Genomic DNA, 141,592 nt, shown 5'->3' on the forward strand with positions numbered 1-141,592 from the left:
TAAGCTGTACATCAAGCAAGAATGGGAAAGAATTCCACCTGAGAAGCTTCAAAAATGTGTCTCCTCAGTTCCCAAACCTTTACTGAGTGTTGTTAAAAGGAAAGGCCATGTAACACAGTGGTAAAAATGCCCCAGTGACAACTTTTTTGCAATGTGTTGATGCTATTAAATTCTAAGTTAACCATTATTTGGAAGGAAAAAAAATTGTTTCTCAATTCGAATATGAAATATTTAGTCTTTGCAGTCTATTTAATTGAACATACTGTAAGTACTAGAGATGCGCGGATAGGCAATTTATTTCATCCGCAACCGCGTCAGAAAGTCGTCAACCATCCGCCATCCACCCGATGTAACGTTTGATCAGAACTGCAGCCGCCCGCCATCCGCCCGATCTAATATAGATGATGCAAGGCATTAGTGAGCCTGCCAACTACTCTGGTTTTCCCGTAATTCGTACGGTTTTCATCAACCTATTCCGGGTTTTTCATTAATTAAAAAAAAAAAAAAAGGGTGAAAACTACGCGAATTGCACCTTGTGCAGACAAGATTTTTCGATCGGACACGGAGGAATTAGCGATGTAAAAGACCACGTTGGGACAAAAAAACACAAGTCTAATGCCGTTGCTAGCGATACAAGTGGAAAACTTTCAACGTTTTTCGTCGCCCAAACAGATTCTTTGGATGTGATAAATGCCGAAGTTTTATTTACGGAGGCAATAATTGAGCATGGACTTCCAATCGCACTGGCTGATCACATGGGACAGTTAAATGTTTGTCATGCAACCTTTAAAAATCATTACGCGGTGATCGCGGTCCCAAAAATAAACTTTTCTTGCATGATATTGTCCAGAAAAATTCGCTTTATATTACTATAGAGTCCTTTTAACGAATGAGTTTGATGGTTTATCACAAACCTTAAATGAAAGAAGTCCTTTGTTCTCCTGCACCATGGCCTTGCTTCGTGTTTGGTGCGCACACGCTTTATAACCTCACTGAGGTTATAAAGCTTTTGCCTGTTAAAGAAAGGAGACTGATCCAACGCAGCACAGACTTTCGTGTGCCACGCTGTCACGACCCAGACGCACACCAGTGCGCAATCATATGGGAGCCGCGCTAAGCGCACCTCCAAGCGCGTCTCGCTGCCGGCGACGGACGGGTATATGGGCCCGACGCTCCAGCGCCATCCATTTTCAGGGCTAGTTGATTCGGCAGGTGGGTTGTTACACACTCCTTAGCGGGTTCCGACTTCCATGGCCACCGTCCTGCTCTCTATATCAACCAGGGTGAGCCCCACCCCTTTCGTGAGCGCACTGCGCGCGGAGTGACCCCTGTTACGCGCCCCCGGCAACAGGGGTGGCGGGCAGGTAAGCTGCGCGGGCGGAGCGCGCGGCGTGACCCCTGTTACGAGCCCCCGGCCACGGGGGTGGCGGGCAGGTAAGCTGCTTACCTGCTGCGCGTGACGCCGGCCGCGGCGAAGGCGGACGAGGCGGGGTGTCGGTGCGGTGGGCGCGGTAGTGACCCTGGACGTGCGTCGGGCCCTTCTCGCGGATCGCCTCAGCTACGGCTCCCGGTGGGGCCCTCTCGGGGGAAGGGGCCTCGGTCCCGGACCCCGGCGAGGCGTCCCTTCTCCGCTCCGTAAAAGTGTCCATCTCTTTTCTTTTCTTTTTCTTCTGTTGTGGCATATGCAGCAGGTGCCTGCTCGTTTTTCGTATGTGGGTAACAACATTTAACTATGTATATATATTTCCGAATTGGTTTAACTGCCACCCGCAAAAAAAAAAAAAAAAAAAATATATATATATATATATATCTAATTAATCCACCCGACCCGACCCGCGCGCGGATAAAATCTTATTTTTTTTAATTTCATCCGCCCAATCCGCGGATAATCCGCGGACTCCGCGGTTGTGTCCGCAAACCGCGCATCTCTAGTAAGTACTCTAAAAGGCTCCTGTCTGAGCTGCCACCTTATCGTGGAAGAGGAGTTTGCGTGTCCCAATGATCCTAGGAGCTATGTTGTCCGCTGGTAGGGTCTCCCAAGACAAAGTGGTCCTAGGTGAGGGATCAGACAAAGAGCAGCTCCAAGACTTCTATGGAATTACTAAAACCGAGACTCCGATTTCCCTCGCCCAGACGCGGGTCACTGAGGCTCCCCTCTGGAGCCTAGGCCCGGAGGTGGGGCACGATGGCGAGCGCCTGGTGGCCGGGCCTGTCCCCATGGGGCCCGGCCGGGCACTAGCCCAAAGACGCAACGTGGGGCCCCTTTCCAATAGGCTCACCACTCATGGGAGGGGCCATAGAGGTCGGGTGCATTGTGAGCTGCCCCCGCGACCCGACCTCGGGTAAGCGGAAGAAGATGGATGGAAGTTGAAAAGGAATGCAAATCATTGTATTCCGTTTTTATTTACGATTGACACAAGGTGACAACTTCACTGCTTTGGGCTTTTGTACTTTATATTGCATGCGTTCAGTCCACATTCCATGTGCTTCCAGAGTGTTGGCGACGTACTACAGGAGCGCTTTGCTGTTGAGATGAAGTGTAACACTGCACTTCGTCTCGCTGCCCTGCACATGCACGAGAGACTGGACAGCTGCGGACTGACCAGGACTTCCATTAAAGCCATTACGTGAGTCGTGTGTGTGCTCAGTCAAACGAGAGGTAATGTTGTGCACAAACATCTTACGTTTAGTCTTTTCACTTTTAAAACTTACTCAATTCAAACGCCAACGCACATTTCAATGAAATGCAATACAAAGCTACATAGAAAAAAATAGCCGGTCTCAAAGATAATACCAATCAGTTTGTTTGTTATTTGATTGTTAGTTCAAGAATCGTATTTTCTACCTTACTGATATGCATCAGTGTGATGATCAATAATCCCCGTGTGTGCGTGGCGGACACAGGAAAGAGTTTGGCCTCGACAGCTTCATTTCTCCAACGCTGTTGAGCAATATGAGGGAGAAGGACCTGCGGAAAGCCATCAGCTACCACCTCAAAAAGATCCAGTCCCTGCTTGAGCCACGGCAGAAGGTACTAGAAGCTTGGCCCAGGAGGAGTCAGACGGGGAAGCATAAAAACTATGGCTTATAAAAAGAGTGCAGTTGTGGTTGGAGGTTTGCCTAAGAGCTAATCCTCCTGTGGGTTGAATGTGATACATGGAGCAAGAGCAAGAGCTGGTACTTTAACTTTAAAGTGATATATGGAGCAAGAGCAAGAGCTGGTACTTTAACTTTAACGTGATATATGGAGCAAGAGCTGGTACTTTAACTTTAACTTTAAAGGGATATATGGAGCAAGAGCAGGAGGTGGTACTTTAACTTTAAAGGGATATATGGAGCAAGAGCAAGAGCTGGTACTTTAACTTTAAAGGGATATATGGAGCAAGAGCAAGAGCTGGTACTTTAACTTTAACGTGATATATGGAGCAAGAGCAAGAGCTGGTACTTTAACTTTAAAGGGATATATGGAGCAAGAGCAGGAGCTGGTACTTTAACTTTAATGTGATATATGGAGCAAGAGCAAGAGCTGGTACTTTAACTTTAAAGTGATATATGGAGCAAGAGCAGGAGCTGGTACTTTAACTTTAAAGGGATATATGGAGCAAGAGCAAGAGCTGGTACTTTAACTTTAAAGGGATATATGGAGCAAGAGCAAGAGCTGGTACTTTAACTTTAACGTGATATATGGAGCAAGAGCTGGTACTTTAACTTTAACTTTAAAGTGATATATGGAGCAAGAGCTGGTACTTTAACTTTAAAGGGATATATGGAGCAAGAGCTGGTACTTTAACTTTAAAGGGATATATGGAGCAAGAGCTGGTACTTTAACTTTAAAGTGATACATGGAGCAAGAGCAGGAGCTGGTACTTTAACTTTAAAGGGATATATGGAGCAAGAGCAGGAACTGGTACTTTAACTTTAAAGGGATATATGGAGCAAGAGCTGGTACTTTAACTTTAAAGGGATACATGGAGCAAGAGCTGGTACTTTAACTTTAAAGGGATATATGGAGCAAGAGCAAGAGCTGGTACTTTAACTTTAAAGTGATACATGGAGCAAGAGCAGGAGCTGGTACTTTAACTTTAAAGGGATATATGGAGCAAGAGCTGGTACTTTAACTTTAAAGGGATATATGGAGCAAGAGCAGGAGCTGGTACTTTAACTTTGACTTTAAAGGGATATATGTAGCAAGAGCTGGTACTTTAACTTTAAAGGGATATATTGAGCAAGAGCTGGTACTTTAACTTTAAAGGGATATATGGAGCAAGAGCTGGTACTTTAACTTTAAAGGGATATATGCAGCAAGAGCTGGTACTTTAACTTTAAAGGGATATATGTAGCAAGAGCTGGTACTTTAACTTTAAAGGGATATATGGAGCAAGAGCTGGTACTTTAACTTTAAAGGGATATATGGAGCAAGAGCTGGTACTTTAACTTTAAAGGGATATATGGAGCAAGAGCAAGAGCTGGTACTTTAACTTTAAAGGGATACATGGAGCAAGAGCAAGAGCTGGTACTTTAACTTTAAAGGGATATATGTAGCAAGAGCTGGTACTTTAACTTTAAAGGGATATATGTAGCAAGAGCTGGTACTTTAACTTTAAAGGGATATATGGAGCAAGAGCTGGTACTTTAACTTTAAAGGGATATATGGAGCAAGAGCTGGTACTTTAACTTTAAAGGGATATATGGAGCAAGAGCAAGAGCTGGTACTTTAACTTTAAAGGGATACATGGAGCAAGAGCAAGAGCTGGTACTTTAACTTTAAAGGGATATATGGAGCAAGAGCTGGTACTTTAACTTTAAAGGGATATATGGAGCAAAAGCAAGAGCTGGTACTTTAACTCTAAAGGGATATATGTAGCAAGAGCTGGTACTTTAACTTTAAAGGGATATATGGAGCAAGAGCTGGTACTTTAACTTTAAAGGGATATATGTAGCAAGAGCTGGTACTTTAACTTTAAAGGGATACATGGAGCAAGAGCTGGTACTTTAACTTTAAAGGGATATATGGAGCAAGAGCTGGTACTTTAACTTTAAAGGGATATATGGAGCAAGAGCTGGTACTTTAACTTTAAAGGGATATATGGAGCAAGAGCTGGTACTTTAACTTTAAAGGGATATATGGAGCAAGAGCAAGAGCTGGTACTTTAACTTTAAAGGGATACATGGAGCAAGAGCAAGAGCTGGTACTTTAACTTTAAAGGGATATATGTAGCAAGAGCTGGTACTTTAACTTTAAAGGGATATATGGAGCAAGAGCTGGTACTTTAACTTTAAAGGGATACATGGAGCAAGAGCAAGAGCTGGTACTTTAACTTTAAAGGGATACATGGAGCAAGAGCTTGAGTGTAAATGAGAGTTCTGTGGAGCGAGTAAGTGATGGTTTGTTCTCTTCCTTCCTCCCATTCCTTACCTGTGCCTTTTTTATTCAGGTAATATCTGCTTCCCAGGCTCGGCTAGCGTACCTCACTCAGCTGGGAGAGCTCATCTCATATGGGGGGAGATCCTACTCGGCTACGATGATGGTAAGAGTCTGCATGGAGGTTGTACCGAAAGCTTATAGCTCCTTCCGTCAAATTCACTCTTATATCTGTTTTATATGTGTTCACATCATTCAGTAGATTGTTGTTACTACAACTTTACTCTCATTTTAATATTGGGAAAATAGTCAGTAACTCTTTATAACAAAGTCATTTGAGTTTGGAGGAAAATGTGTGCACACAGACTATTAAAATCATGGCATAAAACTAAAAAATAAAGACAACTTCAGATTGTTTTTTTTGTCTTACTTTGGCCAAAAATAGAACAAAGACATTCTGAAAATATTACAATAAAAATATAGACAAAAATAAGTTTAGATCCATGAAGGAAAGAAGAAAGTGAATGAATGTTTATAACTGAATACATTTACACATGCATAAAATGAATGAATGACAACCTTTTTCCAAAACATAGAATGTGAGATGAAACAGGATCATGCATACATTTGTCATTTGTTTTAAAAACGCTTACAAAAAAGGTGGACCCCAAATATTTACTGTGGGACCCCATTTTTATGACTTGATAGGGTCCCTGGGACCCCATTTTGAAAATTCCTAGCGCCAACACTGATGGAGTATTAGTGCGTGCAAAACAGCAGCAGGCGGCTGTGGCCTGCGGGCCGCTTCTAATACTAATCAAATATCATCCTGGGGGCCATAGATCATTCATTCACGGGCCTTGACTTTGACACACCTGCATCATAATATGTACAAACTATTTAGCATTAATAAATTATTAGTAAAAACTGAATACAATTTATAAACAATATTTCCGACATGAATACTCATTAGCATGCAGTTTATAAATGTAACCATTACTACATGTCTGAATACTGTATGTGTAAGTGAATGTAAAGAGATAGTTGTATTTCTTATTTACATACACTTTCTAAATGATCTACCCATTGACAATACCTTAAAGGGGAACTGCACTTTTTGGGGAATTTTGCCCATTGTTCACAATCATTATGAGAAACAAGAAGACGACTTTTTTTTTTTTTCCTTTGCATTCCAACATATACAAATTGTCTCGTTCTAGGTAGCAAGTATGCAGCTAATGGTAGCAATCAATTCTACCTCTAAAATCACTTTAAAATGCATTCACAAACCGTCAACAATACTTCCTGTATACGAACCAAACTATAGCGACATTGTTATTGTAAGAGCGAACAGTGGGGAACTCTTTTTATACTGTAGTAACACATCGGCGTGCTGTAGTATTAGCCGTGGAAACTAACAACGGAAAGAGTTAACTTCATCCTCCGTATATTCAGGTTCAAAAAGATAAGGTTGTGAATCCTCATTTGTCCAAAAATAGTTGTCTCCATTGTCTGTTACCAAGACTGCCATGATTAGAAAACACACTCGCGTTTGATTCCGGGCGTAGGAACATATTTGTTGCGGGAAGTCGGAAGTGTGCTGCTATGGAAACGTAAATAAATGCGCAGAAGAATTAGAAATGACCAAAATACGGTAAATATTGTACATGTTACATATTGTTATGATCGTGTCTGTTACTATGTTTATTTATAGATTTGCAGGGTGTGTATAGAACGTTGATGGGGGGTTTTGACGTTGTTTTAGCGGGCTTTGAAGCCGACAACGGTGACTCATTAGCCGCATCTTGCAAGCGTTTTTAGACATGCGTCATCATAATGATTATGAACCATAGGTCAAATTCCAAAATATTGCAGCTCCCCTTTAATCCATCCATCCATCCATCTTCTTCCGCTTATCCGAGGTCGGGTCGCGGGGGCAGCAGCCTAAGCAGGGAAGCCCAGACTTCCCTCTCCCCAGCCACTTCGTCCAGCTCCTCCCGGGGGATCCCGAGGCGTTCCCAGGCCAGCCGGGAGACATAGTCTTCCCAACGTGTCCTGGGTCTCCTCCTACCGGTCGGACATGCCCTAAACACCTCCTTAGGGAGGCGCTCGGGTGGCATCCTGACCAGATGCCCGAACCACCTCATCTGGCTCCTCTCGATGTGGAGGAGCAGCGGCTTTACTTTGAGCTCCCCCCGGATGACAGAGCTTCTCACCCTATCTCTAAGGGAGAGCCCCGCCACCCGGCGGAGGAAACTCATTTCGGCCGCTTGTACCCGTGATCTTGTCCTTTCGGTCATAACCCAAAGCTCATGACCATAGGTGAGGATGGGAACGTAGATCGACCGGTAAATTGAGAGCTTTGCCTTCCGGCTCAGCTCCTTCTTCACCACAACGGATCGATACAGCGTCCGCATTACTGAAGACGCCGCACCGATCCGCCTGTCGATCTCACGATCCACTCTTCCCTCACTCGTGAACAAGACTCCGAGGTACTTGAGCTCCTCCACTTGGGGCAAGATCTCCTCCCCAACCCGGAGATGGCACTCCACCCTTTTCCGGGCGAGAACCATGGACTCGGACTTGGAGGTGCTGATTCTCATCCCAGTCGCTTCACACTCAGCTGCGAACCGATCCAGTGAGAGCTGAAGATCCTGGCCAGATGAAGCCATCAGGACCAAATCATCTGCAAAAAGCAGAGACCTAATCCTGCAGCCACCAAACCGGATCCCCTCAACGCCTTGACTGCGCCTAGAAATTCTGTCCATAAAAGTTATGAACAGAATGGGTGACAAAGGGCAGCCTTGGCGGAGTCCAACCCTCACCGGAAACGTGTCCGACTTACTGCCGGCAATGCGAACCAAGCTCTGACACTGATCATACAGGGAGCGGACCGCCACAATCAGACAGTCCGAAACCCCATACTCTCTGAGCACTCCCCACAGGACTTCCCGAGGGACACGGTCGAATGCCTTCTCCAAGTCCACAAAGCACATGTAGACTGGTTGGGCAAACTCCCATGCACCCTCAAGGACCCTGCCGAGAGTATAGAGCTGGTCCACAGTTCCACGACCAGGACGAAAACCACACTGTTCCTCCTGAATCCGAGGTTCGACTATCCGGCGTAGCCTCCTCTCCAGTACACCTGAATAGACCTTACCGGGAAGGCTGAGGAGTGTGATCCCACGATAGTTAGAACACACCCTCCGGTTCCCCTTTTTAAAGAGAGGAACCACCACCCCGGTCTGCCAATCCAGAGGTACTGCCCCCGATGTCCACGCGATGCTGCAGAGTCTTGTCAACCAAGACAGCCCTACAGCATCCAGAGCCTTAAGGAACTCCGGGCGGATCTCATCCACCCCCGGGGCCTTGCCACCGAGGAGCTTTTTAACTACCTCAGCAACCTCAGCCCCAGAAATAGAAGAGCCCACCACAGATTCCTCAGGCACTGCTTCCTCATAGGAAGACGTGTTGGTGGGATTGAGGAGGTCTTCGAAGTATTCCCTCCACCGATCCACAACTTCCGCAGTCGAGGTCAGCAGAACACCATCCGCACCATACACGGTGTTGGTAGTGCACTGCTTCCCCTTCCTGAGGCGGTGGATGGTGGTCCAGAATCGCTTCGAAGCCGTCCGGAAGTCGTTTTCCATGGCTTCCCCGAACTCCTCCCATGTCCGAGTTTTTGCCTCCGCGACCGCTGAAGCCGCACACCGCTTGGCCTGTCGGTACCTGTCCGCTGCCTCAGGAGTCCCATGAGCCAAAAGAACCCGATAGGACTCCTTCTTCAGCTTGACGGCATCCCTCACCGCCGGTGTCCACCAACGGGTTCTAGGATTACCGCCACGACAGGCACCAACTACCTTGCGGCCACAGCTCCCCTTTAATATAATATCAAAATACCCAATCAATCGTTTATAAAGTTTAACAATGCAACCGTGAAGCTTTTTATAGATGATTATTAACACAGTAATGAGTAAAACATTTATAACTGTTTATAAACAGCATAACGTATTTTTTGTACTATAAGTGGCAGTTTTTTCCATAGTGCGACTTATACTCAGGAGCGACTTATGTGTGAAATGATGAACACATTATAATATTATTGATGTCATTCACGTAAGAGACTAGACGTATAAGATTTCATGGGATTTAGCGATTAGGAGTGACAGATTGTATAGCATGTTCTATATGTTATAGTTATTTGAATGACTCTTACCATAATATGTTACGTTAACATACCAGTTGGTTATTTATGCCTCATATAACGTACACTTATTCAGCCTGTTGTTCACTATTCTTCATTTATTTTAAATTGCCTTTCAAATGTCTATTCTTGCTGTTGGCTTTTATCGAATACATTTCCCCCAAAAATGCGACTTATACTCCAGTGCGACTTATATATGTTTTTTTTTACTTCTTTATTATGCATTTTCGGCCGGTGCGGCTTATACTCCGGAGCGGCTTATAGTCCGAAAAATACCGTGCCAAACAAAATTGAGCATTTGAATATTTTAAAGCACCAAGTTTTATACTGCTATTGTTTTGTGTTAGGATTTGATCACGGTGATCCCAGGATGCAGAGACGAGAGGCAATGTTGAATAATAAAAGGGGAATATTTAATAAGTCCAACAATTACAACAAAAGGCGATGGGGCAAAAAATGCACACCATGAATAATCAACAAAAACAGGTTCCACAGTGGTCGGCAGGGAGGTAGGCCAGGGCGCACTGAACACAGCAATAAGTCCAACACAAAAATCCTCTTTACCTCAGGGGGGGCTACGGAAGCAAGCACAAAGAGGTGAGGGATTACAGGAATAAGGAGTGGCAACATACCGGGACTGATGAAACGAAGCAGGCACATGCACGTGGGAGGTGCAGGAGACAATAACCGGCGAGGCCAAGCTGACCGTGACGTGCCTATATACCGGAGTGCTAATTGTGAGCAGGTGTGCATCAAGGTCCGCCCCTCGCCGAGGACAAATCACTAGAAGCACAGGTGTAGACAAGAGGAGAAAGCAGGAAAAAACACTAAAAACACAACAGTTTTGTATCTTATGGGATTGTGTGAATGATGTACCGTATTTTCCGCACTATAAGGCGCACCTAAAAACCACAAATTTTCTCAAAAGCTGACAGTGCGCCTTATAACCCGGTGCGCTTTATTACGATTCATTTTCATAAAGTTTCGATCTCGCAACTTCGGTAAACAGCCGCCATCTTTTTTCCCGGTAGAACAGGAAGCGCTTCTTCTTCTACGCAAGCAACCGCCAAGGAAAGCACCCGCCCCCATAGAACAGGAAGCGCTTCTTCTTCTACTGTAAGCAACCACCCGCCCCCGGAAGAAGAAGAAAAAACGCGCGGATATCACCGTACGTTTCATTTCCTGTTTACATCTGTAAAGACCACAAAATGGCTCCTACTAAGCGACAAGGATCCGGTTCATAAAAAGACGCAATCTCTCCATCCGCACACGGATTACTACCGTATTTCACAGCAACTGATATTCCTGTGAACCGCACTGTGGAACGGGAGCACGTACGGTGAATATTCGCACCACAGGGAATGAGAAGTCATCCTTCACTGTGGTTCTAGCTTGCCATGCTAACTTCCACCCATGGTGATATTCAAAAGGAAGACCTTGCCAAAAGAGACCTTTCCAGCCGGCGTCATCATAAAAGCTAACTCGAAGGGATGGATGGATGAAGAAAAGATGAGCGAGTGGTTAAGGGAAGTTTACGCGAAGAGGCCGGGTGGCTTTTTTCACACAGCTCCGAAGGCGAACACACCTTCACTAAGACGGGCAGACAGCGCCGGACGACATACGCCAACATTTGCCAGTGGATCGTAAATGCCTGGGCAGATATTTCGGTCACAACTGTGGTCCGAGCTTTCCGGAAGGCAGGATTCACAGAACAACAGCGACACTGACTCCGATGACTTCGACGAGACGGAACCGGCCATTTTGGATACCACGCTTGCGCAACTTTTCAATTCGGACACCGAAGACGAAGAATTCGAAGGATTTACGAATGAAGAATAACTTCAGAAGGTGAGCGCTATGTTTATTTTGTGTGTTGTGACATTAACGTTCGAGCAACATTATGTTGCTATTGCTCTACACCATTTTGAATTTTACTATGTTTGTGATTGCACATTTGCGTACATTTTGGGACAGAGTTGTTAGAACGCTGGTTTTCAATATATTATTAAAGTTTGACTGAACTATCTGACTGTTTTTTTGACATTCCCTTTAGCGCAGCGTAGGCGCGGCTTATAATCCGGGGCGGCTTATTGGTGGACAAAGTTATGAAATATGTAATTCATTGAAGGTGCGGCTAATAATCCGGTGCGCCTTATAGTGCGGAAAATACGGTAAGCTCTGTTTTGAAGCCTATTGAACACTTGCTAATGGATATTTATCTGTGCATGTTTTCACTCAGCTTCAGGAGAGGGAGGTGTTGGTCAGCCTGTTAGTGGGAGCCAAGTATGGGATGAGTCAGGTCATCAACCACAAGCTCAACGTGATCTCCACACTGGTGGAGTTCAGCAGCATCAGCCGCGTGGAGTTGCTCTCCGAGTCGGACAAAGTCAGTCTACTGCGCATCTCGCTGCACGACATGAAGGTAGGTCGTGCTACCGGACACTGAGATAGCAGGCTCTATTATTCATAAACATGGAGGCACTCATACGCTGACACAGATTTAGAGAATTGATGCTGGAGTAAATATAGGTCAAGCATGGCTCCTGTGACAGCCAAGTAGCCCAAGGGAGTGTGTGTGAGCGGCATAAGACCAATTCACTGGACTCAAATGTGACTCTCTCTCTCCCTCCTTTGTCCCACTCCATTGCCTCTTTCTCCCTTACCCTCTGGCTGAAATCACTTCCGCTTTACAATGCCCTCCATCTCTCAGCCCTTCGCCTTACTGATGGACTCTCTGGCAGCCAAAGACCTAGCATGTCTGCTGGGAGGCTACTGCAAACTCCTGGTGGACCCCTGCCTCAGTGTCTTCCGTATGGGGCGCCCCAAAGTGAGGGTGCACCGTATTCCAGCTGAAGAAGGTGTGTGTGGGAAGTTGGCCGTAGTAGAGGGCGTGTGCTATGAATCCCTATCAAGTGAGCAACAACGCTTTGAATAATCACTTTATGACTGTGCCCATTTAATACATACAGTGGGGCAAAAAAGTATTTAGTCAGCCACCAATTGTGCAAGTTCTCCCACTTAAAATGATGACATTGTAGGGATTTTAAAGAATTTATTTGTAAATTATGGTGGAAAATAAGTATTTGGTCACTTCAAACAAGGAAGATCTCTGGCTCTCACAGACCTGTAACTTCTTCTTTAAGAAGCTCTTCTGTCCTCCACTCGTTACCTGTATTAATGGCACCTGTTTGAACTGGTTATCTGTATAAAAGACACCTGTCCACAGCCTCAAACAGTCAGACTCCAAACTCCACTATGGCCAAGACCAAAGAGCTGTCAAAGGACACCAGGAAAAGAATTGTAGACCTGCACCAGACTGAAGAGTGAATCTACAATAGGCAAGAAGCTTGGTGTGAAAAAATCAACTGTGGGAGCAATTATCAGAAAATGGAAGACATACAAGACCACTGATAATCTCCCTCGATTTGGGGCTCCACGCAAGATCTCATCCCGTGGGGTCAAAATTATCATGAGAACGGTGAGCAAAAATCCCAGAACCACACGGGGGGACCTGGTGAATGACCTGCAGAGAGCTGTGACCAAAGTAACAAAGGTTACCATCAGTAACACACTACGCCAACAGGGAATCAAATCCTGCTTAAGCCAGTGCATGTCCAGGCCCGTCTGAAGTTTGCCAGAGAGCACATGGATGATACAGCAGAGGATTGGGAGAATGTCATGTGGTCAGATGAAACCAAAATAGAACTTTTTCGTATAAACTCAACTCGTCGTGTTTGGAGGAAGAAGAATACTGAGTTGCATCCCAAGAACACCATACCTACTGTGAAGCATGGGGGTGGAAACATCATGCTTTGGGGCTGTTTTTCTGCTAAGGGGACAGGCCGACTGATCCGTGTTAAGGAAAGAATGAACGGGGCCATGTATCGTGAGATTTTGAGTCAAAACCTCCTTCCGTCAGTGAGAGCTTTGAAGATGAAACGTGGCTGGGTCTTCCAGCATGACAATGATCCCAAACACACCGCCCGGGCAACGAAGGAGTGGCTCTGTAAGAAGCATTTGAAAGTCCTGGAGTGGCCTAGCCAGTCTCCAGACCTCAACCCCATAGAAAATCTGTGGAGGGAGTTGAAAGTCTGTGTTGCTCGGCGACAGCCCCAAAACATCACTGCTCTCGAGAAGATCTGCATGGAGGAATGGGCCAAAATACCAGCTACTGTGTGTGCAAACCTGGTAAAGACCTATAGTAATCGTTTGACCTCTGTTATTGCCAACAAAGGTTATATTACAAAGTATTGAGTTGATTTTTTGTTATTGACCAAATACTTATTTTCCACCATAATTTACAATTAAATTCTTTAAAAATCCTACAATGTGAATTCTTGAATTTTTTTTTCACATTCTGTCTCTCACAGTTGAAGTGTACCTATGATGAAAAGACCTCTGTCATCATTTTAAGTGGGAGAACTTGCACAATCGGTGGCTGACTAAATACTTTTTTGCCCCACTGTATCTCACAAGACTGAAGACGCCACTCACCTTTCAGCAACCATTTGATTATATCTGACTATTATATCTAGACCATGACACTATCCATGCTTCATTGTAGACAATCATTGACTCTTTTTCAGTGAGTCTTTATTAACTGTCTACTCTCAATGTACAAACCCCGTTTCCATATGAGTTGGGAAATTGTGTTAGATGTAAATATAAACGGAATGCAATGATTTGCGAATCATTTTCAAGCCATATTCAGTTGAATATGCTACAAAGACAACATATTTGATGTTCAAACTCATAAACATTTTTTTTTTGCAAATAATCATTAACTTTAGAATTTGATGGCAGCAACACGTGACAAAGAAGTTGGGAAAGGTGGCAATAAATACTGATAAAGTTGAGGAATGCTCATCAAACACTTATTTGGAACATCCCGCAGGTGTGCAGGCTAATTGGGAACAGGTGGGTGCCATGATTGGGTATAAAAGTAGATTCCATGAAATGCTCAGTCATTCACAAACAAGGATGGGGCGAGGGTCACCACTTTGTCAACAAATGCCTGAGCAAATTGTTGAACAGTTTAAGAAAAACCTTTCTCAACCAGCTATTGCAAGGAATTTAGGGATTTCACCATCTACGCTCCGTAATATCATCAAAGGGTTCAGAGAATCTGGAGAAATCACTGCACGTAGCACGAAGCTAAGCCTGTGACCTTCGATCCCTCAGGCTGTACTGCATCAACAAGCGACATCAGTGTGTAAAGGATATCACCACATGGGCTCAGGAACACTTCAGAAAACCACTGTCACTAAATACAGTTGGTCGCTACATCTGTAAGTGCAAGTTAAAACTCTCCTATGCAAGGCGAAAACCGTTTATCAACAACACCCAAAAACGCAGTCGGCTTTGCTGGGCCTGAGCTCATCTAAGATGGACTGATGCAAAGTGGAAAAGTGTTCTGTGGTCTGACGAGTCCACATTTCAAATTGTTTTTGGAAACTGTGGACGTCGTGTCCTCCGGACCAAAGAGGAAAAGAACCATCCAGATTGTTATAGGCGCAAAGTGTAAAAGGCAGCATGTGTGGTGGTATGGGGGTGTATTAGTGCCCAAGACATGGGTAACTTACACATCTGTGAAGGCACCATTAATGCTGAAAGGTACATACAGCTTTTGGAGCAACATATGTTGCCATCCAAGCAACGTTACCATGGACGCCCCTGCTTATTTCAGCAAGACAATGCCAAGCCACGTGTTACATCAACGTGGCTTCATAGTAAAAGAGTGCGGGTACTAGACTGGCCTGCCTGTAGTCCAGACCTGTCTCCCATAATGCGCCGAAAATAGCACAATAGAGACCCCCGGACTGTTGAACAACTTAAGCTGTACATCAAGCAAGAATGGGAAAGAATTCCACCTGAGAAGCTTCAAAAATGTGTCTCCTCAGTTCCCAATCGTTTATTGAGTGTTGTTCAAAGGAAAGGCCATGTAACACAGTGGTGAACATGCCCTTTCCCAACTACTTTGGCACGTGTTGCAGCCATGAAATTCTAAGTTAATTATTATTTGCCAAAAAAAAAACACGTTTATGAGTTTGAACATCAAATATGTTGTCTTTGTAGTGCATTCAATTGAATATGGGTTGAAAAGGATTTGCAAATCATTGTATTCCGTTTATATTTACATCTAACACCATTTCCCAACTCATATGGAAACGGGGTTTGTAGTACAGTGGCACCTCTACTAGTTTCAGAGTACCTCAACTTACAAGTAATTCGAGATACAAGCCGTCTCGCCAGGAAAAGGGTGGAGTTCCATCTCCGGGTTGGGGAGGAGATCCCGCCCCAAGTGGAGGAGTTCAAGTACCTCAGAGTCTTGTTCACGAGTGAGGGAAGAGTGGGTCGTGAAATCGACAAGCGGAATCGGTGCGGCGCCTGTGGTGATGCGGACCCTGCATCAGTCCGTCGTGATGAAAAAGGAACTAAGACGGAAGGCAAGGCTTTCAATTTACCGGTCGATCTACGTTCCCATCCTCACCTATGGTCATGAGCTTTGGGTTATGACCGAAAGGACAAGATCACGGGTACAAGCGGCCAAAATGAGTTTCCTCCGTCGGGTGGCGGGTCTCTCCCTTAGACAAAGGGTGAGAAACTCTTTCATTCGAAAGGAGCTCATAGTAAAGCCGCCAGAGAGGAGCCAGATGAGGTGGTTCGGGCATCTGGTCAGAATGCCCCCCGAACGCCTCCCTGGGGAGGGGTTTAGGGCACGTCCGACCGGTAGGAGACTACGGGGAAAACCTAGGACATGGTGGTGAGACTTTGTCTCCCAGCTGGCCTGGTAACACCTTGGGATCCTCCGGGATGCGCTGGATGAAGTTGCTGGGGAGAGGGAAGTCTGGACTTCCCTGCTTAGGCTGCTGCCCTCAAGACCCGATTACGGATAAGCGGAAGAAGATGGACGGTCGGATGGAGCTGTCTCACGGCTTTTTTGAGTTATGAGCATTTCCGTCGCCGGTTGAAGTAATATTTGTAATAGAGTTGTGCCGTTTGAGCATTAAAGAGTTAATATATTGTTACATGTTGCTGTTCCTGCTTTGTTTACACACAAACAAAAAGATAGCTTTTAGTTCGACAGTTTATGTGCTCGTTTGAGCGCCGCTCAGAGATCGACGCAATCCTGTCCTCCAACCACCGGAGCTGAGAAAGTAGGAGGAGAAGTGGACAAACAAATCAGAGAAACAAACAATTAAAAATATGCCAGCGTTCGCGGCATGCAGCAACAAACGAAGAACATTCATCCATAAAAATATTGACAAGCTGCAGATGCTGTGTTCCCTGACTCAACAGTCTTTGGTACACAGACATACAGTACACTTCAGTTTGTGTCAACTCCCACCTATCCGGTCCGTCACTCAATTACGTCCGTGTAAGATATAAACAGGGATTTTCTAGTTCCTATTGTTACACGACTGAGAAGCAGCCCATTAGAAACGCATATAAAAGTCCCCAAGGTAAATGCTGAATAATAATTGTACCTCTTTTCATGAAACTACAGGTAAAAGCCAGTAAATTAGAATATTTTGAAAAACTTGATTTATTTCAGTAATTGCATTCAAAAGGTGTAACTTGTACATTATATTTATTCATTGCACACAGACTGATGCATTCAAATGTTTATTTCATTTAATTTTGATGATTTGAAGTGGCAACAAATGAAAATCCAAAATTCCGTGTGTCACAAAATTAGAATATTACTTAAGGCTAATACAAAAAAGGGATTTTTAGAAATGTTGGCCAACTGAAAAGTATGAAAATGAAAAATATGAGCATGTACAATACTCAATACTTGGTTGGAGCTCCTTTTGCCTCAATTACTGCGTTAATGCGGCGTGGCATGGAGTCGATGAGTTTCTGGCACTGCTCAGGTGTTATGAGAGCCCAGGTTGCTCTGATAGTGGCCTTCAACTCTTCTGCGTTTTTGGGTCTGGCATTCTGCATCTTCCTTTTCACAATACCCCACAGATTTTCTATGGGGCTAAGGTCAGGGGAGTTGGCGGGCCAATTTAGAACAGAAATACCATGGTCCGTAAACCAGGCACGGGTAGATTTTGCGCTGTGTGCAGGCGCCAAGTCCTGTTGGAACTTGAAATCTCCATCTCCATAGAGCAGGTCAGCAGCAGGAAGCATGAAGTGCTCTAAAACTTGCTGGTAGACGGCTGCGTTGACCCTGGATCTCAGGAAACAGAGTGGACCGACACCAGCAGATGACATGGCACCCCAAACCATCACTGATGGTGGAAACTTTACACTAGACTTCAGGCAACGTGGATCCTGTGCCTCTCCTGTCTTCCTCCAGACTCTGGGACCTCGATTTCCAAAGGAAATGCAAAATTTGCATGGTTGGGTGATGGTTTGGGGTGCCATGTCATCTGCTGGTGTCGGTCCACTCTGTTTCCTGAGATCCAGGGTCAACGCAGCCGTCTACCAGCAAGTTTTAGAGCACTTCATGCTTCCTGCTGCTGACCTGCTCTATGGAGATGGAGATTTCAAGTTCCAACAGGACTTGGCGCCTGCACACAGCGCAAAATCTACCCGTGCCTGGTTTACGGACCATGGTATTTCTCTTCTAAATTGGCCCGCCAACTCCCCTGACCTTAGCCCCATAGAAAATCTGTGGGGTATTGTGAAAAGGAAGATGCAGAATGCCAGACCCAAAAACGCAGAAGAGTTGAAGGCCACTATCAGAGCAACCTGGGCTCTCATAACACCTGAGCAGTGCCAGAAACTCATCGACTCCATGCCACGCCGCATTAACGCAGTAATTGAGGCAAAAGGAGCTCCAACCAAGTATTGAGTATTGTACATGCTCATATTTTTCATTTTCATACTTTTCAGTTGGCCAACATTTCTAAAAATCCCTTTTTTGTATTAGCCTTAAGTAATATTCTAATTTTGTGACACACGGAATTTTGGATTTTCATTTGTTGCCACTTCAAATCATCAAAATTAAATGAAATAAACATTTGAATGCATCAGTCTGTGTGCAATGAATAAATATAATGTACAAGTTACACCTTTTGAATGCAATTACTGAAATAAATCAAGTTTTTCAAAATATTCTAATTTACTGGCTTTTACCTGTATTGTAGTTGGTTGTAGTAGATGCTATTGTAAAAAGTAGTTGTTTTTTAAAGGCATGTTTCATGTTCAAATTGTGGTGTTTTGGGAGGGCCAAGCATCATTTTAATTCATTTCAATAAATGGTGCTGATTTTAGTGGTTTGAGTTACAAGGTCGGTGGTGGAATGCAATGTGCTTGAAAGTTGAGGTACCACACTGTATTTTCAAGTTTCACTTGATCAATCAAAATGATTGCTGAAATATTAGGGGTGTACTTTCGTTTGGGAGATTCTGTATTTCCATCACTTGTTTGTTACCAAGGATGGGTATACGGTTAGAAAAGCCACTCATGGTCGTAGTAGATAGTACAAATGAACTGAAATATGTGCTAACATATTGTTTGTGGCGTTAGGATACGTGTCCCGCTGCTGTAGTGACTTGGATGACTCAACCGACGAGGACGACCCGATGGACTCGCAGAATTACAAACACCCTGACCCAGCAAGTCAAGACTGGGAGGAGAGACGGCGAGAGGAGCAGGAAAAGAGGAGAGAAGAGGATAGGAAAGAGAGAGAGGAGCACAAAGGCAAGCAGGAAGTGAAGATAATTGTGACAACGGATGGTCAGGACTACGAGGGAGAAGAGGACGGAGGTGCAACTGGAAGTGGTCTGCGTAAATTGAGTGTGATGGACGAGGAAATGAATTTAAAGACCACCTGGTATCACACTGATCCACGGGTTACCAGCAGCTTTTCCAGCTTGTCCAGCAGCTCGTTGAGTGCTGCCCTCGATGAGAAAAGCCCTCATTGTCTGGATGCATCACAACCTTCAGATGCTCACCAACCCTATCTGCTGGAACCAAAACTCTACCAAGGCCCGTCACGACCGACCAATCTCAACTACAGGGCCAATGACAACGCTTGTCTCTGCTTTGCTGATCTCTCTAAAGCCAATTTCCTCTCAAGCCCGTCTGGGGCTACGAGTGATGATGATGAGGACGAGGAGGATGAGGAGGAAGAGCAGGGAAGGGAGGTACTGAGACGCATTTCTAAGATCCCCAGTTCGAGAGATCTCCGAATGATTGACAGCACGCCTTTTGACACAACGCTTATTAAACGAAAGAAGAAAACCCCTCCCAAAGTCCCGGTGAGAACCAGTTCCATTCCAGGCCACAAAGCACGACAGGCAGAGCAGCGCCTCTCCAAGGATGAAGAGTGTCTCTTCCAAACTCCTTCCCCCAACCTCAAAACAGATCTCTCGGTCAAAGAGAATGCATCCGAGTCGGATGAAGAGTTTTTTGATGCACAGGAGAGATTCACTCCTCCAGTTCCTGATCTTTCAGGTTCGTTATATTATATATAACTATGATTTCATGATTATTTGTTGAGGTGACTTGCACATTTCTACTTGGAGGGATGTGCACAACAAGAAAAGTAAAATGTGTCTTTCTCTTGCAGACGTAGAGCTGGCCGACCGGCGGAATGCTAACCGGTTGAGCGGAACGTGGAATTCTCTTCCAGCTGCCACGGGAAAAGAGCCATCCTCACCCCTTTCCAAAAAGATGCAAACTTGTAAAATCAAGAAAGAGGATGTAAAAGGTCCCACAAATATAGTTAACAACCTTGTCGGCAAAACAAAAGCTGCTGAGAAACACGACGTTAAATCCAAACCACCATTAGCACCTAAACCCCAGCTGCCTCCCAAGCCTCAGATTATACCACCCAAGTCTCCAAAGCATGGGAAATCATACGCCCACTGCAATGGGGACACCTCTGGACATATGTCTTCCAACCTCTTGGAGATGGAGCCAGACACTATGGAGTTCAAGTCGGTCACATACGGGACGGGTGGGTTACCTCTGATCACAGCAGTGCGATGTAGCAAGCAGCCATTACCCAGCACTGCGCTACAAACTGAGGAAAACGGGAGACCGCCAAATGAGAATGGAGGACATGGGATCCCTGCAAAAACGCCACCAAATGTACCCGCTATCCCTCGCTCTAATTCCGGTACAAAGTTGTCTACCCCTCCTCCAGTACCACCTAAACCTACTTCTCCAAAGATTTTCCACCCTTTATCATTACCCGCTAGCTCTCCAGTCTCCCCAACGGATCCGAACAAAGGCGTCTTTACAGACAGCACAAGTCCAGCAAATGGGATTCACCCTTGGAGCAGCCGCAATGGCAGCGTCCAGTCGGGTCCCAGGAGGGTCTCTGTGAGCCACGAAAGTCTGTCACCCAAAAACACAGAAACATCAATTGCCACTTCGCTCACCTCAAGCAACTCCAAAGGCCAGGCGAGTAGAGAAGAGCACAGATTGGGGTCTGGCTCAGATCTGAGGTGCAGCTCTTCCAGCCTTGGAGGCCGGCTGCCAGCCTCTGCCCTGAGAGGGAAGATCCAGGCTCTTCCTTGGTACATGACTCGCTCCCAGGAGATTTTGGGGACCCTGGACTATCCCTCCACCAGCTCTATAAACGGAGACACATCTGGGTTTGGCTCTGGTTTGTCAGTAGCAAGCGGTATGTCCGACATAAACAAGACCCCTGTGAAAGACAAAGAAACAGTGGCCTCAAAATCAGGCGGTAGAGGGAATATATTAGAGGATGGAGCTGAGGTTGTCATAGCAACCATTAAGGAGGCTGAGGAATTGAGCTCATACTTGAGAAAGGTCAACGGGACCAACGGATCACATCCTAATCTGAATTTCCCAGGGAACAGTTCGCAAAGTGTTTCATCTGAACAGCCTCAGTCGCGGTGCCACTCGGCAGTTGGAATGGGGGGCATTTCGAACATGCAGCTCGGGGGAGACTCGCCGACACCTTCCCTCGAGGACGGCACCCCTCCGCAGCATCAGCGGGAAGCCTGTGGCTGCCGTACCGTCTACGCCAACTGCTTCAGCGGCGACACTGAGGATGGTATCAGCTTCGACGAGGAGTTGACCGTCTACGAGTTCTCCCGTCGCACGCGTCCAAAGACGGCGAGACCCCCTCCCGTCCCTTCACCCACCATACCCCCTCCGAATCCCAATATCTTGTCTCTGCTAAAGGACAACCCTCGCCCGCTGTCTACCTTCTCCACTGCCTCCTCTGAGCTCAGTCCCTTAGTCTCGTGTCCTGTGTCTCCCACAACCTCGCTTGGGGGTCCTCTTCGCTCCCTCACCAACAAGAACTACGGCGGCCTGAAAGGAGGTTTTGCCTCCCTGCGACATGATATAGATCAGCTTTTGTTGGTCTTAGAGAGGGCGCTACCCGAGCACACAAACAAGATGGAGGCCGACCAGAATCACAACGGATCTGATGGCAACAGTACGGAAACATGTTGCATGGGATCGAGCCCCACCAGCATGACGGAGGCTGAGAGGACTCTTCTCCAAGCGGAGGCTCGACGCCTGGCGTCCGGGTGTCAGCGGGCCACTCGTGTAGGCTGGGCTCCTGACGAAGCCCTGCGGTCTTTATCTAACAGCTTCGGCGCGTTGGTTCAGCTCTCAGCAGCTTGCATGCGAACCAGTCCTTGCCCTGGTTGCGACAGCTGCCGTAACACAAGCTTGCTTCTCACGAGGGACCAGGGCGACGACAACCAGGAGCCCATGGACAAGTTGAAAGAAATCGTGGCTCTGTACCGTGAGTTCGTTGGGGCTGTGGAGACAGCCGGAACTGGGGGTAGGAGCGTGGGCCTAAACGGGTCTGGACAGAGCCAAGGAGAAGGTGACGGCGTGAGGCTGCTGGCCAAACGCTGCACTGTACTTATTTCGTCCGTGTTTGCGCTCACACAACTCTTCCGGACGCCCACATTCGTCGCCCCTGATACTCCCAGTGGTGTACCTCTCAACTTTTAAGCTCGTGACAGACTGTTAACTTCAGAGGTGCGAGAGGAGTTATGCGGATCGTTTGTACAGTAAGTGCCATGCACAGCACTTGACACATACTGTATCTACATAACCCCGCCCACAAAACCCAAAATGACAGAGGAAACTTTGCCCGGCCTCTTTGTAGATGCATATGTACTATGCATTTGTACATAGGAGTTTTATAACTCTTATATTTCCCTTATTTTATTACGATATGTATGTAAGGATGGATTGCCCGTGTATGTATTTATGTATTTATTTTTTACAACATTTGCACCGTGGTTAGAAAAAAAAGAAAAAAATCTTTGGATGTCACTGGAATTTTCATTTTTCCTTGTCTTGAAGACAGTATTATACAGGTAAAAGCCAGTAAATTAGAATATTTTGAAAAACTTGATTTATTTCAGTAATTGCATTCAAAAGGTGTAACTTGTACATTATATTTATTCATTGCACACAGACTGATGCATTCAAATGTTTATTTCATTTAATTGTGATGATTTGAAGTGGCAACAAATGAAAATCCAAAATTCCGTGTGTCACAAAATTAGAATATTACTTAAGGCTAATACAAAAAAGGGATTTTTAGAAATATTGGCCAACTGAAAAGTATGAAAATGAAAAATATGAGCATGTACAATACTCAATACTTGGTTGGAGCTCCTTTTGCCTCAATTACTGCGTTAATGCGGCGCGGGCCAATTCTCAGGAAACAGAGTGGACCGACACCAGCAGATGACATGGCACCCCAAACCATCACCCAACCATGCAAATTTTGCATTTCCTTTGGAAATCGAGGTCCCAGAGTCTGGAGGAAGACAGGAGAGGCACAGGATCCACGTTGCCTGAAGTCTAGTGTAAAGTTTCCACCATCAGTGATGGTTTGGGGTGCCATGTCATCTGCTGGTGTCGGTCCACTCTGTTTCCTGAGATCCAGGGTCAACGCAGCCGTCTACCAGCAAGTTTTAGAGCACTTCATGCTTCCTGCTGCTGACCTGCTCTATGGAGATGGAGATTTCAAGTTCCAACAGGACTTGGCGCCTGCACACAGCGCAAAATCTACCCGTGCCTGGTTTACGGACCATGGTATTTCTGTTCTAAATTGGCCCGCCAACTCCCCTGACCTTAGCCCCATAGAAAATCTGTGGGGTATTGTGAAAAGGAATATGCAGAATGCCAGACCCAAAAACGCAGAAGAGTTGAAGGCCACTATCAGAGCAACCTGGGCTCTCATAACACCTGAGCAGTGCCAGAAACTCATCGACTCCATGCCACGCCGCATTAACGCAGTAATTGAGGCAAAAGGAGCTCCAACCAAGTATTGAGTATTGTACATGCTCATATTTTTCATTTTCATACTTTTCAGTTGGCCAACATTTCTACAAATCCCTTTTTTGTATTAGCCTTAAGTAATATTCTAATTTTGTGACACACGGAATTTTGGATTTTCATTTGTTGCCACTTCAAATCATCAAAATTAAATGAAATAAACACTTGAATGCATCAGTCTGTGTGCAATGAATAAATATAATGTACAAGTTACACCTTTTGAATGCAATTACTGAAATAAATCAAGTTTTTCAAAATATTCTAATTTACTGGCTTTTACCTGTATTAGCATCTGCTGCTTTGAAGATTCCTCCACTACTCTACAAGGTGTAATCTGTAAATCAGGGGTGTCCATTACGTCGATCGCGAGCTACCGGACCATGGTGGAGGGTGTGTCAGTCCATCGCCGGCCAGGCATTAAGAAAACAGACCTAAAAATGTGCCATCATCAATCACTACGACGTCACTTGATTGACATTCACGGCACTCGAGGGTCTTGTGAGATGACGCTGGCTGCTGCTACATCATTTTTAGGACAAAATGACCGACAGGAAGGCGAAAAACACTTTTTTCTTTCAATAGACTCTCGCGCCGTACCAGCCGTCAAAACTCTAAAGACTGACTGCACAGTTCTTGTCTTCACAATAAAAGCGCTGCTTCATCCTGCTTGCGCTAACAAAATAAGAGTCTCGGAAAGCTAGCAAGCCACGGAGTTTGCCCCCAAAGTATTTCCTGTAAAGTGTATAAAAAGGAGTATGGAAGCTGGACAAATAAGATGCCAGAAACCAACCACTTTCATGTGGAAGACTTTTTCTCCTCCATTGTAAAATGTGGAGGTTCTCATCACTAATATCTGATTGCAATCAATGCAAGTCATCAACTTATATTCTTGTCTTCATCAAAGAAAGGAATGTTAAACATTAAAAAGTTCAAGTTAAAGTAGCAATGATTGTCACACACACACTAGGTGTGGCGAAATTATTCTCTGCATTTGACCCATCACCCTTGATCACCCCCTGGGAGGTGAGGGGAGCAGTGAGCAGCAGCGGTGGCCGCGCCCGGGAATCATTTTTGGTGATTTAACCCCCAATTCCAAGCCTTGATGCTGAGTGCCAAGCAGGGAGGTAATGGCTCCCATTGTTATAGTCTTTGGTATGACTCGGCCGGGGTTTGAACTCACAACCTACCCATCTCAGGGCGGCCAGTCTAACCACTAGGCTAAACACCTTTAACTTGTTAACAAAAACCTCTCTTTCATAAATAAATAAATCATACATATGAATGAGGTAGATCCCCTCGACTTGGTCAATTGAAAAGTAGCTCGCCTGCAGAAGAAGTGTGGCCACCCCTGATGTAAATGGTCACCTTTTCTTCCATATTTTGCTTATCACAAATGCACAAAAAGGAACCGGTTACTTTTTCCGTGTGCAGGTTGGCACCTATTTAAGGATTTTGTTTGTCAACACGACAGTCGCTTATGACGGTACCGTTACAAATCAGGGAGCGTACTTTCGACTGTTACAGATTGCACCTTTTTATAAGACCTTGTGGTATAAGTGTTGTTTTTCTACAATTTCCCTGTCGCATCTCTGAAACACATCCACAAACATTATGCAGTATTTACTATTACCATGTAGTTTGTACCCAAAGAACAGCATATATATATATACAGGTAAAAGCCAGTAAATTAGAATATTTTGAAAAACTTGATTGATTTCAGTAATTGCATTCAAAAGGTGTAACATGTACATTATATTTATTCATTGCACACAGACTGATGCATTCAAATGTTTATTTCATTTAATTTTGATGATTTGAAGTGGCAACAAATGAAAATCCAAAATTCCGTGTGTCACAAAATTAGAATATTACTTAAGGCTAATACAAAAAAGGGATTTTTAGAAATGTTGGCCAACTGAAAAGTATGAAAATGAAAAATATGAGCATGTACAATACTCAATACTTGGTTGGAGCTCCTTTTGCCTCAATTACTGCGTTAATGCGGCGTGGCATGGAGTCGATGAGTTTCTGGCACTGCTCAGGTGTTATGAGAGCCCAGGTTGCTCTGATAGTGGCCTTCAACTCTTCTGCGTTTTTGGGTCTGGCATTCTGCATCTTCCTTTTCACAATACCCCACAGATTTTCTATGGGGCTAAAGTCAGGGGAGTTGGCGGGCCAATTTAGAACAGAAATACCATGGTCCGTAAAGCAGGCACGGGTAGATTTTGCGCTGTGTGCAGGCGCCAAGTCCTGTTGGAACTTGAAATCTCCATCTCCATAGAGCAGGTCAGCAGCAGGAAGCATGAAGTGCTCTAAAACTTGCTGGTAGACGGCTGCGTTGACCCTGGATCTCAGGAAACAGAGTGGACCGACACCAGCAGATGACATGGCACCCCAAACCATCACCCAACCATGCAAATTTTGCATTTCCTTTGGAAATCGAGGTCCCAGAGTCTGGAGGAAGACAGGAGAGGCACAGGATCCACGTTGCCTGAAGTCTAGTGTAAAGTTTCCACCATCAGTGATGGTTTGGGGTGCCATGTCATCTGCTGGTGTCGGTCCACTCTGTTTCCTGAGATCCAGGGTCAACGCAGCAGTCTACCAGCAAGTTTTAGAGCACTTCATGCTTCCTGCTGCTGACCTGCTCTATGGAGATGGAGATTTCAAGTTCCAACAGGACTTGGCGCCTGCACACAGCGCAAAATCTACCCGTGCCTGGTTTACGGACCATGGTATTTCTGTTCTAAATTGGCCCGCCAACTCCCCTGACCTTAGCCCCATAGAAAATCTGTGGGGTATTGTGAAAAGGAAGATGCAGAATGCCAGACCCAAAAACGCAGAAGAGTTGAAGGCCACTATCAGAGCAACCTGGGCTCTCATAACACCTGAGCAGTGCCAGAAACTCATCGACTCCATGCCACGCCGCATTAACGCAGTAATTGAGGCAAAAGGAGCTCCAACCAAGTATTGAGTATTGTACATGCTCATATTTTTCATTTTCATACTTTTCAGTTGGCCAACATTTCTAAAAATCCCTTTTTTGTATTAGCCTTAAGTAATATTCTAATTTTGTGACACACGGAATTTTGGATTTTCATTTGTTGCCACTTCAAATCATCAAAATTAAATGAAATAAACATTTGAATGCATCAGTCTGTGTGCAATGAATAAATATAATGTACAAGTTACACCTTTTGAATGCAATTACTGAAATAAATCAAGTTTTTCAAAATATTCTAATTTACTGGCTTTTACCTGTATATATATATATACACAGTATATATTTTCTGGAGATGTGAGACTAAGGACCACGGAGCGAAACGACGTATTTCTGTTGAAAAGCTTTGGAAAAGTGACTGTTTTGATGTAGCAACGATCCAAAGTCTTGAAAACACTGAGCCACCGCAATTAGGACGTTTTCCCGTCGGGGTATGCACGCACTAGTGCTGTACTTTGTTTATTCTGTCACCATACCTTAGTTTACGGCTATGCAAATTGCTCACCGACACACAGTTACTCATCCTGACTTGTTGCGCCAACTTGAACAACAAACAATAACTGCATTATGTTTGTGGTGCTTTTTCTTTATCCGGATGAACCGCATTGTGGATGGCAAGGTTTGGCAGAAGTTGCATGGCATTGTCAATGTAAAGACTCCATACTGATGTTTGTGAGGTTGTCAGCGTTCACCATACTTGCCAACCCCCCGGGAGACTCCCGAAATTCAGCGCCTCTCCCGAAAACCTCCCGGAAGAAATTTTCTCCCGAAAATCTCCCGGAATTCAGCCGGAGCTGGAGGCCACGCCCCCTCCAGCTCCATGCGGACCTGAGTCCAGTGTGCGCACACAAGGAGACGAAGCAGAAGAACGAGACCGTAGTCGAAGAGCGCAGGGGAGACACTTCTCCAAGGCCGATGTATGCTCGGGGCAACACCCTTCACCTTACCCGGCAGTGGGTCTCTACAGCGGACGACTTTAGGGTGAATGATGAGTCCAGCGATTAGTTGCAAATCTTGCTTTATTGATTGCTTGCACACAACCAATCCAACACAAAACCAACTAGTCCCTCCCCCACTCACGCTACCGCTCCCTCTCTTCTCTCGCCCACACACTCACTGACGTCACTCACCTCACATGCTGTCACCTATTAAAGGGCCACACACACACCTACTCTACTCTCGCAACACACAGTACAGTTAGTAGAACAACTGTGTTTTCATTACTGTGTATTTGATAGGTGCCATTGCCCCAGAATTGTATTGCATTGTACTTTCAAGTACAACAATGAGTAGATGAGTGTTATGTGTGTGTATATGTGTAAATAAATGAACACTGAAATTCAAGTATTTCTTTTATTTATATATATAATAAAATAAATAACTATATATATAGCTAGAATTCACTGAAAGTCAAGTATTTCATACATATATATATATATATGAAATACTCGAGTTGGTGAATTCTAGCTGTAAATATACTCCTCCCCTCTTAACCACGCCCCCCGTCCCACCCCCAACCACGCCCCCCACCTCCCGAAATCGGAGGTCTCAAGGTTGGCAAGTATGGCGTTCACTAGTCTTGCTATGTGAGATACAACAGTTAATAGTCGCTTTATACAAACGCCATGAAAAAAAGAGGATGTTTTGGCGAACATCCGGACGCACACCAGGACTCGTAGCAGAAAACCAGTGCCTGTGTCACCTCCTCCTCGTCTGTTTTCCTTTTGGCTTGTCCTTGTACATTTCATCCGTTTGTGTACCCACAATTATTCCGATGTACCAAGATATGTATTTGTTTTGGGAATAAATGACACATTGACCTTTGACAAGTTACCAAACCTGGTTGTTCAAAATTTCAGTTTCTGCATTAGGTACTGCGATGAGCTGGTGACTTGTCCAGGGTGTACCCCGCCTCCCACCCAAATGCAGCTGAGATAGGCTCCAGCGACCCCAAAAGGGAGAAGCGGTAGGAAATGGATGGATGGACTTTAGGTTAGTCCTGTGTTGTTTTTAAAAACTACTTAAGCAGGGCTGTGTTTTCATCCACACTGTCAGACTGTTTTCAAATTAAAAAATGTTTTTATTAATATGGATGAGACTAGGAATGTGTACCTTTCACATTTCAACTGATACAGTTCCAATTTCTGGTACCTGGAAATTGGTACCGGTATTCAATTCCGTGTGTGTTCATGTGGTACTAAATGTTAATTGTTTAATAATAAAATCCATTTTTTTTGTAACATTTAACAATGACAACTGTGCTGTCCAGTTGTCATACTTTGTTTTCTCACACAATCTCATTTGCAAATATGATATCGTAGAATTTGCATGCAGTTGCAATTCCAAGAAATGAGATAGCAGTAGTGCAGGGGTGTCAAAGGTACGGGCCGAAGGTTTTATCCGGCCCGCGGAATGAGTTTGCTAAGTATAAAAATCAACCTGAAATTTTTGAATGAAAGAAACTGCTGTCCTAAATGTGTCCACTGGATGGTGCAATAGCAATTCTTTGTATCTCTGTAGATGATGCACATAGGGCTGCCAATCTTTGGGTGTCCCACGATTCAATTCAATATCGATTCTTGAGGTCATGATTCAATTCAAAATGGATTTTGTTCGATTCAATGTGATTCTCGTTATTCCCGATTGAAAAGGATTGTCTATTCATTGAATACATAGGATTTCAGCAGGATATACCCCAGTCTGCTGACATGCAAGCAGAGTAAAAAGCTTTTATAATTGTAAAGGACAATGTTTTATCAACTGATTGCAATAATGTACATTTGTTGGAACTATTAAATGAAGCAAAAATATGACTTATTTTATCTTTGTGAAAATATTGGACACAGTGTGTTGTCAAGCTTATGAGATGCGATGCAAGTGTAAGCCACTGTGACACTATTGTTCTTTTTTATGAATGTCTAATGATAATGTCAGTGAGGGATTTTTAATCACTGCTATGTTGAAATTGTAACTAATATTGATACTGTTGTTGATAATATTCATTTTTGTTGCTTTGTTGTGTGTGGTGTTTGTGTCTCCTCTCAATTGCTCTGTTTATTGCACTTCTGAGTGTTGCTGGCTCGGCTTTGCTTTTGGAATTGGATTGCATTGTTATGGTATTTCTGTGTATTGTTTTGTTGGATTGATTAATTAAAAAAAAAAAAATCAAATTAAAATTAAAATCAATTTTTGAAAAATGAGAATCGATACTGAATCGTACAACGTGAGAATCGCGATTTGAATTCGAATCTATTTTTTCCCCACACCCCTACTACATATAAAGCACATGATGTTGGTACATCAGTCGAGGAAAATGATCAAACTACCAGTGACGTGCGGTGAGGTTGATGGCTGGTGAGGCACTGACTTCATCACAGTCAGATTTACAAACATATGAACCCTAAAGAGTATCTTATTCACCATTTGATTGGCAGCAGTTAACGGGTTATGTTTAAAAGCTCATACCAGCATTCTTCCCTGCTTGGCATTCAGCATCAAGGCTTGGAATTGGGGGTTAAATCACCAACAATTATTCCCAGGCGCGGCCCCGCCGCTGCTGCCCACTGCTCCCCTCACCTCCCAAGGGGTGAACAAGGGGATGGGTCAAATGCAGAGGACACATTTCACCACACCTAGTGTGTGTGTGACAATCATTGCTACTTTAACTTAACTTTAACTTTACACATACAAACTGTAGCACACAAAAAAGCACATTTAATTAAAAAAAACGTTATTATGGTCTTACCTTTACTTATAAAATAAGTCCATGAGCCGCTGTTGTGCTGGATTAATGCACCCCCTGACGAGAGTGTTATATCAACTAAAGCCCTCACTTCAACTTTCCACGTGCAAGATTGAATCTATTTAAAAAAGTGTAACCGAGGGTTTATAAATGTCGCCTATACTTACACGAGGACCACTTTATTTACCTTCTTTCAAAAACTTCCGCTCCACTTCAACGTGTCATCACTTCCGCCTTCAAAATAAGAGCTCAAGGCATATACTGTATAACAGCGCATAACAGGAACTTAACAGCACTGTAACAAACGCACCCAAGTTCTCCGGGTGTCTCTGCCACTACGCAATTAAGGAGTCACGGGTGGGACCTGATATTCAGCTGGGAATGATTAATATAGTAAATAAACACAAGACGTGTATAACTATTAGCCACAAGACGATCAGGCTCGTATTTAATATGCCACAAATTAATACCGCATTACAAACACCTCCCCCCTCCCGTCCATATAACCCGCCAATACAAACCACACACCCGCACAAAACACTCAATCCCACAGCCCAAAGTACCATGCACTTTCCCGAAGTTCATACAACACATATATTTCCCCAAAGTTACGTACGTGACATGCACATAAAGGCATGCACGTACGGGCAAGCGATCAAATGTTTGGAAGCCGCAGCTGCGTACTCACGGTACCGCGTCTGCGCATCCAACTCAAAGTCCTCCTGGAAAAAGAGTCCGTTGTGCCAGTTCTCCACAGGCCAATGGAAAGTCCACAAAAAAGGTAAAAAATGAGGATTCTTCCATGAAGTGGCTCCGTAGCAAAAACGCTGGGTCTGACAGGTGCTCCTAGGTGGTTTATGACGTCAATTTCCGCTTCCGCCCGGACTGATAGCACCGGGTGCCTTTTATATCCCCACATATTATTAAGCTACATTTTTAACATTAACATGATTATTTGATACGCCTGTAACAGTTTATAATAGGTATATGGATGACATAATAAGTATATATATATTTATTTTCCCAGCTGAGCACAAGTTAACTGTGACTGGCAATATTCATTATATATATACGCCTCGATGGACCCCTATGGCCATTACATCACAAAGAGGAAAGCCCATAAAAATAGGTTACACAAGTTATTTAATAAGAAGCCAAAAAGTGCAAAAACAATAATGTTGGTGTTGGAGGAGTTGTGAATTAGATACACCTGCAGTCTGCAGGTGTACCTAATGTTGTGGTCCTTCAGTCATTCACAACTCCTTCAACACCAACATGATTGTTTTTGCACTTTTTGGCTTCTTATGAAATAACTTTTTTAAATAGATTCAATCTTGCACGTGGAAAGTTTAAGTGTGGGCTTTAGTTGATATAATAATTCTACGGCGGGGGTGCAGGAGGCGGGGTTACTGGAGCCTCAGCCAGTGCGTCTTTTGCAGCCGTTTTATGATCGCTCAGCACAAGAAATATGTTACACACATACAGTTGTTGACAAAATGCACTGTACATTATATACCTCAGCTAACTAAACTATGGAAATGTATAATATAATTCATATAGCAATACAGTCTCACTGCACAGCTAGCAGGCCAGCAGTTAGCCGAGTCCGTCCATGTTGAGGCACTGAGTGACGTGCCTCGACTGGCTGCTGATCACCGCAGCGTCTCTTCTCAGTAAATGAACGGCAAATGTGAAAATTCAGCCATTTTGAATAAAAATAATCTAAAACTGGTGAAGTTAAATGGAAAATAACTTTATAGTAAAATCACTGGATACATATAACAATTTAATAATTTTTTTTTTCTTTTTACATTTTTTTTCTTTTGATTTCCCATAATGTTAGTAATACTGTTGTCAATGATTGTGGCACTATGTGTTCTTATTCTGCTTGCTTTGGTTATGGTTGGATATAGAGACAAGTTATGGTTGGATATAGAGACAAGTTATGGTTGGATATAGAGACAAGTTGTGGTTGGATATAGAGACAAGTTATGGTTGGATATAGAGACAAGTTATGGTTGGATATAGAGACAAGTCATGGTTGGATATAGAGACAAGTTATGGTTGGATATAGAGACAAGTTATGGTTGGATATAGAGACAAGTCATGGTTGGATATAGAGACAAGTTATGGTTGGATATAGAGACAAGTTATGGTTGGATATAGAGACAAGTTATGGTTGGATATAGAGACAAGTTATGGTTGGATATAGAGACAAGTCATGGTTGGATATAGAGACAAGTTATGGTTGGATATAGAGACAAGTTATGGTTGGATATAGAGACAAGTTATGGTTGGATATAGAGACAAGTTATGGTTGGATATAGAGACAAGTTATGGTTGGATATAGAGACAAGTTATGGTTGGATATAGAGACAAGTCATGGTTGGATATAGAGACAAGTTATGGTTGGATATAGAGACAAGTTATGGTTGGATATAGAGACAAGTTATGGTTGGATATAGAGACAAGTTATGGTTGGATATAGAGACAAGTTATGGTTGGATATAGAGACAAGTTATGGTTGGATATAGAGACAAGCTGTACATTGTGTCAATGAAGTCATCAACATGTTTTTGCTTGGTTGACTTCAACAAATCAATGTTCAAATCACCACAGATAAAAACATGTTTTTATGGTTCACAGAGGAAAATAGTTTACTCATCCACTCATTGAAAGTTTCTATGCTTGAAGCAGGTGCCCGATATACACAACTCATGAAGATATTTGTCTTTTTGTCATTTAGGATTTCCACTGTTAAACATTCAAATAATCCATCGACTGCTATGGTCATGTTTGTTAAAACTTTAAATGTAACACATTTATGAATGTACAATGCGACTCCTCCTCCTATTTTATTTGTTCTGTTTATGTATCTTCATTCATAGTCATTCAGACTAAAATCAAGACCTTTATCATTTTTGAAGCAGGTTTCAGTAATTGCAATAATGGTAAATGGATGACTAAATTCTTTCAAGTAATCCTTGATAGCCTCAAAGTTAGTGTACATGCTTCGACTATTGAAATGTATTATTGGCAGACTATTTTCTGATTCTACACTGTTTTCATATTGTTCACAGGTCAAATAATTACAATTTTTTTACAATCGCAGAGAACAAATTATTATCAGGGTCTATCTCCATATCAGTCTCTGTTGATACTCACACATGTCCACTTCTTTTTGTTGATGTTGTAGGATCTTGTGTAATGTAATGTCCATATCAGTACTTGGTGTGGTCTGGGTTCTTGGTGTGGGGAGCATTGAGATGATGTAAAGGTCACAAAGCTACATTGATACCAACAACTGCATTCATATCAAGATCTTCTATGTTCCTTATCATCAAGACTTTTGCTTCCTCCGCCGTCCCATTTAGTTTGATGAAGATCTTACAGTTGGTTACCCAGGTTTGTTGAATCTGGCTTTGCCTTTTAAGTTGTCGTGCGATTCTTGCCATGTCAGCATTTTTCTTGGTCAAATGTCCATTTCTGAAAACATCTGTACCTTTCAGTTTGTGTCCTTGCCTTAATAGTGCCATTTTCTTTTTCCTGTTTGTGAATGTCATGATGACAGCTGGTGGTCTCTGGTTCCTCACGGGCAGTGGGTGACAAGCCTCCATGTGCTCCAGGTCCATCTCTATTCCCCTGCTCTGGAGATAGGAAGCCACCTGCTGCTCCACCGACTGTGTTTCCTGCACGTTGGGCTCCTCGCTGTCCGCGGCCACCGCACGCGTGTAGGAGCGCGGCTTGATCTTGATGCCGGTGATGACCACATCATTCATGCGGGACTATTGCTCCAGCTCGTCCACTCGCCGCTCCAGGTCCACAATGCGCCGCTCTTTTTCCACGTTCTGGAGGCGTAGTTGTTTGACCTCCTCCAGCAGGCCCAATATAGCTGCTCCTGCTGTGTTCTTATCGCCGCATAGGGAGTGGAGTGTATATATATATATATATATATATATATATATATATATATATATATATACATACATACAGCAAAAACGTCTCAACGAACATTGGACACAAATTCCTCAATCTGATTGACAAACACTTTCCCAAAGACAACATCCTAAGAAAAGTATTCAACAAGAACAACATTAAATTGAGCTACAGCTGCATGAACAATATACGACAAATCATCTCAAACCACAACAAAACAATTGCAAATGAGCCGTCGGCCCTCAGACAGAACGACTCCAAAACCAACAAAGGATGTAATTGTCGAAAGAAACCTGATTGCCCTCTCAACGGGGGGTGCTTACAAACATCAGTTGTCTACCAATCTAAGGTAATACGCAAGGACATTAACACATCCGACACATATGTAGGATTAACCGAGGGAGAATTCAAAACCAGATGGAACAATCACAAGGCTTCTTTCAGGAACAAAAACCTGCGAAATACCACAGAACTCAGCAAACACATTTGGGACCTCAAAGACAATAATGTTGAATATTCAATAACATGGCAAATTCTTGCATCCAGCACACCTTACAATAGTGGTAATAAAAGATGCAACCTATGCTTGAAAGAGAAACTGTTTATTATTTACCGTCCAGACCTGTCATCCCTCAACAAGCGCAGCGAAATTGTAACAGCATGCCGCCATAGACGGAAACACCTCCTAGGTAACACATGAGCCAATCACCACGCCCCTAGGCCAGCCTGTACCCACCCACTCTGTGCCCTATATAAACCATGGTATGCGAATGCTCCCATTAAAATCTCCTGACGATTGAGGGTACCCCCCCTCATGAAACAGGCCTGTAGAGATGAAATAGTCTTGTGATTTTTTCCCACACATACATATATATATATATATATATATGACTGAAAGAGTGCGCACTTGCCGCTGATGATGTCATGTTATGGATGGGAAAATGCGCATTTCTAGACAATATGATTTGCCTGAGCGGCTAGGAGACACTGAGAGTACCAAACGGTAGAAAATGGATTGGAAAGGACAGATTAAAAAAAAATTATAATTAAAAAAACAAAACGTTTTTTTTATTAATTTGGGACTTCCCGCGGCCCGGATTTTGGACGCTGGCGGGCCGGATCCGGTTTGAGGCGCCAACTTTCTAATGTATTTTACAGAGGTGGGACCAAGTCATTGTTTTGCAAGTCACAAGTAAGTCTCAAGTCTTTGCCCTCAAGTCCGAGTCAAGTCCCGAGTCAAGACAGGCAAGCCCCGAGTCAAGTCCAAAGTCAAGACTGGAAAGTCTCAAGTCAAGTCCTAAGTCCTGCATTTTGAGTTTCGAGTCCTTTCAAGTCCTTTTAACCACAGACTAATATATTAACACAGATTGTGTATGCTTTTCAAACGCTGTATTTATTTATTAAAACAAGTGCATTTTAAATTGCAGGAAAGAAAATTGTGCTGACATTGCACTTTATAATAGCACTATTAACCAGTCATTTTAAACATGAACTCATTCCTTTACAGAACAAACACATTGAAAAATAAAGTGCAAATGTACTTATTTGTACAAAAGTGTTAACATTGAAAAAACATGACATATACGTGAACACAACAAAAAAGTTGTACTTTTTATATGTCAGGGCCCTATGCTGCATTGCATTTGCAAAAGACCAAATTAGCCAAGAGTCTGTCAGTCATTTGTGCACGATGGGGGCGTAGTATGATGCCACCATGGCTGAAAACTCGCTCCACTGGAGCACTGGAGGCAGGCACTGCCAAATCTCTCATGGCCACTCGGAACAGTGAAGGAAGAGTCTTCATGTTCAATGCCCAGAACAAAAGGGGGGAGAGAGTTGTTTTGGGTTGGTGCACTACTTGTAAGTGTATCTTGTGTTTTTTATGTTGATTTAATTAAAAAAAGAAAAAAAAAAAAAAGTATTTCTTGTGCGGCCCGATACCAATCGATCCACGGACCAGTACCGGGCCGCGGCCCGGTGGTTGGGGACCACTGAGGTAAACAACCAACAGTATGTCAGAAAGCTAGCTAAAACGGTACACATATTCATAATATAGTATACATTTTAACTGACCTTTATTTGACTATTTTTGTCTTTTTTTAGGTGGCTAAAATACGCGGTGCTGCTGACCGCCGTCTAACGTTACGTGTGAAATATTGACTAACGTAACCCTGCTTAAAAAAAATCACTGAACAAAAAGTATGAATAAGGTAGTGAACTGCAACAGATTCCCGTGTTTGCAATAACGTTAGCAGTGAGTTTACAGCCTCACTGATTTAACTACACAGCAAATAAAAGTCACGTTACTTAGCCAATAAACGTTATCTTACATTCAAAACTTACCGTTCTTTGTGCAACTTCAAATGCCGGACGAAGTTGGAAGTTGTTGCCTCTCCATCAGTCATTTTCGAACCGCATGTGTTGCATACTGCAAACCGTTTTGTGTTGACCACCTCGTAATTTTTATACCCAAACAAAATTATTTTAGGTATCATTTTTTGTTCACTGGCGTGTGGTTTGGACATGTCTTCTTCGTTGGTTGTCCTGCAATTTGATTGGATGAATGCTGTGTGATGAAAACAAAGTAGATCTAATTTGATTGGCTGTTGTACTGAGAGCACACCAGCTGACACACGCAACGCTGATAGACAAGTACACAATGAAAAATACGGAGCGCTCCCGAATAACTTTTTCATCTTTGGGTTTTGGGGAAAGTAGCAAGTCATGTCAAGTCATGTCAATTCAAAAGGCTCAAGTCCAAGTGAAGTCACAAGTCATTGATGTTAAAGTCTAAGTCGAGTTGCAAGTCTTTTTACATTTTGTCAAGTCGAGTCTAAAGTCATCAAATTCATGGCTCGAGTCCAAGTCATGTGACTCGAGTCCACACCTCTGGTATTTTAACACAGTATGTATCCCTTCTCTCGTACGTAATGACGTCATCACGTACGTACGTAACACAGCGCGCGCATTAGCTTTCAGTGTTGTTAAGCTAATAATAGCAATTTGGATAGCTAGCGTTAGCTGTCAATAAACGTATATTCTGTCATATTTGTTTTTTTTGCTTCTCTCGGACTGTTTTTGGAGCGCGTGTTAACGAGACCGGGTGAGTGACAGCCTTAAAAACCAATCATTTTAGACAATGTTGTGTTAAACCTCTACTGGTAGCGTAAGGCTATCATTAGCGGTCCCCAACCAGCGGCACCGGCCCGTGACGCATTTGCTACCTGGCCGCACTTACACATCAAATCATTTACAAACGGCCACATTTTCTCCTACTTCACTTTCATCACCAACTAGCTTGGTCATAGATGTATTATACACTCCTGATAGGAAGTCTCCATTTGCTAGATTTGTTACATCTTTCTTCCATGTGACAATGCAAATGAATCCATCCATCCATCCATCTTCTTCCGCTTATCCGAGGTCGGGTCGCGGGGGCAGCAGCCTAAGCAGGGAAGCCCAGACTTCCCTCTCCCCAGCCACTTCGTCCAGCTCCTCCCGGGGGACCCCGAGGCGTTCCCAGGCCAGCCGGGAGAGATAGTCTTCCCAGCGTGTCCTGGGTCTTCCCCGTGGCCTCCTACCGGTCGGACGTGCCCGAAACACCTTCCTAGGGAGGCGTTCGGGTGGCATCCTGACCAGATGCCCGAACCACCTCATCTGGCTCCTCTCGATGTGGAGGAGCAGCGGCTTTACTTTGAGCTCCCCCCGAATGACAGAGCTTCTCACCCTATCTCTAAGGGAGAGCCCCGCCACCCGGCAGAGGAAACTCATTTCGGCCGCTTGTACCCGTGATCTTGTCCTTTCGGTCATGACCCAAAGCTCATGACCATAGGTGAGGATGGGAACGTAGATCGACCGGTAAATCGAGAGCTTTGCCTTCCGGCTCAGCTCCTTCTTCACCACAACGGATCGATACAGCGTCCGCATTACGACGCAAATGAATAAACATGTCAAATGTAAAAGCTAGGTTCCATCTGATGTCTTTGCACATTGATGACCGAAGATCAGGAACAAAGTGACCATAGTAGTTTTAAAGATGGAGAAGTGCTAAATTGTTGCTTATAATTGTGCTGAAGGAAGAAAATACACATTTGCTTTGGCCCAGTAAGTTAAAGTGGTTAACTGGTATTATTACACAAGTAGTAAGCAATAACACATGGAAAATTGGAGCAAAAAAAGCTACCATTAGTGTATTCATGTATGAAATATTGCACAAAATATGAATACATAACTTTTAGAATGCAAATACAGGAATCTATTGTAATTAAAGTCCTTTTAATGTTCCAGTTCAATTCACACATTTAAAAAACACTTTAAGACCAAAGTCTTGAAAAAATGTATCACTCTTGAATCAACACAGTAGTTAATACTATGATCAATCAATCAATCAATCAATGTTTATTTATATAGCCCTAAATCACAAGTGTCTCAAAGGGCTGCACAAGCCACAACGACATCCTCGGTATAGCCCACATAAGGGCAAGGAAAAACTCACCCCAGTGGGACGTCAATGTGAATGACTATGAGAAACCTTGGAGAGGACCGCATATGTGGGTAACCCCCCCCCTCTAGGGAGACCGAATGCAATGGATGTCGAGTGGGTCTAACATAATATTGTGAGAGTCCAGTCCATAGTGGATCCAGCATAACAGTAAGAGTCCAGTCCACAGTGGGGTCAGCAGGAAACCATCCCGAGCGGAGACGGGTCAGCAGCGCAGAGATGTTCCCAACCAATATACAGGCGAGCGGTCCACCCCGGGTCCCGACCCCGGACAGCCAGCACCCCATCCATGGCCACCGGATCTGTGTGTCTTCCCCTCCACAAGGGATAGGGGGGAGCAGAGGAGAAAAGAAAAGAAACGGCAGATCAACTGGTCTAAAAAAGGGGGGCTATTCAAAGGGTAGAGTATACAAATGAGTTTTGAGATGGGACTTAAATGTTTCTACTGAGGTAGCATCTCTAACTGTTACCGGGAGGGCATTCCATAGTACTGGAGCCCCAATAGAAAACACTCTACAGCCCGCAGACTTTTTTTGGGCTCTGGGAATCACTAATAAGCCGGAGTTCTTTGAACGCAGATTTCTTGCCGGGACATATGGTACAATACAATCGGTAAGATAGGCTGGAGCTAGACCGTGTAGTATTTTATACGTAAGTAGTAAAACCTTAAAGTCGCATCTTAAGTGCACAGGAAGCCAGTGCAGGTGAGCCAGTATAGGCGTAATATGATCAAACTTTCTTGTTCTTGTCAAAAGTCTAGCAGCCGCATTTTGTACCAACTGTAATCTTTTAATGCTAGACATAGGGAGACCCCAAAATAATACGTTACAGTAGTCGAGACGAGACGTAACGAACGCATGAATAATGATCTCAGCGTCGCTAGTGGACAAAATGGAACGAATTTGAGCGATATTACGGAGATGAAAGAAGGCCGTTTTAGTAACACTCTTAATGTGTGACTCAAAGGAGAGAGTTGGGTGGAAGATAATACCCAGATTCTTTACTGAGTCGCTTTGTGTAATTGTTTGGTTGTCAAATGTTAAGGTGGCATTATCAAATAAATGTCGGTGTTTAGCAGGACCGATAATCAGCATTTCCGTTTTCTTAGTGTTGAGTTGCAAGAAGTTAGCGGACATCCATTGTTTAATTTCATTAAGACACGCCTCCAGCTGACTACAATCCGGCGTGTTGGTCAGCTTTAGGGGCATGTAGAGTTGGCTGTCATCAGCATAACAATGAAAGCTAACACCGTATTTGCGTATGATGTCGCCTAGCGGCAGCATGTAAATACTAAAGAGTGCCGGGCCAAGAACCGAACCTTGGGGGACTCCGCACGTTACCTTAACATAGTCCGAGGTCACATTGCTATGGGAGACGCATTGCATCCTGTCAGTAAGATAAGAGTTAAACCACGACAAGGCTAAGTCTGACATACCAATACCTGTTTTGATATCAATGTTAATTACAAACTAAATGTGGGATATAAATAATAATGGAAGTATGATTGTTTGTATATAATTGGTGCAAAGGTTCAACTAACATGTGTACAAGGATATTTCCCATGTCTTTACTGTGTATATAATTGAAGAGTGTTTATGTTGTGTACAAGGTGTATTCATGCAAAGGAAATTTCATAATTTTTGGAAGCTCATCTTGTATTTGACTTTGTTTATAGGGTTAGGCGCAATAAGTGTTCAACTTAAGCCTAAACCCTTTCGGTCTGCAACATTTTCAATTTATGAATGTACAACTGTTTATTTATGTAAAACTGTTTATTTTGTTGACCACTGACCGAAGAAATAAACTAAACTAAAAAAAAATAATGACAAGTATTTATAGCTTTATTATATATCCACGTTCTTGTCCTTAAATGTGATGTATCACCAATAACCCATTAGATACTAAGGTAAAAAAAAAAAAAGCCTACTACTTGCAAAAATATCACTGGAATATAAAGACAATATAACATACATCCATAAACATGGATGCATATGCAAAAGTGCAATATATTTATCTGTACAGTAATCTATTTATATCTGCACCTTATTGCTCTTTTAACCTGCACTACCATGAGCTAATGCAACAAAATGTTGTTCATATCTGTACTATAAAGTTCAAATTTGAATGACAATAAAAAAGGAAGTGTTTTAGTCTAAAAATGAGTACAAAACAAAAGTCTATGGAGAGATTTTTTGCAAAGGCTCCCACTAATTCAACGTTATGGTGAGTTTTTTCATGCACTTATTTGCTATACATGTATTTATCCGCCACACGTGGAAGGCCAGTCCCTAAAATTAATGCCTACATTAAACCGGTCCTTGGTGCAAAAAAGGTTGGGGACCCTTGAAAGCTTGCCGTTGGAGTTCTTGTTATATGTTTTGCTTTGAAAAATGTAACTGTTAGGACGTCGCAACCAGCACTTAGAAGAAAATGTACATCTTCTTCAATATGTAATCCGTACACAGGCAACCATTCAACGACCTTTTATTTGGTTGTGCTTTAGGGTGGGGAAAGCATTTACTCTCACAGGTTAAGTTTGCCCTTGTAAAAATGGCAACTCTTTACAAACTGTTGAAATGAAAGAGCGGTGAAGAAGTAGGCCAAGTGGTGCATTTACATGGCAGCTTGAGCTTTTTGTGCCACTGAACATTTACCTCCGCCTTCCCTCCCGCAGCCGCTGTGCTTGTGCGCGTCCAAACTGCGCCGCCTCTGCAGTCTCCGGGCTGTCAGGGGGCGGCTACTCGAGCGTGAAATGTGAGCCCATTATGTCCACAGATGTTATGGACGGAGGAGGAGAGCAAGCGTGGCATAAGGACGGAGTGGAGGGAGACCAAAATAAATGTCAGAGACAATTCTAGAAAAGCAAATAGGGTCATTTTTTAACCTCATTATAAATACTGTCCCAGTAATAAATACAGTAGCAGTAGTATTTAGTATGGTTGCAATCCTCATTCCTGTAAGTGTGGCTGTGAAGTAGGAAACTAATATTTTATTCCTCTTTTCTTGACAATTCTTTAGGGAAATGCAGTGCGTCATAATGGTCAAATGTTTTTTTTGCTCGAAACCGTAAAAAAGGTGCCCACACACACACACACATGCACGAACGCAGAGAAAACCTTTCCCCATCTGGACCCTGGCACAAGTTTAGTACCGTAGTTTCAATGTCTCTACAGAGTCATGATGGCAAGTGGTCAGCTCATGCCGACTGTGCAACGTCAGCACCGTCCCTCTGGAAACATCCGAGTCTCTCACACTATCTTCAGCAGCAGCTCGTAGGTGGCGTTGATGATGCCCCATGAGAGGAGCGAGCGGTGGTAGTTGAGGTGGGCGCCCCTGAAGAGCATGGCCACGCTCCCACCGCGCTCCCGCCACACTGTGAGCAGCACATGCCTGCACGGCTGGAAGGCGCCGCCCACCTGAGACTGCGCCCGCGACTTGACCACGTTCAACGGGAAGAACATGATCCCGAGGGCCGCCCCCAGGACTCCGCCGCAGACGAAGTCCACGACGAGGTGACCCGGTCTGCTCGTAGCTTCCGGGAGCTGCTCCTTTATGGGCCCGCGCAGGCCGAAGAAGAGCACGTTGCTGGGCCCGTTGCGGAGCACGATGGGCACAAGGCCGCGGTAGCACTCCCTGACGCCGTACTCTGTCAGAAGTGTCCGGAAGGTGTGGGCTGTGTTGTTGAAGCGTCCGTGGTGCCGGTGGTCCTGAAGGAGTGTCTGCACGCGCTCGAAGGGGGTCAGGAACGCTTCTGCTGTTCCTGCCAGTGCGGCGGCGAAGCTCCGTGTGACCAGCTCCGGCACGCCGCTGCCTTCTGCCCGCTTCAGAAGGACTCTGGAGAAGTCCTCGTACAAACCGAACATGATGGCCACCGTGGTGCTTTTTTGGAGCAGCGGGGGGAGCAGACCCCGGTAGAGATTCCGCAGCCCGTCCCTCTGGAGCTGCTGCACCGCCTCCACGGCCAGCACGCCGTGCAACTGCTGGCGGAAGAGAACCTTCTGGATGGGGAAGGTCACCATGATGTTAGTGAACGCCGCCATGGAGCCACAGACATAGTGCTTCCCTTGAGGCCCCAGTGTGGTGCTCAGAGGCCCGCTGGAAAGCAAGGAGTGACCCTTTTTGGCTAAAGAGGCCTGCGGTGGCGGGGTCTGTGCTGACGGAGAGTCCATGATTCTGACGGCCAAGAGAGGCTCAGTGCTCTGCAGGGGGCTCCTCAAGCATCACGTCAGCACAAGAAAACACCTGCTTTGAAGGAGAAAGGAAGTCAATATTAGGGTGGCCCACCAGCTCAGTCTGTTGGAGGGTTACTGTTAAAGTATACCTACAGGAAATCGCTATTTCGCCAATAGGGTTTCGAAAGGCCACGTGATTTTGCAATGCATTGTGGGTCTGGGTAGCCATAGTTGTTGGACAAAGGCATTTTCTACAATGTGAAAGCGAGCAACAAACTGGATTCAATTGGATCGTACAAAATGAAAAAAACAAGTGACAAACTACACTATTCCAAAGTCAGGCTACCTGGACATTTTTTCAAAAATGGTGGAATTGACTCATAAGAGCTATGAGCACATCCAATGGACGGGAGATTTAAGTCAAGAAAAATTGCTGCCAAACTTGTCTAGATTTCATCTCAAGAGGCAGTTTTAATACTGGTGAAGATTGTCCTTTGTTCACATTGTGCATTAACTACGGCTTTCATCTTTTATGTGTTTGAGATACATTATGTCCCCCGGCCTCGTTTTATTAGCAGGTTTCCCCGAAAAAACAAGCCCTTTATTACTTTTAATTATTTTGATCACTGCGCTACATTGTTTGTTAACTCACCCGCACCTAGCTTGGCTAACGCGAACATCCTGCTAAAAGCTACGTGTCAAACAGAATAAAACATGCTTTGGTTCAAACTTACCAGTGTGAAAAAGCTGTGAACACACCAACATTTACCAGGTGATGGCGTTAAAAGTCATGTCTGATCATCCAGGCTATTCTCCGTCTCTTTACTAGCTTCATAACCCAAATTCTTTCAGCTGGGACCGTGGAACCATTGGCACACATGTTTTTATGGGCTTTATGTTTTATATTATGTTTTTATATGTAATGGATCTCTAAGGTCTGCAATAAAGATTGATTGATTTGCTTTCACGTCGGAAATGAGAAAAATCTCACCAAATGCTTTTTTTTCCCTAGAGCGAGCATGACCACGATTGAGGCAGTTAATGATGCCGCACGTTCACACCATGTTTTGAACTTGTTAAAGGAAAAAAAAAACAACCTTAAGCACAGAGTCTTCCACTGAGCCATATAAATAAGCGAGTCAGAGTCCAGCAAGACCCACAATGCAATGCACGTCACACTTTCAAGCCCTAGTCTCGCAAACTCAACTAATCCAAATTCAAACAAATGATCAACAAACAGAGAATGTCTAGAACTTGTGGACAACAGAGCAGACAGCGGACAATAAGGAAGCCTCTGATAGTGTTTCTTTAAATAATTATAATTATTTTTTACTATTATTAAATATATTTATCTAAAACAGACCAGTAATTTGGCAAAAAAGCTCTAAAAATGTTCTTTTACTACACTCTAGTGCAGGCCTGGGCAATTATTTTGCCTCAGGGGGCCAAATTTAGAGAAAACAATGTGTCTGGGGGCCGGTATATCTATTTGTAGGAACACTAATACAAAACCTCACAATAATGTCTGATTGAATGCTAAAAACGTTATGACAGACCGCCTTCAAAAACACAATGCAATTTGTAATATTTTTACTGCATGAGACACCCAGAATGTACATGAAAATAAAGAATGTGGAATTTACAATATTAACTATGAACGATAAAACACTGAGTATTGACAACATATGAACGTCACACCACCTTTTACAATCAAGCGAAACGCAACAAAAATGCAACAAACAGTGAAATATGAACGCGAAGGGTAAAAAAACCCACCTACAATCTGATATATGTGATATATCACTAGGCTTTAGAACTTTGTTGTAAAAATCTCCTTCCGCGTCTGTCCCTGACACACACATTTCAGGCTCTGGAAACACTCTGTGGAAATGCTCCCCACCCACACTGCTTGGTGCCTCGTCTGAGCTGCTGTGACTTAGATTTCCATAGTAACTAATTAGATTACCATAGTAACTAATTAGATTACCATAGTAACTAGTATATCATGCAAAAGCGCAGATTCCAACCTTGTAAAGACTTAGTATAATTGAAGACTTACGATCATTAGAAAAGATGAGTGCACATCATAATGGCAGCTACACTTTACATCTTAAACATCTAAAATAATTATTTGGGAATGTCTGGCGGGCCACATTGAAAAGCTAAACGGGCCGCATGTGGCCCCCGGGCCTTAATTTGCCCAGGTCTGCCCTAGTGTCTACTTTTATGTATGTGTGGTATAAAATGAGTAAAGCATCAATACAGTATTTTTTCCAATTTTTACGGAAATATTGTGCTTTTTGAGGTTAAGGTTACAAAGAACATAAAACATTGATAAAATATTTCACAATCACAATTTAATTCAATGTTATTGGAAAACTTTTTTTTTTACAACATTGCAACTTTTGCCGATTTATTAAAAATCTGACACAAAATCAGGCATTTTAGGCCGCGACAATCACAAATGATGCCCGCGAAATCCTGATGGGACTGATCAATGCGGCAATTATAGGTGGAGTGTTTGTTTACCTTGCGACGAGAGGATGGGCTTTTAATCAGAAGCAGGCCAAATTTTAAAGTTAATGTTATTCCTTTAATAATGTATTAATAATGCTGGATACAACTGTAATGTTTACTTACTAAAACACATTAGATACAATAATATGTAATAGGGCTGTAACGATTAATGGAATCATACATACTTGTATTATATTTTAGAAAAGGTTTGATCAAGTGAAATTAGTGAGAGGACAATAGTAGTTATTAAAACACTAACCTATTTATTATTAACCGTCTGGAATGGACTTATGCTGTATAAGTTGAAGTGGAGTGTTAATTTGTTTTTTTGGTGGCACCGAGTGGTCACAATAATTCATGTAACTAAACTTATGAAGGAGTAAGTTGAATGATGTGGACACATTTGTTACTGGATACTTTAAATACACTTCAGCCTGGGAAGCTTGGTACGTGCAAGTAACATGCAACTATAATTATCTGACTTGTGTTTGTATTGACAAATGTGCTGTTTTAGACCGCAATATTGCTCAATTGCACACACTTATTATGGATGTCTATCTAGTGTGCTCAGCTGCTAGCGGCCTACACCGTGTTTACCTTTTGTAAATGACTTGACAAAAAGACAAGACAATACCAACATTGGACGACATTTTAATGTTAACTGGCAGTCCACATTTTGCACAATTAAACACTGCAAGACTGCTTGTACTGGACATTTTAGATGCAAGCTAATATCGTCCAGTATGTGTTTTGTTTTTTGCTGATATCAATATCGGCTCAGGACTCCCATATTGTGTAAATAAGGTAATCGAAATATGAAAGCTGAATTACTTTTGAAATCTTGCATTTGATGCTATTAGACTGCACCTAATTTTATGGCCAGTAACCTCGGGTTACAAACTTTTGGGTTTACGAAGTCTTGCATCAGCCAAAGTGTGCCTCCATGTGCGAACCATGTCTCTGTGTACGGACGCTTCATTCAGTCATTCATTCATTCATTTTTGTGTCTGCAGACAAAAACGCAGTGTGAGTCATTGTAGCGGAGGCAGAGCCTTCCACACGTACACTGTTTGGCCAGTGAGAGCGGTCACTCTCTTGCATCCGTTTCCGCGGCTGCGGGCGTTTGAACTAGGGCTGGGCGATATATCGCGGGTTTGTCTGTGCGATATACAAAATGACTATATCGTGATATCGAGTATACGTTCTCACGCAGTTGCTTTTAGCTGCGGGCATTACACTACAGGCTCTCCTCCTCTTTCCAGTCTCTCCTTCTCACAGACAGCAAGCGCACCTTCTTACACACGTCATATACTCTCACGACATACGTCACATATACGCCCTCCCCGAGCAGAGAGGTAGCAGCATGGGTAACGTTAGCTGTGGTGCTAGCGGAGTGGTGCGAGTGCGAATACAAGAGAAAGAAGGTGCGAATCTGGTAACAAATGGAGGAATAATTAATTCCCCCCAAAAAACAGCAGGGGGTCCATCGTCTGGCGGTGGTTTGGCTTCAAATGGGAATATGTCGAACAGACAATCGTAATTTGTCAAGTGTGGGGCAAAGGCGTTGCTATAAAAAGTAGCATTACTGCTGTAACAAACAGTTCAGGGTGTCCCAATTTACCGGAGTGTGTTAGGTAAGGAGGAGGAGTTTTGTCCCTCCAGAGTTGTTGCCGTAGGGTGTGTGTGGTTGTGGAAGGAGGTGTGTGATGTTGACATTAAAGAAGCGGTGGCTACCGAACCTGCTCTAATGTCTCCCGTTTATTATTTTATTAGATAAGTACACTGTATAGGTGAACCCAGGACACTCGGCCACACTGCTAATATGTAGCATCAATTGAAAAGTCACCCGCTAGACAATGAAGAGGGCTTACTCCGCACGTCAATATCTCCGTTCGGTGCCACACGTCCACACCATCAAAATGCCGAGGCAAACATTTCCAGATCAACACCGTATGAAAAAAATAGTGATTTCTTTAGTTGTGATTTCCTTCTCTGCATGAAAGTTTAAAAGTAGCATATATTAATGAAGTATGAAGAAGAATGTTTTAATGTAGACACATAGAATCATCATACTGCTGTGATTACATGCATCAAGTGTTCATTCAAGGCTAAGGCAAAATATCGAGATATATATCGTGTATCGCGATATGGCCTTAAAGTATTGCGATATTAAAAAAAGGCAATATCGCCCAGCCCTAGTTTGAACTACCGTATTTTCCACACTATAAGGCGCACCTAAAAACCTTCAATTTTGTCAAAAGCTGACAGTGTGCCTTATAATCCGGTGCGCCTTATATATGGACCAATATTGAGCCACAACAAACCTAAACTTCATTTTCATCAAGTTTAGGTCTCGCAGCTACGGTAAACAGCCGCCAACTTCATTTTCCCCGTAGAAGAAGTTCTTCTTCTATGGTTAGCAGCCGCCGAGTTCATTTTCCCCCCGTAGAAGAAGAAGTTCTTCTACTATGGTAAGCAGCCGCCCCCGTAGAAGAAGAGGCGCGCGGTGCATGCTGGGATATATGACGTTTCATTTCCATTTGTTTGTTTATGTAAAGAGCCCAAAATGTCTCCTATTAAGAGACACGCTTACGACGCAGAGTTTAAACTTAAGATGATCAGTCACGCAGTAGAAGACGGGAATAGAGCAGCAGCAACACTGACTCCATGTTGGATGCCGTATTCGCCCAACTGTTTCATTGGGACACTGAAGAAGAAGAATTGGAGGGATTCGTGGATGAGGAATAAGTTCATAAAGTGAGCTTTACGTGTTTATTTTGTGTGACATTAACGTTGACTTATTGATATATTGTTATTGCTCTGCACTATTTGGAGTGTTACTATATTGTGATTGCACTAACCTTTGATTTACCGTAACAGTATCAGACTGTTTTTGACCTGTTTATTGAATCAGGGAAAGCTCCCCTCCACTATGTGATATAAATGTTGCACTACATGTTATACCTTGCTGTTGTTAAAAGATAAACAAAACCCCACGTCACTGACTTCACCTCGGGGAAAATAATAAAACAGCTGTTTATTCATTTTGGGAGTGAACAGAGTTGTCAGAACGCTGGTTTGTAATCTATTAATAAAGTTTGACTGACCTATCTGACTGTTTTGTTGACATTCCCTTTAGCGCAGCTCCATCTAATGGATGCATAGGTGCGCCTTATAATCTGGTGCGCCTTATATATGAACAAAGTTTTGAAATATGCCATTCATTGAAAGTGCGCCTTATAGTGCGGAAAATACGGTACAAATAAACAGTAGTGAAAATAACTGCTGTAAAACTCTAAATGCTTAGTATTACGATATTAAATTAAAATGGTCAAAAACCCGTCATTCATAACTGCACTTAGACACGGACGAACTGACATGAACGACTGTCCCCATTACAAAACGTCATTCCCCAGTCTAAACTTGCACAAACACATTTCTGTCTAAACAACTGAGCTACATTATTCTCATTAAACAAAGGACGTGCTGTTTTTGCACAAACTTGACATGTTCAAACAGACGGACACGGAAGTGAACTCACGTGACGTCACATAAACAGGAAGTGAAATGGAAGATGAACATACTTAAACACAAATATAAATATGGCTCTTATGAATTCAGAACACTATTTGTTGTTTCCTCTGCCAAGAAAGTATATTGTGTCTATTTATATTAGTTATTAGAAAAATACAACTTGGTTTAAAGATTTTAGTGTATGTATAAGTACTTTTTGAGCACATTCAATAGCCCAATGATGATAACTGTGATCATTTGTCAACATTAATGTATTTAGCCAATTTGTTTATATTGTTTTTATATTTAAGGGTTACCCACCCCCTCCTTAACAGAGAAAAAAACAATTTTATTGATTTTGATTTTTTTTATTCAAGTAAAAAAAATTGCTTACAGACAAAGTATAATTTATTCGCATTATTTGTTTGTTTTATTTAAGTTGGTATTTAAAGGTTTACATTTGAAGTGAAATAGTGAAGTGAATTATATTTACATAGCGCTTTTCTCTAGTGACTCAAAGCGCTTTACATAGTGAAACCCAATATCTAAGTTACATTTAAAGCAGGTGGGTAAAGTGTATTGCCCAAGGACACAACGGCAGTGACTAGGATGTCGGAAGCGGGATTTGAACCTGGAACCCTCAAGTTGCTGGCACGGCCACCCTACCACCCGAGCTATACTGCCAATACCGTCAATTGCATTTGAAAAGGGTATACTTCCATTATTATTATGCATTACCATTACATCAGTGGTTAATTAGGCCCCAAAACATCCATTCATTTTCTACCGCTTGTCCCTTTTGGGGTAGCAGGGGGTGCTGGAGCCTATCTCAGCTGCATTCGGGCGGAAGGCGGGGTACACCCTGGACAAGTCGCCACCTCATCACAGGGCCAACACAGATAGGCAGACAACATTCACACACTAGGGCCATTTTTTAGTGGTCCCAAAACATAATGGCATAAATATCATTTATCTGCAATAATTTGTAGGTCAATACATTGTCGAGCAAAATTTGTTATCGGCCCAGGCCTAATAAGTACAGTACATTAATGGCGCTTGCAAGTATGATTAACGAAGCAGGCTCAGTAACTGTGCCACAACAAGTTTCAATTGTGAAGACAACTGGCATTCCTGGAAAATATGCCAGAGCAGACTTATTGCATATTGAGGAAAAGATACAACAGGTACCGCTCCTGAAACAGAAGGCAGACATGGAAGAGGGTTGGGGTCAGGTGGGGGGATTTTAACTTTTTAAATATTTAATTATCGTGAAAATATGGTTGTTAAAGTTCAGGATTTCTGCTTGTTTGCTTCTGCTTGTTATAAAGTAGAAAGTTGAACCATCCCCATGTGTTATGTTTGTTTGACATACAGTACTCTATAGAACAGGGGTGTCAAAGTCATTTTAGCTCAGGGGCCGCATGGAGGAAAATCTGTGCACACGGACTATTAAAATCATGGCATTAAACATGGGCATCTACATCAACTATAACATGGGCATCTACATCAACTATAACATGGGCATCTACATCAACTATAACATGGGCATCTACATCAACTATATGATTTGCCTGAGAAGCTGGACAGGACAAAAAATAAATAAAATAAAATAAAATAAAATCATGGCATTAAAACTAAAAAAACAAAGACAACTTCAGATTGTTTCCCTTGTCTTACTTTGGCCAAAAATAGGACAAACACATTTTGAAAATATTACAATAAAAACATAGAAAAAAATACCGGCAGCGGTAAAGTTTAGATCCATGAAGGAAAGAAGAAAGTGAATGAATGTTTATAACTGAATACATTTACAGATGCATAAAAATGTGTTTTCTTTTGTATTATTTTTTTAATAAATGAAGTAACGTTTATGATAACCTTTTTTCCAAAACACAATATAGAATGTGAGATATAACAGGATCATGCATACATTTACCCATTTTTATGACTCCCTGGGATCCCATTTTGAAAATTCCTAGCACCAACACAGCTGTGGCCTGCTTCTAATACTAATCTAATGTCATCCCGGGGGCCATAGATCATTCATTTGCGGGCCAGATTTGGCCCGCGGGCCTTGACTTTGACACCCCTGCTATAGCAGTTTGTGTTCAGAGTGTACAAACCTTAACTAAAATATAGACTGATGTTCAGGCTGGAACCCATTCTTCTTTTTGGAAACTGCTTCACTGTACAAACTTCTAGATTTACAAACCATGAACCAATTACGTTATTTAAATTGATGTTCTACTGTAGTTAGTTTTTATTTATTTATACAGTATAATTAATAGCAATGTCTACGTGTACACAATCAACACATGGGCAAGTAGACGTTCAGGAAGTTAAACTGTTTAACCTTAACAACCTACTGGCTGCTGATAAGGCTTATTACACAACTTGGTAGACAGCTTAGCCGTTGGGAAGTAGAGTGACAATGCTCCCTGATTTCAAGTGGTGCATCCACAACAAAATGCATTATTGTTTACACTTACTGCAGACCTGGGCAAATTAAGGCCCGTTAAGCTTTTCAATGTGGCCCGCCGGAGATTCACAAATATTATTTTTAGATGTTTAAGATGTAAAGTGTAGCTACCATTATGATGTGCACTCATGTTTTCTAATGACCGTAAGTCTTCAACTATACAAAGTATTTCAATGGCTGGAATCTGCGCTTTTGCATGATGTACTAGTTACTATGGTAATTTAATTAATTACTATGGTAATCTAATTAGTTCCTATGATAATGTAAGTCACAGCAGGTCAGACGAGGCACTAAGCAGTGTGGGTGTGGAGCGTTTCCACAGAGTGTTTCCAGAGCAGCCAGCCTGAAGTGCGAGTGTCAGGGACAGATGCGGAAGGACATTTTTTACAACAAAGTTCTAAAGCTTAGTGATTTATCAGATTTTAGGTTGTTTTTTTACCCTTGGCGTTCATATTTGGCTGTTTGTTGCATTTTTGTTGCGTTTCGCTTGATTGTAAAATATGTTGAGGGAGAGAGGTGGTGTGATGTTCATATGTTGTCAATATTCAGTGTTTTATCAGTTATAGTTAATATGGGATGAGAATCAGCACCTCCAAGTCCGAGTCCATGGTTCTCGCCCGGAAAAGGGTGGAGTGCCATCTCCAGGTTGGGGAGGAGATCTTACCCCAAGTGGAGGAGTTCAAGTACCTCGGAGTCTTGTTCACGAGTGAGGGAAGAGTGGATGGTGCGATGGACAGGCGGATCGGTGCGGCGTCTTCAGTAATGCGGACGCTGTATCGATCCGTTGTGGTGAAGAAGGAGCTGAGCCGGAAGGCAAAGCTCTCAATTTACCGGTCTATCTACGTTCCCATCCTCACCTATGGTCATGAGCTTTGGGTTATGACCGTCATGAGCTTTGGGTTATGACCGAAAGGACAAGATCACGGGTACAAGCGGCCCAAATGAGTTTCCTCCGCCGGGTGGCGGGGCTCTCCCTTAGAGATAGGGTGAGAAACTCTGCCATCCGGGGGGAGCTCAAAGTAAAGCCGCTGCTCCTCCACATGGAGAGGAGCCAGATGAGGTGGTTCGGGCATCTGGTCAGGATGCCACCCGAACGCCTCCCTAGGGAGGTGTTTAGGGCACGTCCGACCGGTAGGAGGCCACGGGGAAGACCCAGGACACGTTGGGAAGACTTTGTCTCCCGGCTGGCCTGGGAATGCCTCGGGGTCCCACAGGAAGAGCTGGATGAAGTGGCTGGGGAGAGGAAAGTCTGGGCTTCCCTGCTTAGGCTGCTGCCCCCGCGACCCACCTCGGATAAGCGGAAGAAGATGGATGGAGAAATCCCACATTATTTTCATGTACATTCTGGGTGTCTCATTCAGTAAAAACATGTAAAAATCAATTTTAAGGCAGTCTGTCATAACGTTTTTAGCAATTACCGTATTTTCCGCACTATAAGCCACACCTAAAAACCACACATTTTCACAAAAGCTGACAGTGCGGCTTATAACCCGGTGCGCCTTATATATGGATTAATATAAATATTTATTGTCATAAAGTTTCGGTCTCGCAACTACGGTAAACAGCCGCCATCTTTTTTCCCCGTAGAAGAGGAAGCGCTTCTTCTTCTATGGTAAGCAACTGCCAAGGTAAGCACCCGCCCCCGTAGAAGAGGAAGCGCTTCTTCTTCTACGGTAAGCAACCACCCGCCCCCGTAGAAGAAGAAGCGCGCGGGTATTACGTTTCATTTCCTTTGTGTGTTTACATCTGTAAAGACCACAAAATGGCTCCTACTAAGCGACACGCGAATAACGCAGAATTTAAACTTACATCACAGATGGTGTCAAAAAACAAGTGAAGCACACAAATACAACACTCGCCGTCATTCCGGGTGGATTAACCAAAGAACTCCAACCGCTCGATATTGGTGTCAACAGGGCATTTAAAGCACGACTGCGAACGGCGTGGAAACAATGGATGACCGAAGGCGAACACACCTTCACTAAGACAGGGAGACAGCGCCGGACGACATACGCCAACATCTGCCAGTGGATTGTAAATGCCTGGGCGGATATTTCGGTCACAACTGTGGTCCGAGCTTTCCGGAAGGCAGGATTCACGGAACTGCTGGACAACAACAGCGACACTGACTCCGATGACTTCGACGAGACGGAGCCGGCCATTTTGGATCCCGTATTCGCCCAACTTTTTAATTCGGACACCGAAGGAGAAGAATTCGAGGGATTTATGAATGAAGAATAACTTCAGAAAGTGAGCGTTATGTTTATTTTGTGTGTTGTGACATTAACGTTCGAGCAACATTAAGTTATTGCTATTGCTCTGCACTATTTTGAATTTTACTATGTTTGTGATTGCACATTTGCACATTACCGTACATTTTGGGAGTGAACAGAGTTGTTAGAACGCTGGTTTTTAATATATTATTAAAGTTTGACTGACCTATCTGATTGTTTTTTTGACATTCCCTTTAGCGCAGTTAGATGCGGCTTATAACACGGGGCGGCTTATAGGTGGACAAAGTTTTGAAATATGCCGTTCATTGAAGGCGCGGCTTATAACCCAGGGCGGCTTATGGTGCGGAAAATATGGTAATCAAACATTATTTTACCCTTTGCGTTCATATTTGGCGGTTTGTTGCATTTTTGTTGCGTTTCGCTTGATTGTAAAATATGTCGATCGAGAGGGGGTGTGACGTTCATATGTTGTCAATATTCAGTGTTTTATCCTTCATAGTTAATATTGTAAATCCCACATTATTTTCATGTACATTCTGGGTGTCTCTTTCAGTAAAAACATGTCAAATTCCATTTAATCTTTAAGGTGGTCTGTCATGTTTTTAGCATTCAATCAGACATTATTTTACCCTTTGCGTTTATATTTGGCTGTTGCATTTTAGTTGCGTTTCGCTTTATTGTAAAATTTGTGGATGGAGAGGGGGTGTGATGTTCATATGTTGTCAATATTCAGTGTTTTATCATTAATAGTTAATATTGTAAATCCCACATTCTTTATTTTCATGTACATTCTGGGTGTCTCATTCAGTAAAAACAAGTCAAATTCCATTTCAATTTTAAGGCGGTCTGTCATAACGTTTTTAGCATTCAATTAGACATTATTTTACCCTTTGCGTTCTTATTTGGCTGTTTGTTGCGTTTCACTTGATTGTAAAGTATGTTGATCGAGAGGGGGTGTGATGTTCATATGTTGTCAATATTCAGTGTTTTATCGGTCATAGTTAATATTGTAAATCCCACATTCTTTATTTTCATGTACATCCTGGGTGTCTCATTCAGTAAAAACATGTTAAATTCCATTTCATTTTTAAGGCAGTCTGTCATAATGTTTTAAGCATTCAATCAGACATTTTACCCTTCGCGTTAATATTTGGCTGTTTGTTGCATTTTAGTTGCGTTTCGCTTGATTGCAAAATTTGTGGATGGAGAGGGGATGTGATGTTCGTATATTGTTAATATTCAGTGTTTTATCATTCATAGTTAATATTGTAAATCCCACATTATTTTCATGTACATTCTGGGTGTCTCATTCAGTAAAAACATGTTAAATTCCATTTCATTTTTAAGGCAGTCTGTCATGTTTTTAGCATTCAATCAGACATTATTTTGCCCTTTACGTTCTTATTTGGCTGTTTGTTGCGTTTCACTTGATTGTAAAGTATGTTGATCGAGAGGGGGTGTGATGTTCATACGTTGTCAATATTCAGTGTTTTATCGGTCATAGTTAATATTGTAAATCCCACATTCTTTATTTTCATGTACATTCTGGGTGTCTCATTCAGTAAAAACATGTTAAATTCCATTTCATTTTTAAGGCAGTCTGTCATGTTTTTAGCATTCAATCAGACATTATTTTACTCTTCGCGTTTATATTTGGCTGTTTGTTGCATTTTAGTTGCGTTTCATTGATTGTAAAATATGTGGATGGAGAGGGGGTGTGACGTTCATATGTTGTCAATATTCAGTGTTTTATCGGTCATAGTTAATATTGTAAATCCCACATTCTTTATTTTCATGTACATTCTGGGTGTCTCATTCAGTAAAAACAAGTCAAATTCCATTTCAATTTTAAGGCGGTCTGTCATAACGTTTTTAGCATTCAATTAGACATTATTTTACCCTTTGCGTTCTTATTTGGCTGTTTGTTGCGTTTCGCTTAACTGTAAAATATGTGGATGGAGAGGGGGTGTGACGTTCATACGTTGTCAATATTCAGTGTTTTATCGGTCATAGTTAATATTGTAAATCCCACATTCTTTATTTTCATGTACATTCTGGGTGTCTCATTCAGTAAAAAAATGTTAAATTCCATTTCATTTTTAAGGCAGTCTGTCATGTTTTTAGCATTCAATCAGACATTATTTTACTCTTCGCGTTAATATTTGGCTGTTTGTTGCATTTTAGTTGCGTTTCGCTTGATTGCAAAATTTGTGGATGGAGAGGGGGTGTGATGTTCGTATATTGTTAATATTCAGTGTTTTATCATTCATAGTTAATATTGTAAATCCCACATTCTTTATTTTCATGTACATTCTGGGTGTCTCATTCAGTAAAAACATGTTAAATTCCATTTCATTTTTAAGGCAGTCTGTCAATGTTTTTAGCATTCAATCAGACATTATTTTGCCCTTTACGTTCTTATTTGGCTGTTTGTTGCGTTTCACTTGATTGTAAAGTATGTTGATCGAGAGGGGGTGTGATGTTCATACGTTGTCAATATTCAGTGTTTTATCGGTCATAGTTAATATTGTAAATCCCACATTCTTTATTTTCATGTACATTCTGGGTGTCTCATTCAGTAAAAACATGTTAAATTCCATTTCATTTTTAAGGCAGTCTGTCATGTTTTTAGCATTCAATCAGACATTATTTTACTCTTCGCGTTTATATTTGGCTGTTTGTTGCATTTTAGTTGCGTTTCGCTTGATTGTAAAATATGTGGATGGAGAGGGGGTGTGACGTTCATATGTTGTCAATATTCAGTGTTTTATCGGTCATAGTTAATATTGTAAATCCCACATTCTTTATTTTCATGTACATCCTGGGTGTCTCATTCAGTAAAAACATGTTAAATTCCATTTCATTTTTAAGGCAGTCTGTCATGTTTTTAGCATTCAATCAGACATTATTTTACTCTTCGCGTTTATATTTGGCTGTTTGTTGCATTTTAGTTGCGTTTCGCTTGATTGTAAAATATGTGGATGGAGAGGGGGTGTGACGTTCATATGTTGTCAATATTCAGTGTTTTATCGGTCATAGTTAATATTGTAAATCCCACATTCTTTATTTTCATGTACATCCTGGGTGTCTCATTCAGTAAAAACATGTTAAATTCCATTTCATTTTTAAGGCAGTCTGTCATGTTTTTAGCATTCAATCAGACATTATTTTGCCCTTTACGTTCTTATTTGGCTGTTTGTTGCGTTTCACTTGAATGTAAAGTATGTTGATCGAGAGGGGGTGTGATGTTCATACGTTGTCAATATTCAGTGTTTTATCGGTCATAGTTAATATTGTAAATCCCACATTCTTTATTTTCATGTACATTCTGGGTGTCTCATTCAGTAAAAACATGTTAAATTCCATTTCATTTTTAAGGCAGTCTGTCATGTTTTTAGCATTCAATCAGACATTATTTTACTCTTCGCGTTTATATTTGGCTGTTTGTTGCATTTTAGTTGCGTTTCGCTTGATTGTAAAATATGTGGATGGAGAGGGGGTGTGACGTTCATATGTTGTCAATATTCAGTGTTTTATCGGTCATAGTTAATATTGTAAATCCCACATTCTTTATTTTCATGTACATCCTGGGTGTCTCATTCAGTAAAAACATGTTCAATTCCATTTCATTTTTAAGGCAGTCTGTCATAATGTTTTAAGCATTCAATCAGACATTTTACCCTTCGCGTTAATATTTGGCTGTTTGTTGCATTTTAGTTGCGTTTCGCTTGATTGCAAAATTTGTGGATGGAGAGGGGGTGTGATGTTCGTATATTGTTAATATTCAGTGTTTTATCATTCATAGTTAATATTGTAAATCCCACATTCTTTATTTTCATGTACATTCTGGGTGTCTCATTCAGTAAAAACATGTTAAATTCCATTTCATTTTTAAGGGAGTCCGTCAATGTTTTTAGCATTCAATCAGACATTATTTTGCCCTTTACGTTCTTATTTGGCTGTTTGTTGCGTTTCACTTGATTGTAAAGTATGTTGATCGAGAGGGGGTGTGATGTTCATACGTTGTCAATATTCCGTGTTTTATCGGTCATAGTTAATATTGTAAATCCCACATTCTTTATTTTCATGTACATCCTGGGTGTCTCATTCAGTAAAAACATGTTAAATTCCATTTCATTTTTAAGGCAGTCTGTCATAATGTTTTAAGCATTCAATCAGACATTTTACCCTTCGCGTTAATATTTGGCTGTTTGTTGCATTTTAGTTGCGTTTCGCTTGATTGCAAAATTTGTGGATGGAGAGGGGGTGTGATGTTCGTATATTGTTAATATTCAGTGTTTTATCATTCATAGTTAATATTGTAAATCCCACATTCTTTATTTTCATGTACATTCTGGGTGTCTCATTCAGTAAAAACATGTTAAATTCCATTTCATTTTTAAGGCAGTCTGTCAATGTTTTTAGCATTCAATCAGACATTATTTTGCCCTTTACGTTCTTATTTGGCTGTTTGTTGCGTTTCACTTGATTGTAAAGTATGTTGATCGAGAGGGGGTGTGATGTTCATACGTTGTCAATATTCAGTGTTTTATCGGTCATAGTTAATATTGTAAATCCCACATTCTTTATTTTCATGTACATTCTGGGTGTCTCATTCAGTAAAAACATGTTAAATTCCATTTCATTTTTAAGGCAGTCTGTCAATGTTTTTAGCATTCAATCAGACATTATTTTACTCTTCGCGTTTATATTTGGCTGTTTGTTGCATTTTAGTTGCGTTTCGCTTGATTGCAAAATTTGTGGATGGAGAGGGGGTGTGATGTTCGTATATTGTTAATATTCAGTGTTTTATCATTCATATTTAATATTGTAAATCCCACATTCTTTATTTTCATGTACATCCTGGGTGTCTCATTCAGTAAAAACATGTTAAATTCCATTTCATTTTTAAGGCAGTCTGTCAATGTTTTTAGCATTCAATCAGACATTATTTTACTCTTCGCGTTTATATTTGGCTGTTTGTTGCATTTTAGTTGCGTTTCGCTTGATTGCAAAATTTGTGGATGGAGAGGGGGTGTGATGTTCGTATATTGTTAATATTCAGTGTTTTATCATTCATAGTTAATATTGTAAATCCCACATTCTTTATTTTCATGTACATTCTGGGTGTCTCATTCAGTAAAAACAAGTCAAATTCCATTTCAATTTTAAGGCGGTCTGTCATAACGTTTTTAGCATTCAATTAGACATTATTTTACCCTTTGCGTTCTTATTTGGCTGTTTGTTGCGTTTCGCTTAACTGTAAAATATGTGGATGGAGAGGGGGTGTGACGTTCATACGTTGTCAATATTCAGTGTTTTATCGGTCATAGTTAATATTGTAAATCCCACATTCTTTATTTTCATGTACATCCTGGGTGTCTCATTCAGTAAAAACATGTTAAATTCCATTTCATTTTTAAGGCAGTATGTCATGTTTTTAGCATTCAATCAGACATTATTTTACTCTTCGCGTTAATATTTGGCTGTTTGTTGCATTTTAGTTGCGTTTCGCTTGATTGTAAAATATGTGGATGGAGAGGGGGTGTGACGTTCATATGTTGTCAATATTCAGTGTTTTATCGGTCATAGTTAATATTGTAAATCCCACATTCTTTATTTTCATGTACATTCTGGGTGTCTCATTCAGTAAAAACATGTTAAATTCCATTTCATTTTTAAGGCAGTCTGTCATGTTTTTAGCATTCAATCAGACATTATTTTACTCTTCGCGTTTATATTTGGCTGTTTGTTGCATTTTAGTTGCGTTTCGCTTGATTGCAAAATTTGTGGATGGAGAGGGGGTGTGATGTTCGTATATTGTTAATATTCAGTGTTTTATCATTCATAGTTAATATTGTAAATCCCACATTCTTTATTTTCATGTACATTCTGGGTGTCTCATTCAGTAAAAACATGTTAAATTCCATTTCAATTTTAAGGCGGTCTGTCATAACGTTTTTAGCATTCAATTAGACATTATTTTACCCTTTGCGTTCTTATTTGGCGGTTTGTTGCGTTTCGCTTGATTGTAAAATATGTGGATGGAGAGGGGGTGTGACGTTCATATGTTGTCAATATTCAGTGTTTTATCGGTCATAGTTAATATTGTAAATCCCACATTCTTTATTTTCATGTACATTCTGGGTGTCTCATTCAGTAAAAACATGAAAAACAATTCCATTTAGTTTTTAAGACAGTCTGTCATAAAGGTTTTTAGCATTCAATCAGACATTATTGTGAGGTTTTGTACGAGTTGTGTAAATGTGACCCCTCTAGTCAAAAGGATTGCCAGGCCTGACTTACTGCAAATAAAGCAGCGTTGACGTTTAGGAACTCTTCACCTTAATGCCTTCGATCGATTTCCAACACGCCCTCTGCTTTCTTGAGGCTCGTCCCGTCGTAGCAGCACTTTCAAGGCTTGTCCACACACCTTAATAGTCGCATAACACGGCTGTGTTTGACATTATGCGACCGGGGAGGTTAAAGTTCACCACACTGTTGCACACAAGCTAACATGCTACACGCCATCGCCCACATGCTTCGGCTGGAGCTCGGACGACCGAAGACGTGCGTTAATGTCAGCCACGAATAAACAGACGCACTTTATGGAATCTGTTTATGAAAATAAGACTATGATGCGAGCTCCAGCAGCGCGTTCAAACGGACATTGCAGGATGACAGGTTGGCGGCAAGAGGCACACATTACAACGTTTCGCTTTAGGAAGGTGTATTTACCTGTAAAGCACACTAGTTGCCGTCGTGTTTAGGAAGGTGTATTTACCTGTAAGGCACACTAGTTGCCGTCCTGCCAGGCGCAGCGCGGCCGTCCCTGCAGAGACTCACAGGCCAGTGTTACTCGAGGTCGTGTCTGACTCTGCAGCAACCAGCAACATCTTCTTCTTCTTCTTCTCTTCTTCTTCTTCTGGCTGAACGTTGCCGTTGACATAGCAAGCATGTCCGCCACCCTATGGACAGGAGTGGAAGTATTTAAAGATTACACATTCTTCACTTCACTCGTCTGCGATGAGGTGGCGACTTGTCCAGGGTGTACCCCGCCTTCCGCCCGATTGTAGCTGAGATAGGCTCCAGTGCCCCCCGCAAACCCCAAAAGGGAATAAGCGGTAGAAAATGGATGGATGGATGGGCACTTCACTCGTTTTGAAGTAATTCTTACCTTATGATAAAATTGTGTCTAATAATACTTAAGTAATAAGTAAGTAGTAAGTAATAATACTTACAATGTTAATGATCTTTATAGTCTTTACACCGAAGCGCATTTCCCAAAGAGGAAGGGCAACCTGCAATGATGTATTTGTCCACTAGATGTCATCTGCGCAAAGTCCATCCATCCATCCATCTTCTTCCGCTTATCTGAGGTCGGGTCGCGGGGGCAGCAGCCTAAGCAGGGAAGCCCAGACTTCCCTCTCCCCAGCCACTTCGTCCAGCTCCTCCCGGGGGATCCCGAGGCGTTCCCAGGCCAGCCGGGAGACATAGTCTTCCCAACGTGTCCTGGGTTTTCCTCGTGGCCTCCTACCGGTCGGACATGCCCTAAACACCTCCTTAGGGAGGCGCTCGGGTGGCATCCTGACCAGATGCCCGAACCACCTCATCTGGCTCCTCTCGATGTGGAGGAGCAGCGGCTTTACTTTGAGCTCCCCCCGGATGACAGAGCTTCTCACCCTATCTCTAAGGGAGAGCCCCGCCACCCGGCGGAGGAAACTCATTTCGGCCGCTTGTACCCGTGATCTTGTCCTTTCGGTCATAACCCAAAGCTCATGACCATAGGTGAGGATGGGAACGTAGATCGACCGGTAAATTGAGAGCTTTGCCTTCCGGCTCAGCTCCTTCTTCACCACAACGGATCGATACAGCGTCCGCATTACTGAAGACGCCGCACCGATCCGCCTGTCGATCTCACGATCCACTCTTCCCTCACTCGTGAACAAGACTCCGAGGTACTTGAACTCCTCCACTTGGGGCAAGATCTCCTCCCCAACCCGGAGATGGCACTCCACCCTTTTCCGGGCGAGAACCATGGACTCGGACTTGGAGGTGCTGATTCTCATCCCAGTCGCTTCTTCTTTCGCTCTTATTTGGTTGTCCATATAGGAATAGATGAGTTTATTCTTAAACTGAAATAATTCACGAGTATAAAATACAATGATTCGTTTTTCTTGCAATTGTACCCTTTTAGGCAAGCCCTTCTACGTGGTGTGACCTTGCTAGACGATTCACGGCTATTTTGACCAATCATTGGACGCCCTGCATATGACGTCACGAATACGGCACCAAATCATACTTGCCAACCTTGACACCTTAGAATTAGGGAGATTTTCAAAAAGCCCGCTGGGGGTGTACTGTATATACAGGTAAAAGCCAGTAAATTTGAATATTTTGAAAAACTTGATTTATTTCAGTAATTGCATTCAAAAGGTGTAACTTGTACATTATATTTATTCATTGCACACAGACTGATGCATTCAAATGTTTATTTCATTTAATTTTGATGATTTGAAGTGGCAACAAATGAAAATCCAAAATTCCGTGTGTCACAAAATTAGAATATTACTTAAGACTAATACAAAAAAGGGATTTTTAGAAATGTTGGCCAACTGAAAAGTATGAAAATGAAAAATATGAGCATGTACAATACTCAATACTTGGTTGGAGCTCCTTTTGCCTCAATTACTGCGTTAATGCGGCGTGGCATGGAGTCGATGAGTTTCTGGCACTGCTCAGGTGTTATGAGAGCCCAGGTTGCTCTGATAGTGGCCTTCAACTCTTCTGCGTTTTTGGGTCTGGCATTCTGCATCTTCCTTTTCACAATACCCCACAGATTTTCTATGGGGCTAAGGTCAGGGGAGTTGGCGGGCCAATTTAGAACAGAAATACCATGGTCCGTAAACCAGGCACGGGTAGATTTTGCGCTGTGTGCAGGCGCCAAGTCCTGTTGGAACTTGAAATCTCCATCTCCATAGAGCAGGTCAGCAGCAGGAAGCATGAAGTGCTCTAAAACTTGCTGGTAGACGGCTGCGTTGACCCTGGATCTCAGGAAACAGAGTGGACCGACACCAGCAGATGACATGGCACCCCAAACCATCACTGATGGTGGAAACTTTACACTAGACTTCAGGCAACGTGGATCCTGTGCCTCTCCTGTCTTCCTCCAGACTCTGGGACCTCCATTTCCAAAGGAAATGCAAAATTTGCATGGTTGGGTGATGGTTTGGGGTGCCATGTCATCTGCTGGTGTCGGTCCACTCTGTTTCCTGAGATCCAGGGTCAACGCAGCCGTCTACCAGCAAGTTTTAGAGCACTTCATGCTTCCTGCTGCTGACCTGCTCTATGGAGATGCAGATTTCAAGTTCCAACAGGACTTGGCACCTGCACACAGCACAAAATCTACCCGTGCCTGGTTTACAGACCATGGTATTTCTGTTCTAAATTGGCCCGCCAACTCCCCTGACCTTAGCCCCATAGAAAATCTGTGGGATATTGTGAAAAGGAAGATGCAGAATGCCAGACCCAAAAACGCAGAAGAGTTGAAGGCCACTATCAGAGCAACCTGGGCTCTCATAACACCTGAGCAGTGCCAGAAACTCATCGACTCCATGCCACGCCGCATTAACGCAGTAATTGAGGCAAAAGGAGCTCCAACCAAGTATTGAGTATTGTACATGCTCATATTTTTCATTTTCATACTTTTCAGTTGGCCAACATTTCTAAAAATCCCTTTTGTATTAGCCTTAAGTAATATTCTAATTTTGTGACACACGGAATTTTGGATTTTCATTTGTTGCCACTTCAAATCATCAAAATTAAATGAAATAAACATTTGAATGCATCAGTCTGTGTGCAATGAATAAATATAATGTACAAGTTACACCTTTTGAATGCAATTACTGAAATAAATCAAGTTTTTCAAAATATTCTAATTTACTGGCTTTTACCTGTATATTTCTACCGCTTGTCACTTTTGGGGTTGCAGGGGGTGCTGGAGCCTATCTCAGCTGCATTCAAGCGGATGGCAGCATACACCCTGGACAAGTCGCCACTCATCACAGATAGACAGACAACATTCACACACTATGGACCACTTAGTGTTGCCAATCAACCTATCCCCAGGTGATCAAAGTGTTTCTGACTCAGAGATAGAAATAGAAAACTTTTCAAATATCAGAAAGGACAGGAATAAACACGGTGGGGGCGTTTGTATATATATTCACCAGGATATAAAATACATAACTCGCACTGATCTTAACCACAATGATCTTGAATCTGTGTGGGCGGAAATCAAATTTAAAAACGCTAAGCTAAGCCGGTACTGATAGGGACTGTTTACAGACCCATTAATCAGAGTGATTTCTATGGGGCTTTGGAGGAGTGCTTGGCTGGGCAGACAACGTGGAGAAAATTATAACTGGGGATCTGAACACAGATATTCAACGCAGAGATGCGCCTGTCTTCAGATCCTACAGCAAGTTTTGTAATCTACACGGTCTTTCCCAGCTAATAACACTACCTACAAGGGTGTGTGATTCCACCCAATCAACCATAGATCTCATTCTCACTTCAGACCGGCTTAAAATAAAAAATAGTGGGGTCATGATCTGTGGTCTTAGCGACCACTATCTAACCTTCTGCACCCACAAAATAACTAAACCCAAAGCCAATGGCCACATAACAGCTGAATCCAGATCCGTTAAAACATACTCCAGTGCTGAGTGGGACTGGTCCCCTGTGCTCGCGAGCAACCTGGTCGATGTTGCTTGGGATCGCTTCAAAACAGCGTTCCTAAAGATACTAAATTATATGGCTCCCGTTAGAACAGTCAGGATCAAAGCCCACTCTGAACCATGGATGAATCCAGACCTACTAGCTGCCATAAAAGACAGAGACAGAAAATACTCCGAATATCAAATCAAATCAACTTTATTTATAAAGCACATTTAAAATTTACCACAGGGGTAGCCTAAGTGCTGTACAATGAACAGGTTAAAAGATAAAACGAGTACCGAGCAAACACAACACAACACAAACAGAACACGATAAAAAATAAATAATTAAAATAGAATTAATAAAAACATAAAAACATAAAAACAGGATCACAGCAGGTGTATTATGGGGCGCCATTGCAGGATGGATATCACTCAGTGTTAAAAGCCATGGAATAAAAGTATGTTTTTAAGAGAGATTTAAAAACAGGAAGAGAGGAGGCTTGTCTAACACTCAGAGGTAGGTCGTTCCAGAGCTTGGGAGCAGCAACGGCGAAAGCTCTGTCACCTCTAAGCTTCAGCCTTGTGTCACGGACCGTCAACAGCAGCTGATCGGCTGATCTTAAGGATCGGGTGGGGCAGTAAGGCTGAAGGAGGTCGGAGAGATAGGTTGGCGCGAGGTTGTTTAGACATTTAAAAACAAATAAAAGGAGTTTAAAATTGATACGGTAACGCACAGGGAGCCAGTGAAGGGACGCTAAAATAGGGGTGATGTGCTCACGTCTGCGGGTCTGTGTTAGCAGACGAGCAGCAGAGTTCTGCACGAGCTGCAGGCGGGCGAGGGAGGCCTGGCTAATGCCTACATACAGGGCATTGCAATAATCAAGACGAGTCGAGATAAAGGCGTGGATTAATTTCTCAAGATCATGTCTTGATAGAAGCGGTTTCACTTTCGCTATTGGGCGTAATCGATAAAAGCTTTTTTGAACGACGCTGCTGATTTGTTTTTCGAATTTAAAATCTGAGTCAAACTTTACCCCCAGGTTTGTGACACAGTCGCTGAGATACGGGGTCAGAGTGCCGAGGTCAACGTTGGGGGAGGGAGAGCGACTTGGACCGAACAACATAACTTCTGTTTTGTCTTCATTTAGGCTCAGGAAGTTAGCTACCAAAAGTGTAAAACAGAAGTAGATAAACAACCCAATAATAACAACCTCAAATCACTCCTTTCGACTCTCAAAAAGCAATGCAATAAATTGAGAAATAAGTCAACTAACCTGACTAAATCCTTAAAAAAAAATTACAATAACGACAAAATAGAGGTAAACACAAATACGCCACGTGAGCTCTGGAAAATCCTCAACAACCAGCTTCCCGGTTGCAGCCAAAAACTTAAAACCAGACTCACCAACATCAGCATCAAGGAGGGTGACTCCCTCATTACAGACAAAATGGAGGTAGCAAGCAGACTTAACGCCTTTTTCACCAGCATAGCCGCAACTCTTGTCAACAAGCTGTCCCACCACTCTGGTCGCTTTGGTGTAGAACACATTAAAGCCTTCTACAGAAAGCTAGGAGTATCCAACAATGATTTCAAATTAGAAATGGTCTCAGCAGATGAGGTGCTTAAAAAATTGAGCGCGCTCCACCCAAACAAGGCCACCGGTCTTGACAATATCCCCTCCAGATTCCTCAGGGACTCTGCCTCCATCATTGCCCCAATCATCACACACATAATAAACCTCTCAATTTCACAAGGCCAAGTACCAAAAGATTTTAAGATAGCAAGAGTAACTCCCCTCTTTAAAAAAGGAAGCAAATTGGAACCTGGCAACTACTGACCTGTTTCTATTCTCAATTCCATTTAGAAAGTAACGGAAAAAAGTTTATGAACAGGTCGATAGTTACCTTGCCACCAATAAACTCATGTACAAATTCCAATCCGGCTTCAGAACTAACCACTCCACTGACACATGCCTTCTCTATCTGAGCGACCATGACATCAAACATGAGGTGGACGCGGGCAAATACTGCGGCATGGTCATGCTGGACCTTCAGAAGGCCTTTGACACCGTTGACCACGCTATACTGTTGGATAAGCTCAGAGCAATCGGATTTGATAAAATCTCATCGAGCTTGATGCAATCTTACTTGGAGGGGAGGAAACAGGTGGTAGAGGTGAACGGCACAGTGTCCCCCCCCTCTCAGTAAGCTGTGGAGTCCCCCAGGGCAGTATATTGGGGCCTTTACTGTTCCTAATATACATAAACGACTTGTCATCAGCATGCGACTGTGAATTGTTCTTGTTTGCGGATGACTCGGCCCTGCTGGTATCAGACAAGGACAAGTCACAGGTGGAGAAAATCTTCAGTGCTGAACTCTGTAGTCCTTGCAACTGGCTCGCTGACAACAAGCTATCCATACACTTGGGTAAAACAGAATCCATCTTGTTTGGGTCCCACATCAACCTTAAGAAAGTCAGTGACATCACTATAAAAGTGGGTGACATTGTTATCACCAGGAAAGATGAGGTCACCTACCTAGGTTCCATTCTAGAGGCTAATCTTTCCTGTGATAAAATGGCAACCAAGGTCATCAAAAAGGTCAACCAACGAACGAGATTTCTCTATAGAATCTCCTCTCTGGTCAACAAAAGCACCATGAAGATTCTGGCGGGAACTCTCGTTCAACCCTTTTTCGATTACGCATGCACCTCCTGGTACCCTAGCACTTCCAAAACCCTCAAATCTAGACTCCAAACATCCCAAAACAAACTAGTCAGATTACTTCTAGACCTCCACCCCAGATCCAACCTCACTCCTACCCACTTCTCCAAAGTGGGCTGGCTCAGGGTGGAGGACAGAGTAAAACTGTCAGAGTTTGTAGGACACGAACCCCAAGATGCAGAGAAGGCGGAAGGCGTTATACGGGAAAACATGATTTAATGTTCATAAAGTAAAGGAAAAAACACAAACCAGGAACTAGGAACAGGAAACAGGATGCCAGGGAAACAAGAACTGGAAGACGAGGAACAAAAAGACAGCAGACTACAAACAGCTACAGAATATAGCTTACCGCTACCGCATCCAGCTACACTGACAACGACAAGTAGAAATGACAATGATCCAGCACTGACTGGAGGGGAAGGCAGGTTTAAATAGCAGCTGGCTGATTGACACCAGGTGTGGCCAGGTGCCAATCAGCCACAGCTGAGGGGACACAGCACTCAGGGAGACAAGTAGGAAATAAAGACAAAATAAAAGTGCTGGACAGAAAACTAAGACAAACGCAGAGAAAAAACTAAAACACAGTCAAACTGTCAGGGACAAGCCTGACAAAAACAACTTGCACTGAGCCTAGTCTATAAAATCCGCTACACCTCCCTGATACCGAATTACATGTCAAACTACGTCCTTAACGTAAATGACCGCCATAACCACAACACCAGGGGGAGCTCTACTAACCACGTTAAACCCAGATTCCGAACTAACAAAGGTTTTAACTCATTTTCTTTCTATGCCACATCAATGTGGAATGCGCTCCCAACAGGTATAAAAGAAAGGGCATCTCTATCCTCCTTCAAAACCGCAATAAAAGTACACCTTCAGGCAACTTCAACCCTAAACTAACACCCTCCCCGGATTGTTGTTAATAATGAAATGTAAACAATCTAATGCAGATATTTTTCTTATGCCTTCTGATCTCTCTCTCTCTCTCTCTGTCTCTCTCTATGTCCACTACTTGCTGTACATATCCTACCAAGTCAGACCTACACTGTTTCAATATCCATTTCTCTGTTCTCAATTGTTGATGACTGATGATAACAACCACAACCAAACCTAACCCCCCACCCCCCTCCACACCCCACATTGTAAATAATGTAAATAATTCAATGTATACACCCTGATGATTATCTTGTGTGATGACTGTATTATGATGATAGTATATATGATAACCCTAGGGAGTTTATTTCTATTACACATTATTTTTATTAATGTATTTATTTTTTATTTTTCTATCTATTTGTATTGTCTCATATTCTATTTAACATGTTTTGTTTGTATAAAGATGTTGATTGGTCAATCTAATAATGTTTGAAATATTGTAAATGTATAGGAAGTGCCTTCATTTGTCTGTATATTTGTGTGTGTTCAATAAAAAAAATAAAAATAAGGCACGTTTAAATGCAGTCAATAAATGACCAAACCTGCGCAGAGATAATTGAGCTACAACAGTAGTCGTCCACCTTGTTTGTAACGTTGAAAGTGGAAAGTAATTGACAAATTGATGAGATGAATGAATACAAATAAAAAGAGATGATATCTGCCAAGCGTGTAGCTGTCGTTCTTGTTATACCACGTGACCTGAGCCACACAAGATTTCGGTTGCCATAGCAACAGGCCACCCTTTAGCCATTGCGCATGCTTGATGTGTACGCATGCGCACTAATGCAAACGTATAAAAACACACAATTCTGTATTTACTATAAATCTATTTTGTAACTCTTCGAGTTGCAGCACATATATTTTTGTAAAGGTGTATGTTGTGAACTAAATCTGACCGTTTGGGCTTTGTTTTGTTGTTATTTTGCCAGTTATTTTATTTGTCGGTACTATTGGTCGTAAAGTAGAGCAATTTGCGACAGTTCATGACGTCATCATCAAGGTCCTGTCTCAATGAACATAAACGCGATGTCAGGATATCTTTTATCTTTGTAATCATTTCTTCCACTGTTTTTGTAATGCCTTTTTTCGTAATTAATGTATCGTGGACACATTCGTTTGATAAATGCTTGTTTTAAAACTAATGAAACATCCGAAGCTAACCCAACTAGCTCGGCGATGCTAGCCTTAATATCCTTCTGCTGTGCTCATAACATCCTAAAGATGATTTGCTGATGTCATTTGCATCCGTCGCAAATTGGGCTTTTTTATTGTTCTGCGTGCAGTTTGGAATATTTCCTTTGTAGCCCTCGACATAGACAACTCGGTTGATTACAAATGTCAGCACAAAAGGACTGCGAGTTTTTGGTGAAAAGAGCTCGGGAGCTGGTTCCTGATGACCCTTGTGCCGCTAAAGCCTGGCTCATTACCGCCAGAACACTTTACCCTGCTGACTTCAACATCCAGGTAATGTCTTGCACACATCAGCTATATTACCTTTACGTCCCACACTGATTGTTATTTATTGTCTTGCTCTGTTTATTGTAAAGTATTTTGTATTTCTATAGTGTTTTGTATATTGTACAGGATTGCTTATTATTCTTATTGGATAGTAGTCTGTTTATTTCAATTGTTAGTTTGTTTCTTTAGACTTAGACTTAGACAAACTTTAATGATCCACAAGGGAAATTGTTCTGTTTATTTTATCCATCCATCCATCCATCCATCTTCTTCCGCTTATCCGAGGTCGGGTCGCGGGGGCAGCAGCCTAAGCAGGGAAGCCCAGACTTCCCTCTCCCCAGCCACTTTGTCCAGCTCTTCCCGGGGGATCCCGAGGCGTTCCCAGGCCCAAAGTGTCCTGGGTCTTCCCCGTGGCCTCCTACTGGTCGGACGTTCCCTAAACACCTCCCTCGGGAGGCATGCTGACCAGATGCCCGAACCACCTCATCTGGCTCCTCTCCATGTGGAGGAGCAGCGGCTTTACTTTGAGCTCCCCCCGGATGATAGAGCTTCTCACCCTATCTCTAAGGGAGAGACCCGCCACCCGGCGGAGGAAACTCATTTCGGCCGCTTGTACCCGTGATCTTGTCAAGCTCATGACCTTAGGTGAGGATGGGAACGTAGATCTTGTTCCCGTGATCTTGTCCTTTCGGTCATAACCCAAAGCTCATGACCTTGTGAGGATGGGAACGTAGATCGACCGGTAAATTGAGAGCTTTGCCTTCCGGCTCAGCTCCTTTTTCACCACAACGGATCGATACAGCGTCCGCATTACTGAAGACGCCGCACCGATCCGCCTGTCGATCTCACGATCCACTCTTCCCTCACTCGTTAACAAGACTCCCAGGTACTTGAACTCCTCCACTTGGGGCAAGATCTCCTCCGCAACCCGGAGATGGCACTCCACCCTTTTCCCTTTTAATTCATTTTATTTTATTATTTATTTATTTTTACCCCGTATTTGTTCCCACTACCGCACCTTAAATTGGAGTCCTTAATCTCGTTATATGCAAATATAATGACAATAAAGTCCATTCTATTCTATTCTACTAGTGATACACATAACACATCTAAGAAATGTCTTGTTTTCAAGCTGTTGTGGCTCTACCATCAAGTGATTAACGTGGATCCCGACTTAAACGGCGTGGCGAAGTTGGTAGAGTGGCCGTGTCAGCACTCGGAGACCGGTTGCTGGTTACTGGGGTTCAATCCCCACCTTCTACCATCCAAGTCACGTCCGTTGTGTCCTTGGGCAAGACACTTCACCCTTGCTCCTGATGGCTGCTGGTTAGCGCCTTGCATGGCAGCTCCCGCCATCAGTGTGTGAATGTGTGTGTGAATGGGTGAATGTGGAAATACTGTCAAAGCGCTTTGAGTACCTTGAAGGTAGAAAAGCGCTATACAAGTATAACCCATTTATCATTTATCATTAAACAAGTTGAAAAACTTATTGGGGTGTTTTTTGATAAATTGATTGAGCCTTTCATAAGTAGATTGCCCAGTACAGTACATATTGCGTACAATTGACCACTAAATAGTAACACCCCAATCAATCAATCAATGTTTATTCATATAGCCCTAAATCACAAGTGTCTCAAAGGGCTGCACAAGCCACAACGACATCCTCGGTACAGATAAGTAGATAGCTTACAAATAAGTTTTTCAACTTGTTTAAGTCGGGGTCCACGTTAATCAATTCATGTTACCATTTAGTGGTCAATTGTACGGAATATGTACTGTACTGTGCAATCTACTAATAAAAGTTTCAATCAATCAATCAATCTATGGTGCAAAACTTATAAGTTATGTGTTTATTATATGCCAATTCTTGTTTTTTTTCTCTTAATAGTATGAAATGTACATCATTGAACGCAATGCAGAAAAGACATCTTGTGCAGGGAGACTGCTTTACGACATGTAAGTTTTAGTGCACCTTGTTATTAGTAATTCTTGTGCAGGTAAAGCAAACACATGTTGATAAACTTGTATGATGACTGAAATATGCTGATAGCAACCTAACCTAACCCCCTCCACATCCCACCCCCAGATTGTAAATAATTCAATGTATATACTCTGATGATTAACTTGTGTGATGACTGTATTATGATGATAGTATACAGGTAAAAGCCAGTAAATTAGAATATTTTGAAAAACTTGATTTATTTCAGTAATTGCATTCAAAAGGTGTAACTTGTACATTATATTTATTCATTGCACACAGACTGATGCATTCAAATGTTTATTTCATTTAATTTTGATGATTTGAAGTGGCAACAAATGAAAATCCAAAATTCCGTGTGTCACAAAATTAGAATATTACTTAAGGCTAATACAAAAAAGGGATTTTTAGAAATGTTGGCCAACTGAAAAGTATGAAAATGAAAAATATGAGCATGTGCAATACTCAATACTTGGTTGGAGCTCCTTTTGCCTCAATTACTGCGTTAATGCGGCGTGGCATGGAGTCGATGAGTTTCTGGCACTGCTCAGGTGTTATGAGAGCCCAGGTTGCTCTGATAGTGGCCTTCAACTCTTCTGCGTTTTTGGGTCTGGCATTCTGCATCTTCCTTTTCACAATACCCCACAGATTTTCTATGGGGCTAAGGTCAGGGGAGTTGGCGGGCCAATTTAGAAGAGAAATACCATGGTCCGTAAACCAGGCACGGGTAGATTTTGCGCTGTGTGCAGGCGCCAAGTCCTGTTGGAACTTGAAATCTCCATCTCCATAGAGCAGGTCAGCAGCAGGAAGCATGAAGTGCTCTAAAACTTGCTGGTAGACGGCTGCGTTGACCCTGGATCTCAGGAAACAGAGTGGACCGACACCAGCAGATGACATGGCACCCCAAACCATCACTGATGGTGGAAACTTTACACTAGACTTCAGGCAACGTGGATCCTGTGCCTCTCCTGTCTTCCTCCAGACTCTGGGACCTCGATTTCCAAAGGAAATGCAAAATTTGCATGGTTGGGTGATGGTTTGGGGTGCCATGTCATCTGCTGGTGTCGGTCCACTCTGTTTCCTGAGATCCAGGGTCAACGCAGCCGTCTACCAGCAAGTTTTAGAGCACTTCATGCTTCCTGCTGCTGACCTGCTCTATGGAGATGGAGATTTCAAGTTCCAACAGGACTTGGCGCCTGCACACAGCGCAAAATCTACCCGTGCCTGGTTTACGGACCATGGTATTTCTGTTCTAAATTGGCCCGCCAACTCCCCTGACCTTAGCCCCATAGAAAATCTGTGGGGTATTGTGAAAAGGAAGATGCAGAATGCCAGACCCAAAAACGCAGAAGAGTTGAAGGCCACTATCAGAGCAACCTGGGCTCTCATAACACCTGAGCAGTGCCAGAAACTCATCGACTCCATGCCACGCCGCATTAACGCAGTAATTGAGGCAAAAGGAGCTCCAACCAAGTATTGAGTATTGTACATGCTCATATTTTTCATTTTCATACTTTTCAGTTGGCCAACATTTCTAAAAATCCCTTTTTTGTATTAGCCTTAAGTAATATTCTAATTTTGTGACACACGGAATTTTGGATTTTCATTTGTTGCCACTTCAAATCATCAAAATTAAATGAAATAAACATTTGAATGCATCAGTCTGTGTGCAATGAATAAATATAATGTACAAGTTACACCTTTTGAATGCAATTACTGAAATAAATCAAGTTTTTAAAAATATTCTAATTTACTGGCTTTTACCTGTATATCTGTACCATGAATTGATTAACGTGGACCTTGACTTAAACAAGTTGAAAAACTTATTCGGGTGTTACCATTTAGTTACACTTTAAGACCAACGTCTTGGAAAAATATATCACTCTTGAATCAACACTGTAGTTAATACTATGATCAATGTTAATTACAAACTAAATGTGGGATATAAATAATAATGGAAGTATGATTGTTTGTATATAATTGGTACAAAGGTTCAACTAACACGTGTACAAGGATATTTCATATGTCTTTACTGTGTAAATAATTGAACAGTGTTTATTATTGTGTACAAGGTGTATTTATAATATGTTGTGCAAAGGAAATTTCATAATTTTTGGAAGCTCATTTTGTATTTGACATTGTTTATAGAGTTAGGCGCAATAAGTGTAAACCCTTTCGGTCTGCAACATTTTCAATTTATGAATGTACAACTCTTTGTTTATGTAAAACTGTTTGTTTATTTTGTTGACCACGGACCGAAGAAATAATAAACTAAACTAGTGGTCAATTGTACGGAATATGTACTGTACTGTGCAATCTACTAATAAAAGTTTCAATCAATCAATCAATCAATATACTGTCCGTCCTTTTAGGTTCTTAAATTTTCCAGATCAGCCCATTGTGTGGCGTGAGATCAGTGTCATCACAGCTGCACTGCGGAGTGACTCCCAAGACAAACATTCACAGTTTCTTCGAGGTAAGAGAAACATTTGATATATTACTCCCCCTTTGGGTTCAAAGAGCAATTCAGAAGACGGGTTTGTTTCTACCAGGGCTTTTTGAAACACTGCCTGGTCGTATACAATGTGAGATGTTGCTGAAAGCCACCGAGCAGTGCTTCAACACTTTGGAGAAGGCGGAGATGCTGTTGCTTTTATTAAAGCGCTTTCCAGAGTCTGTTGTCCAACATGGGGTAAGTCACCATAACAGTAACAGGATGTAGACACTAGGGCAGTGCGATTTGGCTGAAAACTGTATCATGACATAGATTTTATACTGGTTGATATCAATAATAATTAATATGTTTTATGACATATGAAAAAGATATGAAATCTTATACATTTTATTTAAAATTGAACCTTCCTCTGATTATAACCCTCTCAGCTATCAAGGCAGAAAGAAAAGGAAATACCAACACAACCATGGAAAACACTCATACAATCAATGTAAACAAAATTCTAAAGTCATTTTTTCATTTATTTATTTCAGACAATGACATAAAAAAGTAAAACTTTGACAACACAAAATAATATAAATGAATATAGTGCAAAAGGTAATGTATAGTATGTAATGTATGATTGTCCAGTTTTACCTGAAAGGGAGTGGGAAGAAGATAATTTATTTACCGGTAATCCCACCACCAGTTCTCCATTCAGTGATTATTCACATGAGTTTCACTCTTACTTTGTTCAAGGATTATAATACACATGTTGTATCATAGTGGCATTAACAGGAATAATGAATATACCAACAATGGTAATAGACAACATAGCAATAATGGTAATAGACAACATAGCAATAATGGTAATAGACAACATAGCAATAATGGTAATAGACAACATAGCAATAATGGTAATAGACAACATAGCAATAATGGTAATAGACAACATAGCAATAATGGTAATAGACAACATAGCAATAATGGTAATAGACAACATAGCAATAATGGTAATAGACAACATAGCAATAATGGTAATAGACAACATAGCAATAATGGTAATAGACAACATAGCAACAATGGTAATAGACAACATAGCAATAATGGTAATAGACAACATAGCAACAATGGTAATAGACAACATAGCAATAATGGTAATAGACAACATAGCAATAATGGTAATAGACAACATAGCAATAATGGTAATAGACAACATAGCAATAATGGTAATAGACAACATAGCAATAATGGTAATAGACAACATAGCAATAATGGTAATAGACAACATAGCAACAATGGTAATAGACAACATAGCAATAATGGTAATAGACAACATAGCAATAATGGTAATAGACAACATAGCAACAATGGTAATAGACAACATAGCAACAATGGTAATAGACAACATAGCAATAATGGTAATAGACAACATAGCAATAATGGTAATAGACAACATAGCAATAATGGTAATAGACAACATAGCAATAATGGTAATAGACAACATAGCAACAATGGTAATAGACAACATAGCAATAATGGTAATAGACAACATAGCAATAATGGTAATAGACAACATAGCAACAATGGTAATAGACAACATAGCAACAATGGTAATAGACAACATAGCAATAATGGTAATAGACAACATAGCAATAATGGTAATAGACAACATAGCAATAATGGTAATAGACAACATAGCAACAATGGTAATAGACAACATAGCAATAATGGTAATAGACAACATAGCAACAATGGTAATAGACAACATAGCAATAATGGTAATAGACAACATAGCAATAATGGTAATAGACAACATAGCAATAATGGTAATAGACAACATAGCAATAATGGTAATAGACAACATAGCAACAATGGTAATAGACAACATAGCAATAATGGTAATAGACAACATAGCAATAATGGTAATAGACAACATAGCAACAATGGTAATAGACAACATAGCAATAATGGTAATAGACAACATAGCAATAATGGTAATAGACAACATAGCAACAATGGTAATAGACAACATAGCAACAATGGTAATAGACAACATAGCAATAATGGTAATAGACAACATAGCAATAATGGTAATAGACAACATAGCAATAATGGTAATAGACAACATAGCAATAATGGTAATAGACAACATAGCAATAATGGTAATAGACAACATAGCAACAATGGTAATAGACAACATAGCAATAATGGTAATAGACAACATAGCAATAATGGTAAGGAAACATTGAGCACATGTTAACACTTTGAGACAGAGTACAACAGCAGGTCAAATTAAAGACCCTCATCTCTATATTTGAACCAGACCCCATGTTTGTATAATAGTTTAAATGGATTAATAGTTTGCATTGCTTGTGTTGTAAGTCCAGTTTGTTCCATAGTTTTACTCCGCATACAGACACACAAAAATGTTTACGAGTGGTTTGAGCTCTCGGCAATAAGAAATATCCAAAGCCTCTCAAGTTATGAGCCTGCACTCGTTTTATAAAAAAACGTAGATTAGGCGGCAATAATTTGTTAAATGTTTTATATAAGATTATGAATGTATTATATTTAACAAGGTCATCAAATCTGAGCAACTTTGATTGCATAAACAGATTATGAGTATGTTCTAAATAACCAACTTTGTGAATGATCCGCACTGCTCTTTTCTGTTATATGATCAGAGGATGAATTGTGTTGTGGTAAGTATTCCCCCATACTTCAACATATAAATCACAAAAACACTTAACAATAACCTCTTTAAGGTGTAAACATGAGGAGTATATAAGAAATGCTTAATAAAGTGTAGCAAAATAGTACAAAGTGGGAAAATGTAAACATAGAGAAACCTGAGAAGAACAATTTCTGCGGATTTACTGCCAGGGGGTTACAAGGTCTGTGTAACATTTATTTGGTCTGTTATTATTATTTAAGTATGGAAATTAATTTATACTATGCGAGTGCTTTTGTTTATGCAACCAACCATGCTCCTTCTCCCAAAAAAATATACAGTTACATATATCAAACATTTTATTAATGCATTTTTCATTAGTATCGATTACGTGTATATCATGATATAGGTTATATACTGATTGATATCAATATTAACTGATATGTTTTATGACATACAGAAATATGGACCAAGAGAAAAATATATGAAATCTTAACATTTTTATTAAAAATGTAACCTCTGATTATAATCCCCTCAGCTATCAAGGCAGAAAGGAAACAAAATGTCAACACATGAAAAACAATCAATGTAGACAAAATTCTAAAATCACAAAAACACTTAACAATAACCTCTTTAAATTAAGGTGTAAACAAAAGGAGTATGTAAGAAATGCTTAATAAAGTGTAGAAAAATAGTACAAAGTGTGAAAATATAAACATAGAAAAACCTGAGAAGAACAATTTTTTTGCAGGTTTACTGCCAGGGATTACGTGGTCTGTGTAACATTTATTTGGTGTAAGTATGGACATTAATCTACAGTACAGGCCAAACGTTTGGACAAACTCTCTCATTCAATGGGTTTTCTTTAGGTTCATGACTATTTACATTGTAGATTGTCACTGAAGGCATCACAACTATGACACATGTGGAGTTATGTACTTAACAAAAAAAGGTGAAATAACTGAAAACATGTTTTATATTGTAGTTTCTTCAAAATAGCCACCCTTTGCTCTGGTTACTGCTTTGCACACTCTTGGCATTCTCTCCATGACCTTCAATGATTGGGTTTTCACTTCACAGATGTCATAGTTTCGATGTGACAATCTACAATGTCAATAGTCATGAAAATAAAGCAAACGCATTGAAATGATTAGGTGTGTCTACACTTTTGGCCTGCACTGTATGTTATGCGAGCGTTTTTCTTTATGCAACCAACCATTCTCCAAAAAAATATACAGTTATATATATACATATACAGTGGGGCAAAAAAGTATTTAGTCAGCCACCGATTGTGCAAGTTTTCCCACTTAAAATGATGACAGAGGTCTGTAATTTTCATCATATGTACACTTCAACTGTGAGAGACAGAATGTGAAAAAAAATCCAGGAATTCACATTGTAGGAATTTTAAAGAATTTATTTGTAAATTATGGTGGAAAATAAGTATTTGGTCACTTCAAACAAGGAAGATCTCTGGCTCTCACAGACCTGTAACTTCTTCTTTAAGAAGCTCTTCTGTCCTCTACTCGTTACCTGTATTAATTAATAAACCTGTTTGAACTCGTTATCTGTATAAAAGACACCTGTCCACAGCCTCAAACAGTCAGACTCCAAACTCCACTATGACCAAGACCAAAGAGCTGTCGAAGGACACCAGGAAAAGAATTGTAGACCTGCACCAGACTGTGAAGAGTGAATCTACAATAGGCAAGCAGCTTGGTGTGAAAAAAATCAACTATGGGAGCAATTATCAGAAAATGGAAGACATACAAAACCACTGATAATCTCCCTCGATCTGGGACTCCACGCAAGATCTCATCCCGTGGGGTCAAAATGATCATGAGAACGGTGAGCAAAAATCCCAGAACCACACGGGAGGACCTGGTGAATGACCTGCAGAGAGCTGGGACCAAAGTAACAAAGGTTACCATCAGTAACACACTACGCCGACAGGGAATCAAATCCTGCAGTGCCAGACGTGTCCCCCTGCTTAAGCCAGTGCATGTCCAGGCCCGTCTGAAGTTTGCCAGAGAGCACATGGATGATACAGCAGAGGATTGGGAGAATGTCATGTGGTCAGATAAAACCAAAATAGAACTTTTTGGTATAAACTCAACTCGTCGTGTTTGGAGGAAGAAGAATACTGAGTTGCATCCCAAGAACACCATACCTACTGTGAAGCATGGGGGTGGAAACATCATGCTTTGGGGCTGTTTTTCTGCTAAGGGGACAGGCCGACTGATCCGTGTTAAGGAAAGAATGAATGGGGCCATGTATCGTGAGATTTTGAGCCAAAACCTCCTTCCATCAGTGAGAGCTTTGAAGATGAAACGTGGCTGGGTCTTCCAGCATGACAATGATCCCAAACACACCGCCCGGGCAACAAAGGAGTGGCTCTGTAAGAAGCATTTGAAAGTCCTGGAGTTGCCTAACCAGTCTCCAGACCTCAACCCCATAGAAAATCTGTGGAGGGAGTTGAAAGTCCGTGTTGCTCGGCGACAGCCCCAAAACATCACTGCTCTCGAGAAGATCTGCATGGAGGAATGGGCCAAAATACCAGCTACTGTGTGTGAAAACCTTGTAAAGAACTATAGTAATCGTTTGACCTCTGTTATTGCCAACAAAGGTTATATTACAAAGTATTGAGTTGAATTTTTGTTATTGACCAAATACTTATTTTCCACCATAATTTACAAATAAATTCTTTAAAATTCCTACAATGTGAATTCCTAGATTTTTTTTCACATTCTGTCTCTCACAGTTGAAGTGTACCTATGATGAAAATTACAGACCTCTGTCATCATTTTAAGTGGGAGAACTTGCACAATTGGTGGCTGACTAAATACTTTTTTGCCCCACTGTATATATCAAACATTTTATTGAACGCATTTTCCATTAGTATTGATTACGTGTATATCGAGATGTATATTGATATTGTTTTATCGGCAGTGCCCGAGTACACACTGGGTATGTTGTGTGGATATATAGGTGAGTCTAGGCGAGACACTGTTGGAGGCAGAGGCATCTGAGAAAGTGGAGTCGCCTGTCAACTGCTTCAGAAAACTTTTCGGTGAGTGAAACACGTGCGCAGACGTTGGTTGACTTCCAGTTTGTTCGACCTCATTGGTGTCCCGATGTTTCACGTAGTTTCTCTCTTCGTGCTACAGTGTGTGACGTCCTCCCTCTGCTGATAAACAACATGGATATGCGCCTGCCCGCCAGCCTGATGCAGAAATACATTCTCAAAGCTGCTGAATTCTACATCGGCTATGTCGCCCGAGGACCTTCACCGGATGGACCGATGAATGGTAACGCAGACCTCCCTCGTTATGTTTACATTTATTCTGCTAGAAATAATCCTGAATGTCATTTTATTTTCTCCCCTTATTCTCAGTCTCTCAAGAAGGTGGTCCACTTAAGTCTCCCTCTGTCTCACGGGGCTCTCAACGCTATGTGATTGACGGCTTGTCGGAGAAGTCATCGGTGGTAGCTGAACCATGGGAGAGGCTGTTGGACCTTCTTGCTGTTGTCGGAGCTCGATGTGAATGGCAGGTAGACAAAGGACAGAGGTAGGCAAGCTACTGATGTTTACGTTTCTTTATTACAAACAACTCACCAAATATGCATCACCTTAAAGCTGGGGTACCAAAATTATATTATTTAACAAAAAAACAAAAAAATCATATTAGCATTATTAAGTATTATCGTAACAGAAAGCATTCCTGAAAGAAATCGTACGTCTGCATGCTGTCTGCGCCTTATAATTACCGTATTTTCCGGACCACAGGGCGCACCGGATTATAAGGTGCACTGCCAATGAGCATGTCTAGTCAGTTCTATTTTTATACAGAAGGCGCACAGGATTACCGGTATATGGTGATATTGGAGTATACGTTCTCACGCAGTTGCTTTTAGCTGCGGGCATTACACTACAGGCTCTTCTCACTCTTTCTTGTCTCTCCTTCTCACAGAGACGTAAAACAAGCGCACCGTCTTACATACGTCGCATACCGTAGCGCGTGCAAGGTAACAAATGAAGAAAGAATTAATTCCCAAGAAAAACAGCAGGGGGCCCATCGTCTGGCGGTGGTTTGGCTTCAAGCGGGAATATGTTGAACAGACAACCGTAATATGTCAAGTATGTGGCAAAAGCGTTGCTACAAAAAGTAGCATTACTGCTAATTTGTAGCATCATTTGAAAAGTCACCCGCTAGAGAATGAGGAGTGCTTGAAACTCCGCATGTCAACATCTCCGTTCGGTGCCACACCAACAAAATGCCGAAGCAACCATTTCCACATCAACACCGTATGAAAGAAATAGTCAACAACAGAAGGAGATAACGTCCGCAGGAACCTACCACATAGTGAAGGACATACACTATTTGATTTCCTATTATGCAGCTCATTTTTATTTGACACTTATTGAAATATCTTGTGTGACATCATGCACAAAAGTGCACTTTATTTGTTTTAAACTATTGTGAAGTGAAGTGAATTACATTTATATAGCGCTTTTTCTCAAGTGACTCAAAGCGTTTTACATTGTGAAACCCAATATCTAAGTTACATTTAAAGCAGTGTGGGTGGCACTGGGAGCAGGTGGGTAAAGTGTCTTGCCCAAGGACACAACGGCAGTGACTAGGATGGCGGAAGCGGGGATCGAACCTGCAACCCTCAAGTTGCTGGCACGGCCGCTCTACCAACCGAGCTATACCGTCCCAATTGTAGTGGCGTTCTGTACAAAAAGTGCACTTTAATTTAGTGTTGTTTTGATTTAGTGACATCATGCACAAAAGTGCACTCATGGCTTGTTTTAAAATGTCTCTGACAATCTTGCACTTTCTGTTTGGAAATGACATGAATGTTTGTGCCACTGCTTAATAACTCTTTAATAAATACACTTTTACTTGTGATTTACCTCTCTGCATGAAAGTTTAAAAGTAGCATATATTAAAGCAGTATGAAGAAGAATGTTTTAATGTAGACACATAGAATCATCATACTGCTGTGATTATATGCATCAAGTGTTCATTCAAGGCTAAGGCTAAATATCCACATATATATGGTGTATCATGACATGGACTAAACATATCCACATATATATGGTGTATGGTGACATGGACTAAACATATCCACATATATATGGTGTATCATGACATGGACTAAACATATCCACATATATATGGTGTATCATGACATGGACTAAACATATCCACATATATATGGTGTATCATGACATGGACTAAACATATCCACATATATATGGTGTATGGTGACATGGACTAAACATATCCACATATATATGGTGTATGGTGACATGGACTAAACATATCCACATATATATAGTGTATCGTGACATTGACTAAACATATCCACATATATATGGTGTATCGTGACATGGACTAAACATATCCACATATATATGGTGTATGGTGACATGGACTAAACATATCCACATATATATGGTGTATGGTGACATGGACTAAACATATCCACATATATATGGTGTATGGTGACATGGACTAAACATATCCACATATATATGGTGTATGGTGACATGGACTAAACATATCCACATATATATGGTGTATCGTGACATGGACTAAACATATCCACATATATATGGTGTATCGTGACATGGACTAAACATATCCACATATATATGGTGTATGGTGACATGGACTAAACATATCCACATATATATGGAGTATCGTGACATGGACTAAACATATCCACATATATATGGTGTATGGTGACATGGACTAAACATATCCACATATATATGGAGTATCGTGACATGGACTAAACATATCCACATATTAATAAAAGGCCGTATCGCCCAGCCCTACTTCCATTGTAAGCAGACTTTTGATTGCATTTATTTATAGTTAGAATGCATAAAAAAAGAAAAACATATGTGCGCTTGCCTTACATACGGATGGTAAACCATAGGCAGAATTCCAAAAAAAGTGCAGTTCCCCTTTAAAAATGTATGATTAGTAGGGGATTTCATTTAATTACAGTGGAACTGTAACCCCTCATCCAAACTTTTCGATACATGAACCACAGATTGAATAGAAATATGTTTTGTGGTACTAATCTTGTCTCAGTGTACGAACGTTTCATCCATCCATTGTGTGCCTGCAGCGCAGTCATTTTGGGCTCAATGGGCTGTCCCTAGCTACTTCACCATTTGCCTATTTATTTATTTTTTGCCTTTTTACAGCATGTTTCTAGTTTTGTGGTCTCAATATGAGTCCAAAGAAAGCAAAGGGCAACCGATGTGTGTTTTGAAACATTAAGGAAGTATCCACAGTGTTGTAGACACTGCCTCCCCCTCCCACTTTCTTCGGCTGAACACCAAAAAGATTAACCGAAAAGGCAAAGACTGTCAAATTCAAGGAGTTTTGGGATTTCAAACTGTGTGTGCACCACATGGCTAGTGACAGTGCTTGTGTGTGCATGTCAGCAGGGACAGTTCAGCTACAGTAATCACTTAATCACTCGTCTTGAGAACTGTGTGGGCATTAAGGGCGCCGCCCTCAACTGGTTCCGGTCGTACCTAACCGACAGGAGTTTTTGTGTAAAAGTAGACAGTTTTATGTCGTCCACAGCTCCTTTACCACATGGGGTCCCCCAGGGCTCAATCCTTGCCCCAATTTTATTTGCGCTTTACCTTCTCCCCCTTGGTTCTATTTTTAGGAAGTACAGTATTGCATTTCATTTTTATGCCGATGATTGCCAGATTTATTTTCCCATGGCACAAAATAACACGGTTCAACGTCTTATTGACTGCCTGCACGACATCAAAGTCTGGCTTTCAGCTAACTTCCTGAGCCTAAATGAAGATAAAACAGAAGTTATGTTGTTCGGTCCAAGTCGCTCTCCCTCCCCCAACGTTGACCTCGGCACTCTGACCCCGTATATCAGCGACTCTGTCACAAACCTGGGGGTAAAGTTTGACTCAGATTTTAAATTCGAAAAACAAATCAGCAGCGTCGTTCAAAAAAGCTTTTATCAATTACGCCAAATAGCGAAAGTGAAACCGCTTCTATCAAGACATGATCTTGAGAAATTAATCCACGCTTTTATCTCGACTCGTCTTGATTATTGTAATGCCCTGTATGTTGGCATTAGCCAGGCCTCCCTCGCCCGCCTGCAGCTCGTGCAGAACTCTGCTGCTCGTCTGCTAACACAGACCCGCAGGCGTGAGCACATCACCCCTATTTTAGCGTCCCTTCACTGGCTCCCTGTGCGTTACCGAATACATTTTAAACTCCTTTTATTTGTTTTTAAATGTCTAAACAACCTCGCGCCAACCTATCTCTCCGACCTCCTTCAGCCTTACTGCCCCACCCGATCCTTAAGATCAGCCGATCAGCTGCTGTTGACGGTCCCTGACACAAGGCTGAAGCTTAGAGGTGACAGAGCTTTCGCCGTTGCTGCTCCCAAGCTCTGGAACGACCTACCCCTGAGTGTTAGACAAGCCTCCTCTCTTCCTGTTTTTAAATCTCTCTTAAAAACATACTTTTATTCCATGGCTTTTAACACTGAGTGATATCCATCCTGCAATGGCGCCCCATAATACACCTGCTGTGATCCTGTTTTTATGTTTTTATTAATTCTATTTTAATTATTTATTTTTTATCGTGTTCTGTTTGTGTTGTGTTGTGTTTGCTCGGTACTCGTTTTATCTTTTAACCTGCTCATTGTACAGCACTTTGGCTACCCCTGTGGTAAATTTTAAATGTGCTCTATAAATAAAGTTGATTTGATTTGATTTGATACAGTAGTTTTTGTCTTGACTTTGTTATTAAATAGATCATCCATCACCCCCTTGTTATGTTTGTTTGATATAGAGTACTGTACAGCGATTTATATTGTCTTCAAAGTGTACACACTTTTACTAAAATATGGACTTTTGTCAAGGCTGGAACTCATTATTCATGTCTACATTGTTTCTTGTGGAGAAATGTTCTTTAATATACAAACATTTTTATTTCAGTTAGTAAATCGAGGTTCCACTGTTAGAATTTGCAGCTGAAATGAATGATCTTGTGTGAGTGAGTGGTAATGTGAGGTTTATGAAAGTGTATCTGCATTTATTTTGCAGGAGCTACACAGACTTGCTTCAGAGAGTAAAGGAGCTGTGTCGCTACTTACCTGGCCTTGAGGGTGACACCAGAGCCCGCTGCTGCAGTCAGGTGGTCATCTGCGCCGCCCTCGTCCTCTTCCGCAACGCCTTCCTCTATGTCTCGGCCGTACAGCCAGCGCTGTTCCAGGGTCAGCCTCTTTCTTTGCTTCCACGTCTTGTGTTCCCAACTGTCTTTAAACTGAATGAATCTTTTTTGGCAGGTGTGAATACTCTAAACATGGGCCCGTGGATTTTAGTGGAGGATTTGAGCTCGGTGTACCATGATGTGGATTTGGAGAGAGGAACAGTCAAACACGCGCATAAGAAACGCAAAATGGCAGATGGCAGAGAGAAGACAATGGTGAGGATAAGGCAAGGGTGTCCAAATATTGTATTGACGTGCAGCACTTTTTAAAAATACAATTTAAAAAAAGGTATAAAAAGGCAAAATGCGCACTTAAGATCCTTTTTTTCCTCAAAAGTGTACGGAATAATTCTGGTTGTGCTTACCGACCTCAAAGCAATTTTATTTGGTACATGGTGTAATGATAAGTGTGACCAGTAGATGTCAGTCAAACATAAGAGATATGTGTAGACTGCACTATGATGGCAATATGACTGAAGTAAACAACACCAACATTGTATATAGAACATTACACAGGGCACTCAAAAATCTATCAAAATGTTTTAGTAGGACTTTGGTAAGCTATGAAGCCGCACCGCTTGATGGATTGTACTTTACATACCATACACACATGCAGCATGTCATACCATACACACATGCAGCATGTCATACCATACACACATGCAGTATGTCAGCACACCCTCTATTGAGCAGCGATAGAAGGACACAAGCAGTTTTTGTGACAGGTGGTTCTTTTTGAGGAGTCTCAGAAAGTAAAGTCTCTGCTGTGCCTTTTTGATGGTCACTGAGGTGTTTACGCTCCACGACAGGTGTTTCTCGATCTGGATGCCCAGGAACCTGAAGTTAGAGACCCTTTCCACATAGTCCCCGTTGATGTACAGTGGTTGGATGTTTGTCGTTTTTTTCTTCCGGAAGTCCATGATCAGCTCCTTGGTCTTGGTGGTGTTAAGGACCAGGTTGTTTTCCCTGCACCACCCAGTCAGCCGCTCCACTTCATTTCTGTAGGCAGACTCATCCCTCCCAGAAATGAGTCCCACTACTGTGCTGTCGTCTGCAAATTTAATAGTGGTATTGCCTGCATGAGTGTGGGTGTTTTCATGTCGTCCTTGCCATTCCCAGGTCTAAATTGGCTGTCAAAGTTGACAAACTTGTCAGAATACGTCCCCTCATCCTTCTACTATCCAGGTTAGAGGAATGATTTATGATCTACAATAAACTTCCACAAGCAAGGAAGCAGCTGACCACTTGATGATGCCAATATAGGCACACAAGCTTGTGATCACAGCACCGCTATAAGTAGTTTGTCTGCGTTAGCGCTTATAATAACAATATCACTAACTCTTGCTTAATATTCAAGTCATGAAATGTAAATGGGGGTTTTGTGGCGGTTTTTGGATGTTTATTTATTGTGTTTTATGGGAGGAATAGAGGACCTCCCATCGGTTCCATTGTAAGTGGACTTTTATTTACGTTTATTTACAAGTTAAAATGCATTAAAAAAAAATACATCTGTTGTCATGTCTTTCATGATGATTGTGAATGATAGGCAAAATTCCAAAACAAGTGCAGCTCCTCTTTGAGTTAAATCTGGGCTTTGAATGCTGAAACCACGGGTGTTTGTTTTTCTGCAAAAACTTGGTCAACAGTCATAGCTTTGTTGTTACTTGTTAGCATTCGTGCCTAGCGTGGTCATTCCGCGCCTATCCTACAGTATATATTTTTTATAGGGTTGGTCACTTCAGTTAGTGTTTATAATGTGTGTGTGTGTGTTTTCTAGAGCTCCGATGATGAGGAAGGCCTAGGTAAGATGCGCGGTCGACACATCTTGGTGAACAAAACCGAGATGCCCAGCTGGTCAGAGACTCTGGAGAGCTTTTACACAGCGAGAGAAAGCTGGGACCTCCTTCATTCCCATGACAGCCTTGAAACTGGTACACACCTCCTCTCTTCCTCTCATGTGTACCCTGACACTATTCGGTACCTCTTTAAAATGGCTGTTTTAAATGATTGGCTGATTAATTTGACTGGATTTGCAAATGTGTGCTTTCTCAGAGTTCAAAAAGATCTGTGCCACGTGGAAGACAGACAGCTGGCTTTGGTTACGAATTTTCCTCACGGACATAATCATATACCAGGCAAGAGAAAACTCTCTCATAAACTACCAAATTAGGTGAAGGGTAACATACCAATTGGAAAGAACACAAAAGTAATTTAGATGCAATGCAATTGTAGCCCTTTTTTCCAATGATAGCTTTTAAACACATAAGATGCCAATTCACAGCTGTCACATCTTTCTCTATGACATATAAACAACCATTTGACTTACTTTCAAAGCAAAATAAAACAATTCCAATTGGACATGAGGTGATTTATAACAAGAGCGTTCGCCCTGTGTCCTCCAGGGACAGTACCGTAAGGCCCTGTCCAGCCTGCAGCAGATGGCCGCCGTGCAGCAACTTCACCCAGGCCAGCAGAGCCCCTCAGGTCAGACCAGTCTGGAGCACCACAGGGCCCTCATACAGCAAGCTTCCTGCCACTACGCACTGGGAGAATACAGGGTATGCACATGTACTGGTTGCATATAAAGTGTGAGAGCGAACAATGGGATTTTACTTGTGGGCTGAGTTAGAAACAAAATAATTACTTGGCAATTTAACTAGTGACGCCCAAGCAACTGCAAACTTTAGGCTTTTGTAGTTGTAATGTAATCATACACTCCATGTTCGTCTTGAGAACTGTGTGGGCATTAAAGGCCTACTGAAAGCCACTACTACCGACCACGCAGTCTGATAGTTTATACATCAATGATGAAATCTTAACATTGCAACACATGCCAATACGGCCGGGTTAGTTTACTAAAGTGCAATTTTAAATTTTGCGCGAAATATCCTGCTGAAAACGTCTCGGTATGATGACGTCAGCGCGTGACGTCGCGGATTGTGGAGGACATTTTGAGACAGCATGATGGCCAGCTATTAAGTCGTCTGTTTCATCGCAAAATTCCACAGTATTCTGGACATCTGTGTTGGTGAATCTTTTGCAATTTGTTCAATGAACAATGGAGACAGCAAAGAAGAAAGCTGTAGGTGGGAAGCGGTGTATTGCGGCCGACTTTAGCAACACAAACACGGCCGGTGTTTCATTGTTTACATTCCCGAAAGATGACAGTCAATCTTTACCATTGGCCTGTGGAGAACTGGGACAACAGAGACTCTTACCAGGAGGACTTTGAGTTGGATACGCAGACACGGTACCGTTAGTACGCTTCCAAACATTTGATCGCTTGCCCGTACGTGCGTGCCGCTATGTGCATGTCACGTAAATAATTCAATGTATACACACTGATGATTATCTTGTGTGATGACTGTATTATGATGATAGTATATATCTGTGGACCCCAACTTAAACAAGTTGAAAAACTTATTCGGGTGTTACCATTTAGTGGTCAATTGTACGGACTATGTACTTCACTGTGCAACCTACTAATAAAAGTCTCAAAAAGTCTCACGTATGTAACTTTGGGGACTTTGGGGAAATATATGTGCTGTATGAACTTTGGGGAGGTGAACGGTACTTTGGGCTGTGGGATTGAGTGTGTTGTGCAGGTGTTTGAGTTGTATTGGCGGGTTATATGGACGGGAGGGGGGAGGTGTTTGTTATGCGGGATTAATTTGTGGCATATTAAATATAAGCCTGGTTGTGTTGTGGCTAATAGAGTATATATATGTCTTGTGTTTATTTACTGTTTTAGTCATTCCCAGCTGAATATCAGGTCCCACCCGCCTCTCACAGCATCTTCCCTATCTGAATCGCTCCCACTGCCCTCTAGTCCTTCACTCTCACTTTCCTCATCCACAAATCTTTCATCCTCGCTCAAATGAATGGGGAAATCGTCGCTGTCTCGGTCCGAATCGCTCTCGCTGCTAGTGGCCATGATTGTAAACAATGTGCAGATGTGAGGAGCTCCACAACCTGTGACGTAACGCTACTCGTCTGCTACTTCCGGTACAGGCAAAGCTTTTTCATCAGCGACCAAAAGTTGCGAACTTTATCGTCGATGTTCTCTACTAAATCCTTTCAGCAAAAATATGGCAATATCGCGAAATGATCAAGTATGACACATAGAATGGACCTGCTATCCCCGTTTAAATAAGAAAATCGCATTTCAGTAGGCCTTTAAGGGCGCCGCCCTCAACTGCTTCCGGTCGTACCTAACTGACAAGAGTTTTTGTGTAAAAGTAGACAGTTTTATGTCTTCCACAGCTCCTCTACCACATGGGGTCCCCTAGGGCTCAATCCTTGGCCCAATTTGATTTACGCTTTACCTTCTCCCCCTCGGTTCTGTTTGCATTTCATTTTTATGCCGATGATTGCCAGCTCTACTTTCCCATGGCACAAAATACCACGGTCCAACGTCTCATTGATTGCCTGCACAACATCAAAGCCTGGCTTTCAGCTAACTTCCTGAGCCTAAATGAAAGCAAAACAGAAGTTATGTTGTTCGGTCCAAGTCGCTCTCCCTCCCCCAACATGGACCTTGGCACTCTCAGCGACTGTGTCACAAACCTGGGGGTAAAGTTCCACTCAGATTTTAAGTTTGAAAAACAAATCAGCAGCGTCGTCCAAAAAAGCTTTTATCAACTACGCCAAATAGCGAAAGTGAAACCATTTCTGTCAGGACATGATCTTGAGAAATTAATCCACGCCTTTATCTCGACTCGTCTTGACTACTGCAATGCCCTGTACGTAGGCATTAGCCAGGCCTGCAGTTCGTGCAGAACTCTGCTGCTCGTCTGCTAACACAGACCCACAGACGTGAGCACATCACTCCTATACTAGCGTCCCTTCACTGGCTCCTTGTGCGTTACCCAATACATTTTAAACTCCTTCTATTTGTTTTTAAATGTCTAAACAACCTCGCTCCAACATATCTCTCCGACCTCCTTCAGCCATACTGCCCCCCCCCCCCCCCCCCCCCCCCCCGATCCCTAAGATCAGCCGATCAGCTGCTGTTGACGGTCCCTGACACAAGGCTGAAGCTTAGAGGTGACAGAGCTTTCGCCACTGCTGCTCCCAAGCTCTGGAACGACCTACCTCTGAGTGTTAGACAGGCCTTCTCTCTTCCTGTTTTTAAATCACTCTTAAAAACATACTTTTATTCCATGGCTTTTAACACTGAGTGATCTCCATCCTGCTATGGCGTCCCACAATGCACCTGCTGTGAACCTGTTTTTATGTTTTATTTATTTATTTTTTATCGTGCTCTGTTTGTGTTGTGGTGTGCTTGCTCGTTTCTCTTGTGTTATCTTTTAACCTGCCCATTGTACAGCACTTTGGCTACCCCTGTGGTAAATTTTAAATGTGCTTTATAAATAAAGTTGATTTGATTTGATGTTACTTGGGATCGCCATATGTTTTGTCATTGACTTATTTGTTTTTTTCCTTCTTACTTACTACTCAGATGGCCTCTGAGAAGCTCCTCGATGTTGTCAGTGGACTTGTAGCCCCAAACCATGAATCAACAAAGCCCTCTGAAGATCAGACAAGGGTCAAGACCAAATCCAAGAAAAGTATGTTCTCATTTTTAATTCGAAAATTGAGACAAAATATTTAGTTGACTTTTTTTAATTTGTATTTATTATTTTAGATTTTTAGGACAGACCAATCGTTAAACATAAATAAATGAAAATGCATCTAGACATCGATACACATAGGGCTAAAATAAATAGATAAAATAACATTCAGAGAGTCATAGATTTGTTAAAATCCAAATTATGTAAAACAATCCCATTTTTTCCTAGTATTATTATCCCCTTTATGCTGAAAGCCATTATCCATTATTCTTGCATGATTAACATTTTGTATCAGGAGAGCTATTGATGGAATGTTTTTATTGAGCCAAAATTGGATAATAGCTTTTTTTTTGCAACCACACAAAGTGAAGAAGGGCAATTTCAATTCAATGCCTAAAACTGAATACATTATTTCTATTACCTTCTTGCAATTTATTTTTAGTTGCAAGATCAATATCATAACAAATGATTTTTTGTCCAAACTAGGTCATGAGCTGAGATTGCTTCCATGCACCAGTAAGGCTGTGCTACCTTTCTGCCTCCAGCTCATGCTGTCCTGTTTTAAGGTATTGAGATGATGTTAAGCATAGAGGTGTCCCGATCCAATGTTGGAAATTAGTCTGATATCAGCAAAAGAAAACAGGTATCGTATGATTTTGGCTTGCATCTAAAAACTCTGATATAAGCTCCGATACAAGCGGTCCTGCAGCTGGTTTACGTGTTCAAAGCCAGTGAACATCTAAAAGCACACAAGGTTGGGCTTTTCTCTTATATTAGTCAAGTCATTTACAAAAGGTAAATGTGGTAGGCTGTAGGCTACTATGAGCTCATCATCGGCGGTCACTCGAACGAGTATGACGATCCTCCTGGTAGGGGTGTATCCCTTTATGGAGGATGCCTGTGTGTGACTTAGTTTAACGTGGGGAGACTGGTGCACAGACAGTCACCACACGATCTTTGACAGAATGGGGTCAGGGTCCAGTGGCATGGAGTCCAAGACGACTGGGGACCCTTTTCTGCTGCAGCCTTCTTCCGCCATCCCAGCCGTTGTGGTAGTTGTTACATCTACCGTCTTCCGCCTGCTCCGCCGTTGAGGTCTTCACCGTATCCCTGGCTAGAGGACAGTCAGGTACTAGGCTTTTGCCAAGGGCCACCTGGGGTAACAGTAGTAAAGGGGTTAACCTCCTAGTGCCCCAAGACCCCATAGAGGAGCTCTCCACTGCCGGATGCACTTTAACGTCATGCCCAGGACGTAGACTATGAGCTAGCAACTACACAACAGCTAAGCACACAATAGCACACAAGCTAGACATGTAATAAGTGTCCTTAATTGAACAATATTGCACTTTAAAACACCACATTTGTCAAAATAAACAAGTACATATATAATGCACTTTATGAAGTAGCATGGAATGACAATGAGGATGATGACAAATTGTGGAGCTATTTTACTGTTTTTGAATGATTATATTATGTATAATTGTTTCTCACTGCGAGCCAAATTTACGTAATCTAATTTAATCTGCAAGTATCAAATAATTATAGTTGCATATTACTTACACACATTAAGTTATTAGAAAGTACCCACTAACAAACTTGTCTGGATCAGTCAACTTACTGCGTCGTGCTTTTAGTTTAATGAATTACAAACCCCGTTTCCATATGAGTTGGGAAATTGTGTTAGATGTAAATATAAACGGAATACAATGATTTGCAAATCATTTTCAACCCATATTCAATTGAATGCACTACAAAGACAACATATTTGATGTTCAAACTCATAAACTTTTTTTTTTTTTTTAATAATAATTAACTTAGAATTTCATGGCTGCAACACGTGACAAAGTAGTTGGGAAAGGGCATGTTCACCACTGTGTTACATGGCCTTTCCTTTTAACAACACTCAGTAAACGTTTGGGAACTGAGGAGACACATTTTTGAAGCTTCTCAGGTGGAATTCTTTCCCATTCTTGCTTGATGTACAGCTTAAGTTGTTCAACAGTCCGGGGGTCTCCGCTGTGCTATTTTAGGCTTCATAATGCGCCACACATTTTCAATGGGAGACAGGTCTCGACTACAGGCAGGCCAGTCTAGTACCCGCACTCTTTTACTATGAAGCCACGTTGATGTAACACGTGGCTTGGCATTTTCTTGCTGAAATAAGCAGGGGCGTCCATGCTAACGTTGCTTGGATGGCAACATATGTTGCTCCAAAACCTGTATGTACCTTTCAGCATTAATGGCGCCTTCACAGATGTGTAAGTTACCCATGTCTTGGGCACTAATAGACCCCCATACCATCACAGATGCTGGCTTTTCAACTTTGCGCCTTTAACCATCCAGATGGTTCTTTTCCTCTTTTGTCCAGAGGACACGACGTCCACAGTTTCCAAAAACAATTTGAAATGTGGACTCGTCAGACCACAGAACACTTTTCCACTTTGTATCAGTCCATCTTAGATGAGCTCAGGCCCAGCCAAGCCGACGGCGTTTCTGGGTGTTGTTGATAAACGGTTTTCGCCTTGCAAAGGAGAGTTTTAACTTGCACTTACAGATGTAGCGACCAACTGTAGTTACTGACAGTGGGTTTCTGAAGTGTACCTGAGCCTATGTGGTGATATCCTTTACACACTGATGTCGCTTGTTGATGCAGTACAGCCTGAGGGATGGAAGGTCACGGGCTTAGCTGCTTACGTGCAGTGATTTCTCCAGATTCTCTGAACCCTTTCATGATATTACGGAGCGTAGATGGTGAAATTCCTTGCAATAGCTGCTTGAGAAATGTTGTTCTTAAACTGTTAGACAATTTGCTCACGCATTTGTTGACAAAGTGGTGACCCTCGCCCCATCCTTGTTTGTGAATGACTGAGCATTTCATGGAATCTACTTTTATACCCAATCATGGCACCCACCTGTTCCCAATTAGCCTGTTCACCTGTGGGATGTTCCAAATAAGTGTTTGATGAGCATTCCTCAACTTTATCAGTATTTATTGCCACCTTTCCCAACTTCTTTGTCACGTGTTGCTGGCATTAAATTCTAAAGTTAATGATTATTTTCCAAACAAAAAAATGTTTATGAGTTTGAACATCAAATATGTTGTCTTTGTAGCATATTCAACTGAATATGGCTTGAAAATGATTTTCAAATCATTGTATTCCGTTTATATTTACATCTAACACAATTTCCCAACTCCTATGGAAACGGGGTTTGTATTATGACCACTAGGTGTCGCCAAACACAAATTAACACTTGACTTCAAAAGCATAAATCTGTCACATTTATAATTATAATACATTTTATTTGGTATAGCGCTTTTCAGGGTACTCAAAGACGCTTTACAGGATAAAAATATAAAACAGTTCAAAGTAATAATACAGGAAATGTAAAAGCAGTACATAGTAATATACATAATAACACTGGACATTACAAGACGGGACATTACAAGACACATAACACTAATCACAGGATAGTTTATACCAGTGGTTCTTAATCTGGGTTCGATGGAACCCTAGGGGTTCGGTGAGTTGGCTTCACAGGTTCGGCGGAGCTTCCGCCACGGAGGTCAAGACACACCCGACTCATTGTGTAAATAAAAACTTCTGCCTATCGGCGTATTCTGGATACCCTCAAACAATGTTCCCTATCATTTTCATATGTGTGAGCAAACGCAAAAACTCCTTGAGCATTCAGTGGAGCACATGTGAGCACACCTGTCCCAAACCTGGCTAAATAACAAATTAAAGGTTTTATTGTTATAATCAAATGACAGCTGTCATTTCCATGAGATTATTTTCTAATATAAGTGTTTTGGCCCACTTACAATGACAATAACAACAAATATTATTTTTCATGAGCTGTGTACTAGTATTGTATGTCTGGGTGGGAAACGAAGAAAAGGAACAGACTTTGCTGTGAAAATAAATAAATAATTTTATTTGATCATCCATCCATCCATCCATCCATCTTCTTCCGCTTATCCGAGGTCGGGTCGCGGGGGCAGCAGCCTAAGCAGGGAAGCCCAGACTTCCCTCTCCCCAGCCACTTCGTCCAGCTCCTCCCGGGGGATCCCGAGGCGTTCCCAGGCCAGCCGGGAGACATAGTCTTCCCAACGTGTCCTGGGTCTTCCTCGTGGCCTCCTACCGGTCGGACGTGCCCTAAACACCTCCTTAGGGAGGCGCTCGGGTGGCATCCTGACCAGATGCCCGAACCACCTCATCTGGCTCCTCTCGATGTGGAGGAGCAGCGGCTTTACTTTGAGCTCCCCCCGGATGACAGAGCTTCTCACCCTATCTCTAAGGGAGAGCCCCGCCACCCGGCGGAGGAAACTCATTTCGGCCGCTTGTACCTGTGATCTTGTCCTTTCGGTCATAACCCAAAGCTCATGACCATAGGTGAGGATGGGAACGTACATCGACCGGTAAATTGAGAGCTTTGCCTTCCGGCTCAGCTCCTTCTTCACCACAACGGATCGATACAGCGTCCGCATTACTGAAGACGATTCAGTATTTGATCATTTATCATTTAAAATGACATGAGAGTGGCACTTGGCAAGGTGAAGCCACGCATATCTGAACTGGTCTCTCAAAGGCAACAGCAGAAGTCAGACTGATTTGCAGGTGTGTCATTTGTTGGGAGTTCATACACTGTGTTGCTTTTGTTCTTTGAACAAGGTGATGTTCATGCACGCTTCATTTTGTGCACCAGTAAAAAAAACATATAACTTTGCCTTGAATTTAAACAAATTATTTATTTTTTATTTTTCACTCAAGAAGGGTTGGGTGAATGCGCATATGAAACTGGTGGGGTTCAAAGAAGCACTGGTTTATACCTATCAGTGTTCTCTGAGTAATTTCATTTGATCAAACATTTTCTAACAATCCGCACTACAAAATGATAAAAGTGTGTACTACGATTCCTGATGATACTGAATTGATATGGTGTCGGCCAACATTCAAGGCTCCATTATCGGTCTTGTGTCAGAAGTGAGAAAGTTGTATCGGGACACCCCTAGTCATTTCTATGTTTTATCAATCACATCTAGAGAAGACAACAAATACTTTCTGCTGTTTTTGTTCACACTTCAACATCAATTCTTCTTATGTGTTTCATTCAGCTGCGCGCCTTCACTGACAACAGGGACGACTTGTCGCTGGGTCACGTGGTGGTGCTCCTGCAGTACGACTGGCCTCAGGGCGAGATGCTTTTTCTCAAGGCTGTGGACAAGATCTGCCAGCAAGGCAGTTTCCAGTATGAGAATTTCTTCAATTACGTCACCAGTATCCTGCCACGGTTCTCTCTAAATGCTCCTACCACTGGAACTTGTCTTTTCTTGTCTCCAATGCTATATTTCTTGAGCTCACTTCCATTGTCAGACATCGACATGCTGGAGGAATTTGCATACTTGCGTACGCCAGATGGAGGGAGGATCCAGCTGGAGCTGCTGCCCAACCAGGGGATTCTGATTAAGTAAGCCCCTCACATCCGATCCGTCAGCATGGTGTTGGAACACGAGCAGGTTCGCTTGATGGCTGAATACTTGGCCCACGTGGCAACTTAGCTAATAAAGTACAGAATCTAAATAGGAGCGGGCTTTAGAGAAGAGGCTTTTGTGTTATGTCAATGTAAACCCCTTTAGGCCTTGTTGCAGACTGAATGCACCCGCACTGACCGAGTCTTTGAATGTTGCTGTTCCTCAGGAACCCTAGCCCCGCCCTGGGGGTGGAGTTAAACACCCTTCTGCTACAAGGGGTTCACACGATGGACAGGTACCCCAGGCCCCTCCTGCTACAGTGCCCATCCCTCCCACCTCCCCCACTAGAGATGCGCGGTTTGCGGACACAACCGCGGAGTCCGCGGATTATCCGCGGATCGGGCGGATGAAATTAAAAACAATAAGATTTTATCCGCTCGCGGGTCGGGTCGGGCGGATTAATTAGATATTTTTTTTATTTTTTTATTTTTTTTGCGGGTGGCAGTTAAACCAATTCGGAAATATATATACATAGTTAAATGTTGTTACCCACATACGAAAAACGAGCAGGCACCTGCTGCATATGCCACAACAGAAGAAAAAAAAAGAAAAGAGATGGACACTTTTACGGAGCGGAGAAGGGACGCCTCGCCGGGGTCCGGGACCGAGGCCCCTTCCCCCGAGAGGGCCCCACCGGGAGCCGTAGCTGAGGCGATCCGCGAGAAGGGCCCGACGCACGTCCAGGGTCACTACCGCACCGACACCCCGCCTCGTCCGCTTTCGCAGTGCGCTCACGAAAGGGGTGGGGCTCACCCTGGTTGATATAGAGAGCAGGACGGTGGCCATGGAATTTCATTTAAGGTTTGTGATAAACCATCAAACTCATTCGTTAAAAGGACTCTATAGTAATATAAAGCAAATTTTTCTGGACATTATCATGCAAGAAAAGTTTATTTTTGGGATCGCGATCACCGCGTAATGATTTTTAAAGGTTGCATTACATTATTAACTGTCCCATGTGATCAGCCAGTGCGATTGGAAGTCCATGCTCAATTATTGCCTCCGTAAATAAAACTTCGGCATTTATCACATCCAAAGAATCTGTTTGGGCGACGAAAAACGTTGAAAGTTTTCCACTTGTATCGCTAGCAACGGCATTAGACTTGTGTTTTTTTGTCCCAACGTGGTCTTTTACATCGCTCCGTGTCCGATCGAAAAATCTTGTCTGCACAAGGTGCAATTCGCGTAGTTTTCACCCTTTTTTTTTTTTTTTAAATTAATATTAGATATATAACAACGGGCGGATGGCGGGCGGGTGCAGTTCTGATCAAACGTTACATCGGGTGGATGGCGGATGGTTGACGACTTTCTGACGCGGTTGCGGATGAAATAAATTGCCTATCCGCGCATCTCTATCCCCCACACACAAGTCACCTTTCATTGCCAATTTCAAGGCCCCCCCCCCCCCCCCCCTCCCCCAATTCTTTATTTGGGCTGATCATTTAAGAATAAGTCGTCGTCGCTGTTTGGTTTATTTGAGCCATTGCTCGTCTTTCTGTGGTCATCGCCGAGATGATATTGTTCCTTGTATAGTTAGTTTCTTTTTGCCTTTTCATAACACTTGGTCTCATTTCATTTGTGCTTTTGTTTCGTGTTTATCGTTGATTGTTTTGCCCAAAGAGCATTGGTTCTTGTGAGATTAAAACCTTTAAAATTGTGTCTATTTCCCCCCCCCCCGTGTCAGACACCACACAGTGACGAGGGGGATCACTAAAGGAGTGAAGGAGGACTTCCGCCTGGCCATGGAGAGGCAAGTGTCGCGTTGCGGAGAGAACCTGCTGAGCGTGCTGCACCGTTTTTGTATCAATGAGAAAATCATCATCGTCCAGTCTCTCCCTTGACGCCATAAAGCCTTCTCAAAACGAGGTTGGACTGACTCTTTGACCTCTCGTACTACAAGAGACACTGAAAACTTTTTTGTACAACGGTGTAGTTTTCTTGTGTTTGCTAACTTACAGCATTTTTAATGGTATCACCATGATGGGATATTTTGTAGATATCGTTAAAATAACTTGCATTTTGCTTGGGAATGTTTTTTGGAACGATTTGACTTGACCTTTTAAATGAGATATATGATAACTGTCACTACTGGACACAAGGTGGCAGCATTTGGTAAACCCAACCTAACCCTCCCAATAAGTGTGATGCAGTGCAGTTCTTCACCACTGCAAACTAATATCGCCTGGAGAATGACATTCATTTCCATTTTTATTTTTATTTCATTAATAAATAGAATCATAAAAATGAATCATAAATTCAACGGATCAGAAAGAAATATACATTTACAAAAGCCAAAACCAGAGAAGTTGTCACGTTGTGTAAATGGTAAATAAAAAGAGAATACAACAAATCCTTTTCAACTTATATTCAATTGAATAGACTGCAAAGACAAGATATTTCATGTCCGAACTGAGAAACTTCTTTTTTTTTGCAAATATTCATTAACTTAGAATTTAATGGCAGCAACACATTGCAAAAAAGTTGGCACTGGGGCATTTTTACCACTGTGTCACATGGCCTTTCCTTTTAACAACACTCAGTAAACGTTTGGGAACTGAGGAGACACATTTTTGAAGCTTCTCAGGTGGAATTCTTTCCCATTCTTGCTTGAAGTACAGCTTAAGTTGTTCAACAGTCGGGGGGTCTCCCTTGTGGTATTTTAGGCTTCATAATGCGCCACACATTTTCAATGGGAGACAGGTCTGGACTAAAGCAGGCCAGTCTAGTACCTGCACTCTTTTACTACGAAGCCATTTTGATGTAACACGTGCAGAATGTGGCTCGGCATTGTCTTGCATGAGAAAGACGTTGCTTGGATGGCAACATATGTTGCTCCAAAACCTGTATGTACCTTTCAGCATTAATGGTGCCTTCACAGATGTGTAAGTTACCCATGTCTTGGGCACTAATACACCCCCATACCATCACACATGCTGCCTTTTACACTTTGCGCCTATAGCAGTTTGGATGGTTCTTTTCATTTTTGGTCCGCAGGACACGACGTCCAGTTTCCAAAAACAATTTGAAATGTGGACTCGTCAGACCATAGAACACTTTTCCACTTTGTATCAGTCCATCTTAGATGAGCTCGAGCCCAGCTCAGCCGGCAGGCGTTTCTGGGTGTTGTTGATAAATGGCTTTTGCTTTGCATGGTAGAGTTTTAACTTGCACTTACAGATGTAGCGACAAACTGTAGTTACTGACAGTGGTTTTCTGAAGTGTTCCTGAGCCCATGTGGTGATATCCTTTACACACTGATGTCACTTTTTGATGCAGTACCGCCTGCAGGATCGAAGTTCACGGAGATTGCCGCTTACGTGCAGTGATTTCTCCAGATTCTCTGAACCTTTTCATGATATTACGGAGCGTAGATGGTGAAATTCCTTGCAATAGTTGCTTGAGAAATGTTGTTCTTAAACTATTAGACAATTTGCTCACGCATTTGTTGACAAAGTGGTGACCCTCGCCCCATCCTTGTTTGTGAATGACTGAGCATTTCATGGAATCTACTTTTATACCCAATCATGGCACCCACCTGTTCCCAATTTGCCTGTTCACCTGTGGGATGTTCCAAATAAGTCTTTGATGAGCATTTCTCAACTTTATCACTCTTTGTTGCCACTTGTGCCAGCTTTTTTGAAACCTGTTGCAGTCATCAAATTCCAAATTAGCTAATACTTGCAAAAAATAACAAAGTTTAGCAGTTCGAACGGTAAATATCTTGTCTTTGCAGTCTATACAATTGAATATAAGTTGAAAAGGATTTGCAAATCATTGTATTCTCTTTTTATTTACCATTTACACAACGTGCCAACTTCACTGATTTTGGGTTTTGTATATCGGCTCCCCTATACAAGTAGAGTATTGGCTATTTAACTTGGAAGACTATTAAAGCCATATTTCTATTTTATAACATACAATAAAAATATCAGCTTACTAAAAGTCGGATCTTTGCATCATCATGATTTTTTACACACAGAAAGAGCTTTACATTGTTTGCTTCCACTGTCAAGGCTGCTTCATAAACTAACACCTTTAAATGAAATGCTTCTATGGCACAATAGGCGCTAATATAATAGAAAATAGAGCTAAATAAAGGAAATGTTGCAAAGCAGCCCTGGCACTGGATCGATTGTTCACATTAAAGCCTAAAAGAAGGAGCTTGTGCACAATAAAAACACCATTATACGCACTATTTATAATAGCTATGCAATAATAGTGGCAGCTGTCCAATTCAATGTACCTGTCCACCTCTCGCCTTGAGGCACAGTGTTTCCTGAGCAACTCCACTGTTTACCCTTCACACACACACACACACACACACACACACACACACGCCGCCTTAATGAGAAAGCTGCTGACCTAAAGGCCTAATTAAAGACAATGACACACACACACACACACACACACACACACAGACACTTTCCGGCAGTGTTTTCTTTAAACCTGACGTTTCCCTTAGTCAGTGATTGGAAAAACGACACTAAAAATTGAATAAAGTTATACGAGCTGGTTAACCTTGTTCTCTCCTGTCACAGGGAGAACACTGCAGACATATTTAGAGCCTGCCGGCAATAAGATGTCAGGAAACGTTCCATTTTTCATCGTCTCGTGTGGGGAAAAAAAGTATTTTCCCCGTCCTTTAATAAAAGCGCTGAAGGCATTACCGCTTAATGTGAATGGATGTCGCTCATATCAGAGATATTTTAGGCTACATTTAAACTCTGGTTAGGAGAGGTCAGTGTGCAAATTGACACAAAAAAGGCATGTGTGATTTATCTGTGTGTGTTTTATGTGCTGATAGTGATGCCTAAAACAACAATCTCATAGTAGCACCAGCAAGGTACTTGGTTATGAGTCAACCTTTGAATGTGCAACCATGAGGTGGGAGGGCGGGGCTGAGTGCAGTGCACAGAATGGGAAGGTCTTAGCAGGTGACAGTGATCCAGCAGCACCACACAGCTTCACATTGTGCTCCTGTATCGTTCCTCTGCCAGCATGGATCAGATATTCTTTTAAAAGAACCGATACCGAGCTCTGCGACAAGACTCCATCACCATGCTGGAGCTGGACCACCCAGCCCATCACAGGGTTCAGTGGCTCTTACTCCTATGGTTGGCCACTTGTTGGCACCGAGGCTCGGCTGGCGATGGCAGACAGATGTGGCAGAACCCCAAGCCGGTCCCTATTACTCTAGAAGAGTCTTTTTGTCATGATACTTTTCCTTCAGGATTCCTTTGGGGGTCTGGGACGTCTGCCTTCCAGACTGAAGGATCACAGGATGGAAAGGCACCATCCATATGGGATAACTTCACCCAGTCAGAGACCGCCGATGTAGCAAGCGACAGCTATGCTCGGTGGGAAGAAGATGTGCAGGAGCTGGAGTATCTTGGGGTGAAGTCATACACGTTTTCACTCTCCTGGCCTAGACTGTTCCTGGATGGGATTCATCCCAATGAGCGTGCTGTGGAGCACTACAACCGCCTCATAAACAAGCTGGTGGAAAAGCGGATTGAGCCCGTTGTTACCGTCCATCATTGGGATCTGCCACTGGTCCTGCAGAAGGAACACGGAGGCTGGAAAAATGGCACGCTCATTCCATTGTTTGAGGACTACGCCACATTTTGTTTCCGCACATTTGGGGACCGTGTCAAGTACTGGCTGACCATGCATAACCCATACCTGGTGGCCGTCCAGGGGTACGGTACAGGGGTGCACGCCCCTGGAGAAAGAGGGGGGCTCGCTGGCTCTCTGACGGTGGCCCACAATCTGATCAGGGTAAGTCTTAAAGCAACGTTTTCTTGTATTTCAATTGGTCGTTTTTACGTCAGTAAACAGGACACATAAGTTATTGAGGTCCAAAGTCCATCTTGTCAGCACAGTTTGTGACAGGAAGTCTTGGGAGATATGCCTCAATAATAATCACTCAGTGTTTTTTTGCAGTGCAGAGCGCTGCACAGATGGCGTGTGTTGACACTTAGATGAGAAAAAGGTCATAATCAGGCTGCTACTCAAGTTACGGCAGTTGTATATTTGTTGTTTACGCAGTCGATCATTTTTAAACAGCAATTATTGTCAACTTTTGAATGGAGTGATATGATACTGTTTTGTTCTCAGGCACATGCCAAGGCCTGGCACGCCTATAACACCCACTTCCGTCCAGCGCAGAGGGGTAAAGTGTCCATTGTCTTGGGCTCCCATTGGGTCGAGCCTCAAAAAGGCCAGTCCACAGCCGCCAATGTTGAGCTCTGTCAACAATCAATGGAGGCTGTGCTGGGTTGGTTCGCCAATCCCATCTTCGGTGACGGAGACTACCCAGCCTCCCTAAAAACCCGGCATGGGTCCCTACTGCCCACGTTCTCGGCACAGGAGAAGCTGTGGGTGCAGAAGACGGCCGACTTCTTTGCGCTGTCCTTTGGCCCGAACAACCTCCGACTGGGGAGAGACCTGCCCCACTATGGCCAGGCCGTGACACCGGATATGAGGAGCGTCCTGGGCTGGATAAAGCTAGAGTACGATGACCCACAAGTGCTGGTGGCCGAGGGCGGATGGTTCTCTGAAGCCAGTGTGGGTAGAGAGGACACGGTCGCCATTTACTTAATGAAGAGATTCATCAATCAGGTAGTACAAGGTAATAGTTATTTCATTGTTCCAATTCAGTTCTATTTATTTCAACTTTTATTTGCCTAGGTTAGTGTACATCACAGGTGTCAAACTCAAGGCCCAAAGCGTAGAAATATGTGTAAACAAAGTGACTTACCTTTTCTTAATAAATGTATTACAAAAATAAATGTACTGCGTACAATTACATATATTTACTTTAATCATCTCTAATAATAAAACTAAATAAATACAAAGGTCCTGGGTTCAATCCCGGGCTCGGGATCTTTCTGTGTGGAGTTTGCATGTTCTCCCCGTGACTGCGTGGGTTCTACTCCGGCTTCCTCCCACCTCCAAAGACATGCACCTGGGGATAGGCCCCTCCCACCTCCAAAGACATGCACCTGGGGATAGGCCCCTCCCACCTCCAAAGACATGCACCTGGGGATAGGTTGATTGGCAACACTAAATGGTCCATAGTGCAGACCCGGCCATTATGCGGCCCGCGGGCCACATCCGGCCCTTTGTGCGTCCCTGTCCGGCCCGCGTGAGGCCAATCATAAATTACAAAATAAATTTTAAAAAGTATCTATGTCGAGTGTGCAATACAACGGTGCTGCTTTTGTTTTGAGTCACTAGAGAAAAGCGCTATATAAATATAATTCGCTTCACTAATTCACATTTATTTGCTTAAAGCAGGGGTGTCCAAATCAAGGCCAGCGGCCCGTGAATGAATGATCAATGGCCCCCGGGATGATATTTGATTAGTATTAGAAGCGGCCCGCAGGCCACAGCCGCCTGCTGCTGTTTTGCACGCACTAATACTCCATCAGTGTTGGCACTAGGAATTTTCAAAATGTGGTCCCAGGGACCCCATCAAGTCGTAAAAATGGGGTCCCGCAGTACATTTTTGGGGTCCCATTTATTTGTAAGCGTTTTGAAAACAAATGCTAAATGTGTGCTTGATCTTGTTATATCTCACACTCTATATTGTGTTTTGGAAAAAGGTTACTTCATTCATTAAAATAAATAATACAAAAGAAAACACATTTTTATGCATATGTAAATGTATTCAGTTATAAACATTCATTCACTTTCTTCTTTCCTTCATGGATCTAAACTTTACTGCTGCCGGTATTTTCTTCTATGTTTTTATTGTAATATTTTCAGAATGTGTTTGTTCTATTTTTGGCCAAAGTAAGACAAGGAAAACAATCTGAAGTTGTCTTTGTTTTTTAGTTTTAATGCCATGATTTTAATAGTCTGTGTGCACAGATTTTCCTCCATGTGGCCCCTGAGCTAAAATGACTTTGATGACACCACTGGCTTAAAGCGTGGTAATGTTCAGTAATGAGAAAATGGCAGTCATCTTTGCACGTAAGCATTGACCTGATCACTGACCGTATAGAAACCCACGCCACCTTTCGTGGTTAAGGTAAAGGAGCATATTCTGTCAAAATCAATTGTGTGATTAATCTGCGTATGTCCATGATTAAAGCAATTAACTCTATTTTGGACGAACCTAATAAAAACAAAAAAGATGAATTCAATTTCAACATAAATAATAATTACAAAGATTCAAACTAAAGTTTAATTCAGTTACTTTAGTTGAAATTCAACTCAACTCAGTTTAACACACTTAAACTCCATCCATCCATTTTCCACCGCTTGTCCGTTTTGGGGTGGCGGGGGGGGTGCTGGAGCCTATCTCAAACTCGCTGAAGCTGAACTCAATTCAGTTTAATTTGTACCGATACCAATAAGATAACAATCTTACTTAGAGGTGTTCCGATTTTTCACTTCGTTACGATACCGATATTGCAGCCTCGAGGGTTGGCTGATACTTGTATTAATCCTTTCATTATTTTGTAGTGTTGAACCTTAGAAATATTTGATCGAGTGAAATGAGTCAAACGGAGAACAATGGTCGGGATGAAATTAGAAGATGTTTCCTTTTAACTTGGACACACACATCTATACCTTTGGTCATTTCCAGAATTATAGTTATCTCACCCTCTGAGAAGTTTTACTAATGTTTTCCAATGTTGTAAAAATGTGTAGGATAAATATTACGAAGATTTGCGTCAGCCTGCGACACATGGTAATTGGGATAGTAGGCTAATATAGCTAATTGGCCATGAGTTGCCATCATTATAAGACTTACAGGTAAAAGCCAGTAAATTAGAATATTTTGAAAAACTTGATTTATTTCAGTAATTGCATTCAAAAGGTGTAACTTGTACATTATAGTTATTCATTGCACACAGACTGATGCATTCAAATGTTTATTTCATTTATTTTTGATGATTTGAAGTGGCAACAAATGAAAATCCAAAATTCCGTGTGTCACAAAATTAGAATATTACTTAAGGCTAATACAAAAAAGGGATTTTTAGAAATGTTGGCCAACTAAAAAGTATGAAAATGAAAAATATGAGCATGTACAATACTCAATACTTGGTTGGAGCTCCTTTTGCCTCAATTACTGCGTTAATGCGGCGTGGCATGGAGTCGATGAGTTTCTGGCACTGCTCAGGTGTTATGAGAGCCCAGGTTGCTCTGATACCAGCAGATGACATGGCACCCCAAACCATCACCCAACCATGCAAATTTTGCATTTCCTTTGGAAATCGAGGTCCCAGAGTCTGGAGGAAGACAGGAGAGGCACAGGATCCACGTTGCCTGAAGTCTAGTGTAAAGTTTCCACCATCAGTGATGGTTTGGGGTGCCATGTCATCTGCTGGTGTCGGTCCACTCTGTTTCCTGAGATCCAGGGTCAACGCAGCCGTCTACCAGCAAGTTTTAGAGCACTTCATGCTTCCTGCTGCTGACCTGCTCTATGGAGATGGAGATTTCAAGTTCCAACAGGACTTGGCGCCTGCACACAGCGCAAAATCTACCCGTGCCTGGTTTACGGACCATGGTATTTCTCTTCTAAATTGGCCCGCCAACTCCCCTGACCTTAGCCCCATAGAAAATCTGTGGGGTATTGTGAAAAGGAAGATGCAGAATGCCAGACCCAAAAACGCAGAAGAGTTGAAGGCCATTATCAGAGCAACCTGGGCTCTCATAACACCTGAGCAGTGCCAGAAACTCATCGACTCCATGCCACGCCGCATTAACGCAGTAATTGAGGCAAAAGGAGCTCCAACCAAGTATTGAGTATTGTACATGCTCATATTTTTCATTTTCATACTTTTCAGTTGGCCAACATTTCTAAAAATCCCTTTTTTGTATTAGCCTTAAGTAATATTCTAATTTTGTGACACACGGAATTTTGGATTTTCATTTGTTGCCACTTCAAATCATCAAAATTAAATGAAATAAACATTTGAATGCATCAGTCTGTGTGCAATGAATAAATATAATGTACAAGTTACACCTTTTGAATGCAATTACTGAAATAAATCAAGTTTTTCAAAATATTCTAATTTACTGGCTTTTACCTGTATATAAGTCTTTACATTTTTTGCGGCTCCAGACCGATTACTTTTTTGTATTTGTGGTCCAATACGGCTCTTTCAACATTCTGGGTTGCCGACCCCTGATCTAAATGTTCCATGGTACTTCAACTTGTGATTGCTGTGTTTCAGCTGCCAGGCTGGACGGTGTGCGGTTGCTAGGCTACACCGCATGGTCGCTGGTAGACGGCTTTGAATGGAATTACGGCTACTCGGTCCGCCGGGGCCTTTTCTACGTCGACTTCAGTCACTCTGACAGAAAGAGGACGCCCAAAACCACAGCTCAGTACTACAAACATGTTATTGCTGACAACGGTTTCCCCAGATTGGAGACACCTGTAGAGGTCAAGGGTCGTTTCCCCTGCGACTTTCACTGGGGCGTCGCTGACTCCACCTTGCAGGTACTAAGACGACATGGCAACAAATCCTCCCCTACTGATCTTTCTTTGTTGTTCCTAGGCCCGCTTCTACCCTTTCTCCCCCCAGTTTATAGATCCTCATGTGTACAGTTGGAACTGGACAGGAGACGGATCGTTGCATCCGATCCCAGGAGAGGAGCTTCCTACTAATCGATCCCAGTGCACTGATTATCTGACCATTCGTAGCCACCTTCACCTGTTCGCATCGACTGGAGCATCGCATTATCGCTTTGCTCTAAACTGGTCTCTGATACTACCACATGGAGACCTCTCTCAAGTAAATACGGAGGCGCTGAGGTAAAAATATGATTATTGCCACCCTTGCATCTAGAGATGTCCGATAAACCTACTCAGTGGCCTAGTACCTACTCAGTGGCCTAGTGGTTAGAGTGTCCGCCCTGAGATCGGTAGGTTGTGAGTTCAAACCCCAGCCGAGTCATACCAAAGACTATAAAAATGGGACCCATTACCTCCCTGCTTGGCACTCAGCATCAAGGGTTGGAATTGGGGGTTAAATCACCAAAATGATTCCCGGGCGCGGCCACCGCTGCTGCCCACTGCTCCCCTCACCTCCCAGGGGGTGATCAAGGGTGATGGGTCAAATGCAGAGAATAATCTCGCCACACCTAGTGTGTGTGTGACAATCATTGGTACTTTAACTTTAACTTTTATAATGGCTTTTTTGCCGATATTGTCCAACTCTTAATTACCAATTCCGATATCAAGCGATACCGATATATTCAGTCGTGGAATGAACACATTATTATGCCTAATTCTGTTGTGATGCCCCGCTGGATGCATTAAACAATGTAACAAGGTTTTCCAAAATAAATCCACTCAAGTTATGGAAAAAAATGCCAACATGGCACTGCCATATTTATTATTGAAGTCACAAAGTGCATTATTTTTTTTAACATGTCTCAAAACAGCAGCTTGGAATTTGGGACATGCTCTCCCTGAGAGAGCATGAGAAGGTTGAGGTGTTTATGTTGTGTTACGGTGCAGATGTTCTTCCTAAATGTGTTTGTCATTCTTGTTTGGTGTGGGTTCACAGTGTGGCGCATATTTGTAACAGTGTTAAAGTTGTTTATACGGCCACCCTCAGTGTGACCTGTATGGCCGTTGACCAAGTATGCTTGCATTCACTTGTATGTATGTGAAAAGCCGTAGATATTATGTGATTGGACCGGCATGCAAAGGTTTATTGGCGCTCTGTACTTCTCCCTACATCCGTGTACACAGCGGCCTTTTAAAAAGTCATACATTTCACTTTTTGAAACCAATACCGATCATTTCCAATGTTACATTTTAAAGCATTTATCGGCCGATATTATCGGACATCTCTACTTGCATCTTTTCCTGACTTTTTATTGACCTAGTTTTATCGAGGCTGGTTTCTGTGACTTTACACTGTTTTTTTCTGTGTTTTTATGAGGGAAACATTTCACTGCTTTAATTATGACAAATTCTCCAAGGTGGAAACTTTCCATGGGAATTAATAGGATTTAAAAGCAATAGGTGGGGATTTATGGGGATTATTGGTAATGAACTGGAAATGTGCAACATTGCGAGTTAGGCTATTGAGAGAAGTTGCAGAATAAATATGGTTAAAAACACCACATATTAGGCTAATTCAGTTGACACAGACCAGTAGAGGTGGGAATTTTTGGGCACTTACTGTATGTTTTTGATTGATTGAAACTTTTATTAGTAGATTGCACAGTACAGTACATATTCCGTATAATTGACCACTAAATGGTAACACCCCAATAAGTTTTTCAACTTGTTTAGGTCGGGGTCCACGTTAATCAATTCATGGTACAGATATATACTATCAGCATAACACAGTCATCACACAAGTTAATCTACTCGATGGCCTACTGGTTAGAGCAGGGGTCTCAAACTCAATTTACCTGGGTGGTAGCGGGGGTGTATATTGTAGACTGGGAGAGTTAGGGCTGCATGGGATTCTGGGTATTTGTTCTGTTGTGTTTATGTTGTGTTACGGTGCGGATGTTCTCCCGAAATGTGTTTGTCATTCTTGTTTGGTGTGGGTTCGCAGTGTGGCGCATATTTGTAACAGTGTTAAACTTGTTTATACGGCCACCCTCAGTGTGACCTGTATGGCTGTTGACCAAGTATGTCTTGCAGTCACTTACGTATGTGTACAGAAGCCAAATACAACATGTGACTGGGCTGGCACGCTGTTTGTACAGGTTGTAGAGGGCACTAAAGGCGTGCCCTTATTATTGTTGCTTGGGTGAAAATCAGCAGACGTTTGAGAGAATGGTTGCCCTGAAATTCGGGAGTCTCCCGGAAAAATCGGGAGGGTTGGTAAGTGTGACGCTGTCAAGCGCCATTCATATAAAACTCGCAAAATAACGTTCCGCAGGCCGCGTGTCTGAGACCCCTGGGTTAGTGTCCGCCCTGAGATGGGTAGGTTGTGAGTTCAAACCCCGGCCGAGTCATACCAAAGACTATAAAAATGGGAGCCATTACCTCCCTGCTTGGCACTCAGCATCAAGGCTTGGTATTGGGGGTTAAATCACCAAAAATGATTCCCGGGCGCGGCCACCGCTGCTGCCCACTGCTCCCCTCACCTCCCAGGGGTGAACAAGGGGATGGGTCAAATGCAGAGGACAAATTTCACCACACCTAGTGTGTGTGTGACAATCATTGGTACTTTAACTTTAACTTTAATCATCAGAGTATATACATTGAATTATTTACATTATTTACAATCCAAGGGGCGGGGGGGGGGGGGGGGGTTAGGTTTGGTTGATATCAACACTTCAGTCATCAACAATTGCATCATCAGAGAAATGGACATTGAAACAGTGTAGGACTGACTTGGTAGGATATGTACAGCAAGTAGTGAACTTAGTGAGTTCAGAAAGTATAAGAAAAAGTGTCTACATTTGATTATTTACAATCCGGGGAGGTGGGATGTGGAAGGGAGGATGTTAGTTTAGGGTTAAAGTTGCCGGGAGGTGTTCTTTTAGTGCGGTTTTGAAGGAGGATAGAGCTGTCCTTTCTTTTACACCTGTTGGGAGTGCATTCCATATTGATGTGGCATAGAAAGAGAATGAGTTAAGACCTTTGTTAGATGGGAATCTGGATTTAACGTGGTTAGTGGAACTCCCCCTGGTGTTGTGGTTATGGCGCTCATTTACGTTAAGGAAGTAGTTTGACATGTACTTCGGTATCAGGGAGGTGTAGCGGATTTTAAGTGTTTTGCCGAGAGTATTATTTGTAGTATGTACATTTTCGGAATGTACTGGTACTTGTTCTATTTTTGGCCAAAGTGAGACCAAGAAAAGAATCTGAAGTTGTCTCAATTTTTAAGTTATTATGCCATGATTTTACCCGTCTGGCCCGCGTAGGGCATAGAGTTTCCTTCATGTGGCCCTTGAGCTAAAATAAATGCTAAAATGGCCTTTGAAGTCTGGCAATCCCATTCGGAGTTCCCATGTTCCAGGCAGATTAGACTTGCTGTACCATGTTTGAGAGTTAAATTGAGCAGCGCAGCTCTTAAGGCGTCGGGTAGTTAGATTTACACAGCGTACTATTGCGCAGCCATACTCCTATAGCAAATTGTTAAACCTCCTCTGTGTTTTTGTTCTGAAAGATACTACCGCTGTGTCCTTACCGAGCTCAAGAAACTGGACCTGGAGGCTCTGGTCATCCTTTACTACCCCACGCACAAAGCTCCACTGGGCCTGCCTGGTCCGCTGCATGCCTCTGGAGGTTGGCTCAACCCCAGCACAGTGGATGCCTTCCTGGAATATGCAGCACTGTGCTACCGGGAGCTGGGCACCTTTGTGCGGTACTGGATCACCATCAATGAGCCCAACAGGCTGACAGATATTTACTCCGACAGGAAGGAGCAGCACCAGGCTGCCCGTAACCTCCTTTTGGCTCACGCGAGAGCCTGGAGGCTCCACGACAGGAAGTTCTCTCATCGCGACGGGGCTTCGGTGTCGCTGGCGCTTCATGCCGACTGGGCCGAACCTGCAAACCCCTTTTTGTCGTCACACACGGCAGCGGTGGAGAGATTCCTTCTTTTTGAACTGGGTCGCTTCCTCGACCCGCTGCTGAGGACTCCGCTTGAAATGAAGACCGACCTGAAGGAGAGGGCCCGAGTAACGACCCATCAAAGATCACCTCTGCCTACTTTCACTCAGACCGAGAGAGAGGAACTGAAAGGTGCTTTAGGTTTCATCGCACTGAATCACTTTACCACTCGTCTGGTCTCTCCTGGTCCTCCTAGTTCGCACCAAAAACATCATGACTGTCTAACTCTTTCTGACCCCACCTGGCCCTCCTCCGGTCTGGGCCAAGCTCTCGTCCCTTGGGGCCTGCGAAAAGTCCTGAAGTGGGTGACAGAGCGATACGGGCGCACTCAGCCGATCATTATCACCGCCAGCGGGGTCGATGACCAGGCTCCAGTGGAGGACAACATGAGGCAACACTATCTCCAAAGTTACCTACAAGAGGCTCTCAAAGGTCATTTTCTTCTTTTCTTTGTGACTGTGACTCTGAGGCAGACCTCCCAGGGAGGAGAGGTGGAGCAGCTTTAGAAAAATAAATCATATAAGTATTGAACCTGCGAGCTATGCTAACTTTGACTAGAGTTTAAAAACCTGCCAGGATTTCATAGCATTTAGTAGAACAATACTGTGATCAAAATATACAAATGACTTAGTACCCTTATATTTCACAGCATTTGACTTTACAGTAAATTACTGTAAAGGTTATGCAATTATTAGCCCGTAATTTACAAGGAACATTTTTACAGTGTAAGTTTAACTGTCAGGACTTTTTTGTCTTTTCAGTGATTGTTTGCTGTTTTATTGTCTCACTCTATTATACGGATTTTTACCCGCAGGTGTTTTTAATGTTAAATATCAAAAAGTCAATGTCCAATTCTTATACAGTTTTACGATACTTTCAGTTATTCGACAATACCCAAAGACAAACAGGACATAAAAGTCAGGCATAAAAAGATTTTTCTCAACTTTTTTTTGCTCAGGTCTTTCAATCAACAGAAATACCAACAACTTAATGTTTTATTTTAGTTTCACTTGTGTTGTCAAATGATATTTTTTGGAATCAGATTAATCACTCTTTTGAATTTGGATTCATCATGATTAATTACAAGTTATTACTCACTTGTATGATTTAAATTCACTTTAAAAAGAGCAGAATATTTTGACACCAATGCAATTTTATTGTCAGACTGTCATCCAGGAACATTTTTTTAAATGTTTTACTTGAATTCACGTCATAAATCGGTTTGATTAGTTTTATATAAAGTGTATTTTCGAGCAAAATTTACAGTCAAAGCAAATTAATCTGTGTATAAACAGGATATTTTTTGGGATTAATCACATGCGTTAACTTGTTTTTATTGACAGCCCTAATTTTACCCCTTTAAAGCAGTGTTTCTTAGCGCCCCCTAGAGGGCCGGCAAAAAATATCTGTTTCTCAGCTGTGGTCGGTATGGTCCTCAGTTGTAGTACACTTTTCTACCACTTGTGGCAGCAATTAAAATCTCAAACAAACAGAAGAAGTCTGGAGCTAAAGTCATAGAGAAGTTTCTTGAGTGCAAAAATTATGACTAAAATGGTGAAGCTGTATTTTCATTTGCACTGAAATTTTATTGACCGGTTTATTTAGGAATCATATTATTGTATGTATGTACATATATATGTATGTATATATATGTGTGGGGAAAAAATCACAAGACTATTTCATCTCTACAGGCCTGTTTCATGAGGGGGGTACCCTCAATCGTCAGGAGATTTTAATGGGAGCATTCGCATACCATGGTTTATATAGGGCACAGAGTGGGTGGGTACAGGCTGGCCTAGGGGCGTGGTGATTGGTTCATGTGTTACCTAGGAGGTGTTTCCGTCTATGGCGGCATGTTGTTACAATTTCGCTGCGCTTGTTGAGGGATGACAGGTCTGGACGGTAGATAATAAACAATTTCTCTTTCAAGCATAGGTTGCATCTTTTATTACCACTATTGTAAGGTGTGCTGGATGCAAGAATTTGCCATGTTATTGAATATTCAACATTATTGTCTTTGAGGTCCCAATGTGTTTGCTGAGTTCTGTGGTATTTCGCAGGTTTTTGTTCCTGAAAGAAGCCTTGTGGTTGTTCCATCTGGTTTTGAATTCACCCTCGGTTAATCCTACATATGTGTCGGATGTGTTAATGTCCTTGCGTATTACCTTAGATTGGTAGACAACTGATGTTTGTAAGCATCCCCCGTTGAGGGGGCAATCAGGTTTCTTTCGACAGTTACATGCTTTGTTGGTTTTGGAGTCGTTCTGACTGGGGGTCGACGGCTCATTTGCAATTGTTTTGTTGTGGTTTGAGATGATTTGTCGTATATTGTTCATGCAGCTGTAGCTCAATTTGATGTTGTTCTTGTTGAATACTTTTCTTAGGTTGTTGTCTTTGGGAAAGTGTTTGTCAATCAGGTTGAGGAATTTGTGTCCAATGTTCGTTGAGACGTTTTTGCTGTATGGGGGGTTGTACCAGATGATGCCGTTTCGTTTTCTGTTCTTTTTTGGCTGGTTTCCTGGCGTGGGTTCATAGGTGAGGGTGAAATTGTATCCGCTTTCATCAAGGGCTTTTTGGTACGGGGGGGTTGCTTGGTCAAATTCAGCTTTGCTAGATGACAGCATCGATAGCCTTTTATTGATTCCGGTAGGTATTCTTTTCGTGGTGGTGGGTGTATGGTTGCTGTCATGGTGCACGTATTGGAGTGTTGTGTTGGGTTTCGTGAATGGTTGGTAGCTGTTATTTCTCAGGTTGAAAGTGACGTCAAGGAAGTTGACGGTTTGCTTGTTGGCTTCAATCGTGATCCGTAGGCCGTTCTCTTTGAAAATTTGGCATATGCGCTTCTTGGTATTCTCGCTGCTCCTTGGCGAGGCGCGACACACAGTATATGTACATATATTGTATATATGTACATTTATTTTCCATTCATTATTTATCAGTCCTTTCTTATGCAGTATATTTGGTTAGTACCTATTTTTCTATTCAGCCTGACCTAAGCCTAAGGTTTATGTGTTAAATAACAATATTTGTGATTAACATGCTTTTCTATCATTTGACAGGGTTGTAAACTGTTAGTAGCTTAGATATAATTATTGAATATAATTAAAATCAAGTGTAAGATTACTAATTCAGTGTTATTATTTGAGAGGGACCCTCTGTACTTGAAAAATTGGGCCCCGAGGTCAAAAAGGCTAAGAACCCCTGCTTTAAAGGTCTTTCGATCAAATGATGTCACAGTTTTCAAATAGGATACATTTGCATAACGTGAGTTATTTTGATCATTTAAACGTGACAATATATGATCAACTGGGTCAAAATTAAACAAACATTTGATATTTTTCTGAAGTTTATTGAGAAATTTGAGCATTAAACAAAATGAATCAGTAATGTTTTGACCCCATTCAAAAACTCATCGACTTTTATGTCTTGTTTGGCTTCAGAGGTAATTAAAGACAAAATAAATTCCTTTCAGCTTCTCCTAGATCAGTGGTTCTTAACCTGGGTTCCATGGAACCCTAGGGGTTTTGGTGAGTCGGCCTCGGGGCTTCGGCAGAGGTCAAGACACGTGTACATCAAAACTTCTCTCTATTGTCATATTATGGATACCTCCAAACGATGTTCCCTCTAATGTTGCATCTGATTTGCAGGTGTGTCATTTGTTGTGAGTTCATGTTGCTTTTGTTCTTTGAACAAGGTGATGTTCATGCACGCTTCATTTTGTGCACCAGTAAAAAAAAACATAACTTTGTCTTGAATTTGAAAAAAAAAAACATTTTATTTTTCACTAAATGAATAATAATAATAATAATAATAATAATGGATTTGATTTTGTATTGCGCTTTTCTATTATTGGATACTCAAAGCGCTCACAGAGAAGTGGGAAGCCATCATTCATTCACACCTTGTGGTGGTAAGCTACATTTGTAGCCACAGCTGCCCTGGGGTAGACTGACGGAAGCCAGGCTGCCAGTTTGCGCCTACGACCCCTCCGACCACCACCTATCATTCATTCACCATTCATTCACCTACGCCCCCTCCGACCACCACCTATCATTCATTCACCATTCATTCACCTACGCCCCCTCCGACCACCACCTATCATTCATTCACCTACGCCCCCTCCGACCACCACCTATCATTCATTCACCTACGGCCCCTCTGACCACCACCTATCATTCATTCACCTACGACCCCTCCGACCACCACCTATCATTCATTCACCATTCATTCACCTACGCCCCCTCCGACCACCACCTATCATTCATTCACCATTCATTCACCTACAACCCCTCCGACCACCACCTATCATTCATTCACCATTCATTTACCTACGCCCCCTCCGACCACCACCTATCATTCATTCACCTACGACCCCTCCGACCACCACCTATCATTCATTCACCATTCATTCACCTACGCCCCCTCCGACCACCACCTATCATTCATTCACCTACGACCCCTCCGACCACCACCTATCATTCATTCACCATTCATTCACCTACGCCCCCTCCGACCACCACCTATCATTCATTCACCTACGACCCCTTCGACCACCACCTATCATTGATTCACCTACGCCCCCTCCGACCACCACCTAGCATTCATTCACCATTCATTCACCTACGCCCCCTCCGACCACCACCTATCATTCATTCACCTACGACCCCTCCGACCATTCATTCACCTCCGACCATTCATTCACCTACGACCCCTCCGACCACCACCTAGCATTCATTCACCATTCATTCACCTACGCCCCCTCCGACCACCACCTATAATTCATTCACCTACGACCCCTCCGACCACCACCTATCATTCATTCACCTACGACCCCTCCGACCACCACCTATCATTCATTCACCATTCATTCACCTACGCCCCCTCCGACCACCACCTATCATTCATTCACCATTCATTCACCTACGCCCCCTCCGACCACCACCTATCATTCATTCACCTACGCCCCCTCCGACCACCACCTATCATTCATTCACCTACGGCCCCTCTGACCACCACCTATCATTCATTCACCTACGACCCCTCCGACCACCACCTATCATTCATTCACCATTCATTCACCTACGCCCCCTCCGACCACCACCTATCATTCATTCACCATTCATTCACCTACAACCCCTCCGACCACCACCTATCATTCATTCACCATTCATTTACCTACGCCCCCTCCGACCACCACCTATCATTCATTCACCTACGACCCCTCCGACCACCACCTATCATTCATTCACCATTCATTCACCTACGCCCCCTCCGACCACCACCTATCATTCATTCACCTACGACCCCTCCGACCACCACCTATCATTCATTCACCATTCATTCACCTACGCCCCCTCCGACCACCACCTATCATTCATTCACCTACGACCCCTTCGACCACCACCTATCATTGATTCACCTACGCCCCCTCCGACCACCACCTAGCATTCATTCACCATTCATTCACCTACGCCCCCTCCGACCACCACCTATCATTCATTCACCTACGACCCCTCCGACCATTCATTCACCTCCGACCATTCATTCACCTACGACCCCTCCGACCACCACCTAGCATTCATTCACCATTCATTCACCTACGCCCCCTCCGACCACCACCTATAATTCATTCACCTACGACCCCTCCGACCACCACCTATCATTCATTCACCTACGACCCCTCCGACCACCACCTATCATTCATTCACCATTCATTCACCTACGCCCCCTCCGACCACCACCTATAATTCATTCACCTACGCCCCCTCCGACCACCACCTATAATTCATTCACCTACGACCCCTCCGACCACCACCTATCATTCATTCACCTCCGACCCCTCCGACCACCACCTATCATTCATTCACCTACGACCCCTCCGACCACCACCTATCATTCATTCACCTACGACCCCTCCGACCACCACCTATCATTCATTCACCTACGACCCCTCCGACCACCACCTATCATTCATTCACCATTCATTCACCTACGGCCCCTCCGACCACCACCTATCATTCATTCACCTACGCCCCCTCCGACCACCACCTATCATTCATTCATCATTCATTCACCTACCACCACCTATCATTCATTCATCATTCATTCACCTACCACCACCTATCATTCATTCACCTACAACCCCTCCGACCACCACCTATCATTCATTCATCATTCATTCACCTACGACCCCTCCGACCACCACCTATCATTCATTCACCATTCATTCACCTACGACCCCTTCGACCACCACCTATCATTCATTCACCATTCATTCACCTACGACCCCTCTGACCACCACCTATCATTCATTCACCTACAACCCCTCCGACCACCACCTATCATTCATTCACCATTCATTCACCTACGGCCCCTCCGACCACCACCTATCATTCATTCACCTACGGCCCCTCCGACCACCACCTATCATTCATTCACCTACGCCCCCTCCGACCACCACCTATCATTCATTCATCATTCATTCACCTACGGCCCCTCTGACCACCACCTATCATTCATTCACCTACGACCCCTCCGACCACCACCTATCATTCATTCATTATTCATTCACCTACGACCCCTCCGACCACCACCTATCATTCATTCACCTACGGCCCCTCCGACCACCACCTATCATTCATTCACCTACGGCCCCTCCGACCACCACCTATCATTCATTCATCATTCATTCACCTACGGCCCCTCTGACCACCACCTATCATTCATTCATCATTCATTCACCTACGGCCCCTCCGACCACCACCTATCATTCATTCACCTACGACCCCTCCGACCACCACCTATCATTCATTCACCTACGACCCCTCTGACCACCACCTATCATTCATTCATCATTCATTCACCTACGGCCCCTCCGACCACCACCTATCATTCATTCATCATTCATTCACCTACGGCCCCTCGGACCACCACCTATCATTCATTCATCATTCATTCACCTACGGCCCCTCTGACCACCACCTATCATTCATTCACCTACGACCCCTCCGACCACCACCTATCATTCATTCATCATTCATTCACCTACGACCCCTCCGACCACCACCTATCATTCATTCATCATTCATTCACCTACGGCCCCTCTGACCACCACCTATCATTCATTCACCTACGACCCCTCCGACCACCACCTATCATTCATCATTCATTCACCTACGACCCCTCCGACCACCACCTATCATTCATTCATCATTCATTCACCTACGACTCCTCCGACCACCACCTATCATACATTCACCATTCATTCACCTACGACTCCTCCGACCACCACCTATCATACATTCACCATTCATTCACCTACGACTCCTCCGACCACCACCTATCATTCATTCACCTACGACCCCTCCGACCACCACCTATCATACATTCACCATTCATTCACCTACGACTCCTCCGACCACCACCTATCATTCATTCACCATTCATTCACCAGTGTGAGCGTCACCGGGGGCAAGGGTGAAATGTCCTGCCCAAGGACACAACGGCAGCGATTTGGATTTGGTGAAACGGCGCATATGAAAGTGGTGTGTTTCGTTACCTCCAACAAGGTTAAGAACCACAGTCCTAGAGAGTAAAATAGGTACCAAAAAAATATGTTTTTTTAGATAGTAGGCCCAACTGTCTTATATTCTCATTTGGAACAATTCCTGGACTTGCCAATGCATAATATGAGTATGATCAGCAATGGCCAGATGAAAATGATGCACGGCCACAAGCAACGCATTTTATGACTATATTTATGAGCGCCTCCTATAAAAGCATAAAGATGATAAAGGAGGGCGGCTAGAAACAATGGAGGTATGAAGCAGATCAGTGTTGTGTTCATACTTTGCCCTTCATGGCCGGTTGCTCTTCTTTAGCTGTAAACATTGTTTTCATCAAATGAAAAGAAACCAATGTGTGTATTTTGTGCAGCCCGTCGCTTGGATGGTGTCAACCTGCAGGGCTTCTATGTGTGGAAGCTGCAGGATGGTCATGTTCCCCAATATGGTCTTTTCACCTCAACTCACCGCCAATCCAAAGCAAAGGCCTCCATTGATGTCTACAGACAAATCATCACTCACGGCGGTTTCCCTGAAGACGGCACCTTGCGCACCTGTGGGACCAAGGGGGCGTGGCCAGTGTGCTCCCTGTGTGTGTGGATGACAAAGAACAAGGCCCTGACGGTTTTTGGCTGCTGCCTCCTGCTTTTAGCTGTCCTCTTTACTGCACTGTTCTTCTCCGTCGTGGTCACTAGGAGAAGATACACAACGGGTCGGATGAGAGAGGTGAGCGTCGTGAGGAGGAGAAGAGGAGGGCGTCCGTCGGTGTTCTCATGAAGGCCTCTTATCTAAATGCTAAACACTCATTGTATCACATTGTGTTCGTGCACAAGGGACTTTAAAGAGTTGTGTCTCTATCAGAGAGAGCATGGCCAACTCGGTTGGTAGCAAACATGGCGCCCTGTAGTCACGTGAGGTTTTTTTTTGCCCAATCATTTAGGTCAGGGGTGTCAAACTCACTTTAGCTCAGGGGCCACATAAAGTCAAATCTATTCCCACGCGGGCCGGACTCGTACATTCATGGCATTAAAACTAAAATAAAGTAAAAATAAAGACAACTTTAGATTGTTTGTCCTACTTTGGCCCAAAATAGAACAAGCACATTCTGAAAATGTACACTGCAAAAAGTGAAATCTAAGTAAGATGAAATATGTCAAATAAGGGTGATATTTGCTTATTTTCTGTCTGAGAAGATCATTCTTCTCACTAAGCATATTTTATGTTAGAGTGTTTTACTTGTTTTAAGTGTTTTGGTCCTAAATGATCTCAGTAAGATATTACAGCTTGTTGCAGAGATGTGATGACCTATATTGAGTAAAACATGCTTGAAACTAGAATATCAAGTGTTGCAAAGCTGTGTCATCAACACTCACAAGTATAAAACTACTTTTTTAAAGTCATCATTTCTTATTTCAAACATGAAATACAAAATCATGACTTTGACACAATTGTGTCTCATAATTAAAACAGATGACAGCCATTATTTTCAATGAAACAATAGAAAATAGGTACTCATAAAGTAGTACAGTTGGCACAGTACAGTAAACTGACAGTTCATATTGAAACATTTAACATGTGACATCTTAAACTATTTTGAACAGAAATAGTTCATGCACATTCAGATAAATTCCTCAAAATTAAATTTTTTTCTGGCAGATCATTTTGCTTAGTTCAACTAAAATACCCCTTATTGTTGTCATTTTTTTTCTTGTTTTTGAACACTGACATTTTGCAGTGTACATTTAACAAGTAATCCTCTTGGCAGTTATTTGGAAATTCTGAGGAAAACAAAAACAAACGTAGACTTTGTCTCAGGGTTTCTACAAAGCCATAAACCAGTCAAACTCATTTTGGCTCAGGGGCCGCATGGGGGACAATGATAAAATCATGGCATCCATCCATCCATCCATTTTTTTACTGCTTATTCCCTTTGGGGTTCGCGGGGGGCGCTGGAGCCTATCTCAGCTACAATCGGGCGGAAGGCGGGGTACACCCTGGACAAGTCGCCACCTCATCGCAGGGCCAACACAGATAGACAGACAACATCCACACACTAGGGCCCATTTAGTGTTGCCAATCAACCTATCCCCAGGTGCATGTCTTTGGAGGTGAGAGGGGCCTATCCCCAGGTGCATGTCTTTGGAGGTGGGAGGAAGCCGGAGTAGAACCCACGCAGTCACGGGGAGAACATGCAAACTCCACACAGAAAGATCCCGAGCCCAGGATTGAACTCAGGACTACTCAGGACCTTCGTATTGTGAGGCAGACGCACTAACCCCTCTGCCACTATATATGACAACGTCAGATTGTTTTCTTTGTTTTAAAATAGAACAAGCTCATTATAATTTGTTGAAAGGACTAGTTGGTACAATCCCTGGGGACTCTGCATGGCAGAGGCGTCCTGCTCCCTGAGCCAGGCTTGCACCTGACCGCATAGCTAAATGAGGCTAGGTGACACTGCTGGGAGGCTTTTCCACCATTGGGACACATCTTCAGTTGTGTGCCCCAGCGTCACAGGGTGTTTCGGCCCGGCTTTCCACAAGACACCCTCTGCCGAGAAAGGGCCCACCCCAGGGTGATCAAATCCCGGGGTGTGTGCGTCCCATTAGGTGTTAGCCTTAGCAGCCCAGCTGGTGTCACTCCTCCTCAAGGTCCTCTCTGCTGTGTTGGCCAGCTCTTTAATGGCCTGTCTGTGAGCCTGCCCCCTGACTCCAACCTCCCTAAGGAGCTTTGCTGTTGTGCTTGCTACAAAGCCCCTACAGCCCACCTCCACTGGGCGCACCCTATCCCTTACCCTCCAGCCTCGGTCCTCGGCCTCAGCTGCAAGGTTGGAGTACCGCAGCTTCTTGCGTTCATACGCTTCTTCGATGGCATCCTCCCACGGAACTGTCAGTTCAATGATATAGACAATATGGCAGGTTTCAGACCATAGGACGAGGTCTGGACGCAGCGTGGTCGTTGCGATCGCCGGGGGGAAAATGAGCCTCTGATCTAAGTCGACTCACATCTAAAGTTAAAGTAGGAATGATAGTCACTCACACACTAGGTGTGGCGAAATTATTCTCTGCATTTGACCCATCACCCTTGATCACCCCTTGGGAGGTGAGGGGAGCAGTGGGCAGCAGCGGTGGCCGCGCCCGGGAATCAATTTTGGTGATTTAACCCCCAATTCCAACCCTTGATGCTGAGTGCCAAGCAGGGAGGTAATGGCTCCCATTTTTATAGTCTTTGGTATGACTCGGCCGGGGTTTGAACTCACAACCTACCCATCTCAGGGCGGACACTCTAACCACTAGGCCACCGAGCCAGTCCCTGGCTGCATTCAATGGGCTTAGATCAGGATTTGAAGGTCTCATCTTCAGCTTTTCTCCCTCCCGAACAAAGGCTTGTAGGTAAATATACGTGAAAATGTACGTATTACTAATAATCCTTTTGGCAAAACACTTCAAGTTAGAATCAGAATCAGAATACCGTAATTGTTATTGCCATTGTTTGAGAACAGGTTCACAAACTAGGATTTTTTTCTTGGTGCAACCGTGCAAAATAAAATGCATAACACAGAATAGGTAATAAAATGAGCTGTCAGATCTAGTTGAAAATTCGGAGGAAAAAATGGCACAGTTTCAAAAACACCATAAAGTACACAATGAACTTAGGCTTTGTCTAAGTGTATTTACAAAGCCATTAAAACTTCAAGCACTTTCTCTTTAGCATTCTCATGTTGGCAGTTCACCATTAAAGGCGTGTTTGCAAGCGACTCTTTCCTCAAACCGCCGCATTGGTGACATCCGCAACTGCCGCAACACATTCATTTATCATCATTCAAATATTGCAAATATAATATAAGCAAAACAATTATCAAACTGACACCAGAGCCAAAATCAAAGTAACATAGCTACAAACTTAAGCATAAAATAAAATGGAACAAACACAAATGTAGAAACACACATTTTTACAATGGAGTTCAGGGTGCGCATTGTGCTGTCAAACAATTGCAAGCGCTGCACGGAACTCTACTCCAAAGATGATGGCCATGTTGCCTTAAGTCTTTGCATCTTGCCATTTTATTTTATCCGTTTAGTAGATAATTTACAATGAAAATGTATTGTGTGTCGCTACTGCATCAGTCTGCCGTCATCTGCCGCCAGTCAAAACGGAGCAGCTAATTTCTTGCACCTGCGCTGATTTCTTTTCCGCGGAGTAGCGGCAGCCAGTCCAGGGGGCGTTTAAAGTCAGCTGACACATAATCTTTAAACAGCGTCATATGTGACGTGGGTTACACATGAATTGCTGTTGCGACATCCAGTGGACACATTTAAAACAGCAGTTTCTTTCATGAAAAAATTTCAGCTCATTTTTATATTTGGCAATCTCATCTTGCGGGTCGTATTAAACCTGTTTGCGAGCCTGATATGGCCCCCGGGCCGTACGTTTGACACCCTTGCATTAAACTATAAGCACCTCCTGTTTAGGATTCTCATGTTGGCAGTTAACCATTAACAATGTTAGGAAAAACAATCGAGGGTCTCCTCAAACCGCCACATTGGTGAAATCCGCAACTGCCACAACACATTCATTTATCATCATTCAAATATTTCAATTATAATCAAAACCATTGTCAAAATGACACCACAGCCGAAATCAAGGTAACATAACTACAAACTTGACCAATGTGAACAGGGTGGATTTAAGCATGAAATAAAAAAGAACAAACACAACAAATGTAGAAACACACATTTTTACAATGGAGTTCAGGGTGCGCATTGTGCTGTCAATTGCAAGCGCTGCACGGAACTCTACTCCAAATATGATGGTCATGTTGCCTTAAGTCTTTGCATCTTACAATTTTATTTTATCCGTGTAGTAGATAATATACAATGAAAATGTATTGTGTGTCCCTAATGCATCAGTCTGCCGCCATCTGCCGCCAGTCAAAACGGAGCAGCTAATTTCTTGCACCTGCGCTGATTTCTTCTTTATTGCGGCGTAGCGGCAGCCAGTCCAGAGGGCGTTTAAAGTCAGCTGACACATAATCTTTAAACAGCGTCATATGTGACGTGGGTTACACATGAATTGCTGTTGCGACATCCAGTGGACACATTTAAAACAGCAGTTTCTTTCATGAAAAAATTTCAGCTCATTTTTATATTTGGCAATCTCATCTTGCGGGTCGTATTAAACCTGTTTGCGAGCCTGATATGGCCCCCGGGCCGTACGTTTGACACCCTTGCATTAAACTTTAAGCACCTCCTGTTTAGGATTCTGGCAGTTAACCATTAACAATGTTAGGAAAAAATCGAGTGTCTCCTCAAACCGCCGCATTGGTGAAATCTGAAACTGCCACAACACATTCATTTATCATCATTCGAATATTTCAATTATAATATAATTAAAATGACACCGCAGCCGAAATCAAGGTAGCATAACTACAAACTTGACCAATGTGAACATGGTGGATTTAAGCATAAAATACAAAAGAACAAACACAACAAATGTAGAAACACACATTTTTACAATGGAGTTCAGGGTGCGCATTAGTGATGGGTCCGGCAACACCGATGCATCGGCGCATGCGTCGAGCTCATAGAGCAAAACCCTGTGTCGGTGCGCGTACCGCTTTTAGAAAGTCACGTGACCGATCATGAGCTGTTTTGGTCACGTGACCGATACGCCAACTGTGTCGCACTGACGCCTCCTCTGTGCCCTGTGAGCGGCTCTTTTCTACAGCCGGAGAAATAATAACTAAGAAGAGAAATCGTCTAAAATGTAATACGTCAGAAAACTTTTTTTTTTTTTTTCTTTTTTTTTATAAAAATGTGTAAAAAATAAAATTAAAAAAATTCCCAGTCCACAATCATCCACAACACGTTCTCTTAGATTTCCATGTTATGATACATGTTCACATTATTTGTTGACTGTATCTAAAAAAGATAAAAATATATTTTTATTTAAATGAAGATATGAAATAATCCTAAATGAAATACATTGACTTGGTTTATATTATTGTATATACTAGGGCAGGGGTCACCAATGCGGTGCCCGCGGTCACCAGGTAGCCCGTAAGGACCAGATCAGTCGCCCGCTCGCCTGTTCTAAAAATAGCTCAAAGAGCAGCACTTACCAGTGAGCTGCCTCTATTTTTTAAATTGTATTTATTTACTAGCAAGCTGGTCTCGCTTTGCTCGACATTTTTAATTTTAAAAGAGACAAAACTCAAATAGAATTTGAAAATCCAAGAAAATATTTTAAAGACTTGGTCTTCACTTGGAATAAGCGGTAGAAAATGGATGGATGGATGGGTCTTCACTTGTTGAAATAAATTCATTTATTTTTTACTTTGCTTCTTATTACTTTTAGAAATACAATTTTAGAGAAAAAATACAACCTTAAAAATGATTTTAGGATTTTTAAACAAATATACCTTTTTACCTTTTAAATTTCTTCCTCTTCTTTCCTGACAATTTAAATCAATGTTCAAGTAATTTTTATTTTTATTATTGTAAAGAATAATACATATTTTAGCTTCTGGTTTTTCCGACGAAGAATATTTGTGAAATATTTCTTCAAACTTACTATGATTAAAATTCAAAAAAAAATATTCTGGCAAATCTAGAAAATCTGTAGAATCAAATTTAAATCTTATTTCAAAGTATTTTGAATTTCTTTTAAAATTGTTGTTCTGGAAAATCTAGAAGAAATACTGATTTGTCTTTGTTAGAAATATAGCTTGGTCCAATTTGTTAAATATTCTAACAAAGTGCAGATTGGATTTTAACCAATTTAAAACATGTCATCAAAATTCTAAAATGTATCTTAATCAGGAAACATTACTAATGATGTTCCATAAATTATTTTTTTCAAAAAGATTCAAATTAGCTAGTTTTTGTCTTCTTTTTGTCGGTTGAATTTTGAATTTTAAAGAGTCGAAATTGAAGATAAACTATGTTTCAAAATGTTATTTTCATTTTTTTCGTGTTTTCTCCTCTTTTAAACCGTTCAATTAAGTGTTTTTTTTCATCATTTATTCTCTACAAAAAACCTTCCGTAAAAGGAAAAAAAAATGTACGACGGAATGACAGACAGAAATACCCATTTTTTTATATATATAAATGTATTTATTTAGCTATTCTTGTTAAAATCACACTTACGTGTAACTTACAAATGACAATATATTTATTTATTTAAGTGTGTATCAAACTGGTAGCCCTTCGCATTAATCAGTACCCAAGAAGTAGTTTTTGGTTCCAAAAAGGTTGGTGACCCCTGTACTAGGGCATCAAATCAGTGTCAGTTGAGTCGGTCCATAGGTTGCCTGTAGGGATTTTTAATGTCCAGCAGATGTCAGTATTTAGTGACACAGTATCGACACAGTATCAATACAGTTTTGCAATGTGTCGAAACGGGCTCAGTTGCTATGGCGACATCCAGTGGACACATTTAGAACAGCAGCAGTTTCTTTGATTCAAAAAATGCAGCTCATTTTTATATTTAGCAAATTGATCTTGCGGGCCAAATTAAACCTGTTTTCGGGCCTTACGTTTGACACCCGTGATTTAGGAGATCCTCTGGCCATATTCTCTCTGATTGGTCAAAAGCCCCTCACGTGACTACCGGGCACCATGTTTACTGCCAACTTTAAAACTGTATGTGACAATGTTGCCCCCCTGGCACCAATGATACACACAGCTCTAGTTTTTTTAGTAGCAGTTGCAACGTTCTGTGTTTTTTTATTTTATTTTAGAATATATCAACTTTGCTTGGATATACAGGACTGTCTCAGAAAATTAGAATATTGTGATAGTTCTTTATTTTCAGTAATGCAATTAAAAAAAACATAAATGTCATACATTCTGGATTCATTACACATCAACTGAAATATTGCAAGCCTTTTATTATTTCAATATTGCTGATTATGGCATACAGCTGAAGAAAACTCAAAAATCCTATCAAAAAATGTGAATATTTCCCTAGACCTAGTAAAAAAAAAAAGATTTATAACAGCAAAACAAAATCAAACATTTGAAAATGTCAATTAATGTACTCAGTACTTGGTTGGGAATCCTTTTGCACGGATTACTGCATGGAGGCAATCAGCCTGTGGCATTGCTGAGGTGTTATGGATGCCCAGGATGCTTCAATAGCTGCCTTTAGCTCATTTGCATTATTGGGTCTGGTGTCTTTCAGCTTATCTTCACAATACCCCACAAATTCTCTATGGGGTTCAGGTCAGGGGAGTTGGCAGGCCAATCAAGGAGAGTAATGCCTTGGTCAGTACACCAGTTACTGGTGGTTTTGGCACTGTGGGCAGGTGCCAGATCATGCTGGAAAAGGAAATCATCATCTCCATAGAGCTTTTCAACAGATGGAAGCATGTACTGCTCTAAAATCTCTAGAAGCGTCTGACTTGGGCTATGGAAAAGAAGCACTGGACAGTTGCAGAGTGGTCCAGAGTCCTGTTTTCTGACAAAAGCAAGTTTTGTATTTCATTTGGAAGTCAGGGCGCTAGAGTCTGGAGGAAAGCTGGAGAGGAGCAAAATCCAAGTTGCTTGAAATCCAGTGTGACGTTCCCACAGTCAGCAATGGTTTGGGGAGCCATGTTAGCTGCTGGTGTTGGTCCACTGTGTTTCATCAAGTCCAGAGTCAATGCAGCTGTGTACCAAGAGATTTTAGAGCAGTACATGCTTCCATCTGTTGAAAAGCTCTATGGAGATGATGATTTCATTTTCCAGCATGATCTGGGCCCTGCCCACAGTGCCAAAACCACCAGTAACTGGTGTACTGACCATGGCATTACTGTCCTCCATTGGCCTGCCAACTCCCCTGACCTGAACCCCATAGAGAATTTGTGGGGTATTGTGAAGAAGAAGCTGAAAGACACCAGACCCAATAATGCAAATGAGCTAAAGGCCGCTATTGAAGCATCCTGGGCATCCATAACACCTCAGCAATGCCACAGGCTGATTGCCTCCATGCAGTAATCCGTGCAAAAGGATTCCCAACCAAGTACTGAGTACATTAATTGACATTTTCAAATGTTTGATTTTGTTTCGCTGTTATAAATCTTTTTTTTTTACTTGGTCTGAGGAAATATTCTAATTTTTGAGATGGGATTTTTGAGTTTTCTTAAGCTGTATGCCATAATCAGCAATATTGTAATAATAAAAGGCTTGCAATATTTCAGTTGATGTGTAATGAATCCAGAATGTATGACATTTTTGTTTTTTAATTGCATTACAGAAAATAAAGAACTTTATCACAATATTCTAATTTTCTGAGGCAGTCCTGTATGTTGAAAAATGAGATATAAATACAAAAAAATACATGTCTTTATTATTCTACTGAGCACTCATCCATTGTTTACTGGGCGAAATTGAATTAACTTGAATTTATAATATTTATAATAATTACACACATTCTCGAATAATCATTGCACATTTATTAGCATTTATAAATGAATAATCTATTAATTAAATACATTTAAAGAAGTAAAAAAAAAAAATCCATAAAAAGTAATACTTTTGTCCAACTATTAAAGTTTAAGTTAAAGTTAAAGTAGCAATGATTGTCACACACGCACACGAGGTGTGGCGAAATTATTCTCTGCATTTGACCCACCACCCTTGATCATCCACTGGGAGGTGAGGGGGAGCAGTGAGCAGCAGCGGTGGCCGAGCCCGGGAATCATTTTTGCAGGGAGGTAATGGCTCCCATTTTTATAGTCATATACACTGTACATATTGTACTTATATTTGGAGATCTATCCCCATGGTAATAAAAGAATGAATTTATTGGATTACTATACAGAAATCCCTGGTTTATCAATGTTCATTGATTTCAGACATGACCATGATCTTGGAATTTCCGCAAAGTAGCAAACATTCATTGTAGATGTAATATTTTCATTGCTAGAGCTTAAAAAACTGTTCTAAATACATTTTGTAACATTATGAGAGCCATCGAGGCATGAAATAACCCCTTTTAGTCACTTTAACACTCCATCCATTTTCTACCGCTCGTCCCTTTCGGGGTTGCAGGGGGTTTTGGAGCCTATCCCAGCTGCATTCGGCCGGAAGGTGAGGTGCACCCTGGACAAGTCACCACCTCATTGCAGGGCCAACACAGATAGACAGACAACATTCACACTTTAACACTCTTTTATTCCAATATACTGTATAGCAGTGATTCTTAAACTGTTAGAGTCGTGTATGAAGAGAGTATGGCCAACTAAACTATTATGTTAGATCCACTATGGACTGGACTCTCACACTATTATGTTAGATCCACTATGGACTGGACTCTCACACTATTATGTTAGATCTACTATGGACGGGACTCTCACTATTATGTTGGATCCACTATGGACTGGACTCTCACTATTATGTTAGATCCACTATGGACTGGACTCTCACTATTATGTTAGATCCACTATGGACTGGACTCTCACTATTATGTTAGATCCACTATGGACTGGACTCTCACACTATTATGTTAGATCCACTATGGACTGGACTCTCACACTATTATGTTAGATCTACTATGGATGGGACTCTCACTATTATGTTGGATCCACTATGGACTGGACTCTCACTATTATGTTAGATCCACTATGGACTGGACTCTCACTATTATGTTAGATCCACTATGGACTGGACTCTCACTATTAGATCCACTATGGACTGGACTCTCACTATTATGTTAGATCCACTATGGACTGGACTCTCACTATTAGATCCACTATGGACTGGACTCTCACTATTATGTTAGATCCACTATGGACTGGACTCTCACACTATTATGTTAGATCCACTATGGACTGGACTCTCACTATTATGTTAGATCCACTATGGACTGGACTCTCACACTATTATGTTAGATCTACTATGGACGGGACTCTCACTATTATGTTGGATCCACTATGGACTGGACTCTCACTATTATGTTAGATCCACTATGGACTGGACTCTCACTATTATGTTAGATCCACTATGGACTGGACTCTCACACTATTATGTTAGATCTACTATGGACGGGACTCTCACTATTATGTTGGATCCACTATGGACTGGACTCTCACTATTATGTTAGATCCACTATGGACTGGACTCTCACTATTATGTTAGATCCACTATGGACTGGACTCTCACTATTATGTTAGATCCACTATGGACTGGACTCTCACACTATTATGTTAGATCTACTATGGACGGGACTCTCACTATTATGTTGGATCCACTATGGACGGGACTCTCACTATTATGTTGGATCCACTATGGACTGGACTCTCACTATTATGTTAGATCCACTATGGACTGGACTCTCACTATTATGTTAGATCCACTATGGACTGGACTCTCACTATCATGTTAGATCCACTATGGACTGGACTCTCACACTATTATGTTAGATCTACTATGGACGGGACTCTCACTATTATGTTGGATCCACTATGGACTGGACTCTCACTATTATGTTAGATCCACTATGGACTGGACTCTCACTATTATGTTAGATCCACTATGGACTGGACTCTCACTATTATGTTAGATCCACTATGGACTGGACTCTCACACTATTATGTTAGATCCACTATGGACTGGACTCTCACTATTATGTTAGATCCACTATGGACTGGACTCTCACTATTATGTTAGATCCACTATGGACTGGACTCTCACTATTATGTTAGATCTACTATGGACTGGACTCTCACTATTATGTTAGATCCACTATGGACTGGACTCTCACTATTATGTTAGATCCACTATGAACTGGACTCTCACACTATTATGTTAGATCCACTATGGACTGGACTCTCACTATTATGTTAGATCCACTATGGACTGGACTCTCACTATTATGTTAGATCCACTATGGACTGGACTCTCACTATTAGATCCACTATGGACTGGACTCTCACTATTATGTTAGATCCACTATGGACTGGACTCTCACTATTATGTTAGATCCACTATGGACTGGACTCTCACACTATTATGTTAGATCCACTATGGACTGGACTCTCACTATTAGATCCACTATGGACTGGACTCTCACACTATTATGTTAGATCCACTATGGACTGGACTCTCACTATTATGTTAGATCCACTATGGACTGGACTCTCACACTATTATGTTAGATCCACTATGGACTGGACTCTCACTATTATGTTTGATCCACTATGAACTGGACTCTCACACTATTATGTTTGATCCACTATGGACTGGACTCTCACACTATTATGTTTGATCCACTATGGACTGGACTCTCACACTATTATGTTAGATCCACTATGGACTGGAATCTCACACTATTATGTTAGATCCACTATGAACTGGACTCTCACACTATTATGTTAGATCCACTATGGACTGGACTATCACACTTATGTTAGATCCACTATGGACTGGACTCTCACACTATTATGCTAGATCCACTATGGACTGGACTCACACTATTAGATCCACTATGGACTGGACTCTCACTATTATGTTAGATCCACTATGGACTGGACTCTCACTATTATGTTAGATCCACTATGGACTGGACTCTCACACTATTATGTTAGTTCCACTATGGACTGGACTCTCACACTATTATGTTAGATCCACTATGGACTGGACTCTCACACTATTATGTTAGATCTACTATGGACGGGACTCTCACTATTATGTTGGATCCACTATGGACTGGACTCTCACTATTATGTTAGATCCACTATGGACTGGACTCTCACTATTATGTTAGATCCACTATGGACTGGACTCTCACTATTATGTTAGATCCACTATGGACTGGACTCTCACACTATTATGTTAGATCCACTATGGACTGGACTCTCACACTATTATGTTAGATCTACTATGGATGGGACTCTCACTATTATGTTGGATCCACTATGGACTGGACTCTCACTATTATGTTAGATCCACTATGGACTGGACTCTCACTATTATGTTAGATCCACTATGGACTGGACTCTCACTATTAGATCCACTATGGACTGGACTCTCACTATTATGTTAGATCCACTATGGACTGGACTCTCACTATTAGATCCACTATGGACTGGACTCTCACTATTATGTTAGATCCACTATGGACTGGACTCTCACACTATTATGTTAGATCTACTATGGACGGGACTCTCACTATTATGTTGGATCCACTATGGACTGGACTCTCACTATTATGTTAGATCCACTATGGACTGGACTCTCACTATTATGTTAGATCCACTATGGACTGGACTCTCACACTATTATGTTAGATCTACTATGGACGGGACTCTCACTATTATGTTGGATCCACTATGGACTGGACTCTCACTATTATGTTAGATCCACTATGGACTGGACTCTCACTATTATGTTAGATCCACTATGGACTGGACTCTCACTATTATGTTAGATCCACTATGGACTGGACTCTCACACTATTATGTTAGATCTACTATGGACGGGACTCTCACTATTATGTTGGATCCACTATGGACGGGACTCTCACTATTATGTTGGATCCACTATGGACTGGACTCTCACTATTATGTTAGATCCACTATGGACTGGACTCTCACTATTATGTTAGATCCACTATGGACTGGACTCTCACTATCATGTTAGATCCACTATGGACTGGACTCTCACACTATTATGTTAGATCTACTATGGACGGGACTCTCACTATTATGTTGGATCCACTATGGACTGGACTCTCACTATTATGTTAGATCCACTATGGACTGGACTCTCACTATTATGTTAGATCCACTATGGACTGGACTCTCACTATTATGTTAGATCCACTATGGACTGGACTCTCACACTATTATGTTAGATCCACTATGGACTGGACTCTCACTATTATGTTAGATCCACTATGGACTGGACTCTCACTATTATGTTAGATCCACTATGGACTGGACTCTCACTATTATGTTAGATCTACTATGGACTGGACTCTCACTATTATGTTAGATCCACTATGGACTGGACTCTCACTATTATGTTAGATCCACTATGAACTGGACTCTCACACTATTATGTTAGATCCACTATGGACTGGACTCTCACTATTATGTTAGATCCACTATGGACTGGACTCTCACTATTATGTTAGATCCACTATGGACTGGACTCTCACTATTAGATCCACTATGGACTGGACTCTCACTATTATGTTAGATCCACTATGGACTGGACTCTCACTATTATGTTAGATCCACTATGGACTGGACTCTCACACTATTATGTTAGATCCACTATGGACTGGACTCTCACTATTAGATCCACTATGGACTGGACTCTCACACTATTATGTTAGATCCACTATGGACTGGACTCTCACTATTATGTTAGATCCACTATGGACTGGACTCTCACACTATTATGTTAGATCCACTATGGACTGGACTCTCACTATTATGTTTGATCCACTATGAACTGGACTCTCACACTATTATGTTTGATCCACTATGGACTGGACTCTCACACTATTATGTTTGATCCACTATGGACTGGACTCTCACACTATTATGTTAGATCCACTATGGACTGGAATCTCACACTATTATGTTAGATCCACTATGAACTGGACTCTCACACTATTATGTTAGATCCACTATGGACTGGACTATCACACTTATGTTAGATCCACTATGGACTGGACTCTCACACTATTATGCTAGATCCACTATGGACTGGACTCACACTATTAGATCCACTATGGACTGGACTCTCACTATTATGTTAGATCCACTATGGACTGGACTCTCACTATTATGTTAGATCCACTATGGACTGGACTCTCACACTATTATGTTAGTTCCACTATGGACTGGACTCTCACACTATTATGTTAGATCCACTATGGACTGGACTCTCACTATTATGTTAGATCCACTATGAACTAGACTCTCACACTATTATGTTAGACCCACTATGAACTAGACTCTCACTATTATGTTAGATGCACTATGAACTAGACTCTCACACTATTATGTTAGATCCACTATGGACTGGAATCTCACACTATTATGTTAGATCCACTATGAACTAGACTCTCACACTATTATGTTAGACCCACTATGAACTAGACTCTCACACTATTATGTTAGATGCACTATGGACTAGACTCTCACACTATTATGTTAGATCCACCATGGACTGGAATCTCACACTATTATGTTAGATCCACTATGGACTGGACTCTCACACTATTATGTTAGATCCACTATGGACTGGACTCTCACACTATTATGCTAGATCCACTATGGACTGGACTCACACTATTAGATCCACTATGGACTGGACTCTCACTATTATGTTAGATCCACTATGGACTGGACTCTCACACTATTATGTTAGATCCACTATGGACTGGACTCACACTATTATGTTAGATCCACTATGGACTGGACTCTCACTATTATGTTAGATCCACTATGGACTGGACTCTCACTATTATGTTAGATCCACTATGGACTGGACTCACACTATTATGTTAGATCCACTATGGACTGGACTCTCACTATTATGTTAGATCCACTATGGACTGGACTCACACTATTATGTTAGATCCACTATGGACTGGACTCTCACTATTATGTTAGATCCACTATGGACTGGACTCACACTATTATGTTAGATCCACTATGGACTGGACTCTCACTATTATGTTAGATCCACTATGGACTGGACTCACACTATTATGTTAGATCCACTATGGACTGGACTCTCACTATTATGTTAGATCCACTATGGACTGGACTCACACTATTATGTTAGATCCACTATGGACTGGACTCTCACTATTATGTTAGATCCACTATGGACTGGACTCTCACTATTATGTTAGATCCACTATGGACTGGACTCTCACACTATTATGTTAGATCCACTATGGACTGGACTCTCACTATTATGTTAGATCCACTATGGACTGGACTCTCACTATTAGATCCACTATGGACTGGACTCTCACTATTATGTTAGATCCACTATGGACTGGACTCTCACTATTATGTTAGATCCACTATGGACTGGACTCTCACACTATTATGTTAGATCCACTATGGACTGGACTCTCACTATTAGATGCACTATGGACTGGACTCTCACACTATTATGTTAGATCCACTATGGACTGGACTCTCACTATTATGTTAGATCCACTATGGACTGGACTCTCACACTATTATGTTAGATCCACTATGGACTGGACTCTCACTATTATGTTTGATCCACTATGAACTGGACTCTCACACTATTATGTTTGATCCACTATGGACTGGACTCTCACACTATTATGTTTGATCCACTATGGACTGGACTCTCACACTATTATGTTAGATCCACTATGGACTGGAATCTCACACTATTATGTTAGATCCACTATGAACTAGACTCTCACACTATTATGTTAGATCCACTATGGACTGGACTATCACACTTATGTTAGATCCACTATGGACTGGACTCTCACACTATTATGCTAGATCCACTATGGACTGGACTCACACTATTAGATCCACTATGGACTGGACTCTCACTATTATGTTAGATCCACTATGGACTGGACTCTCACTATTATGTTAGATCCACTATGGACTGGACTCACACTATTATGTTAGATCCACTATGGACTGGACTCTCACTATTATGTTAGATCCACTATGGACTGGACTCACACTATTATGTTAGATCCACTATGGACTGGACTCTCACACTATTATGTTAGATCCACTATGGACTGGACTCTCACTATTATGTTAGATCCACTATGGACTGGACTCACACTATTATGTTAGATCCACTATGGACTGGACTCACACTATTATGTTAGATCCACTATGGACTGGACTCTCACTATTATGTTCGATCCACTATGGACTGGACTCTCACACTATTATGTTAGATCCACTACACTCTGTCCTCCTCCTGTCTAGGCCTGCTGTGTCTGTGTGTGTGTGTGTGTGTGTGTGTGTGTGTGTGTGTGTGTGTGTGTGTGTGTGTGTGTGTGTGTGTGTGTGTGTGTGTGTGTGTGTGTGTGTGTGTGTGTGTGTGCGCGCGCGTGCGTGTGCGTGTGTGGTACACAGAACATCAATTTCCACACTTCTATTAGCTCGGGTCCAGTGGACTTGGACATCTTATATGTAATATAAATGTGTAGGGGGGGTGTATGGTGTGTGGTCATTAAATATGTATTCTGATATATGTTCTTCACAGAAAATGAGCAAAAGTCAGTGAGTCTCAGTTTGAAAAATTAATTACTTGTATCATTTTTCTTTGAATAAAAAATGAAAACTGGTCCCGCAGACCCGAACACCAGGGTTAACCCTTGTGTGGTGTAATAATAATAATAATGATAATTAAAGCTGCAAGCAGCGTTGGCCGGGCCCGCGTATTTGGCAGGTGCTAGTCCTAAGTGTCCCAATACTTTTGTCCAGTTTTAGTCCCAAGTGTCCCAATACTTTTGTCCAGTTGTAGTCCTAAGTGTCCCAATACTTTTGTCCGGTGGTAGTCCCAAGTGTCCCAATACTTTTGTCCAGTTTTCGGCCTAAGTGTCCCAATACTTTTGTCCAGTTTTCGGCCAAAGTGTCCCAATACTTTTGTCCAGTTTTCGGCATAAGTGTCCCAATACTTTTGTCTAGTGTACCTACCTTGTCTGCATTGTGTGGGCACGCTGGTGCTTCCTGCTTTTAAGCAGCCATCTTAAAAAAACAGCAGCGCAGCAGCATCAGCGCAGCGGGTCTTTGAAGGGTCATAAAATCAAAACCGGAGCAGGTATTAAAACGCTGTTCTGTTATTTTATACACAAGGGTTTAATCTCTCTCCTGTGTTAGTTTGAAGCCGAAACGACATACGCGCTCAGAGAAGATAGTTTTTGAAGGAAGGTGACCGGTTTTTACAAAAAAATTGTTTTGAAGGGGGAATAGCAAACTTCCTGTTGATTTTTGCTGGAGGTTGTCAATTTATGAAATGTAGGTCTAAGTGAGACCTACATAGAGGTTTTTGTTTCATGCCTTCCCAGTGGGAGTTACAGGCAGTTTTGTCAGTTTTTTCATCCGAGGAGCAGTTTTTTGTGCGTTTTATTAAAAAATTGCGCTAGAGCACAATTTTGAGATTTGGGGTTAGGTTTTTTTTTATTAGATCACAATTTTTGCCAGTCCTGATGTGTGCGTTCAGTTCGGTGAGTTTTGAAGCATGTTAAGAGGGTCAAATTACAGCTCAAAGAGGCAAAAGTGACTGTTTTTAGTACTTTTTTGTCTTGAAGGGGGAATTGCCAACTTCCTGTTGATTTTTGCCCGAGGATATACAATTATGAAAACTAGGCCTAAGTCAAACCTACATACAGGTTTTTGTTTCATGTCTCTCCGATCTTCCTAGTGGGAGTTACAGGCAGTCTAGTTTATTTTTTTCCTAGGGGGCGCTAGAGCACAATTTTGAGTTTTGTGGTTCGGTTTTTTCAAAAGAAGGCAATTTTCGCAGGTCCTGATGTGTGGGTCAAATATGGTGAGTTTTGAAGCATGTTAAGTGGGTCAAATTACAGTTTAATGTGGCGGCGGAAGAATAAAGAATAATAAAACCTTAGAAAAACAATAGGTCCTTATGTCCCATTGCATAAGGCCTTTTGCAATGGGCCATGCGGGCCCTAATTAAAGCTGCAAGCAGCGATGGACAGGACCGACTTTGAGGGCTCATAAAATCCAAACCGGAGCAGTAATTAAAACTCTTTCATCAACTTTTAATCAGAAGGGTTCAATCTCTCTCCTGTGCTAGTTTGAAGCCGACACGACAAACGTGTTCAGAGGAGATAATTAAAAAAAAAAAGGTGACCGGTTTTTGCAAAACTTTTGTTTTGAAGGGGGAATTGCAAACTTCTTGTTGATTTTTGCTGTGGGTTGTCAATTTATGAAATGTAGGTCTAAGTGAGACCTACATAAAGGTTTTTGTTTCATGTCTCTACGACATTCCTACTGGAAGTTACAGGCAGTTTTGTCTGTGTTTTCTTCCTAGGAGCAGTTTTGTCTGTGTTTTATTCCTAGGGGGCGCTAGAGCGCAATTTTGAGTTTTGGGGTTGGGTTTTTTCATTAGATCGCAATTTTTGCCAGTCCTGATGTGTGTGTCCAGTTTGGTGAGTTTTGAAGCATGTTAAGGGGGTCAAATTGTAGCTCAAAGAGGCAAAAGTGACTGTTTTTACAAAACTTTTGTTTTGAAGGGAGAATTAGCAACTTCTTGTTGATTTTTGTTTAAGGGTGTTAGTGTATGAAATGTAGGTCTAAGTGAGACCTACATAGAGGGTTTTGTTTCATGTCACTACGACATTTCTACTGGAAGTTGTAGGCGGTTTTGTCTGTTTTCTTCCTAGGAGGCGCTAGAGCGCAATTTTGAGTTTTGGTTTTTTTTATTAGATGGCAATTTTTGCCAGTCCTGATGTGTGTGTCAAATATGGTGAGTTTTGAAGCATGTTAAGGGGGTCAAATTACAGCTCAAAGAGGCGGCGGAAAAATAATAATAAAACCTTACAAATACAATAGGGTCCTCTGTCCCAAAGGGACATTGCGGTCCCTAATAAGAAAGAATAAAACGAACGAATAACAATAGGTCCTTATGTCCCATTCGGGAGTCCTTTTGCAATGGGCCATTGCGGGCCCTAATAATGATAATAATACTAATAATAATTAAAGCTGCAAGCAGCGTTGTTCAGGCCCGCGTATTTGGCAGGTGCTAGTCCTAAGTGTCCCAATACTTTTGTCTACTTTTAGTCTGAAGTGTCCCAAGACTTTTGTCTAGTGTACCTACCTTGTCTGCATTGTGTGGGCACGTTGGTGCTTCCTGCTTTTGAGCAGCCATCTTAAAAAAACAGCACCGCAGGAGCATCAGTGCAGCGGGTCTTTGAAGGGTCATAAAATCAAAACCGGAGCAGGTATCACAACTCTTTCACCAACTTTTAATCAGAAGGGTTCAATCTCTGTCCTGTGTTAGTTTGAAGCCGAAACAACAAACGCGCTCAGAGGAGATAATGTTTGAAGAAAGGTGACGGGTTTTTACAAAAATGTTGTGTTGAAGGGGGAATAGCAAAATTCCTGTATATATTTTTGCTGGGGGTTGTCAATTTATGAAATGTAGGTCTAAGTGAGAACTACATTGAAGTTTTTGTTTCATGTCTCTTCGACCTTCCCAGTGGGAGTTACAGGCAGTTTTGTCAGTTTTTTCATCCGAGGAGCAGTTTTTTGTGCGTTTTATTAAAAAATTGCGCTAGAGCACAATTTTGAGATTTGGGGTTAGGTTTTTTTATTAGATCACAATTTTTGCCAGTCCTGATGTGTGTGTTCAGTTTGGTGAGTTTTGAAGCATGTTAAGGGGGTCAAATTACAGCTCAAAGAGGCAAAAGTGACTGTTTTTAGTACTTTTTTGTCTTGAAGGGGGAATTGCCAACTTCCTGTTGATTTTAGCCCGAGAATGTACCATTATGAAAGTTAGGTCTGAGTCAGACCTACATAGAGGATTTTGTTTCATGTCTTTCCGACCTTCCTAGTGGGGGTTACAGGCAGTCTAGTTTTTTTTCCCCTAGGGGGCGCTAGAGCGCAATTTTGATTTTTGCAGTTTGGTTTTTTTATTAAAAGACAATTTTCGCAGTTTTTTCCTAGGGGGCGCTAGAGCGCAATTTAGATTTTTGCAGTTTTTTTTTTAATTAAAAGACAATTTTCGCAGGTCCTGATGTGTGGGTCAAATTTGGTGAGTTTTGAAGCATGTTAAGTGGGTCAAATTAGTGTTCGAAGAGGCGGCGGAATAATAATAATAATAATAATAATAATAAAACCTTAGAATAACAATAGGTCCTTATGTCCCATTGCAATGGGCCATGGCGGGCCCTAATAAAGAATAAAACGTTACAATTTCAATAGGTCCTTATGTCCCATTGCATAAGGACTCCCTGTGGGAGTCCTTTTGCAATGGGCCATTGCGGGCCCTAATAAGAAAGAATAAAACGAACGAATAACAATAGGTCCTTATGTCCCATTGCATTCGGGAGTCCTTTTGCAATGGGCCATTGCGGGCCCTAATAATGATAATAATACTAATAATAATAAGACGTCATGCAGTAGTTAACCAATGGCAGGAGAGGTGGAGGATGCCAGTGCAGGTCACATGGCTCCTTCTCAGACACACTTCATGCAGTTAGCCAGTAAAAAATGTTTTCATTGCCTCCAGCCGTCCTTACTCTCCCACGTCCGATGAGAGCACGCGTGTAGACGCCTTTTGAGGCCACACGGACACGCGGAAAACCACCGGCGGTCTCCAGGTGAAACAACGAAGCGGCGCTTCTTTTTTTTGGTTTTTGTTCCCCTAGAAGCGGCTCCTGTGGGGCACAGCAGCGAGCTAACGTCCGCCAGGCCGGGACTGAGGAGGCCCCAAACCGCACAGCAACACGGGGGAAACATCATGGCGAACATCGCGGTTCAAAGGATAAAACGGGAATTCAAGGAGGTGCTGAAAAGCGAAGAGGTTGGTGTTCATATTTGCTGGAGGATTCTGTGCTTTTTCTTTGTCCTCCGCGGCTAAAACGCCGGTGACGTCAGCTGTCAGCTTGCTAACACCAATAGCAGCATTAGCATTAGCTTTAGCTTTAGCCGAGTCAGCGCCGGCATCCAGCTTCACTAATTCTCCCACCTATTTTCTCGCTGATAGTATTAATCATCATTAATCAGACGTCTAATCTCCCAGTTAAGCACATTTACATGTGAAAGTGTTCCACACTGCGTGCTACGTGCTAGTCACGGTGACGATGCTAGCTGAGTTAGCTCGAGAAAGATAGTTGGAGAACGTCCAGTGGAGGTGATTCACTCGCACTTTATTATTGTTTTTCTTCCGACTGGGCACGGTTTCATCCCACCTTGATGTCTTGCACAAGTTGTGGGGGGGGGGTAACTTGGTGTAGCTGGGGGGTGTCACTTTATGCTGCATAGGCAGGTTTGTTGACAGCCTAATGAAGACTGTTGCAGTCTGTCCGCCTGCTCAAGTTAACACGCTTCTTTAGCTTTTTTTCTTCCCCTCCCATCGTTCCAGACGAGCAAAAACCAGATTAAGGTGGATCTGGTAGACGAGAACTTCACAGAACTTAAAGGGGAGATAGCAGGGCCACCTGATACACCATATGAAGGTGAGACTCCCTGCTAACACCACTGCCTAATATCCTGCAGCATTCTTCACCACTTCAGCTATTAACCTCATTTTTCCAGGGACCTCACAAAATAACAACTTCAAAGTGTTTATTAACCTACCGTATTTTCCGCAGCATAAGGCGCCCTGGGTTAAAAGCCGCGCCTTCAATGAACGGCATATTTCAAAACTTTGTCCACCTATAAGCCGCCCGGTGTTGTAAGCCGCATCTAACTGCGCTAAAGGAATGTCAAAAAAACAGTCAGATAGGTCAGTCAAACTTTTAATAATATATTAAAAACCAGCGTTCTAACAACTCTGTTCACTCCCAAAATGTACGCTAATGTGCAATCACAAACATACGTATATCAACATGGACAGAGCTGCGTGAAAAAAGCCACCCGGCCTCTTCGCGTAAACTTAAACTTACCTTAACCACTCGCTCATCTTTTCTTCATCCATCCCTTCGAGTTAGCTTTTATGATGACGCCGGCTGGAAAGGTCTCTTTTGGCAAGGTCTTCCTTTTGAATATCACCATGGGTGGAAGTTTCATTAGCATGGCAAGCTAGAACCACAGTGAAGGATGACTTCTCATTCCCTGTGGTGCGAATATTCACCGTACGTGCTCCCGTTGTATCCACAGTGCGGTTCACAGGAATATCAGTTGCTGTGAAATAGTAATCCGTGTGCGGATGGAGAGATTGCGTCTTTTCATGAACCGGATCCTTGTCGCTTTGTAGGAGCCATTTTGTGGTCTTTACAGATGTAAACACACAAAGGAAATGAAACGTACGGTGATATCCGCGCGCTTTTTCTTCTTCTACGCGGGCGGGTGGTTGCTTACAGTAGAAGAAGAAGCGCTTCCTGTTCTATGGGGGCGGGTGCTTACCTTGGCGGTTGCTTGCGTAGAAGAAGAAGCGCTTCCTGTTCTACCGGGAAAAAAGATGGCGGCTGTTTACCGAAGTTGCGAGACCTAAACTTTATGAAAATGAATCTTAATATTTATCCATATATAAAGCGCACCGGGTTAAAAGGCGCACTGTCAGCTTTTGAGTAAATTTGTGGTTTTTAGGTGCGGCTAATAGTGCGGAAAAT

General features: G+C 42.2%; 5 protein-coding genes across 13 annotated transcripts in view; 4 read left to right on the forward strand and 1 right to left on the reverse strand.

Annotated features, from left to right (window-relative positions):
- Positions 1 to 23,057, forward strand: part of frmpd1b (FERM and PDZ domain containing 1b) — a 155,236-nt gene extending 132,179 nt beyond the window's left edge. For 3 of the 4 annotated variants that reach the window (XM_061930309.2, XM_061930310.2, XM_061930313.2), the window contains 7 exons: positions 2,494 to 2,627; positions 2,905 to 3,031; positions 5,436 to 5,528; positions 11,806 to 11,988; positions 12,277 to 12,478; positions 19,050 to 19,979; positions 20,095 to 23,057. In XM_061930309.2, the coding sequence (XP_061786293.1) occupies positions 2,494 to 2,627; positions 2,905 to 3,031; positions 5,436 to 5,528; positions 11,806 to 11,988; positions 12,277 to 12,478; positions 19,050 to 19,979; positions 20,095 to 22,472 (4,047 nt within the window). In that variant the 3' untranslated portion in view covers positions 22,473 to 23,057. The remainder of the gene's footprint in view (positions 1 to 2,493; positions 2,628 to 2,904; positions 3,032 to 5,435; positions 5,529 to 11,805; positions 11,989 to 12,276; positions 12,479 to 19,049; positions 19,980 to 20,094) is intronic. The other variant, XM_061930312.2, reaches the window with a different exon arrangement.
- Positions 23,058 to 41,457: 18,400 nt separating this feature from the next.
- Positions 41,458 to 60,873, reverse strand: slc25a51b (solute carrier family 25 member 51b). 5 transcript variants are annotated; one of them, XM_061930335.1, is made up of 3 exons: positions 60,690 to 60,873; positions 43,316 to 43,413; positions 41,458 to 43,232 (listed from the first exon to the last, which is right to left on the reverse strand). In XM_061930335.1, the coding sequence occupies exon 3, from the start codon at positions 43,157 to 43,159 to the stop codon at positions 42,239 to 42,241; it is 921 nt and encodes a 306-aa protein (XP_061786319.1). In that variant the 5' UTR covers positions 43,160 to 43,232; positions 43,316 to 43,413; positions 60,690 to 60,873; the 3' UTR covers positions 41,458 to 42,238. The 5 variants fall into 5 exon arrangements, with proteins under 5 accessions (XP_061786319.1, XP_061786318.1, XP_061786317.1 ...); XM_061930334.1 differs by having other exon boundaries at positions 41,458 to 43,235; XM_061930333.1 differs by lacking the exon at positions 43,316 to 43,413 and adding an exon at positions 60,250 to 60,338.
- An 8,311-nt stretch (positions 60,874 to 69,184) lies between these two features.
- On the forward strand, positions 69,185 to 100,488 carry ints10 (integrator complex subunit 10). Of its 2 annotated transcripts, XM_061930314.1 has the most exons (18): positions 69,185 to 69,752; positions 71,635 to 71,702; positions 74,097 to 74,200; positions 74,277 to 74,416; positions 79,821 to 79,902; positions 80,000 to 80,140; positions 80,227 to 80,401; positions 84,946 to 85,115; positions 85,188 to 85,327; positions 86,889 to 87,042; positions 87,164 to 87,246; positions 87,514 to 87,669; positions 90,573 to 90,681; positions 91,171 to 91,250; positions 95,801 to 95,963; positions 96,060 to 96,153; positions 96,384 to 96,452; positions 97,902 to 100,488. In XM_061930314.1, exons 1-18 carry the CDS (start codon positions 69,624 to 69,626, stop codon positions 98,056 to 98,058), a joined length of 2,214 nt encoding a protein of 737 aa, XP_061786298.1. In that variant the 5' UTR covers positions 69,185 to 69,623; the 3' UTR covers positions 98,059 to 100,488. The 2 variants fall into 2 exon arrangements, with proteins under 2 accessions (XP_061786298.1, XP_061786299.1); XM_061930315.2 differs by lacking the exon at positions 96,384 to 96,452 and having other exon boundaries at positions 69,194 to 69,752; positions 97,902 to 100,487.
- Positions 100,489 to 101,275: 787 nt separating this feature from the next.
- Positions 101,276 to 119,463, forward strand: klb (klotho beta). Its single transcript, XM_061930115.2, has 6 exons — positions 101,276 to 101,995; positions 102,335 to 102,848; positions 106,411 to 106,679; positions 106,738 to 106,994; positions 110,326 to 111,203; positions 118,707 to 119,463. Exons 1-6 carry the CDS (start codon positions 101,276 to 101,278, stop codon positions 119,108 to 119,110), a joined length of 3,042 nt encoding a protein of 1,013 aa, XP_061786099.1. The 3' UTR covers positions 119,111 to 119,463.
- Positions 119,464 to 139,457: 19,994 nt separating this feature from the next.
- Positions 139,458 to 141,592, forward strand: part of ube2ka (ubiquitin-conjugating enzyme E2Ka (UBC1 homolog, yeast)) — a 32,775-nt gene continuing 30,640 nt past the window's right edge. Inside the window, exons 1-2 of the mRNA XM_061930186.2 lie at positions 139,458 to 139,842; positions 140,404 to 140,497. Of these exons, the coding sequence (XP_061786170.1) occupies positions 139,780 to 139,842; positions 140,404 to 140,497 (157 nt within the window). The 5' untranslated portion in view covers positions 139,458 to 139,779. The remainder of the gene's footprint in view (positions 139,843 to 140,403; positions 140,498 to 141,592) is intronic.

This window comes from Nerophis lumbriciformis, linkage group LG36 (assembly GCF_033978685.3).
Source record: "Nerophis lumbriciformis linkage group LG36, RoL_Nlum_v2.1, whole genome shotgun sequence".
Classification (NCBI taxonomy): domain Eukaryota; kingdom Metazoa; phylum Chordata; class Actinopteri; order Syngnathiformes; family Syngnathidae; genus Nerophis; species Nerophis lumbriciformis.

Bases quoted from the DNA above. Each gene is read 5' to 3' on its own strand.
- klb (XM_061930115.2), top strand. From the start codon at position 101,276: ATGCTGGAGCTGGACCACCCAGCCCATCACAGGGTTCAGTGGCTCTTA. The intron at 106,680-106,737 runs GTACTAAGACGA...TGTTGTTCCTAG, and splicing joins TCGCTGACTCCACCTTGCAG to GCCCGCTTCTACCCTTTCTC. The intron at 106,995-110,325 runs GTAAAAATATGA...TTGTTCTGAAAG, and splicing joins GTAAATACGGAGGCGCTGAG to ATACTACCGCTGTGTCCTTA.
- slc25a51b (XM_061930332.1), bottom strand. From the start codon at position 43,159: ATGGACTCTCCGTCAGCACAGACCCCGCCACCGCAGGCCTCTTTAGCC.
- ints10 (XM_061930314.1), top strand. From the start codon at position 69,624: ATGTCAGCACAAAAGGACTGCGAGTTTTTGGTGAAAAGAGCTCGGGAG. The intron at 79,903-79,999 runs GTGAGTGAAACA...TTCGTGCTACAG, and splicing joins CTGCTTCAGAAAACTTTTCG to TGTGTGACGTCCTCCCTCTG. The intron at 85,116-85,187 runs GTCAGCCTCTTT...CTTTTTTGGCAG, and splicing joins ACAGCCAGCGCTGTTCCAGG to GTGTGAATACTCTAAACATG.